The following is a 144,179-nucleotide window of genomic DNA, read 5'->3' on the forward strand; positions in this document are numbered from 1 at the left end:
CAAATACTTCCCAAAGAATGTTATTGTGTGAAAATGATCGCCCCACACGAATTTGTTCAACAATTTTAATAGAAATACCTCGCTGCTGGAGGTAAAAAACGTTCCTATCCATGTTCGAAGGTCAGATATTTAAAACTCTGGAACAAAATATTTCAAAAATAACGTTGGCACATACGCGTTCCAAAAGTATGTGTCGTTTGAGATCAATGTTCAATCAACCTATTATGGACACATTGCGTAATGTCTTTGTGATGTGATTACCGCAACCGTTATAACTATTACAAACTGTTTTACGCAGGTGAATCTCTCTGAATGCAAAGAAACGCAACATGATGTTATATAAAGACCATCTGTGCTACTATTAGTCACGAATGCATATGGTCGCGCCGGCTGGTCAAATGGGAAACTGTGTCAGTGCGAACATTTGTTACTTGCACACACGTCACAGATTACGTTGTCCGATACAAACACCGCTCGTACTACTAGGTTCAAGGGGAGCCAGCCAGATCGCCGTCTCGTTCGTTCACTATTTATAGTTCCTCGACTATTCAGATATTTGCGCTCAGTGCAGAAATGTCCGGAGTCGCGAACGACCAAAAACCCGCGCTGCCCTCCCAGAGAGCTTCCCGCAGGAAAAGCGCTCGGGAGAGGAAATTGCGCGCTTGCACCGCCCCGACACTCGACCCCAGTGAAAATCGATGCTGTGATCTATCTGCGACGCGGACAAATTAAAACCATCGACGTCGAACTCATTAGACGGTGCAATTCCGCGCAATCGACACACACGCGAACTTATGCAATCGTTTTCAACAGCAGTCGCCTGCTTACAGTGTGATGTTCAGTAATCATTTTACAGTGCGTGAAAGTGACTTGTGTGCTGTGCCTGACATATGGACGTAGCCTTTAACCATGCTTCGTTATTTATTTCTGTTCGGAAAACAAAATTGACATTGGTGCTATTTTGAAGTGAATGCCGGATTGTTTTGGTTGGCAATGCGCCAGAATGTATAAGAACAGCTGACTGTAAACAAACAATTTGCGACTAGAGGACAATAGTTTGCATAATATTTAAATATTTCCTGATTCCACACATACTGACTGTGAATATACAAAATAATGATGGCGGGAAAAGATGATTCTAGTGATAGTGACGGCCCGATAATAGATGATAACATTATTCGCATACAATTAAGAAAACCGAGTCAAAGGAAATGGGAATTGCGGACGCGAAATCTTTCCCCTGGGGTGAGATTTCCGACAGTACAACTTTTTGATTGCGATGGAAATCTCCTCGTTGAAACAAATGATGAAAACGTATCTATTAAGAGTTCTGATTTTAACGATTATTTACTAAAACCATCCCATTCTTTAAAAGAGAAAGATTTCCGACATATCATAGCCAGGAAACCTGTTAAGAAACACAATACAATATCAGGTGACAAAGTATATACTCGCGTTTATAGAACACCGGTTGTTGTCAATGGTTGTGCAAAAAATAATAATGAACGCTTTATCATACGAAACAGTAACAGTGTGTCAAACATTCCGAGTAAACTCACATTAAACAACTTTACTAATTTACAAACAAATAGCCTCGAGACCAGCCCTTTTCACTCGGAAGGTCTGAGTGAAATAAGCAGTTACAAAAGTTCTGACAACGAAACTTGCAACGATATAAATCAAACGTCCAAAACAGATAAAGAAAATCTCGAAATACAGTCTGAGAATTTAATTGATACTCCCAACAGTAACTTCTCTTCACTTTCTTCGTTGAGTGAAATTAATCAGGTAATCGAAGACGTGCCATCTAACAAGGAAAACGAACCTGATCTGACACTTCATAAATCTCGTTCTTTCAATGACGCAACTCTGACCGGGTGTGCGAAAGGATGCGAAAATGATAATCTGCTGCGTTCTAAATCTGGCATTGTATACAATCCCCCACACAATAAAATATCTTTCCTGAACACTTACTTAAAAAGCTTACAAGCTCGAGTGAGCTCTAATCCGGATTGGTTTGCTCTACATCGCCGCCGAACAATCGAATATGCCCCAAATTCACGTTCAGCGGCTAAGCGTCAGGAATTTGCAAAGATAGCCTCTGAAAAGCGTTCCACCTGCAGAATAGGAGATAATACTCCGTCGGAGAATGAATCCATTAATATAGCCGCGGACGACGCAGTCCATTCGGAAATGAGGAAACGTTTGAAAATGTATAGACGTGGTATATCAGAGATCGCGCCTAAGCACAGGAACACGAGTGTATTTACGAAAACGAGAAGACATTCCGTGAGTGGCACGTTTCAAGTCGTTCATACTTCCTCGTCGGAGAGTGTGGACGAAGCTGACGTAGTACTTAACCGCTTGAAGAGGAGGATACTCAGGAATAAGTTGAGAGAGAAAAGACGGAGCCTCGGCGCGAAGTTTCAATTCAGTAAGTGCCCACTTTACTTTTAACCTATTTTCTTTTAAACAAACACGGCGTTCGCGCTGCCTTAAATAATGTTAAACAGTTATAAATATGTAATTACATGAGATTTATATTCGCATTTGTGAGACAAAACACGCTGCATATTCGTTATCCGAGGTGTGGGCTTGAATTTTTATTATCGCCGCTTGTTACGTGCACATTCCATCTTGTCCAGAAAATAGATTTTTGCTTGTGGTTTGGAATATTTTACATCTCCTAAAAATTAACCAGATAAATTAATAGTAAAATCTGCAGTAGTTAAAAAAAAACTGACACACTTGTACCTATCTATTTTGACTACTAAGTTTGATTAAGCGTAGCGTTACAAAAAGATCGTATAATATATCACAGCCGACAATAATAAAAAATGAAAATCTGTATTTTATACTACTTATTACTTTTCAATCCTGCTGCTCCGGTCCTTAATTTGTTTTGTGAACGCACTACACGAATAAAACTAAGCCGAAACACAATTTTGTAGTAACGCCTGTCTCACTTAACTAAATACAATTCACACGCTAACATAGCATAAATAAGTTAACGAATGAGCAAACTTTATTTATTGCCCATTTTCTATTAAAACTTGCAAAAGAAAAGTACAAAATAAGAAAACATGAATCGAAAAAGTTTCTTATTATTTTGTTTTTATGAACAAAATTGGTTAACGATTGTTTAACTTTATTGAAACTTTCAATTATTGAACATGCGATCAAAGATGTTGGTCATTTGTGTTTTCACCTAATCCTCTCACAAAATAAATATATTTGAGTAAACATTCCATGGTCTAAAAATAAACCTTTTGAGGGAGAAATACGGACTTGGTCAAAGGGCAAAGTTGTGTTAATATTACATTACCTTCCATTATATATGATTTATTGCTAACTGTCACTATAAGTTCCAGTAACCATGCCTTTGTGAAACTATACTGTGAATATGTTTTGGGAAATATTATTACAGTTTCCTTTTGATATAAGTAATGGATGTGCATGTGTGTGCGTTCAAAGACACCGGCATTGTTAGTTCCTAAGTTCTGTTAAATTAGTAGGAGTGATTAGGCAACCTGAGGTAGCATTTTCAATCAAATGGAATCACGTGGAAAATATTCTGAAAAGTTAGAACATTTATTTAAATTTTTCATTAAAGCTTATCTTATTTCTGAAATGAAGTAATGTAATTGTGTTTAAATAAATAAGGTAATGTTTGACTAATATTAATAAATGCTTCCAAGTACTAGTACTGAACAAAGTATGCCTTTCCAGAGGTACATGTTTATATAAATAACGTTCAGGCAAATCTATGTGAAAACCTAGAAAGTTCATAAATAGCCATTAAGTTTATTTCCTGCCATAAACCAAAAAAGATTGTTTGGCACAGCTGTGTATTTTGCCCTGTATGTTAATAATTAAAATCCTAATTACCGGCAACTCTTGTTATATCCTTTTGTGAGTTAATGAACCATCCTCTACATCATTAACCTTATTCAAAGTCAAAAGACACGACGCATTATGATTTTGTAAAGACAAAATGAATACCTAACATCGCGCCTGACAAAATTAGGAAATATGTGCTTGGTAGGTCTAAGATCTATAATATTATAGTAACCTGTAATATATCTTCAAAAGAAATAGGTAAGTCATTCAAATGAGAAAACACAAAACATCTGTTTGTTTGAATAGAAAATGGCACGTACCTACTATATCTATTAACCAAAGAAGATGAAGATTTCGAAAACGACTAGGAGTTTTGCAACTTTTTAAGAAATCTTTTAACTACAATAATTAAAAATAAAACACCTGTGTTACAAAATTCTTGACCTCCTTTTAAATTAATCCATTTAAAACTGGCTGGATTTTTTAAATAAAGAATACAGCAGCGCCATCTGTGTAGTTTCGCGCGAAACATTCTATATTCAAGTTTTCAACTTAGAACGAGGTTCAACGACTCAAGCGCCATCTACAGAGACTTTTGTGTTTCTTTTGGTCCGTGAGGCTTGTAAGTACTGAAAAGTTGAGGACCTCTGCCACTTGATGTCTGAAGGCAAATAAGCTGCAGTTATCCTGATAGGTGTATTGATAAGTAGCAATTTTCCAGTAATGTAAGATGTTCGGTAACTGTAGATATCAAGAAATAATCTTGTTTTAAAGACACGTGTCTATGTCAGTATCGGAACCTATGTATTTTGTATTGACGTTAATTAATATTGTTCATGAAGCTTCAGCCAAATTATCTACTTTGATAATTTGTAATGTATAGAATGACAATAAGATTTTGACGTCTATTAGCAGTGTAAACAGATTGATAACATTTGTTTACTTTTAATTACGCAGACGATGTAAACAAAATATTTGAGGCTACATAACAGTAAATCTGTAAATAAAATATGTGTTATTTTCTACAGGAACTAAATAACGAAGCTCACAATAGAAAAGGGCCATTTACGCGAATAAAAAGTAATAGTGTTAGGTAACGCAAAATCACTTTCCCGTATATTGGAAAAACTGTTTTTTGAGCTTGAAAAATCCAACCGCTACACGGTTTTTGCCTCGGATTCCATAAATCTAAGTAATTGTTTCCTTTCTTCCTCTGCCCTGACGCCGTAGAAGGCGAAAACCGACGAAAAAGTGACTTTCGCACGAAAACTCAGGAATGTTGGCGCTAAGCCAACACTTAGAGACGTCTGCATCTCTGAGCTTGTCTGCACTTCTTGATTCCTCACGCATTACTTGTAAATAACTTAAGTACACACATTGAATCTTCATTGTCTTTTGCTTAATTAACTTTCTGCTGAAAATAAAGAAAAATTTTATGCTAAACTGTTTAGCTCACTATGACTAATACTAACATTTATACTACATGGTGAGTTCACATCCAACAGTATTAATAACGGTAAATAAAATACTGCAAAATACGGCGCTTAATTACGCACGAGGTCAAGGCCGTTTGGTCTGCGTCTACAAGTTTTGCGCCCAGTGCGCAAACCCGACACGTCCCGTGCTGAAATTCCAATCGAAAAATCTCGTAAGCCGTATTAAAGGATTTAGTTGTCGGCGTGGTTATTAGCGATAATTTTCTTATACAGTGTTTGTACAGCTTAAAAACAGAAACACATGATTCAGAACATGCGCATTGGCGGCGCCTCGAGTCAATATCCTCCCCCCCAGCGCCGCCGCGCCGCCATCGCGGTCCTATTCAGTGCCAGCGAGCGTGGGTGGATAACTCCTTATTTGAATCTTTTGTGACTACACGTTTCTGTTGACAAGTTACTTACATAAAAACATGGTAAAACTGGTGTAAGTATGCCGTTTTGCCTAGTGGGCTGCGAATATTTTATGGAAATAGGCTTTTAATATTTTTTTGGTGTTGAGGAAGTCTATTAAGTCTCGTTATGGAGATTTTATTAGCTTAGTAGATTATAAAGTATTACATAACTCTAAATCCTTTATTTAGTGTAATGAACATGGACTATTTAAAAAGAAAACTTACTGTTCAAGTTTACAAGTTTTTATGTTTCGAGTTTTATCGACTACAATAATATCATACGCATCTTCACAATACAAATCACGAAACGTTTCATTCCATGTACAACTTTAAATCAATTTCCCTAAAATCGCAAACGGAAGGTTGTACCAGTTTACTTGGAGGCGGCAGTTAGTTGTGAGTTCGTCCGCTAGAGTGTCGGAGATGTGGTACCAGCTGGCTGGCTCGAGTTTGACAGTACTCCGCTCACGTCGACAGGCCCGGCCGGCCGGCGACCGGCGCGTCCCTACCTCACGTGCAATATCATCATTCAGTTCTTAACCTACGCGACACATCCGCAACTTCACAAACTTTAAACTGAACAAACAATGACAAGTTCTAATCAATTTTTGTTAGTGTTTTGTTTCAATAAATAGTTCGGTTCCGTTGTGCTGGTCGTGTGAAAAGTAATAGTCGTATTGTGTGCTTGAGAGAACCGTTCTGTGGTATTTTTGTTTCGTTTCAATTCGAGTTTTGGACCACTGTGCACAGGATCAGGGCGGTTTATAACTAGATTAAAGTAAGTAATAGATGAGTTGCGTATATTAAGTAGTTTGTTATTGTAAATTTTACCTATAATTACCCGCTGTTTTGACTATGTCCGGGTAATTTATTGTTGGCTGTATAGAATGCTTTTCGCTTTACTTTGTTTAGCCACATTGTTCCTGGCGGGTACAGTTTATAGCCAGACTCGTATAAATAGAACGTAATCGAGCTTGTAACTTGTGAGGCTAAGCAACAATGTAACTGCGTTGTAGAGGTATATTGTACAGGTGGACTAGTTTACTTCGTATTACTTTGTTACACTATTTTAATTTTACATTTATGGTTTTATGAGGTTTATTTTGTAGCTATTGCATTATGCACGCCTACCTTTTATGGATATTTACTACCCTGTTATAGGTACTATGTATTAACCACTCGTTTGTTGTTTTTTTCCGTTTAAAAAATTTCTTATTCATATTCTGCTATAAGTTTAAGATCAAAATGTTTTATTTATTAAAATTTTAGATTATTTTAGAACTATTTTATTTGATCCAACTTCAAATGGCAATATTAAATCAATAACATTTCTAACCAGTTATAGAAAAATACCCTTGCTGGAAGGGTTCCAAAGTCGACTTAGAAAAAACAAAGTAGAATCCTACCTACTATTCTTTGCAAATAAATTCTAACAAATGCAAGTCCCAGATCATTATAATACAGCCGTTCTTACTATCTTAAGAGATCGATGCGACGTCCCCAGGCGTCCCTTGACCTGCTAAATCCTCTTACTATACTTTCTGTTTACTATCCCCTGCTCATTGGGCCGTACCCCTTTGATCACAAAGCCAGTTTAAAAACTACATACTCACATGCACATAAATTATATCGAAATATTTTGAAAAATCACTTTTAACGATGTACCTTAATAGGTACACCGTGCATTAAAATGATTTTTACCTATAGTACCTCCCAATTATTCGCGTGAAGGATATATTTGAGTTTGTTTTAGAAACTGCACAATTGTAGGTAGGTATAATATGACTGAAACACGATAAGCTAAAGGTTTTGCTTGCATTTAATCTCAAGGCTAATGAATTATGAATCGATATTGCAAGAATACCTACATTTACTTAGGTACATTCTGAACCCTGGCACATAGCTCCTTAAGCTCACGTCAGTGTTAAAGGAAAGCTAATTCAAAATCCGCATCAAAAATAGCGGAACAAATCGCGTTGTATGAGCTTTTCTCGGCAAATCCGTATCTTTATTAGGTGGGATTTCCCGTATTATCGCTGTTGTCAGGTTAACTCAAGTTGCAGTGTGTACAGGTGCTAAAGCATCGTGTTTATTGCTATTTTATTAGCGTTCCTTTATCACAATTCTATGATTTATGACGACTAATTTGCGAAACTTTATTAGTGTTTTGTCTACTGAATTTTAATAGCCTCTGCACACAGTAAATCGTGAAAGCAACCCCTTAATCATGTTTCAAAAATAATCCGCTATTATGAGCTCGTGGTTCTATCACGCAAAATTATAACTGTTATTTTAGTACATCCGTCTATCTTGCGAATTATCGCTTGATGGTGATTTTAGGGCAAACTGTTAACCGCCTGTCGGTTTAAAAATAAAACGTCAAAGTGATGACGGTCAATTAAGGATTCTCGAAAAAGCCTCAGTCTATGGTAAAACCAAAGGTATCCTTTCCTAGAAGTCGTACATTCATTAACGGGATTTATTTCTAAGAATTTAAACACTGCCAAGACACTGCGCTAATGTGAATTTATAGACGAATGCAAAACTTACCGGCTGCGTTTGATATGCAATTTCACTTTTGAATTTCTTGAACTAGTTACGTGTTGCGACTTAATTATGAGCTGATTAGTTTTTTCATAAATTCGCATTATACTTGGTATTGAGCTACTATTTATTTTCATCAATAAATGATTTTTCATTCGATACTTTTAAAAATTCTGAAAGATGGCCGCAGAATTTCTCCCTAATGGACAGACATTTATTTTGCAATTATTCAAAGCAGTAACCGACAGCTGTGACGAATACTTTTTGGTGCTCGACGTCGACGTTATTCTAACTACGGAATAAATATTCAGTTTGGGTAATATTATGTAGATAGGATTACAGGAACACAGAAACGTGTAATAGATAGAAGAATTTTTCGTTGGCTTTATCTGCCTAACCAAAATTATACCAAACAAGGAGTTCGGAGGGGTTTTTTGTAAGTTATTACTTTTTGGTTTGTCTCTTTTGGGTATTCATTAAGAGCAAAAGTCCCTTTTATTTGAAAATAGGCATACTTTTACTTTATTTTAAAATCGATACACAAATACACTTGTCGAGATAAAAAGAAATAAACCTATTATTTTTAATACCATAAGCGTTTCTTGTATGAACGCTTTACATTACAAGAAAACCTTAATGAATTTCTAATGTTATTACTATAAAAATATACTATTGAGCTTCTTATAACACTGAAAACTTATACTGAAGTCTGACAAACAGTCTTCTATTACCGGCGCCGGCGTCGCGACGTAAGCCGCTTAAATGCACCGACGCAAACACCATCGCTTCATATGATACGAACATTTTGCTATCTAAGAAACTTCTAGAAAAACCAATAAAGACCTTAGCCAGTTCAATAAACAGATAACAAGTTGCCTCAATAGAAGCTACTTTCGAACAATGTGCATAAATTTTGGCACTTAAAACTTATGCGGCAGGCAACTACTAAGTTCTAAAGTTCGGGAATACACATACATAAGGCTTTTTAAAGTTTTAACCGCGGTCTCTTTCGCTCCGGCTTTGTTGAACTACAGAATAGGTATAAAAGACTACAAGAGATTTTATTGATGCTGTGTATCTGAACCCTGATTTTAACGTTAAAAGCCACTAGGATCGGTACGTGTTTGGAATCAAAGCTGTTGGAATTTCTATCTTTCCTGGAGGGAGTTTTTATTGAATGAGGCAGCTACTTCTATTAGAAACGTTTACGTTGATGTTTTAAAGATATTGCTCATTATCTTGAGCATTCATGATCTATCTTTCGATTTATGTGCTCTTTTCGGTGGCTTCTTTTTTTAAACGATTGTCATTTTGTAAAATATTTACATCGACAGATCTTATGCTTATATAATAATTTAGACGTCCAATAAAATATTTGAGGACATAGCTACCAATTTATTATCTTATATTGATTATTCCACATCTAGATATGTACCTGTCTATTTCAAAAGACATTATTTCCTTTTACCGAGGTAGTTCACCCAAACTCCGACAGTACACAAGCATGTACAAAACTACCAATATTTATAGTATCGACGGTAACTTTTCCTTATCTTTGTCAATTTGTTGCAAATAAATTCCTCGTGCTCTCCTCCAATACTGTCAAGGTGGGGTCGTAAATATACAATTTCAAACATCAAACTTATAATGTACGCGAGCTTAGGGAGGTCACGTCATTTTATGCCTTTTTACTGTGACGTATAAAGAACCTTACATTTAATACAAAATATAACCCTTTTCGCTATTCTCTGGAGTAGGAAAAAATACGCGCTTTTTCATATTTCTTTTTTGTTTATTGATTTGTGGTAATATTGACTATGGTGAATTGAAAGATAGACTAGATGGCCAGGTTGAGGTGACAAAAGTCTACCAAATTATTTATTTATCTATAATCTTCGTACCAACTGAGTAAACTAATGAGATTCATGATTTTCTTGAATATGGCAAAATTATTTAATTACTTCTTGATTGCCGCGAATTAGCTATATAATTTTATAACCAGTAATATCATATTGCCTACCTACTCATAACGTTACCTATGTATGTGATTATGGAAAATTATTGCATATGTAAACAACTTTCCTTTAATAAATAATTTGTTTATATTTGATGTTGATTTGATATAATATTTTCTTTTCAAGGAGTATTTACACTTTATAGAAAAGTAAGGCTGGAAATAAAATATTGTTACATTCAAACAATATGCAATGTCAACTTTAATTTAAAATAAGAACTAACAAGCATTTGTTATCTATGATCCGTCATACAAGATCAAGAATCGAATCTACAACGAACCTATAATGTATTCGTTTATTGTGAAACTCGATAAATCTTTGTTAAAATATACAAAAGCAAACGACAAAAGATGTTGGGGGCCGACTGTCGGACCTGTCAGGAACATTGCGGTCCAAGCAATGCTTTACGAGTTTACACCGAACAAAACTTAGGTTATTTCGAATAAAGAATTTGAATTTTCAAAATTAGAATTTATTTTGTTTTTAAACGGTTTTATTTAGCTCACCCCGTTTGTTTTTTTATTTATTATTTATTCATTCTTGGGTCAAATTTAGAAATTGAAATTTCAGTGCCTTCCTGTTGTCAGATTGATCTGAAATTTGGTACACACCTTTATTTCCGATGACAATACAATATAGTAATATCAATAACATTGCAAATCCAAGATGGCCGCCGTTTCGAAATGGCGGATAACGTAGGTTTTATCAATCCCATCAATGTGGGTATCAAATGAAAGTGCTCAACCAGTAGAATACAATGTACTATATAAAATTCAAATCCAAGATGGCGGCCTCTACAAAATGGCGGATAACTTAGGTTTTATCAATCCCATCAACATGGGTATCAAATGAAAGGTCTCAACAAGTAGAATACAATTTACTATGCAAAATTGAAATCTAAGATGGCAGCCGCTACCAAATGGCTGATAACAATTTTTAAACGGTTTTATTTAGCTCATCCCATTTGTTTTATTCTTGGGTCAAATTTAGTAATTCAAATTTCACCCTCTTCCTATCAACCGATTAATCTGAAATTTTGTATACACCTTTAATTCCGATGACAATACAATATAGTAATATCAATAACATTGTAAATCTAATATGGCCGCCGGTACAAAATGGCGGATTACATATTTTTCCACAACCCCCTCAATATGGGTATCAAATGAAAGGGACTACACAAGTAGAATACTGTTAGCAACCCCAGCGGGGCCCAACAGGGCCAAGGCCTGCCTGGGCTGCGGGATTGTTCGAAAGAGTTACCGTGGCCCTGGTAAATAAAAGGCCTACGACGAAACATAATTAGTTTTAGTCAGTAAGAGTCTGGCACCCCCTTACCGCTGCTGACCCAGGGAGGGGTCACTTGATGATTTTTGGCGTCGTTAAAAAAATTGATTTTTTTTTTAAATTAGATTGTAATAAATTATCAGGTAAGAGACCGTGTAATAATGATGCACTAAATGAATTAGATGGAATGAGGAATGTTCGGTAGGCATTTTCATTAAAGACTAAAAACTAGAAAATAAAAAATCGGTAAAAAAACTTTTAAGTTAAACGGTTTTATCTTATGTGTACTGAAAACTAGAAAATAAAAAAATTGTTACTTACCTGTCAACCTACGTAGGTGGTCTTGGTCATATTAGACTAAAATAAAAACGTGGGGCCCCTCTGAAATCCTACCTATGGCAAAGCATATCTTTATACTTTGGTAGATCATGAGCCCGGCGTTCGCTGGTGAAGCCGCTACGGCTGATTTATTGATTGTCAAAATCTCCAGTTACGATTATAGTAAGTCGATGCAATCCACACCTATTATACCTCTAGAAGAAAGTACTACAGCAACAGTTAATGGGCCCCACGTTTTTATTTTAGTCTAATATGACCAAGACCACCTACGTAGGTTGACAGGTAAGTAACAATTTTTTTATTTTCTAGTTTTCAGTACACATAAGATAAAACCGTTTAACTTAAAAGTTTTTTTACCGATTTTTTATTAGGTCTGTAGAATAATTTGTGTTACGGGCAATTGCGGGATCAATTTCATGGCAGGATTATGTCTTCTTTTCTACAATTTTAATTTCTTCATCAAATATTTCCACGATACAAATAAGAATGTGCGTACAACACGCAATTCTTTCCGTAGCCGCAGCCAAACAGTAACATTACGTCTTCACTTTGAATACATCACAAAACTTATCCAATCGACTCTTTAATGTACTATTCCAATTCTTTTTATCTTTTCCACGTTTCCTTTAAAGAATGCTAATTCAGAGTTACATAAAAGCGTCTGGCTAAATCTACGCCATCTTTTACGAAAGAATGAAACACTGATACAGGTATATCGGTAAGTAGGTATAGCTACCGTGTTAGGTAAATCTGGAAGTTTCTAAGAGATTTTCTTTTGTCGAATATGTCGGGGTAATAATGCCTTTTGTATAGGCTGGTACGTCGTTATTTTCACGTGTTAGTTATAGGTATTTGAACGCGCCTAGCTGAATGCGGATTGCTGGAATCTGCCTCTGACAGCTATCCGCTTCGCATGAAATTTGAGTGACGTTCGGATTTTGAAATGTTTTCGATATCGCATTGTAGTATTCGATGATCGATAACGCGCCATTTTGCTGTTATTTGTATGCAGGCAGAATCAATTTGTGTACCTAATGTAAATCTTGCTGTTGTGTTCTTATTTTGACATTCGAAATAACATCGGCAAATAGGTAATGACGTTATGCAAGGAAATATTTGGCAAGAGGTTTAATAATTTTATGAATACTATGAAAATAAGGATCTAGTTAAAACATTACTTCCAACATTTCTAAAACGGCAACAACTAAACTCGTTTAATTTCAGCACGCATTTTGAAACGAGCCTCGCTTTAGAAAACTTCCACCCTTCGTCAAGCCTACTATATTGTTACATAAAATATATAAATACACTGCCCAAACCCTCGCCCCTTGAGAATTAAAAAAAAAACCTTAGTAAGCCAAAGCGCGGTAAATTTTCCTGTATGAAGCCTCGAGCAATTAAATGTCAAGTAAAAAGAAGGCAAAATTTAAAAAATCTTGGCATTCACAGTTACCCACTCAGTTGAGGCAAGACCCTTTGTTGTTTGTTGCCGACTTTTACAAATTTTGAGCTAGGTTTCATTTTCATTGTGTTTGTTTATCAACAATTGGGGCCGCCTCGGTAAACCAAAACTGCTTTGAACTCGTACAATTGCTATCTTCCAACATAATTTTATTCAGAAAATTCAGCACCCTTTCAAAAATCGTGTATTATCGTGCCGACCACAAAAAGATCACATTCCTATAATTCCATTCAAATTTTTACCAATGTAACAATTAATAATGCTATAGATAGCCTGAGAGGTCGAGATTCCTGAATAATTTACATACATTTTGGCTTTTATTCAAAGAAAGAAATACGTATCATCTGTGCAAACTCGTTTGACGTGACTCCGGAAGAGATTTGATGAAACAAGATTATTTGTTATGTACGCGTTTGATTCATACCACATGTCTAATAGCCGATCCGCCGCTCAAAGAACGGTATTTTATTCATTAACAAACTGTTAATATATGCCGCGGATAAAAAACTGTTAAAAATAATTAACTAGGTGATACTTCCGGGTTTTGATACGAAACTTATTTCATACCATACGTAGTTACTAGATTTTTTGTTTCAAATGTTCTTGTATGTAATAGATAGATATCAATTTTCTTCGTAAAGCCTGTTATTTTTATCTTATTAATTAAGGCTAATACGGCACAAGAGAACACGATTCACGTTTTCAAAAGGAAATCTTTCGTAAAATTCTGTAAATTTTCTCGTTAATTAGCTCTCTTTCACGTGCATACGTCGTTGTTTGTAAATTCTACAAGTTCCAAAGTACTTTTGACTACAAAGTTGTGAAATATGTCGTGCCAGGGTGTATCAAGCCCAGGGGAGGCGCCGGCACGGGCTGGCACGAAGCTGATTCAATAACCCTCAACGTGAATATACGTACAATTTGAGTTTTAAACGTGCTCCTTTGAAAACAGAACTTTAGATGTTTAGTTTGTATTTGCTGCTGTTTGATCGAATGTTTTCCGAATTAGCTAGAATATTTTGTACTGAGGTACTGGGCTGTTTCTACAGATGTATTTCAATATGCTTTCAATCTGACAAAAAATGCACCTCATATCCGAAAATTCAGTAGGTCATTACTTACATATTTGACCTGAAAATGCGATGCACTTACCAATGAAAAAGCATTTCATTTATATTTACAAAACTAAGTAGGTAGATGAATAGGGGAGCATCAACCAAACGGGTCACAACCAAATGTCCCAAATGGAATCCGCCGTACAAAAGCCAACAAAACAACAACAGGCCGAAATCTAGCACAGCTACCTTCTTCCAGGTAATTTTCATAAATATTCGAACAAACAAACAACGGACTTAAATGGCCGGTGGAAAATCGTTATTCTTCGAACATTAACGTGTAATTTAAACTAAAGTGCACAACAGCGGGGGTTTGTCTTTACGTAATACCCGACAATTAGGTGTAGCTTAACTAGGTACAAATGACTATGATAGCACTATTATGTGAACTACTGGCTACCTGATAATTTTACTACTTACGAGTATAATTATTACTAGAAAACGCCTCTCAGGTGGTGCTAAGTTTTAAGCTGGTCTATGAATAGTAAGATAGGTGAAATGTAGTAAACTGCTTTCTGAGTGAGTGTCATATTTTGTTTGTTGATGTATCGAAATTGGGGTAGCTACTACTTTAATAACACGTTAAATTATTAACAACATTGAATTGAACATAAGTATGTATATGTAAAAACCCATATAAAAGAGCTTTTAAATAGATACATTTTTTCAAAAGTATAGTTTCTTGGTAACATCAAATTCTTCTCTCTTGTTTATATTTCTAGATACATCTCATCATATTTCCTATACCTAAGTCTATTCCCTCAGGAATTCAGTTCTGAAGCAATAAAGCTCTTTGGCTCATAAATTCACATGCAATAGAACACGAAGATTCACGGATCTCAAAAGAATTTACAATGTTTCTCAAATCGCAGCAGTTAGGCTCATGTTTACGATAGATTTTATGTACAAAACTTTTTGGTCCATACTTAAACATTTTATAGTCTACCTAGGGGAGATGTTCCTAAAACGGGTACCCTTCCTAAAACGGGTAGGCTTAGCCATTCGCATATTATAGGTCTTAGTGTGAACCTGTGAGTGTAGAGCGGTGCACTACCACCTCGCCGATCACGGTCAGTTGGCTCGCGCGCCTAGAACGAGCGTTTTCGAGATTAGATGTAAAAAAAGTTTTTTGCAGAGTTTATTAAAAAAAATCGGATTATGCTAGTGCTGACTACTCAAATATGGTGCAAGATACGGTTTTCGCAGTTTTGAATTATCATTTTGCATGTTATATGCTTATTAATTGTGAATACTTAGTGGTCTCCTTGTTTACTATTTTAAGGTTAAGGTAGTTGAAATTTAAAACGTGCTTTTGGGCAAAACGGGTAGGGGCATAACGGGTGACTACCCGATTTGAAATAAGGGGCCACTTTCTCAATTGATCCGACAGACAGCTAATCGAAGACAAAGGAAGCCACAGAGAGCTGAAGAAGTACAGGAACAGCGTGAAAAAGAAATTAAAATATGTTTTCTCTGATTTTTAACAAAACTATCTGCTGGTAGGATTATAATTTCAAATGTAACATTTAATAAAGTAAAAAGGTGATTTAGACTGATCAAAATAAGAAAACTGTTTAACATAATTAAGGAGACTAATTAACGATAAAGATTTCCTGGATAACAGGAGGCTAAGATACGTTTTCTAATTCATTTATCACATATATTCATTCATTACCTGCTTTGCCCAAAGGCGCTACCCGTTTTAGGACCCCCCCGAGGGCAAAGCGGGTATTTCGAAGGGGTTTATTTTTTTTGATTTTTTTCTGAATTTTGAAGAAGATTACTAAGACTATCTTATGTTTTCCAAAGTTTATTATATAAACAACCCTATGAGTTCAAATACAAGTCGCATGTAATGTTCTTGGTTATTTTATTTAACATCTTCCCTTAGCTTACCCGTTTTGGGAACATCTCCCCTACGTATGTACAAAAGCGAGTTATAGCTTTTTCTGTTAGAAATACACAGCGCCTTTTATGCTTACGGATATCAAACAAACATTGAGAATTGAGATTTGTAGTCGAACCCTCCTTGCATTTTAATAGTTCGAATGATGTATTCGAAAGTGTTTTTATTACAAAAGAAATAAGCTAGAAGGGTTATCAGACATCTTGGAGTCTTTGGAACATTTTAAAATTCATGACTACAAAACTTGAGTCGCATACAAATCAGTTCGCTGTTAACTTATTGTATGGAGTTCAATAAAAAATATAGCTTGTGTAGGTATAAGAATACTTAATTACTTACGGTGTATGGAATAAGGAAGGTCCTATTATGTATAAGAATTTCTTTAATCAATCAAGTACATCGGCTGGGTACACAACATCTGAGAAACTTAACCCCCCACTGAAGGTAGTGAGATAACAATTCACAACATCAAAACACACAACTAACGCTCAAGATCTCACTAAAATTCTCGCACGTGGAATTCAACGCCTACCTAAGACCAATACGGCAATATTATTTTAAACGTAGACACGTTCTCAACACGATCTCGCCTCAAGGAATTCGTCTCCGTCTCTAAACAGGAGGAAATGACTCACTTTAGTGTCACCGCTACAAGATAACAAAGTCTATAATTAGAGCTACGATAATAAAGGCTCCAAGCTCTTACATCGGGATGAGTGAGTAATGAACTTGACAGTGGTGTTATTATTGCTGGATGGAGGTGGGCGATGCATTCCACTGCCGACGATGCTATAAATACCTATCGCGGAGACAGGGTTGCCCGTGGAAAAATGGGACGGACAGACGTACGTGATTTTTACACAGCGATGCGCTTTAGAAAACATCTCGTGTTTGACGAGTTTCTACAGCAATGTGTTATGGTTAGTACATTTGCACGGAATAACGGCAACGTTATGTCACTGCAAGTGAGTTATTGCGAGCTATTTGAGTAACACAGTATCTTATCTTTTAACGACGCCCATTACGCTTAAACACCAATAAAAAGGTCGCAGTGTTGTGGCAAAAAACACAATCTTTTTTGCTTTTATGTTTGACACTTAAAAAAATAAAACACCGATCAATCTGGGTGGGCACCGCACCTGGCAACCCTCGCGGCGACCCACTTCACGTCCCCCGCGCCTCCCCCGCACCCCGCCGGCGTCTGGCTACAACTTAAGAACAACATCCATCCTTATCGAAATGTGTCGATAAAAAATATATGACGGGACCCTTGCTCGCCTTACCAAATAGGTTACGGTGTCGCAAAGAGCTTAATCCAATGCGGCAAAACTTTTTTGCCCACTTAAGTAATTGGATTATACCAAAAAAAATAAGACCCTTCATAAGACCTTTAACATCAAATGTTGCAGACACTAATGCAATCGTCTGACATTTCATTTATTCAAGTTAAAAGCACTTACATTATTTACCTTTCTACTTACGAAAAATACTCACGTTGGTACTTATGAAGTAATACACGATATTTAAAAGCATCGCAAAAACCGTCTTTGTTTGCTGAAATAATTTTGATGGTCGCATAAACTTGTAAGATTCCATCAAGGAACACGTCATAACGAGCAAATTACAATATTTTTCTCAATGCTGTTTTTAATGGACCATGACTACAATACTTATATAAATTAAATTATTAAACTTGGCACCAGTTAAGTGGCCTTAAAAATAAAGACTGGCAAGCTCTTTGAATATTCATAAGGCTCTAAATGGCCGAATGGTGTATTTTTCTCTTTTGTCTAAAACTTCTTTGTTGGCTATCTACTTGGTCTTTCTTGTGCTGTTGGCCTCGCAATTATCTTCGCTGTGGAATATGAAATAAAACTGTATAATGTGTTTGTTTCTTCGGTCTTCAAAAATTACTAAATCAGTATTGACGGAACTTTTTGTGTTAAATGCTGGACAGTAAATGAAACAACTGGCCAATATGGCCAAATTGTTGTTTTCAAAGAAACCGTTTGTTATTGAAGACACTTCAACACTAGTCTAAAAGTCACGACGAGTATCATAGACATTCGTTTGGCATACAATTTATCATTTCAACTCCAAGAAAAATCTGCCATCATGCATCAGAATCTTAAACAAGTGCAAACCATATTATTAGCTTAACTTCACTTTATCTTAATAAAAACTCTGGACAAACAGGTGATACATTGAAACTACACAATAATTGCATTATGGACCTGTATACATAGCTTATCGGTTGCACCAAACACCTTGTGTAGACACCCAGTCTTACTTGACCCGTGGCGAGACAAGGAACTAGTCATAAATGTTCTAAGTTTTCACCACAGTAGCGCCACTGGGATAGGCCAAGCTATACTAGTCAATATGCTTACCTGTCCTAAGCTAAGTTTGTTAAGACTGCAAGGTGGCCGTAATTTCCAGAAATGCGATAACAATAGTAAATACAAACAGGTAATAGGAGTATGATGAGTACTACTTGAGGAATAATACAGGGAACATAACGTAATGTAAGTCTTTCTGTAACGAGGTTACATTTTCTTTTGAAGTGTGAGATATATTTTTTTGCTTTGAAATCTGATGTAATGTAGAAAAGGTGTCGCACTTTCTTTTCTAATGAGCTCATGAGATATCTACATATTTGGCTTTACGTAAGTCCACAATAATTTTCATGTGTAGGTATATATTTGTATTCTTTGAACTTTAAAGTATTTTGACAGTTTCAGTATTTTTTTTCAGTCTGGAAAATATATGTATAATATCAAAAGCATGAATACTTCAACAAACACGTACGTTAACGATCGATCGCAGTTCATTTTTACCGTGAGGTTTGAAAAAACCTTACCTTTACTATCGCAGTTCAAATATCGAAAACTAAGTTAATTGATCTTTGAACACACCATAAAACCTCATTAAGACCTCATCAATAAATTAACAACATAATGGTGAAACTTTTCACTCTCACAATACGCATTCTATTATTAGACCGCCCTAATAAATTGAAACTAAGGGTCATGACTCTTTCTCTTACGAACTAATCCCATACCTCATGGCGAGGAAAAAGGAACGTTTCGATAAAATATGGGACTGCCATTAATTTGTCTTTTTTATTTATATTCCTATTTATTTGTTCCTACACTATTCCTATAAATTATCGATGTCGATATTTTTAGAAAGGTCATTTACTCGTAACTGTGTGAAAGGTTAGGTTGGATGTGATCACTACAAAAAAAAACATTAACAATATCCTAGTCAAAAATCTATGTTAGCAAAAAAATATTTGAAACATTGCCTTCAGGACAACATGTTATAAAGCAGCTGTACTCGACATGACATCAAAGAAAACAAATGAATTAACCATAATGAAAAGCAAATAATTATGTAGTACCTACTATTATGTTCCTCGATTCCGTTTTTCCAACGAAATGACACATAATATATCCAACACGGCAGGGTTACCACAAAAACTTCTGATGTTCAACCTCTGCGCAAAATTAAACTACTTTTTGTGCCACTAACATAAGATAGTTTCGTAGTTGGAGGGTATGCAAAAGAGCCTTTTTATAACCATTTTCCAGTCCACATACCACGTTTATGTTCTTTGAGAATATATGTTTTGCCCTCCGATTATAATGCGAAATATATTGTTTGTGCAAAAATAAGTGAAATCCTTTTTCCGATGGTTGACTTAAAGGCATAGTCGGTTTTCCATTAAAATAGTAATAGAATGTATGTTGTAATTTTATAGTAGTAGAATCCATAACAAAAAATTGCTTTCATATAGAAAAATGCTTTTGTTACTCCATGACTTGCTGTCGATAACACGCCAAATATTTTTGAATAGACCACTTCTCCGCTGCGTAAATGTGTGTGTTAAGAGCGTGTACGCTCGGCGCGCGATGTCAACTTTAGGTAATTCAACGCAAAAAACCGCGCAGACTAGCGTCGCGGCTGTGTGCGTGCCTATCATACTTCACGTATAGTCACACAAACCATTTTGATCCTTTCGAGTGAAATTGGTAGAACAAAAAATATATTATTTAGTAAATAGTTAATAGCGGGAAAATAGTGTAAGTCTATGGATGTCTAAAATATAAAAGCATGAAAATAAGTCGTTAATACTTACACTCTTTTGCAAAAAAATCGGGCACCTATGAAAACCTTGGTTTTGAGGACTTTCTGTATATTACATACAATTTTCAACAGTGATGAACAGATGATTAATGACAATGTTAAGAGTTTCTGTATTTTAACCGATATCAAAAAAAGAAAGGAGGAGGTTTCAATTAGATTGTTTTGTGATTGTTTTCAATTTGATTGTTCTCGATTTCTCAAAGACGCCTGGACCGATTTGAAAAATTGATTGTTTATATGAATGGTCCAGTCCATCCAGACCGAAAAATTGTGGTCAAATAACAACAATTGCCGGAAAGCCAAATATTGGTGAAGAGCTTGGGTTTACCATTGCAAATAAAGTTTTAAGTTATCTATCCTTTATGCTTCAAAAGTTATTCCAGATCAAAAGTCAAAATTTGGGTACATCCAAAATGAAAAAAAAAAATTATAGCTCGATTGGTAACAGACATCTGCAATAAGTGATTTCTAGCCTAAGGAGTCCGCCATATTGGATTTAGACTCGCGACACATTTTTTTTCGAGTTATTCATAGCAAGCCCTTTCATTTGATACCCATATCGTAGGAATGCATTAAAAACATTTTTTTCTCCATCTTGGGTATACCGCCATATTGGATATAGAATCATACATTGTCATTAAAACTGAACATTCAAACAAAATTTCAACTCAATCGATAAAAAAAAATATGCTTCAAAATTGAGCTTTAAATAAAATAGTAATGTATCAAGATTTGTTGGTCGCGCTTGAAATGTACTCTATTCTCGGTATCCACGGCAGAGGTTATTCACCCTACGCGATGTGACGGAGCGACACGTCCTCTCTGTGATGCCTTGCGGCGGTCTGGTTTGAGTTGACTCGCGTGCAGCGTTTTATAGTAGTTTTTAAATAATTTATAAAAAAATAAAAACGAGAGATTAAATTATAATATAAAGTTTATGTTTTAAAGAAAGAGTTATATTACTATAGTAAATAATTGTTATATTAAATTAAGTAAGATAGATAGGTAAAAAAAGCATTTGAAATTCACAATTTTTCACATTGTTAAAATATTTTTTTCTGAAAGATAGAGACCTAAATCAAAAAATGTTTTTAACTAACTATAGGCATGGGGATTTCGTCTATGAGTAAAAAAATAAATATGATTAGATTTGCCACTGTTTTCACATGAATTTAAGCTTCGAAATAGACGCTGAACGGGAATTTTATAAAACATCTGTTACGTTATAGGGGTTTTAAGTATTTAAACTACACAAATTGAAATTTATGTTCAATTAACTATATAGACAGTGAAATTACCTCGCGTTATTAAAAAATAACATAGTTATAGGATAAGTAGTTACTGAGAAACAGTGGTTTGAAAAGTACCATTTTAGGCCAAATGGCGCGCGGTTGACGTACACGCTCTTAATCACCCGCTACATTCATACAAAAAAGAATCCACCCAAAAAATCTTGACACGGATCTGACGGCCTCTTGGCTACACAAAATGTGTTAAGTATCAAGGAAATACAGCAGCGTCCTTGTAACGGGATACCCGGAGAGAATTGGCATTCGGCAGCGTTCAGCTAAAAGGGACGGTTCTGCCTCTTAATACGCTACTAAGGGACGGAGGCTAAGTAAATTTTCGATCCCTTGACAATCTTCGCTGTATAACATTTACGAAGGATAACAGTCGTCACGTGTGTAATCCCTGAGGCACTTTGTCAATCTTGGCACAAGTTTCAGGAGAAGGTCAGAATAGAAAGTACTTGCGAAGATTTAATATCATTACGTATTCAAACGTATTGTAATTGAACTAAGATTGAGTTTGCTTAGCTATTTATTCAAAAAGTTGTGTAAACCTGTGTGGAGTCAGGGACTTCACAATACACGTTTCAATAGAAACTTACAGATATTTTGCAGCCGGAGCCTAAAAAGAAACAACTACTAGGTATAAAGTATAATCGGTGACCCGAGCCAGCTAGTTGTTATTGTTATGACAGCACTACTTCAACACAATAGGAAGACTTGCTTTCCGCCATCTTCGATATTTTATTACACTACAATATACACATGACGAAATTCCCACGCTACGGAATTCAGATATTCTTGCATTTGAGTCATCAAAATATGTCCATGTTGATATTATTATAAGAACTAAGTTATTGAATATTAACATAAGCCATTTTTATTTAAGTTGCAAGCATGTCTACCATAAACATAAACAATGAGATTCTAATCTCATAACGGTACTAAAAAATTAACGTCGTTATATAGATCTGCTGTACAAAAAATTATGATGGACAGAAATAAAAACTTTTTTAATAAGTTTAACAAATATAAATGTCAAGCCATCCTTATATAAACTAGGTATTTACCAATATGCGTGAAAGTTATGTTTTTTTTTAATTTCAAATAGGCCTATAAAAACTCTTTCGAAACGTCAAACTAGTTGAGCATTCACCACTTGGCTGACCACGGTGCAGACACAAACGATCGGTGTGTATCACATATGACTCATACGATCATATTAAGTTATACACTAGAAATACAAAATTCATAGTAAACGCTATTAAAATTATCCCTAGACAGATAATGACGCCAGCGCTTTCTTCATACCCTTATAAATCGACCTTTCTAGCAAGTGTGACGTACGATGCTAGGCAAAACCGACTCGGTAATATAAGGGTGTTATGTTTGTTCAAAGGCATATCAATATTATTATTAGGTACCTTTGCTTTTCGCGTTTATACTGCAAGCCTTATTAAGATGTGTTTTATGTTGTCTTACTGATGAGTATTGCGTTCAATTTTAGATCTTTTAAACTGAAAATGCGTGTTTTCAAAGGAAGAACTATTATACTTGCCGATTTTTACTACCAGTTTCCAGATATACCTATATGAAAATATCCAATCGTCCACATCCATTCGATACTATTGACATATTTCCTATAATACGCACGTACTGCGCTCGTCTCTGTCGATTCGAATTACGAATCACGACATCTGTCCCAAGTTGCTTACAGACACGCACTTGTTTCTGCGCCAATCGAGAAATCCGAATCGATCATTATCATAGAAAAATATGTACGTCGGCGTTCGTATACATTAGAACCAGGCACAGTCTTTACGATATTATATCGAGAAGCTTATCGATTTCCGATTATCCGCAAAATATGCTTACTCTTAAATGTTGTGCAGCTTCGCTGGGCTTGTTCTAACCTACACAAGATTTTATCGGCCAGTTTGCTCAGAGCCAGTAAACATGTTTGGTCCGCAGACTGGTTAGCTAGACAAATAGATAAAAAGTTTTACACTGCAGAAAAATATTAAGTTCGTGATTAAAGGTAAACTTTATTTTCAGTTTTGTAATAATGTGTGTATTTACATCGCAGTTCGTACACAAGTTTCCGAAAATGAGTCGGTTGGTATTTTTTAATTAAAAACTTTACGTTTTCAGCCACAAGATGTTAAAAAATATTTTCTGTCGTTAAGATTTTTGCAACGATGCTTTCCTTTCCAACATACCTAGCTGTAGGTCCTATGTCGTTTAGAATCATCAAGAAACTAGACTCTTTCTAGAAAGATACATAATGAGATTATAATAACACAGAGTGATATTATACACCTTAAACTTATACATACTGTTTTGTAACACGAGAAGAGTACTACGTGATAATATAGGCGGACCTACCACACAACTTATGTTTAAGCAGAACAAGAAATTATAAGTGTACCTATAATTACTTCATTAATTTGGTTACATAATTAAGTTCAAGGTATATCGCTCGCATTAAAATCGCAATCGACTTTTTGTTAGATACATGTCTGGTTTACCGTTGATCTTTGAGCATGAGTACTTAATCTTAAAGTATGATTTGATTAAACGTTCATGAACATTAAATATAGATTGCTTATTGAATACGTGCTGATCTACGATAAATTTCGTAAAGAGAACAGTCCTTAAAATCGGAAATTAAAACACTTATTCTATTTGATCGCGTCTCAACGTAGGTAGCTACCGATGTGTCCCAAATTGGTATAAGTAGGCCTCTAATCCTTCCTTCATTGAGTGACTCCGTCACTTTAGATATTCATTCGTTCCTATTACGTTCGTTCTGAATTTACTTTTATTCCAATTGAACGAGTGAGTTTGAATGAAATTGTGAGAGCAGACGATGAATTGTGATTGCAACGTCTCCTTGAGTTTATGGTTCTGAGAGGTTATAGTAAGTCTCCTTTTTGAACTTTTGTTTTTTGAAGTTAGTACTGTAATGAACTAGTTCGAATGCTTACTCCTTTTAAGATCATTTCTCAGTGTCGAAACTAGCCATGGCTTCGAAAGCATCCTTAAGGAAATGTTTAACGTTCCCAGTAAAATTATCCATCTAGCCTATCTTATATTCTTGCCTGAATCGTAACAAACCGACTTCGTTACTTTCGCGTCTATAGCATTAACTAAGGATGATATCATAAAAGCCTTCTGAATAACTCAAACAACAGCTAGAAACAACCGTAACGTTAGCTAAACGTAAAGATTGAGGCAGGCGGCGCATTCTGCCTTCTCATTGTGACGGCTCTTAATTGTCTACGCGAGATTTCATTGCGGCCCAAATCCGGCCCCGACTTCAGAGACACTTAAATAAATCCCTGAAAGTACCCTTTTACTTTACCCCACACTCATAACAAGCCGCCTTTGAGAACGTACTCAACTTCAAAAGTAAAAGTCTCAAAAAACTTCATTAGTCTAATTTACATTTACATTATTTTTGAACTATGGGAACTCGAGTGTACTTTTACCATTGTTTACATATCAAAAACAAAGCTCTCACTTTCCAAAATAACAAGATTAAAAACGTAGATCAAGATGTTTCCGAAACAATTCGGAAAATTCACTCGTTTAGAAACACTCGGGCAATCGTTCAGAAACGATCTCTGGACCAAAGGAACTAATCGAGCGTTCAGATTCGCTTAGAAATTCCGAGATATATCTGTAGGTTCAAGTACAGCTGACTGTTACGAAATTGTTTTTCGATATAAAGAAACAAAATATGGCTATAATAAAATTAATATCCGATAAATTTACTTGACGTGCTTATAAACGACTTCAATAAAATTAATGACTTAGTTTGTAGGTGCAAGGTAGGCAGCCGAGGAGCCAGCACTAAGATATTACATTGCAACAATTAAAACCTCTATTCACATAACCACAATACCTACATAAAGGGCTCAAATCGATCGAAGCACACCGCAACTTCTAAAACAAAACAAATGACAGTTGAAACAATAGCAAGGACGATGTTGCATGAAACAAAAAGGTCATTGTTACGCATCATTACTCAATCACTGACGTCCCGGCTCAGTAGGCCGAGACCATGGTATCTGTAAATAAAAGATTTTAACCGGACTATTAATCAAGATAAACACCAATTCTGAGAATGGTTGACCTGTTTTAAGTCGCCAATTTAAACCAATAAAAGTAATTATGGAAGCAATTACCTTTGTTGTACTTTGAAGTTGTATTTCGTTGTTAATCTCATTTTAAATTGAAATGTTTCTTCTTGATTTTAAAGTTCTCTCTTTATGAATATTGTCACAAACATTTCATAAAAAATCTTTTGAAAAGTATTTTTTTTCTACAATCTTTTTCCAATTCAATAGGCTCATAGTTCAATAAAAATATTTTATAGGTTAATTTAATTATTCACGTAAAAAGCAACCTTGCATACAACGCAGCAGGTATACATAACAGGCGTAGTTTTTGTTCGTTCTAACAATGGGGTCCCATGTGTACCTGTCCTATTTGTTTTGCTTCAAACAAGAGGAAGATCGACTTCAAAACGGAAGTCGTATTGTGTGTGTTTTTGTTGCATTATATTGACATTGTTTAATGTAGTACGTGAGACAACAATGTGTATTGCTCTGCGGTGTAAAGGCTTAAAAGTAATGAGAAACGGTGCTCGCTTGAAACTTCTTGCGGTAGGATTCTCGGTAAGACTGCACGGCTACCTTTGTCTCTTTAAGTTGCCAAAGAGATTAAAAGAGGAAAGAACTTAAATTAAATATGCTACTTTATGTTTTAATACACCTTGAGCAAGCGTTGTGATTAGCGACGCTCATTTCTTCTATGTATGAGAAGAGGCCGGTGCCCTGATGATTATGACTTGTTAAATGTGATAAAACAACACAAGACTAATTAAAATATGCTTTGCTTATTATGCACACTTATTCTTATCTCAGATATGCAATAAATCTATTTTGGCATAGATGATACGAAACGATATCATTGAAATTCATGATTGAAGCTTATGTTTGGCTACAGTAAATAACCGCTGAGTTGCCATCAAATAGATAGGTACTCAATATCGGCCGGGCCCAGCCATTTATCAAGGCTTACCGTTCAGCCTAGGCTGAGCTTTAGCCGCCACCGGATATTATGTCTAGTTGGTAATTTTCAGAACATCCGTGTTTCACTGGAATGTTAAATAATTTCGGTATTTTACGATCATAGGGTCTTTGAGCCTTAGCCAACGTTCCGAATTGTAGATTCGTGGAATATCATTGTCAGTATGTTTTAATCATAAAATTGTTGAAATTGTTACCCAAGGATATAATGCGTCTCTTGTCTCCGTGTGCCTTTGATGTAACTGCTGACAGAAAGCTGCTTAAAGACTTTAAACCATCCTTCCTATTTACCCTTTCAGTGACACGACTAACGATGTAATGACCTTTAAATCCGCATTCCGGGGAAGTAAGCCTTTGAGCGACTTCGGAATACTCGAAGAGTGCCCGAGCAAGAGTATCTTAGCGACGAAATACGCAACTGTAAAATGTTCTGAATTCAGCATATTTAACGCCATTACAGGCAAAATACGCCAGAAAGCCATGTCACGTAAGCCCGTATAACGTGTGAATGTTGTATTTAGTAGTGTGTTTGTAGTTCCAGCGTGGCGTGTAAAGCCACAAATACACGAGCAGCGCATTTAGTTCAAAGGCTAAGCTCGAACGAATCGTTCTGCGTCGCTATTCATATTTTATACGCAACACATAGTGTGTACACTCGCCGGCATTTGTGGCGGGAGCTCTTAATGAACTCGCGCCAAGCGGGTGAAAGATTCATTAAATCTTCGGAAGTAGGCACGACACAGGCCACCGCATCTCATTAAATATTCCCGATATTTTTGGTGAACTGGCGAATATTTCCAGCAATTATGGAAATTACTAAACCGCCGCGAGGAAATGAATTTTGTAAATTTAGTTGGAGAAGAAACTCAACCCTTTCGTTCGCAGAGTTTCTTGAACAATCTTATGATTTTATTAAGATTAAAATGATTCAATTCAACGTTATGAATGATAATGACGTAATAATTTGGCGCAGGTCACTTGTTGGGTATTCAAAATTAACTTTAAGAATATTCCAATAGAATGAAAATACTGCTCGAAGGCATAATCAAATTAATACCTTGTATATGCACACAACAATTAACGCTATCCATGATCTTGAAAAAAATAAACGATACGCGTAATTAATAACGTACTCGGTCCATCGTAACATTGCGATAATTAAAATTGCCGTGAGAACGGATAAAAAAACACTCGACAGTAATTTAAATATTATTCCCGTATGCGAGCAACACAGTAAAATGAGTATTTACACACAGGAAATCATACGTATAGCAAATGATCGTAGCTTCTAACCACATAATGTATTTTAAATGAAACGCATATTCATTAGGTTGCAAATTGCCCAAACGATGGCCTGGGAAAAGCGAGATGCTATCTATGTTCTTCAGACAAACTTACAAAGGAAACATGTTCATTTCATTCTTGGAATTAAGCAAAGCTCTCGCTTAGAGATTTCATTGTTCTATCAATTTGATTTCGTTCAAGAGCGTATGTACAATCGTACCTTCACTTGTAAAACATCAAATATTGGCATTTCATATTTTACTATAACAACAGTAATAAATAATTTTATGGAACTTTCATTTCAGTCGTGTTTGCGTTCTTGATTAATGTCAAAATTGATTAAATCCTTGTGAACTGTGTAGGTAAACTGAAAGAGCAATTTGTCATGTTCCGTCAGTTGCGTGCGTACTTCAAAGTGTACTGCCCTGTATTGGGATTCTATAAAACTCGATCAACAACTCGCATTTCACTTCGATTCGTAATGTCATTTCATACTTTAGGGGAGGTAGGGGAGCGATGGGCACTTTTTCACATTTATTGCATAAAAAATCAGATTTTACAGATAATCAACTTTTATTGCCATTTCTTATGTTTGGCTAGATAAAATCAAAGAGCTATCCTAAAAATTACAATCAGTTTCAACATTACGAGATATTTAAACGGTTTAAATAAAACCGTCGACACGTCAAAATTTTGTTTAGTCTGACATGCTTTAGTTGGTACTTACGTAGTGTTTAAAGTTACTTTTTGCTTTTTATAGGGTTTATCGTTTATAACATTTTGTCATAATAATTGCGTACTTTTTTGGGTCGGGGGTTTTTTTTAATTTATAATTTTATTTTATTTCATGGTTTTTTAAAGGAGCTCCTTAATGTTTCCTTCTTTTTATGATGGGTTCGCTAATGCGATCTCAGCCAAAGGAAGCTGTTTAACAATCCTCATGACAAACTGGCTCTGGGAGAATTGCACAGATTGAGAAACAATAAAGATGGACCTTTGTTGATCCAGGGTTATATATCATTCTAGGGTTTCATCCGCCACATCCCATTTCCAGAATTAGGTTCTCGTCAATTAGAAACATGAAGAAAACTAGTCAAGACAAATTAAACGAGCCCAAACTCGATGGGTTTACTAAAAGGCAGTTCAGGATTACGTCTCCTATCTTCGTGTCCTAACAGCAGACCAGCTCAGTGGTTCCAGAAGACATTAGTATTTAAAATTTTAGATCCCACATATGCTTGCAAGTAAACTGAGCGTGTAACATTCCTATCACACCTAACAAACGAGCTGATGACCTTGATATACAACACCCCGTCGTTTTTGCGTCGGGGGTTAAAAAGAATGGTTTGCGACGGGAAATTCCTAAAGATTTAATATAACGAGCAATACAAGAGGTATCAAAAGGTTAAAAAATAAAATTAACAGCTGATAAATATGGAGTCCCTAGATCAAGTTGGCAACGGTACCTGAAACAAGATTCTATAAAGGATTTTTAGCGCAGATTTATAACCTCACAAATTTTCACTGAAGAAGAAGAACAAAATTTACAAATTATACATTACATGGTATGTCCAAGCCTCCCTACCATAGGGAGCATTGGACACTTTGACTTAGTTTATAAAAAAAATCGGTAAAAAACTTAAGTAAAACGGTTTTATCTTATGTGCACTGAAAACTAGAAAATAAAAATAGTTACTTACCTGTCAACCTACGTAGGTGGTTAGTCCCGGTCATATTAGACTAAAATAAAACGTGGGGCCCATAAACTATTGCTGTAGTACCTCTTCTAGAGGTATAATAGGTGTGGATTGCATCGACTTACTATAATCGTAACTGGAGATTTTGACAATCAATCATTAATAATAGAAAATACACATACCTTTCATTAGTTTCTCTTTATAACGATCCGAAACCGCAACAAAATATTTAAGTACTTTTACGAGTGTTTGTTCTTGACAACTCACAGAAATGACAGATAGTCTATGGATGAACACCGTTACCAGTCGGTAACGTAAACTACCCAATAAAAAACTATGATCAAATCAGAATAAAAGGACCCCTTTAATCTGATTTGATCATGTCTCCCAACTGCCCATCTCTCCCTACCTCCCTATAGATAGACAGATTTTGGCAGATCTGTCAAAATCTCGACTTTAATTTAGTTCAACTTGTCAACACGCTCGATAGTGAAGCGCTAGTGTAGTTTGACAATGTCAATCACGAAACTTTAAGGTAGAATTCCGTGGGTCGCGATTGTCGCAGCCGCGCGCGACAAAAGTCAACCTATGAAAATGTATGGCACCGCTGTCGAGGGCCGCGACAGTCGCGCGCGGACGACGAATTTCGTGAGCCGCTGGCGGCCGTACGCTTCTCAACATGGTCTAGCGCTTAATAACATCTATAGAATTTTAGTAAAACCAGAATTAAATTGTTGACAATGCCGCGAGCAGCTTACGAAATTCGTCGGCCGCGCGCGACTGTCACGGGCCTCGGCAACGGTGCCATACATTTTCATAGGTTGACTATTGTCGCGTCCACGGAATTCTACCTTTAGATCGAAGTCGAAGTGAGAGTGATGTCGAAGTGAGTTATGATATTTTATAGAATCGACATGCTGATTGTTTCATAACGATTACATTGATTTTATCGCAAACTCGTTACCCACTTTCTCATACAAAAGAAATTGTAATAAATAAAACAATTTGTCAACTTCCAGTTCATAATCGTACTGTAAACTGTTAGCTACGGTTCAGTTCTCAGAATTTCGGCTGAAATTAAACCAGATCAGTAACCTTTTATAGAATTTAACAATAACAGTAACTTGTAAGATTCTCTAAACGATTAATCCTGAAAGAATTTATTGGAACGAAACAATTTATCAACAATTAATTTTGGCGCAGCTCTAGTCTAATCTTCATAATTCCTTTTAATAGCACTTTCATTTATCGAAACATTCCTTTGATAAATAATACAGATATCGGTAAATAAATACGTCCTCGGCGTGGATTTCAATAATTAGTATAAGCGAGAAATTTCGCGAGCTCGAGCAACTGTCAAAAGTTCCACGTGTTACCGAATTCGCACTTTCACAGCTAGGGAGAAAATGTAATTGAAATATGTGTTCATACAGGTACGGCTCAAACTTATAATCCCATACGCAGAAAACTGTATTTATAATGTATGTAAATGTAAGTTATTTCAGCTGATAAAAGCATTTTTGTTTCTTGTATTCGCGCCTATTACGTTGACTGGCACAATAAATCAATAGTATGCTTTGACGTTGCTAATGTATCGATGCTAACAAACATCAAAGGTAGCTGTGAACTCGCGAGAAAATTCAATTAAAGCGTAACAATAATAATATTGTTTGTATCGTTTGTGTCACAATATGAGATATTTTACTTCTTCATTTGTATAATAACATTTGTAGATAGGTTATGCAGTAGGTTCGACAAAATTATGTTTATGCAGATTCTAGACAGGTCCACCATGTAAGTATATAAGGCTTTAAAAATATAGGCTGATGTTGTAACATAAGTTTTCCTTTCAGGTCAGAACAACTGCAGACGTGACAGTGTTGAGAAGGAAGGTTGGCGCGATGCGGGCGGCGGGGCCCCCGTGAGGTCCCGCCAAGCTATGGGCTCGAACATCAGCCAGCACTCCGCCAAAGGGTTAAAGGGGCGGCGCGCGCGCTCCAGCGGCGACCTCTGCAATGGCGACACCAAGTCTCAGACAGAATCGTCCGTCTGCGGGTCCGTGGTCGGCGATGTTATGGGCTGGAACCGGTCGTTGCCGAACCATCTAGACGGCAACCGACACTTGGCGGACTACAGCCGAGTGAACAACAATTACGGCGAGTTCGGGACCTATAACCGCTGCCATCCGAAGGGAGGACGCGGCCTGCGGTACAGGGTTAGCAAGTCCGGTGAGTGAATTCTTAATGTTGTTGTTATGCAATTCTCCGCTCAATTGTTATGCTAATTCGGTTTTTCTTCTCCTGCCATCTGCCATGCTGAATGTAGCCTTCATTTGAATGAAGCGAAGGTCGCTTTTTGCTCGCCATTTTATTTTTAGAAAACACTGTTTTCTTTTCTCACGATTTACAATGCCTTTAGCCTTGTGGCTAATCTTCAGAATAACGTCCTGCCTCAAGTGTTCACAAATATCAATCGGACTATTGAAATGTAGTAAAATGACTATGTATTGAAATCGTTGCTAAAGACTGACTTCATTTCAATAAAAGCTCAAATAAAAATAAATTGTAGTTGTATGTATCGGATACGGGGGCGGAACAGCGCAACCCGGAGAATCACTGTACTTAAACCCGGAATTTCTAGACATTTAAAGTTCTCGTAACAATTTTTGGACCTATTCCAACGCTGGGATTCCGCAATTGTATTACGTATACCCTTCTATTAGTCGTTCCCTTTAACCCACTTTCATTGAGAAAATAAAGCCGAGCCATTTCACTGGAAATGATTTTAATAAAAAGAACTTAATCTTTGTAGCCGTTAACAAAGGGAAATCATTTGGACAGAACCCTTTGGCCCTCGGTGCGGAACTGAGCAATTCAGGAAGAATTACATATCTCGCCGCTATTTTACAAAGGGCGATACAACCGAGCTTTGGGTAAAAGGAATATGAAACATGTACCTACCTACACATTCACGCTATGTTGGTTCAATGTGTTTTGAAAACAGAATTTATATTCTGCCCTATTTACTTCTCCATCTAAAAATGGAATATTTTTTCGAATCGTGGACTGCGAAATGTAACATCTTCTTAAAATATTAAGTAGCGCGCAAATTCTTGCGTCAGTACCATTTCTTCCTGGAGCTTATCTAATTAATTAAATCGATTCCACTTCATAACGATAACGAGCAAAAGCTCTTATAATAATATTTACTCAAAATACTTCCTTCCTTAAAAGAGAGTATCTTCAAATCGATAATAAATCTATAACAGGGTTGCTTTAAATTCGACACACGTTTTCCTCCACTCGAAACATAAATAATTTTCCGTGCAAAATAACGTCTATATCCAGTCTGATATGTATTCTGCTCACTTCATAGCGTTCCTACAAGTTTTTATAGTGAGAGGGTCTAGAATTAATGTGTCCGATTAATACTGCGGGCGATTAAATGAAATAGCATCGCAAAGTCAAACATTTCTCATATTGTGTACATATATATCTTTGATTCTATGTAGAGGTAGGTAACCATAATATCTTTATAGTATGTGTAAAGTAAAAATATATATCTATGATCAAAAATGAATAAGATAAAATAAAAGACTATCACACGTTTATTCAGAATCGATATTTACCTAAGATGAAACTGTCATCGATATAAATTTGAATGAAACATTTTGCGTTATGCGTATGCGTTCATATGAAAGAAAATGTTGTGTCAGTTTGAAAATACAAATATTTAACTTCACATTATTTACCAATAAACTGGAAATCCGTCCCTAATCCTCTAATTAACCGCACGCAGCCCAAACTCCTCTTTAGCAAGTAAACAAATAAAACCAAGTTCTCGTTACAGACTAGTGAAATCAAAGTTACGGCCAAGTGTTTAGTTACAAAACAAACTCATTAGATGAGTTGCTAGTTACCTCATAATCTACGCCAACAGTACCAATTAGCTAGAAACAATAAACGCGGAAACTACGTCTTATTCAGTTAAGTTAGTAAGAGCTTTTGTTTTGTAGTTATCACCATTGGTAACCGTCTTTCGTATGATGGTACTTTTTGTTAGGTCTCAACTTTTTACTTGCACTGTGTGCTACTGAAGCTTCGTAGCTGAGATATGGGTCGTGAAACAAGAACAGTGTATTAAAGTATAAAGCTAGGATACTAATAACTGGAATGAGACTTTCAAAGTCGAATTAACCCCAAAAAAAGAACTTATTACCTTTCTTAGTCCGTGTTATGTCCATGCTGCCTCATTTGGTGTAAGTAAAACAAAGTGCACCTTAATAAAACTGCATTATAAATGTTATCTGAAAAATATGCAGCGGAATAAGAAACCGAGCCGCGATTTAGTTACTTTTATAATATTCCAGTGGAGGCACAAAAACTTCAACGAATCTTGGCACCTCATCTACAGACAATCTGGTTTAAAATATGGTGTAACTTGCTCGGATTTTCACTTAAATTTTTATGTTCTTTGGAATCTAGATAGGCGGAACCCGAGGCGTAAGAACGATAAGGGAAAAGATAAAAACTCTTAATGGCAGCGTGGTACGAGAATCATCGATCATCGCCTATAAAAAGCTAGTAAGAAAAGATAGCGGTAATAAGGTAGAGAAATGTGAGTGATTTGAAACCACCACCAGCTACACTTGAGAGCAATAAATCCGGGACAGAACAAAAAAAACTTTATTTTACCACAGCGCGGAAAGAGCGTTGTAGACGTTTACTTGTCTTTAATAATAGGAATGTATTTTCTTCATGGGCAAAATAAATCCAATTGAAATCGATCTACAATTTAAGTTAAATTAGAATTTCCACTTATGAAATAAGGATTGTGGTTTACCAACAAGGACAGTTATTCTATCCTAAAAAAATTATAACATACTATTTTTAACACTGATCCCGACTCTTCGCTCTCAAGTGTATCTTACAATATTTTCCTTGTAGGGTGGAAATATATCTATGCCACACGAAGAGGAAAAAAATTGTGTTACAAGATTCGTCAGTGAGTCTTGTGGCAGCATCTTCAGATTACGCTTGGCTAGCTACCCTCACTGTTTACTTTGTTCCGTCGAGTGTACGGAAGCCTAGAGTAGAATTTATATGGGGAGCTTGTGTCTATATCTACAAGGAAGTTCCATGTTTGAATTCCCTCTTAGAACATGCATATACTTGCAGTAAAATGCAAATAAGAGTTTTTTTTTAACTTAGGAGATCATTTTTGGAACTCAAGAAACAAATTTTGAATAGAGATGCTTGGTTTAGAGTTTAGAGTAGAGCAATGATTGAACCTCAAATTTTATGAAGCCAAGATGCAGTTGATTGCAAAGCTTTAGACATAAACTCGGGTCTGCATAAATTCTCAAAGGAGTGTCTTAAATAAACACTTCAGTGGCCAAAATGCACAACAGCATTCAACCCCAGTGTTCAAATGGAATTAAATCGCCTTCTAGACAGATGTTTGCTACTGCATTAAAGTCGTGCTGCCTGGAATGTTCTAGCAACCGTCAGATAAACGCTGCAGCCATAATTACAATAAATTCACATTTAACACTGCAGTTCGGTTCAGACGCAGCGACTTGTTATGTGCACTTTAGAGAGAAAGGCAGAAAGTCTAAAACGAAATGAGGCTTAAAATCACCACCAAAAACGAAAACTTTGCATTTATTGCAATTTTGAACACCATTATGTTTTTTAGGGCAAAGGGCTTAACATTAAAAGGTTAAAAAACATAATTACAGGTCTCAAAACACTTGGCAAATGCAGTCTTGTAAAGAACTAAAGCTATAAGACTTAGCAATGAGTATTTCTCCTTTTCTGTACAGTCGGAAATTGGCAAGTTGTACAAAGCGTTCCTTCTGTGACAATTTATCTATACAATGGCGCAGGGTTCGGTCGCTCTCGCTGACGTCATCGCTCCGAATAACTGCGGGTCAAGGGCGGTGCGGAAGGGGTGGCGATCGCGTGCCACCGAAAACCAGCATTAATTCTAATACATTACTTACACAAAGCGTTGGCAATATTTCAGCACTTCGAAGTTTATTACGTGATGTTTTGTTGAATTTGCATTATTTCTTTCGTTTTTGTTGCATATTGTAAATTGAAATTGTACTGCATAAATCGTTGCAGAATTAAATGTAGATATTTCACTGGTTAGACAGCTTTGCCATAATGGAAAAAAGTCCAAACAGTAGGTACATATTTTCCCGAAAGCACATAATTATAAAGAAGACTCCGTATAAAATATTCGTCGAATATATTCTCGAGCAACTGCATAAAACAAAGTATTGAATAGCTTGCGATAGCATCGCCTTGTAAATCAAGTACAAGCCACTACTGCTCCAATGTTATCTGATTAATTACTGATAAGATAGGCATTAAATTATACAAAGATTTCGCCTGTACCAAGATAAACATTTTGCCATTTGACCTCGATATTTCTTCCACCTAATGTTACACAATTATGTTCGCAATGAACGCTCTTCCGCCTCTGAAAAGACAAACAACTAATTGGTCGTATTTGTTTTCGGAGTCCGTAATTATTTTTACGGACAAATCATTTGAGTGGCAGCCCTGGGGCGCGGCTATCCTTCAGAAACAAAAGGCGAGTTGAAAACATTCCGTGTTTTCGCACTATCCGAACCGATTTGTCTTGCCACCTAATCAGTAAAAGAAAATGTGGGGGGAATTCTTTCGTAGTAAGACCGTTATTAATCCCAATTTGCCCGCGTCCGAATCAGACTCTTCGCTCGACGTTGATATATGGCTAATGGCTACAGTATTGTTAAAACTTTTACCAGTTTCACCTTGGCATGAAGTATAAAAATGAGATTAATATGCTAAACGGAAGACGGTGCTCGTGCTGAAACATGATTGATACGTTTATAAAAAAGTTAGTCTTGAGCAAAAGGTCATTGGAAACTGCGAGAGTGATGAGTTCCTTCCTTTATAGTCTGGTATGAGCATCGAAATTGCTGATGCTCGCTCGACTCCCGCATAAAGTTTAACGATGGTGTATACGTAGGTGTTGTGCAATTGGCTGCTGCTATGTCGAGTTTAATTTAAAGCAAGAATGAGTTCGAAGGATACTGTGCGTAGGTACCTCTTGCTATAGTTATGTGAAGTACCTGAAAAGATAATAATAGAGCAAAGTATAGCAAAACGACGAGGGATTTGTATAAATTCTCCATCAGTCATCGAAAGAGGTAAAGTTATCGAGTTTTCCATAGAGGGAAAAATGTGAGGAATTGCGCGGCGGGGTGTCGAAGGAATACATTATCCCGTGGATCCGCACACCTGAGGCCAACCCTCGCGATAACAGCTTACTTAAACGGCCGCTAAACAAACTCCTTTCTATACGATTCCCATCGAGAATGATTAATAGACTCCCATTAAAATATGTCATTAGTGGTTCGCCGCAGAGTGCGTGGTTTATTCGAGAAATACTCGTTAATAGCGGGTTATATATCATGTGACGTCATATTTTCCTCCTAATGTCTTCATTGTTAATTGTTATTGAAACTTTTACGACGTTTTGCTTTATACTTCCATTAAAGTTATAGCGAGTAAGGCGCTCAGCATGGTTTCCGCAACTTGAAAGTACCATTTACCGTGCAAACGAAACGCAATAGATTTTCTATTTCCGACTGCAAATAAAACTCTTCTCGTATTTCTCATAATGTTTCTCGTTCTTATTTTTACTTGTTAAGGTGCTGTATTCCTGTAATAAATTGCTATTTTATAAAATGCAGTCTTTATTAAGGCAGGTACGGAGTTACTCTTTTTGCAGTATCTTTTGTTTCTTGAAAATTCATGTTGAAATAAGCTTACTATTTATAAAGGGAAAACTATCTTTAGAATCTCAGTTGCTTACAGTAAACGAATAAATAAACTGGAACTTATTTACTCGGCTTTCATTTACGAAAAACAAAAGTGTAACAAGCATTGGCCAGTGCCAGTGACCTATGGGACTATAACTGCCACAGAGGGGCCATCCCCGACATCCCAAAGCTGCCTTGAGGAAAACATACGAAACTACGATACCTATCTCACCTAATTCCTTTACCACCTAATTCCACCCAACATGCATTTTCCCTTCATAAAACAAACGAGCAACATGAAGTTTCGCCGTGAAACTTGTTCTAATATAATTTTAGTTGACAAAACTTGTGTTCAAAAGAAAATTGTTTTTTCCCACGTACGTAAAGTACGGAGGCTGTAGGCGCCGCTTTTCACTACCTTTGAGCACTTTAATCTGAGCCTTTCAAAGGTTCGCCTCTGACTTGCCTTTTACGTCATGCGACAACACTCGAATTAATGTTCTAACTAAATTTTCTTGGGAGACCGACGGTAGATTGAAGCTTTGATTAAAAAGTACTGTGGTTATGATTTTACAAGTATAGCTGGATATACTCAAGTAATCTGAACGTAACGAATGATTTATTTCTCAAAAGAATCTTCAAGGTGTTGTACTAGTATGTCTTTACAATTTGTATCTAAGTTACAAAAAAATACATTTGTTACTTATTCTGACTTTTAAAGATAAAACGCCGAACATACGTCTGTATCTTCAGAAGCAATTATTCGGGAAGTTTCGCCTAGCTCAAAGCCAGACAGAGAGGCGTCACGACATTGTATTGTCACTCTTATCACGTCCCGAGATTTGGGACCAAAGCCTTTATTCCCTAGCCTATTGAATATAACTTCCACAACTTTTGTTTACCTATTAAATATTAAACAAACCTAGTGTCTTATTATTACTCGTTATATGTACTCAACTGCTGTGAAGAGGTGGTATTATTGTATATCTCTGTCTATGGCTATAAGGTGTAATAAAACGGCTCCCAGTCTTGAACAATCGCTGCTGTTGTTCTAATTAGATAAGTTTCTCTATACGGACCTAGGTTTCTTCATTATTGCTTCGCTGTTAGTTTCTAATCGATGTTAGTTTGATTATCGTTCGGGATCGTAATTATCTTTGTAACAGTATTGCTGAGTTTACTGTTGGTGAATACAGCTAGAGTAATATTGTTAAATTAAATTACACCAATACTGTGGTTGTTGCTATTGGTGTGTGAATTGTAACCTACTTATGTTAGCGTAAAAGCATAAGCTATGAATAAGAAACAATATATAAATTATGATGAAAGGATACAGCACTCATAAAAAGCCAATAACTATCTTGAAACATTCCGGATGAAAACAAGCGCCAATCACGAGTAGTTGTTGTGTAGCCGGCCGTAATAGGAACCAATAAGGTGCAGGTGTAAACACAATAAATCAAGTCGAAAGCGGCGCCGTTACGATAAGCCGACGCATCTTACGTTCGAGGGTCGTCGATTACGTTCTATTGGAGTAAGCAGCTAAATATGAAATGTGAAATATGGCAGCGGATGATGCTAAAGCTTTGAACCATTTTTTGCTGCCAAAATGATGGCCTTTATGAGTGTTGGGCCAGCCATTATGAGTTTTATAACGCATGATACCAATTTAGAAAGTGTATTTTTATGTCCAGTTCGTTCTATATGAAATGGAAATGAATAAAACTTCGGACTTTTTATTATAATTCGGTTTAAAATGGAAATACTTTTTTATAAAAATCAGTAGGCACGACACGACTGTTTGTACTAATGCATAAAACGATAGCGTGAGCGACTTTTTAATTAAATTAGCTTAAAACTGACATACAATTAATTTTAACTGAAAGCTTTATTTATTCAGTAAATATAGACTAAATAGGTGGCTTTTATTACTCAACCTTTTACGCCTCATAACACCGTTGACACGAGTTGAAAAAGAGTCCAGCTAGAAATACCTATTCAATATTACCCATACTAGATACCGTACGAAAATAACACGCAGTGGTACTATTTATAGGGTAAAGAAACCCAATAAAGATGACTTATGTTTTTCTATGAAAAGGAGAAAATTATCTATGTGTATGTAGGATATTCCCAAACATTACATAATCGACACGCGTCACTGATGAGGGCGTGTTTCTAACGACATATTCCTTGTACGAAAATAAACTATAATTAGACTAAAAATAGTCAACCTCCGAGCCTTTTTCCCAACTATGTTGGGGTCGGCTTCCAGTCTAACCGGATTCACCTGAGTACCAGTGCTTTACAAGAAGCGACTGCCTATCTGACCTCCTCAACCCAGTTACCCGGGCAACCCAATACCTCTTGGTTAGACTGATGTCAGACTTACTGGCTTCTGACTACTCGTAACGACTGTCAAGGATGTTCAATGACAGCCGGGACCTACAGTTTAACGTGCCATCCGAAACACAAACAAATTAGACTAAAAATAGTACGGACTGGAATCAATTTAGGTTTGCGACATTTGGACCTAGACTGAATTAGGTTAGCTATTTCCGAGAGATGCCGATCACAGCCGAAGCGAAGGTTTAAAGGTCATCTGTTCGAAATTGAATTAATATTTTCAGTGTAAATATAAATAAATGTTGCAGTATTTTACCAGTGTTTATTTTCAGAATTTTTCAGTTTATTACACTGTCTGACACGAGTATTTTTTTCATTGAGGAAAATGGCCAACCTAACGGCTAGTGGGTACTACTTCTATTCTAACGTCTTTTAATGCTAAACAGTCTATCGGTTGTTTACTTATGTCACAAAAATAATGTGTCCTTTTTTGTGCCATACCGCACTACAATTTCTATCAAAATAAGCCTATCATAATTTTAGTCCTAAATTTTATCTCCAAAAAGCAAACAAGACCGATATTTTATTGCAGGATGCGAGTAAAACCAGACAAACCAACCAGTGTTGTAATCATGATTATGCATGAGTCATACACACAGTCCACTAACTATTCACTGAGGAAGGTTTACAGCCAAATGTAGGTACATTAGGGTAAAACTAGGAACATTGGGGGAAACTAGGGTCGTGAAACTCAATAGAACTCTAGCTTTAGAACTGGAAACTTGACCCTCATTTACTTATCTATGATATTGTTCCTTGCTCTGCGATGAGCATATTCAAAGCTTCTGTATAAAATGGTTTTGCTTTATGTTTGATCAAAACCCACACAAAGACTGAGCAGTTTACTCTCGTCCATATTTCGATTGGAAATAAAAATAAGAATTGCGCAATCCATTGAGATTAAAGTGCACAGTGCAACTGCTATAGAGTTGTGAAAATTGTTGAAAGATTGATGAAAATGGATGAGTGATTTCTTTTGATAGATCTAAAAGCAAGTTAAGTGTAAGCTGCCATATTATAAAGACAGTTTCTTTGTTAGAGTTTTTTTATTACGTTAAATATAGGTACATATGACCAAGTACATAACCAGTGACATAGCACACAGGACCTGTAGTTTACAAAACAGTCCTCAAAAAGCCAGTCAAAGCAACAAAACACTATCCTGCACTAGCCATTAAGCCAGTGCCGAAATAACACGTGGCTTCGTGGTTTCACCACCCTATCTCGTCTAACAGAGTACTCTGGTCACTGGACATCACAGAAACAAATGCGAAAATGTTGGCCAAACTGAGACAAGTATTCTGGCTTTTTCAAGTCATTTCTTTGACTGTCTCACCGCGTGCGCACGACTAATGTTTGTAACTGAGTACCTATCCCTGTAACTTAATTTGGAGATTGGTTATAAATATACCTAAATTAGAATAATGAAATGTTTTTTAATGAAACACATAAGAAGTGGTGAAGCATGTGCTTTTTGGGGGCTGCCTTTTGTCGTTCAAAAAGTGCTGTTTTGCAGCCAAGGTTGAACAGGTATATGATTTTGAGTACCTTTATGGTAGTATGTTTTGAACATGAGTATATCGTACCACACTATGTTACACATAGTTTTGTGTTAAGTTTTTAGCGTGGGTATTTTATTATAATAGGTATCTATACTATTAGAATCTTATTTTATAAAAGTTCTATTAAAGCGGTGTGATTAATGAGCCCTCTAAAGACGTCTGCAAAACGATTAAGAATCCATTAATCTATGTATTTCTTTATATAACACTACTTTTGCCTACGTGAATGCACGATAAATAAAACTACAAAAAAATCAGCTCTATGAAAACCTTCAAACGGCATACTACATAGGTTTATTTTGGTATAAAATAATTCAGTTAACCTTGTCAATAAATAATTCTAGCAAAAAATATAGCCCGATAAATCCATGTCCAATGCCAATTACGAAATGAAAACTGAAATTTCGGGGAATCAAGTTTTATGTATTTCAAAATCATATTCGTTTGAATGCATTAATCATATGTAAGTTCGATATATTTTTGATTATCCGTTTTTCATATTGGAGTGGTTACTTTTTAGCGAACCTTTTAATATTTTATAACTTGCAATATAAATTCAAACAAAACAACAACAAATGTTTGAAATATTTACTACCTACCTCCTCGCATTTTTGTGAGAATTCGTTCTTATAGTCAGATAATAAATGGCCTATAATATAATATCGTCATGTACATAAGCTACATTACTGTAAAGTTTAATCAAAATCCTTTTATAAAAATGCAATTAAAATACTTTTTTTTTATAAATCCAAACCCAAGTCTTTCCAATCCATCGTTACATACGTAGTATTATTGCTTTATGATAGTGTAGTTACTTCACTTCAAGTTCAACAATTAGAATGTTTATAAAACAGACAGCTTTCAACAATCCCAACCAACAAAATGAACCACCGAAACATGAATTAAAAATGAATTCGGATGTTTTTTGTTTACATAATTTCGCATTCAGTTCCGTACACTAACTTAGCATACTATGCTAAAGAGGCATAAAATACACCCTGATTTATTATTGAAATATATTATTTAGCTTTTATATTTTCAGGAGTCATTTATAATAACTCAGTTTTTCTGTGTAATACCTATATACATAGCGGCTTACTTTTCATAACTATGTGTATTATAGTCTGCGCCACGTAACTTTGCAATTCTAAAGTCAGCCATTTCAAAAGTATCACATATACGTAAAGTGTTTTCACGATATTTGCTATTGTGAAATCAATAGTAGCCAACTTCACTTCTCAATAATATCTATACGAGTAAATGGCTAACTTCAGATTTGCAAAGTTACGTGGCGCGAAGTGTACCTATTGTATCGTTAAAAGTTTTATTTACAAAGCTTGTTTACTTTCTAAAGGATGAGTAACAGTGCAAGTTACAAGGTGACTTTCAAGAATGCGTATTTCGAATGCAGCAGCAATGCCCTTGAACTCTGAACATGTGAATCGATATCATGAACCTCAGTAGAGGTTATAAAGCAAAAACAATTTGTAGATTACGCTTTGCAAACAATCTTTTAGGAATATTTTATGTTTTTAATTTTAAATCTTTTAATATAATTTTATTTATTTAATATCTTCAATGCAGTCACAACCTTTATGCATAAAGAAAATTGATACCAACTTATGTAGAACAAAAAAAGCACGAAAGTTCTCTTCTAACGACAGAATCGCATGTACAATATGTCCATGGATAAAGTTGATTCGTTTCCCATGAACAATACATTTCGATGTGATTATGGCCCTGGCATTTCACTGATAAATAACCACAGAACCTATTAACATACTGTTACTTAAATAAGTGGTGTAGGTTACAGTGCTACGTTGCTATTCGGGTGAATAACGTAAATCAACGTTACGGCCACCATATTCAGAGCCGCCTAACTAATCCGAAGCACGCAAGCGATATTTTACCAACCGTTCCTTCTTCATACATAATACATTTCCACGTAAGATTATGCTTGAAACTAAACATACCTTATTTACCATACGAAGCTTCGTTTTATGTTTGTCTGGCTCTAAAATGTTCCTGTTATTCTGACATTATTGATCGGTTTTTGATAGTCATGCGCTAGGACACTTTGTTACAAAGTACGGGCGCCCGGTTTACCCAACCAACCATTAATATTATTTACAAAAGGGAAGTAACAACTGAATGACCCCGAAAACAAAAGATAACCAGCGGTATTTGTTATTAAAACGTAGTAAAATAAACGCCAATCAACAGTCAGAGAAACAAAAGAAAATTATGTGAATTTCTTTACATATTACATGAAACATCGCTACTTTACGCTCTGGGTATCCGCAAGCAGATGTCAATCTCATATTATACCTTACCCCCTTGAAATACAGCCGTTTTTTCGATAATCTAGAAATAACAAAGAGTACAAATTCTTACTGTTTGCCAAAAGATATTCCCGGGAGTCGCATACATACATTACACATAATATGTATTTATAATACGTTCACCATAAGCCGCAAAATGCCCCGGGGATAAATATCAATGGTTTCGTGATTTTGTGGGAATATTAGAAGCGTAACAAAGAACCGGTGTCTATGTACACATACATTGTAGAATCGTGTATTCACTTGCATGAAGGATACGTTACGCTTTCAAGTTGAATCGATTTTACTTGTAACTGCTACGTAGAGGTCGAATTGCACTGACTGGCTCCGAGTTTTCTCTCGGCGCGTAACAAGAAAGGCGTCAGTATCGAACATGCTTTAAGTACGTAAGCTTTGTGTTGATCTTTAGAAAAAAATATAAAGATTTTTAAGTGAGCAGTAAAAGTATTATGCAATTGTTCTTTACGGCTACTGTTTGTCTATACTGAAGTTATTCATATGCTTTTTACTTAAACAAGTATTAGTAACCTTAGCAATACAGTTCCACAGCCGATTTCGGGTCTATATTTTACCGGTGAAAAGTTTTTCCACTAAAACCCAACCTACAGAAACTTCAAAAGTTTCCTTTTCATCAACATTTATCCTTTTTTCCTCCACAGGTTCTGACGCCGAGCCAGTGTGGAAGCTCCAAGACCCCGGGTTCGACCAGGGCTACGGATCAGAGCGGTCACCAGAAGACGACTACGTGCCTCCCATAGCTCCGGCTGTATCGCTGGAGGCCTATGAGGCGGAACTGAGAGCTATCTACCCCTTCATCAATGATGGTAAGATTTACTAACTTTATGTTATTATTATTATTCCTGAATAAGACGGCTAAGTGTACTTTAGAGTAAAGTCAATTGGAATTTGCCAATTACTGTCTAAAATCGTATATTAATCGTGCATTTTCCTACAAGATGAAATGTGCTCGTAAAATAAAGGAATCATGATAATTTTAACGTACACATATGCAAAGCAGCAGTCCGTAAATCAATATCTATGAAATAATAAACATCCGTGAATTAGTAAGCTTAATAAACATTTCATTTCATTAGCTCTGATTTATTCAAAATATTATCAAAATTAATTACAATACATTGAGTGATTTAAATAATTACGTTAAAGCACGTTTGATCAACCGTATTGAATGACCCAAATTGAAGTATAGGTGAGCACCGCGCGTTAATCAGTTACCCATTAATTAAGCCACGTTTGTATCAGTTGATGTCCAATCCCGAACGCAATAACACCCATTAAACTGTCAAAGGAAGCATAATTTTTAATCTAGGTGAGGCTTTACGTATGGAGGCACATTTGCAAGGCTTTTGTCCCCAGGATTAATATAAGTTGGCCGGAGTAAGAACCTTAGCAACACCATTCAAAACAACTTGAATGTTTGCCTTTGACACACGCGAGAGGTCGTTGCTATTTGAGCACGCACATTGTGCTGCTCGGATACGGAAAATACCACTTTAAATTGCTTGTGGACATGTAAATCATTGGAAGTGTATGAAAGAACAAAAATTGCAGTAACAGGAATTAAAAGTAGAACAATAAGTGTGAATACCCTGTCTTAATTATACTGTCAATCAAACTAAAATAAATAAACAAATATACTTTCTGAATATTCAATCATTCTTTATTTGTTTGGCTTGAAAATGCTTCTGTATTTTGACGTGCAATTATTCATCATTTTGATTCATCTTTGTTTTTATCTCCATCTCTGCTGTTTCCTAGTCATCCAATATAACCCTTGTCACATCTTACGACCCACTTGGGAAAAGATGAAGATGGAACTTATCTTTAATCAGATTCAGAAGCGCTTTAAAAACGTACTTTCTTTGAAGACTGTTTATATTTTATGCGAACTTAGATTATGAAGTTGTGAGTTTGATGCCCGAGTCAAGTACCTAAGGGGCTGATTTGATTTTCATTGTGCAACAATTTGTGAATACTAAAATATAGGATTTGAAATAAAACTATCCATAGAATTTTGGTAAAAAATAATAGTAGGACCTACAGAAAAAAGCAGAATCGGCAGGAATTTTTCATAACATATTTCTACATTTGAATACGAATTGATTCGCGTCCGCCATATTATATTTATGACATATTCACTGTCAATGCTGTACATGACAGATTCGATGTGTCGTTTGTCAAACAAAACAAATCCAATCTCGGAACGGTAATAAATTAATATGAATATGTTATGAGCAATATGGTTTGTGTTCGCATGGTCTAGGTTTTTCTTTTACCAAAGTAATCAAGTTTGTTTTTATGTTAGTTAAAGACATTCTTATGTACTAATATTTCTCTTGTAATCATTCCCCTTTTTTGACTCCTTTAGATAATTCTATAAAATCTAAAATGTCACTAATTTCCATATACGGAAAGTTCCAAAATATTACTCCGGCTTTTAATATGAAATCGATCACTAACTTCGAACTAGCACACAAGACAAGCCATCGCTAAATACTTTACCAACAGCTGCTAAGAACTTTAGAATCTAACTTAAAGATCTAGTGCAATTCATATGGGTAACATAAGTGCTTCCCCAGACGCGCGTTCTGTTCTACTTCAGTGGCTCACGTTCATACAAGCTCTGCGGTTTCATCTGCTCTCTGGCAGAATACGGCTTTATCTACATCAATATACGTATTACGAAGAGCAATATGTTGTTCGGTTTCTAGTTCAGTATGTTCGCCATAGTTTCCCATTTCCCTTGCCTCTTAGAACTCGTGGGATAATGATCGATTGATACATGCCTATTAATTTCTATTCTCGGAATAGTTGGTATATAATTTTACCCTAACATTGAAACTTATTCCCAGGGGGGAGAAAGTTGGTTTCCTATACACGCACATTCTGTGAATTGTGATAAGTTACTTCAAGGTCACTTTTTCAATATACAGATAGTTGCTTATTGAAAATGTTTTGAGTTCTTTGCAAGTGCAAGCTCTGTTTAAAATGCGAACTAGCCTAAGTAATACTGCCTAATTGTGTATATTTATAAATCTAGAAGATTGTTAATCGGAAACAAATACGCAACAAAACATAAAAATTCCACTTTATAAATAGCAATATATAAATAACGAGAACTCCGACAACAATCTCGGTATCAATTCCAAAGAACGCAAATTCGAATTGAAACAACCAACATTGTTATAACTTTATCGCACTTTTGAGGATGCCTTTCGAAAACCAAAACAACTTGTAATACCATACCAAGAAACAGCGAACGAAATAAGAAGAAAAACTAATTCAATATTGGTAAACTTTTTGGAAAATTTAATTTCGTCCGAAATCTCGCCTTTGTCCCTTATCAGGGCCGAATCCTTCCAAATTTGTGCCCGGATAAGTTCGGAAACAACTTGTGAGTAATTGGCTTCGTGTTGTGTACGGAACTGTCCTGATATTTACAACTTTTCAATGAGACCTTACGAAGATTCGAATGATGGGTAAAGGATTAATTCAGAAAAATGTGTTTGTATGAAGATTAATGGAGTATTAAAATAAAGATTACTTCGAAGACCCATAAAAAACATACTTAATTGTAACCAGTAACTTTTCCCTGCAAAGGTAACGTGAGTGTAACAATTAATTTGTGGTAATGAATCAACAACTTTGTTTTGCGACTAACAAAAACTAATCTAAAACTAAATAATGGATTGGTAGTTTTACACGTGGCAACGGTATACCAACAAAGGTATCAATTTAGCGTATACATAAAATCTAATTTTCACGTCATATTTCTCATATTTCCCTTCAAGGAAAAATTGAAATTATCTTCAGTTTTTGCCTCAGTATATATTTTCGACAACGCCCACATGCATACGAGTAGGAACATGTAGAATTGTTAATATTTTCCGATACATTTATAGAGCGGAATAACAAGCTAACTAATTATACAGTTAAAACTAACCAATGCATTACACACACAAATTCCCCGCGGCCATTGACGTTTTAAAACAACCGTCAATTTCGGCGGCCATTTGTAATTTCACCTATCAATAATGAGATGGCATAACGCCGATGTTAATTGCAAACGACAATTATTCAGTTAATGACACGAACATATTGACTGGTGTAAATCGTTAATTGTATTGTCATGTAACACTGTTAAATGACTGTGTTTTGCCTTTTAGTAATGGTTGATTGATTCGGTAGTATGTGTAACCGAACTACTGATGTAACTGGGTAGCTTGTACGTAGGTCTTAGAGTTGTTAAGTAATATGAGGTAAATAAGCCCATATCGATAGCTATAAATTGATGCACAAAGGGTTAATTTTATTTTTTTCATTTTTCGGTATATTTAAAAGTAGGTATGCAAGTACTTAGAAGTAAATTACAGTAAATGTGAAAGACCATCTACCTCTAGAATGCGCTTCGAAAGTCTTTTTATGTCTTTTGTTAGAAGAAGCCCGAAAAGAACTTTATGAAGTTAGGGTGAGCTGACAGTTAAAATTATTTTAATAAAGAAAAACCCTTGAGAAAAATACAGTTAAGAAATTTTCTGAATATACAAAAAGTTCGCGCCCATTATTGCTATCTATACCTATGCTAATCCTGAAAAATACAGGGTGAATTTTGCCACGGTTTTGAACACCGCTTAGGGATTTTTCGAGGCCGAACTGGTGTATTAATTCCACGCCTGCAAAGCCACTGGAACCATCCCGTGCCGAAAGCAGAATTTAATTTTATACACTTTGAGTTTTTTATCCTCTACGTTAGCTGTTAGACATTTTGAGCACTCTTAAGTGAAATGATATAGCTAGCTGCTCTTTGCTAAATTGCAACAAAGCCCACTTATTAGCTTCGACACGATTGTCAAAGGATTTACTCAGCATTGGCAAAGACAGACACAACTAGCACTCGATAAAAACAAAGAAATTGACTGCTCCGCAGCGTCAGTAATTCAATTTCCCTGGAGAATATTGGCAATATCAACAAAATGGAATAACATCGAAATGTCCGATGTTGTATTAAGAGGATATTGCTTGAAAACGTGGCTCGAATCCATTAGTAAGGGTGGGTTTTTAATTAACTTGATCCTCTCGATGCGTTTAAACGATCGATACTCGTTTATAATTAGAGTCGATTAGCAACGTAACATGACTACGCCGCTTAGGCTCAGGTTTAAACTACATAAGTACTTGTATTTCAAACTACAGGGTATTAATTGTAGAAGTCTAATGATTATTGCTATTGAATTACTGAAACCTTATCTAACTGCTCTGTGGCCGAGAACCGACCTTATAATGTTACAACAGCTACCTACAAAGGTCACGCTTTATACACCAGAAGTAAATTGAAAGCATCTTTGACATTACATATTTAAAACAACAGCCAGAATACCCGAGATAGGAAACGCTCTCAAACATTTTCCGTTGCGAAAACAATTTGCCGTATCAGGAGTTCCCATTACCCGGTTTTATTGTAACACGGTCCCACCTTCGTGTAAACAGGGTGTTATCTCATTTACGTGTTCAATTTGTATGCACGGTATAGAGCTCCCCTGGCCGCCAGTCGCTCGTATCATTTGCAGCGTCGCCGCCGAATAGAAAAATGCCGCGGCGAAGTTCAGCCTCCACGAAATCGAATGTAATTGAATTGTTCGCTTAGTTTCAATAGGGCCCACTATCTGCGTCGGTCAGCACTCCACTCAATAGCCACTTGTTCGTGACGCAAGTCCTATTTGCATAGACTTACTCGTAATTCTACCTCTCTTTGTTCATGGAGGTTATTTTCAAATTTTCTTTCCACCGTGTTCGTGCCTCGAGCACAAACTGCAGGAACAGGATTCTCATTTCTTTTTATTTGTTGAGCGTTGTTGGGATTTTGTCTTTTTGCGTCGTAGGCGACTAGTTCGCTTACACTTTCTTGATTAAACATCGAATGGTTGTAAGTTGTAATTAATGGCGTCAACTAGAGAACACTGATTTAGCGCCTTCGTTTTGTAACCTCTAGCGAGTCTTTTGTAGAAGAATCTAACTTGTACCACTAGCGCGTACATACTTTAGATGAAGCAGTAAAAGTACTAGGTATATCAATTTGATGTCTTCTATTTTATGAGTCATATCTTCGTGACTTGTTCGCACTGGTTTGATGGTTATGTAAAGGTGGAATGCTGTTAGACAACCATTAAAAGTTTTATAGTCTGAATTTCATGGCACTAACTTCGACCTTACATGTATGTTTGAAAATGTGTCAATTTTATATTCTTTGTATATATTATTATATAAGTAGGTACTACATTCTAGGAACCGCAAAATTTTCTCAAATTCAAAATATGAATTTTCTTCAACAAATGCGAAATTCTTATATGAAATCCAGCAAGTACCACTTCTTTGCATTAGTATTATAAGACTTTCCTTTACATTTCGCTGTAACCTGAAAAAGGATATCCTTCAGTGGTTCCGTATATTTGTCACCCCGGAGCCATTTTACTACGTACTTGAATACTTTATTCACCAACTTTAGTACCTACACTACCTTTTACGCATTTCTCTTCGGTTTGTTTAACGAAAAAACCTCTCCCGAAAGGTCAAAGTCCCGTGACATTTCAAATACTTTCTAATAAAATACTCATTGTATAACAAACGTGACATTAACGTAAAATGAATGTTGCTGAAACAAAATACAATTCGATACGGAAAAAATAGCAATATTTGCTCCAAATCATTTGAGAGATTATATTATTTCTGGGGAAATATGACTCCGTAGTAAAACTCCCATCCGCTTTCAAGTTAAAGCAATTATCAAAAAACATTCTCATTGTTTCATTAAGGTTTTAGCAGCTCCGATAGACAATTAAACTGCCATATTATGAACAAAATAAGTTCATTATGAGTTTGGCTGATATAAAGGGATCAAACCCTCGTCACAGTACGAACGGCACGGTACGGTAGGTACTCTGAAATTCGCTCACATTCCCGATATAAATTTTATCCAATTCACACAGGGATGTGCTATAAAGTTTGGCCGATAACGATTTCACTTCAGAGCCAGCCGTTAAAGTATAATTACCGTGTGTAGAAGATAGTTTATGACTCTCGATTTAATACATTTGTCGCCATTATTCCGTGACATACTGGCGCGTTTTAATCTTAGTTTGTGATGTATTAGGGGCATTTTATTTTATATGACCAGCAAGTTTTTTGATGTGAAAGCGATCGTTGTTAATACCTACCATATACAATCGAGTAAATTGTTAAGTAACAATTGATGAAGTCGCCTTTGTTTATTCCTATGAGTATCTTAAATGTGCCAAATTTGTTTTCCAAGAACTCTTTATTAACATGGCGAGTTATTTTTTCTATTTTAGTGGACAATAAGTTCGTACTCTCTTGTTGAACCGAGCAGCAACATAAATAAAATCCTCAAGACAATCAAGCATCAAATGAAGTAAATCCAAGAACAACCCTACTTAATAGCACATACGAGGACAACATTTCCTGCGACTTAGCTATTCGGGCCATTCCATTACTTACGAACACTATTTCCTTCCAATTTCCATTTGCCCCGCTTCCAGCAATACGCGCGGTCGACATGCAACTGCCACAGTTTTTCATTGGCAAATCAATATAAAAACGAGCACTTTGTTATCTTACATTCCGTGTTTTTCCTTCGTTGGCTCCATTCCGACGGTACGGTACCAAATTACTTACATTGTAAGTTCTTACACGGTTTTGCATTGTTGTTTCAGTAAGCGGGCCATATTGTAATAGAAGTAAATAATGTTCATATGTTATTTGTATGAGAATTACTTATGGACTGTCACTGGGACTGTAAATAAATATCGACTATGATAATAACTAGATTCTGAAGAAATTGGAATATTGTCAATAGTATTTACGGTTCTATATTTTATGATTCAATTCATGAGAAACAATTAATTTAAGACGCAAACATGGCGAAAAATATTGTTAAATGCTATTGTTATACTCTTGTTTCCAGGTTAATATTTAAAGTAAGTACCTACTGTATCTTTCAACTATTATAGACAAAATATTCCATTTGATTTCAAATAAGGAGTGTTATAGCAAATAAAAATTGAGTTTTTTATGAAACAAACATACAGTGAATAATGTAGGTACGTAATCGCGATCGCATCATCGACTTTGATGTTTCCTTCCTCCCATTCACACAGATAACTTGGCAAGAGACATCGCAACTCAACTGTTATATACCTACGTCAAATTCCTTTGTTCAGCAATCAATAACGCCGTATTGTCGGTTCTAATATAATCTTTCATCACCACGGAAGAAAATTACCTTTATTTTAATAAAACTTTATTAAAAACCTCATCTAGAATATAATTCGCGAGAGGAAACTTAATATTTTTATATTAAATTTTTACCTTAGGCTGCTATGTATTTTTAGATAGTAAGTACAGCATTATCTGTTAGACAGAAGATTGTAATAAAGCGGGCAGCGGAAACAGCGAGGTAAAATGCAAATAAGTGTAGAAAGAAATTCAACCATTTTCAGTACATTGTAGCATGTTTAAAATGAGGCAGATTTTTGCTGCCGTCTATTATTAACACTTGCATTTGATGCTCCTTTTACTAATAAGCTAGGTACTTTTTATGTAAATCCTTTCAAAGTTCACTGTAACAAAGCTATATTTGAAGTTTAAACGAAAAGCTCATTGTGTCAGGATGCAGAAATAATCTCAAAAAGCATTCAACGCACGATGTTTGAAATTTCAATTTTAATAAGTGCTACGTTTATAGTGTTATTATAATACTCAAACAAAGTGGATGACGCTCCAGGCACAATCCAATTCCAAAAACAGTAGGTACCCACTTCTAAACCACTGTACAACTTCTGCGGTCCTAAACACACAACTTAAAAAAGCTGCATGCAATCATAAAATTAACCAAGCATTGTGAGCAAACGTGAACACAGTGGGTACGTACCTACCGACCCCACAACAATGGCATTTCCTCAACAGGTCAAACCTATTTGCTTACCGCTCCAGAGCATATTGAAATTTTAATTGGATTTCCATAGAAAAGTAAAACAAGGCCTTGTGACGTGCGTTAGCTGGTACAAGATTGAAAGAATAATAGTGTCAGCTAGGTCTATGCCACTTTCTGCTTACAAACAGTGACGCAAGACCTCGGGGGAAATGAACACGCTTTGTGCTCTTATTCGTTTTCTTCGCATGATGGTTTAGTAGGAATTTCCAACTGCTTTCAACGTGATTTTACTGAAACAACGTTAAACTTTAAGAATACAGAAAAGAAAAATGTACATGACATACATCGAATTAAGAATCAGAAACACCTTCGGGCAAAATATGTTAAATTCATGAAATAATATCAGCAAATAAAGTAAATATTCGGCACAGAATATAATAATTCCGTATGCCATATTTTTACATGCATTTTCAAGTCTGATGCCTTAACGTCAACTCGAAGCTTTCATACATCAGGTCTATTAAAGCAAGGAGGCTCGAATACTTGCTCATTATGCCAGCTAGAAGCAAAATTAAATAGGATACTCCCGCCACTTCATAAACTTTAATTATCCCGAGCTTGTACACAGGTAGGTATACTGTAGATGGTAATCAAGGTACCATCGTGCTCAAACTACGGCTACTTATGTTATTAATTCAAGGAGACGGTGTAAGGCAATCTCCTCTGATGTCAATCTAGACAGTTTACGTGTTATGTCAGTATGATGACTCGTTACAGGGTTTGGTGAGCTGAAATCTGACTGAATCCATCTGAGTATACTATCTACTAATACTTAAGTAGACTCGCCACCGGTTTCTGAAAATTTATAGCTGGTGTCTAATCTCTCTTCAATATCAATTGAGTTACATTGCCAATCGATATTTTGTAGGTACATTGAAAGTTATTCTGCATCATATCGTATCCCAGGTTGGTCGGTCGCCTCTCCAAGTGTGACATAATAAAAAAACATGTGCGTTCAATCGAACTGAACTAAATTGAAATTGTTGATTGAAAAGGTTCGCAGCACGTTGGTATAAAAGCGAAATTCAGTCAGACATGAATATTTATGTGCACTCGCTGGCTGTTTTAGATGAACTTGATCTAATAGGTTTTGTGGCAGGGAAGTGTATCGAGAGAATATTATTTCGTATTCGTTTATATTTGAGTTAATTTGAATGAGTATTCTAGAATGATAGATAATTATTTTGTTTCTCGAAATAACACAGTTTAAGCACCTCCGCTATTAGCCGGTTCAACACTGAAATAAAAGTTTATCTTTTTACACAACACCTAAAGCTCCGAATGACTACACAATCTTTCTTATTCTTTTACTTTTACAACATGAAATGGATAAAACCATCAAAAATCCTTAGCCAATAAAAGTCCGCAATTGGCTCAGGAATTCTCTTGAAGCGAAGTAATCTAATGAAAATCCTTCCACGCCTACATTTCGTACACGTTACCCCAGCTTTAAGCGCCTGACGCCACTCCATTTTATTCATGGGCAGCAATGACGTCACGTCTGAATTCCACGCGTCACTCGTGCCAGAGTTATTAGGCCATCTCGGCGTGCGAAATGTCCTGCGCTTAAAACTTACTGACATCGCCGTGGTCGCTAGATTAACGTGCGTTAGGAATAGGGAACGATTGCTCACGTTTTATCATCGAGCTTTATTGGTTTAGTGCTAAATTCTTGTGGTTTACTCTGGTGCAATTCAAATGTGTCATATTCATATTTCAATTTAGTTGTGCAAGTTTAATTCAACTGCACTATTGAATTTATATGGCCGACTTATAACTCACCTATTTTCTTCGTTCTGCATAAACCAACTTAATTTCCCACTGAATTTCTGGAATCCAAACGAAGTTCTGTCGTACTAATTACTTAGTCACATTACTCTACAAAGAGCTAGAACAGTTCCGATTCAACCGCGGCGCGGCGCGGTAAACGTTTTGCATTCCGAATACCCACTTCCAGGCGTGTTTTATTGTCTCAACGTGATAGAAAGGGAAAACGAATCGGATACTGCGGCTCCGGACTTGAAAGCACGTAGCGTAACAGATAAACCTTTGTTTGAAAATGCTTTTGTAAAGCTACCGCAAAGATCACTTAGGACAATCTAATTAAAACTATAAATTCAAAAGTGATTGTTACATTGTACTTACATTAGAAAGCAGTCACGCGTAGCTTTAATATCTTATCATATTTCCATTTCAAATCTGTTTTGAATAAAAGATCGGCCATTAAACGAGTTATTTCGTTTTTATGGAGCCCTGGTAGGTGTGGCGTGCATCGCGAGGGTCACCGCGGCCGGTGATCCAGAACACGCAATAGGTGAACGAGCAATCGCTATGTGAACCATGTAATATTTCTTTACAAAGCTAACTCCGGTACCAGGAAAACATATCCGTAAAGCAGTTATCCACATTCGTTCCAAAGAACATTTCCCTACAATTACTTATTGGAAGAATTTTCTCGTATTTATTAAGCTACCGCTGCAAGTATCGAATGAAATGAATGCCTATTTGGAACACGTACAAGATATCAAATAAGCCGTGTTGTATACGGAGGCTGCAAGCTCTCATTTTCATCGGAAGCTTTGAGAATGAATTCAAGAAGTTACACTCTAGGTAAATTCTGACCGCCCCCGCTTTCTGTACAACTTACGGGCTATAAAATGCAAAATAAACACTTCGATTTTCTACTTACCTGGTACAGTTCCGTAGTCGTCGTCTACGTCTCGTCGTATATCTAATTTAAGATAATGTAAAAACATAGTTTAGACAATACGCTAATGGTAAAAGAGGAGAAATATTCAAATAGAGCGATTTCATTACTTTTTACGACTTTGTTTTCTAACAGTTATGGCTTATACGGTAATTATATATACCAATATTTACTTGATGTTGTTACAATTCTGGAATTCACTTAATAACATCATTCAACGCAAACTAAACTCGAGAAGGTATTTTCATTATAATATAAATTGTGTCTAACAGTCACAAACAAGAAACAACGATAACATTCAGTTACCTAAATGTTGGAAGGTACTCAGTATTAACTTGAATACGTAGGTACACTTACAATCAACTTTTAACTTAATACAATAAAGAATCTAAAGTAACGAAGCAACCTGAAGTTTGATTTGAACATTATCTACAAAGATTCATTATTTTCTATAATATGTAAAAGTCAGCATGATACCACGAAAACAGTTGCAAAGAGGGTTGAAGAAATACAGTTCGTCAATTCTTCTCTCGAGCCAAAAAAAAGTAACATACCAGGGCAACAGCATCGCAAATGTAAATACAACAATGTGCCAAATAACTAGTCGTTTATTTATCTGTTCGCAACATTTGTAGCGGGCAAGTAATAAACCGCCGGGTCCGAGTCGTGACTCGTGCGTGTCCCAATATCACCATTGTCTGGTCAGACCCGGATCTGCTCAGATTATTGCAGATTATTGTTGCAAAGCGACGTTCCGACATAGGATGACAAGCGATAATTAAGACCGCCTATATAAGCTTGTGAAGCTTAGAAATCTGTTCTATTAGCGCTCTTTTGGAGGAAAATTTTATAGGTTGATTGTTAAAAAGCTGGATAATATTTTTATTTAATACGATTCTCACATGGGGTCGTCTCAATCTGTGTCGAACTCTCTGAAATAGAACTCAATGAGCAGATTTCTCGACGCTACATTTTTAAAGAGTAATTGATTAAAGTAACTATTTAACTTGTTACCCAAAAATCAACTATGTAACAAAAGCAAATACTTCCTCAAAACGCCCACAGAGTCGTCTGAACTCATTTACTTCACAATAAACAAGAGCCCAAAACTTTACGAATGTTCCAAAAATGAACTCTCGGTACAACCAGGCTCCCCATTGTTTTCAACTAGACGAGAATTATGTCAAAACAACTTTGTTCTTGTAGATATTACATCATTAGTGTTTCAACTAAGTTTTCAAAGTACATAACTTTCGTTAATGTTATTTATGTAGGTAAACATAGTACCTACCCTCGGGTCCTGATAAAGTGCGCGGCTGCCCACAAAATACAAGTTAATGTATTTGTAAAAGAGAACTACCCTAATCAGCTTTACGTTTCACTTAACTTTAGCGTAAACGGTAATGGCTGAAAATTTAATATAATTTAATAAGTTTATTTATGAACTTCGGGGCTAGGTTAATTATATTCGCTCAATCGTACAACTCTAAACTTAGGTGTTGGGTTTTAATACAAAAAAATATATACTGATAAATATTAATCTTTTGCTAGAAAACTTCTATCATCCTGATTATGCGGCGGGTCCAGCGGACTGCAATTCTTGGAAATTGCCTGTTTGTGTTTATCTTTATCCATGCATGAATGTTTCTATGTGACATGCAATTACACTGCAACTGTCCAAGTCGGTAGTTGCAAGTCTATCATTTACCTGAACAAATAACATGGCCTGGACACAACCCTGAAATTATTTTAATTAGTCAAGCTTATATTGGCAAATAAACTAATTTCTTCCTGTGTTTTTCAAGTACCATTATTGAGAAATATTAACTTTTCTCAGAAATCTATATTTAGATTTTCCGTCAATATTTTCAGATTTTTCATTAGGCCTGTTGAAACACTCTCCTTTATCCAGCTGTTAATAAAAACGAAATAAATAAAATGTCCTCTAAACAAACTTCATTAAGTATGTCCTCAAGTTTTAATAAAAATGTCGAAAGCTTCCGCTGTCTGTCTGTCAATGAGCTTTGAAGTGTTTCACTTTACCCCAGCATAAAGTTTCAGTCCCGCAAATATTACCAACAGCTATTTATAATTACGGAGCTATGTGCTTTTTAATTTATTTCAGTCATTTTGTAAAAAAAAAGTACAGCCGTTCTGTGGGTAAAATATACGAGTATTTCCCAGGAAAAATGTGGCTGCATTTGCTGCTCAATTTTATTAAATTCCAGGTAATTTACTTACATTGCTGTTATTATTGTAATATTCTCTACATACAAATGTAATACTATAATAATCTTCCATACTATTACTGCAAACTAAGGCAGTTATTCTAAGCTATTACCGTATAATATCACAGGCTTCGCCTTCACTGCGCTGCAGGTAAATCACTGAATAATAATTATTCAAATGCATCTAAGCTGTAAGTATAATTAACTAAGAAGAGCTTAGAATTTCCAAGACGGAGAGCCAAATACGTGCCATATACTCCTCTGAAGTGCGTCAGTCGAAAATACACCATAAAGTTAAGATACCTAGGTTGAAATTAGAATGAAGATTTTCAGGTAACAATGTTAATCAAGTGGTACGTAGAACCAAGTATGGATTAAATAGTTAAGTAATTAGTTGGTAAACAAGCACGTGCTTAAATTAACGACCAAATTATTATTGTAATACGGAAATCATGGTTAGTGTTGCTTGTCTATTGTATTACCAATTTTGATCTAATTGATTCTGACTAAGCATATACCTTTATCTTTGTTTACTTCGGTCAATTGCTTGATAAGCTAGATTGTAGTAGTTATAAAAGATACCATGCAAATAACATAACTTCATTATGTTAAGAGCGTAAAAAAGTAAATACTAACTTAACAATGAAAAAAATAAACTAAACTTAAAACAATTCTATCAATATCGTACACAAGTAATTCCTGAGTTGAAGAATCTCTGTTTTGATTTAGCAATCCAAAATAATAGTGCGACAATAGCATTACGCGGGTGCCATTACTAGTATCGTTAAATACAGGCCATCGAGAAAGTTCGTGACCGTAGAACTTTGCCAATATCGGAACTATGGACAACTAGTGCACTCAGCTGTTGTCCTTTCAAACTGATACAGAGCTATTTCGGTCAGTTCTATAAGTACCTTTGGAGATGATGGTCAGCTTACCGTCTATAGCTGGGCAAGCTTAATGGTCTTTTACTGCTGTGATCCTGTCTATCTCGACGACCAATTATTACAAAATAATTCATAAAATGCCAAGAAATTGCATGATTGGCACATAATTTGGCTCTGTCAGTAAATAGCATCTAGATCTAACCAGCCAGTCCTGGTCTATAGCCATTTAGGGCATTTGTAGACAATCGCCAATTTGCCAACATGGTTACCGTTCCCCTCAACGTGGTATTGTATTTCACGATAGCATTCGGAGCCGCCAGCGAAATGGATTTCGGAGAAACATGATTGGTTTTACTTCGTTGACGTCATATCGGTATCGATACTAGAATTCTATTTGTACTTGAGCGGGCCTCAACTGTTTGCAGTCGTTGTATTGTGTGCTATGGAGTCAAGTGGTTGCAGTTATTTCTGTCGTCCGTTGAGTGGCTGTTGACTATTGCAGGCTTTACGTCGATGACTTGATCATTGTTTTGCTACTTGTCTAAAGAGCTAAATTTCAAGCTATTGCTCACTCCGGACGGTCATTACAACTGTACTTTGATAACTTTTCGTAAATAAAATGTATTTCAAAAGATTCGATCTATTTTTAGTAAATTCACACCTCATCGGCTACCCCAGATATAACAATATGTACCTACGCTCTTACCTATCTTATACTAGGCTTATAGATTCACGAAACTATGTAGCAAGACCGGCTCTAGGGACAGGAATGCAACGATATTATTGATTTTGATTACCGTGTCAGACCTGATGACGTCATCGAGGTTTTGTACTACCAGCCGATTCTCAGTACCAGGTCAGTGGTAAGGCATTTTCGGCGAATATATGGAAATTATTCAAGTTCCAGGAATCCTACTCGTGTACAGGAAATACAATTACTTGTGGTAGTTGACCCATACTAATTATGTTCCCATAGGGATAACCTTTGCGACTAAGAGCATTAGTAAAATTTGCAGACTCCTAAATAGTTAATCTTTAGACCCATGCTTGGACAAATAACAGGCATTGCTCGTTGATGCAGATTCATTGGCAAAATTTAACTCCTTTAACAGGGAACAAAAGTTGCGGCTACACACGTCAGGCGAACCATTGGAACCATCGTAGCAGCCAATACCAACTTAAATGGAGTATTTAATCTGAGCACATAGATAATATTGGAATGTTAAACAAATCACGTCAGATGTGACACCTAGCAGGTGTTAACTGCAGTTCAGAATGAGCTTCAAACCGACAAACAGTTCTATTTACGGCCAAAGCTTTGATTTCGTTTTCTAAAAGATAAATTGGAATGGCGACCCTTTTCCTTGATGTTTATTTGGCGATCCATGTATGGTTCATCGGTTTTTTCCAATCATGGTTGTATTTTTTAAAGCAGTAGAAAAATAAAAGCAAAGACATGACAATATTTGACGCTTTTGAGATCAGCGATATCGAAGTTATGTTTGAATTACTGAAGCAGCATACGACTTTTATATATAAAACACTTTAGAAACCTTATTTTTTTTAAGTACAGAAAATCTCTTAACTTCTCTAAAGCATTCAAATGGAAACAGCATTGGCACCTGATCACCAAACAGAATAAATGAAATAATCCCGCGTCCAAATGGTTGCTATGGCCTCCCTTAATGCATAATTCATGTCAGACACCCTCTAACGTCCATTTTGGACCTAAAAGGGACTTAAATTGACCGTGGATCGACACTTGTCCACCTTTCATTTGCAATATTGAGGTATCTATATCAATTATTGGGGTGCGGAATATTGCCAAATGTTTGAAATGTTCCATAATTTACATTCCAAATATAGGCTTAATTTGGACTCACATACGTCCAAAAGTACTGAATAAATAATGTTTGTACCCAAACAAGCCGTACTTACTTTCGTTTGCTTTGTGTATAATGAAAACACCTGGGCGCTTTCGGGTCCACATAAGCGGTCCTTACAAAATGGGCACTTATTCGGTCCAAAACAAATATTAATTTCATATATAAATCCTGGTATGTAAGTACGGGCCTCGTTCTAAATAAAGGCTGTTTATTTTTCACAGTTCCGTTAATCAAGTGTAGTCCGAAGTACGAAAACTACATTTATATTTTTGTTTCGGAAAGTCTATGTACCGAACTCTTCGGACCAAAAACTATTATCTCTGATCTAAAGACACTACCATCAAGGATGTAGTAAAATTAATCTCTTCCTGACTCCATTATTATGAAGCCCTGGGATTTTATCGTAATCCCCTCACTGTTTGTGTACCACTATTCTCGCATACCTCGGCTGCAGCGTCAGCTCCTAAGTGTAAATAAGCTGTAAAACGGCTCGTAACGGAATTCGGATCTCGAGTTTACTGCCAGTGATGGAACGAGCACGTCTCGACATCCCGCTCCCTACATAAACAGAGACTTTGACAACCCACCACTTTCCTTTATGAATAGATAGAGAGATGAAACGATCTATTTTAGTGATAGCTCCGATAACATAAATGTACTTTTGTCTATTTGCGTACGTTCTTTCGATAGTCATGATACAACTTTGAATCAATTTATTAGTCATGATTAAGTTTACAGTTTTATAGTACTGGAAGCCATATTCCAATGCTGAAACTGCTAGGCATAAAATTATCATTCGTTGGCTAAACGTTACCACAACTATAACAGAGTCTAGAAGCCATCTATCTACAAACAGCAAAAATGTAATGTTTGTTATGCTTTGTCCAACAGAAAACTGCTTCACTGTAGTAGTAGAAAAAGATGGCCGCGGTCTGGGCATGTCAGTGTGCGGTGGCGGTGGCCTGGTGAGGATCCGAAGACTGTACCCCCCTCAGCCCGCGTGGAGGACCGGGCGCCTGGCCCCCAAGGACCTACTCCTTTCCGCCAACGGAGTACCCCTAGCCGGACTCAGCACCTACGTAAGTACCTACACTAAAGCACAGAATTAATAGAAAGCAATAAAATACTAAAGCGCTCTCATTATTCAAGTGCAATCGACCCTGAAAGTTTGTTCCGCACAAAAATATTTTTCTTCTTTATCTTTGGCAGGTAAAGTCTGAGCACCAATAAATTTCCCGAAATTATGTTAGCATATTGCGCATTTTTTCTTATCTTTAGCACTGCTACCTTTACCGACGTTACTTGCGAATGCACGGCCAACATTTTATATTCATTACACAGAGCCTATGAAATTTAAGTGTACTGCTCTGCCCTTTACAAAGCACTGCTTGCATAGCTGTTATGAAGGTACAAACGTAAAACACGGTCTCGTGCTTACAAAAATAAACAGTAAGTCATGTTAAAAATGCCATTTGTTGTCGCAGCACTTCCCTCGCTCCGGAGGCTGGGTTATAAACGTAAAAACTTTTATGAAAACTCCAACACGGTCCGCGCCGAGGCCTCGGGTTCAAATGTAATAAACTGTAAAATGTTTGCCACAAAGTTATACCAAATTATATTAGACTTGCTACACTAGGCGATGAAAAATAGTCTCATTTGTAAAGCATTTGTCGTTTTGGGCGGAATTGAAATAATCCGAGAAAATTACAATGTAGCCAAATCACGCGCGTATCAAAGCGATTCCGCGAGCAAACCGGATTCAATACCTACAATAAATAAATGGGCCATTAACTCAGTTTCGTTGGGAAATTCTATTAATTCCCTTTGAGTTCCCTTTATCGGTCGCAGCGGGGTGCGCACCGTTACCGAGTTATTCTGGTCGGTATTGCCTCGCAACTTGTGGGTACTTTCTCAGTCGCAGACTCGAGACTCATTGGGCTTAACAAAACCTCAGACTGAAAACATTAACATTTACTTAACCCAAGAAATCTATTCATAGTTCTTCACGTGGTATTGTACAGTTTGTGAGTGACTACTTAAGAAAAGGTGGTAAAGTAGCTGAAAAAACAAAATTTTCTAATATTGTATGTAGGTAAATACCGGGAAACACGTACAACACATTTTCTACGGCACTAATTGCTAATCTGTCTCGTACATGCATACAGCAATATAACTGTAACTACCTACAAGACTAGGCAGAATGCTAATCCACATGTAGAGGTTCCTTTTGGTCTCACGTTGACAAGCAAAAGCAGTCGTAAAAATCGGTATTCTGTAACTACTATTGCTAGAAGGTAGACCTACAATCTACAGCGCAAAGCTTCCGGATAGCCCGTCTCTCAAACTTTGAAAATGCTCTTGATATTTACGCGATTTTGTAACAGCCAGATACGAATTTGGAATTCAAAATTCAGGGAGTATTTAAAATACAACCAGAGTATTTGGCTTAAGTGTTATAATTTTAAATGGAAACAGAGGAAAGTTTTGCTAACAATTAAACATTCATCAGATTGGAACATTGAAAGCTTTCGCTTTTATCATTTTGTGAATCCGATACAACTTGAACAATTCGAAGTAGGTACAGTACGAACAACCGAATGAAAATGAGACTACGAAGGTCAGATGTCAAATTGAGTCGATTCTGTTGAATTACGTGGCAGAGGTCAATGGACTTCTCATCCAGCTAAATTTAATCCATCTGTTTAATACTAGGAAGCCCTCGAGGTGCTCCGGACGGCCGCGGCGCGGGTGGAGCTGCGCGTGTGCCGGCCGCCGACAGACGTGGTCGACAGCGTCACGCCGCCGGAGCCGCCGACGCCGCCGGCCCGCACCCCTCACCCGCCCCACCTCCCGCCGCTAGACCCCCTCAACTGTCACCCTATGCATGCCAGGTAAACACTCATTACACTGAGCAACCATAACACGTCACGCTCGCATAATTTGTCCCCTCGATCATCCCACGCTCTAAGGTCATTCATTTCGTGCATGATAAATAAACCAAACACGGTACGAGGACTCACAGATTTCTGTGCATGAATGTTATCGTACAATAGCTCGTGTCATTAAGGACAACAAACAAACCTCGGTACACGTACCTGGAGATTAGACATAAGTGTATACTGTACAGGCGACGAGACACGAACGTCAGAAACTACATCATGTTATCCAAGTTCCCATCTCATTGTATCTTAAAATCGGACGTTCGCTGACGAACCCGCTTTGAACGTGTCTTGTGTGTGGCATATCGCTGATTTCGATCTGCAGCATTTAAATACAATCTATGGTTGGAAATGTTAGATGTAGATAGCCGGAAATTGGTATTGACCTTTAGTATTTGGTGTGCAGGCTGTCTCAGACGACAAGCAGTGCGACGACGTCGTCGTCGGAGGGGCGCGGGCGGCGCGAGGCCAGCCCGGAGCCCGACCGGCGCGACCTGCGCCTGCCGGACCTCGACCGGCCGCTGCCCGTTTACGACGTGCAGTACGGGGTGAGCACTAAACTCCCACTTAAAAAAAACCGCTAGTGCACCTACCACATTGTTGTGCAGTTTACTGTTAGCTTAAAAAACGCTGACTACCGAATTTTCGTTACGTAATAGAGGCTATCGTACTATGCACTTAAGCAAATGTTTACTCAATTGGAACCGAAATGATCAGAAAAATAGAAAACGATAAACAATTTTTCTTGCTCGTTACTTTATCTGACACTAATTCGTTTCATTGGATTTCAAAGAAAAACCCACACGCCATACGAACATTAATTTGATTAGTCTCTCAAATCATTAGAGGGAAAGAAAAGGATAGAATGAGGGTTTTCTAAAATGGCGTCCACGAGGTGGCAGCACCGAGTCGTCAGGTCCAGGTAACTGTCAAAGTGCTTATCTTTACTATGAATAGTGAACGATTTTAGTGTTTTTTTTTTATTTTATAATTAAAGCACTGCATTATTGTTTTACTATTGCGGTTGAGTAAATAAAAAAAACTAAATCATATTGTGTTAACAAATTTTTCAACAAGCTTTTCCTTAGTACCAGTGACTTTTGCACCCTCTCTCTTAGCTCAATTTTTAGTTCGGAAACCTTATTCTGACCCTAGTCCATAATAAAATCAATAACACTTCCAATATAACAGAATTTCAATAAACAATAAGTTCGGACCCTACAATTCCATACTATTTGACAGCTGTTTGGACCAGACGCATACGTGGCGCCACCCTGTGGCAGAAAAAATTGAGAAGACCCTCATTGATTTGACACAGATCAAAGAGTACTTAAGCACTAAAAAAAAAACATGTTACGTGATCCTGCTGGCAATATACTTTCAATAGGGCCCTCTCTACAGGCTGAATTAGAAATATAGACAATTTACTGTGTATTTAGTAATACATCAAACAAGCTACACCTAATTCGTTTCGTTTTATGCCGTTTATTTCCACGATGATCTATGGTCTTAGTCACGGAGTTAGCCTTTTTAATTGCATTTATGATTTATGTTTTAATTTTCATCCACTTTTCTTGTTCACGGCTAAAAGTAGTTAACATTTTTTGTAGGAAATAACAGTCGTTTTATTTGATGGATTAGGATTCATTCCATGACTAATTTAAATAAGCTTTGTAATTTTAGAATCAAATATCAGAACCATATAGTCGTGAGACCCCACATTTTGTAAGACGAGTCATTTGTTAGCAGGCGTTATATTTTATGAGGTATAATTTCACTGGTGTGCGAGTTGTGCGACTCGGTAATATAATCCGTGCGAGTTATTAATAAAGCTCTTTGTTCACGCCTACAGGATGACGGATCAGTGGTGAGTTCGTTTTAACTAATGTTGTATGATGGAAATTTGATGTGGAGTGAGAGAATAGCTATGTGTATGTAGGTGCCACCTGTATACAAGGGCTGTGACCTCAAATCCGGGTATATCATAGAGTAATATACGTACTCAACATTATCGTTCTGAGTGCGTAAACATAAATGTTTAATGAATGTGTAGTACTAAGTAAAGCTACAGAGAAATGCAAATATTCCCAAAAAAGCTTTCTAACTAAAGCTTGATACGAATAACGGCTAAACTGCTATTTATATCTTTCTGGGTATCGAAAAAATCTATTGCTATCTGACAAGGAAAACATGGTAAATAAAATCCGTGTTCAAAATAAATTCAGCATTGCAGCCATGAGAACAATGATGGTATGTTTAGCTCCGCTTGTCACGTTTTGTATGGACCACTGACGCAAGTTGCATGCGTCGAGTGCCAAGCATTTGGCATGCTGACTGACAGACGATTATACATAAACGAAACGAAGTTCCACTTGCAATATTTCCTGATATATGATATACTATCGTCAAGAAGAATCGTAAATTTGGCAAGTCTCTAAAAGTAAACTAGAATGATTACTTTTTGTAAGAAGTCATAGAAGTCTTGGCAATGATATCTGGATTATTTACCTATTAATCGGATTGGATGACAAAGTAGATTTATATGGATCAACTTGTAAGCCCTAAATATCCTATATGGAAACATTATACGTCTGGTATCCAAAAGATGGTGACATGGTAGTGGACTAAAAAATTGGAACACTCCGTGCAATCATTCATGCCTTTGTGGTTAATGCACTCTTAATCCTGAATTTCTATTTTCCAGGAATTTGACATCGTAATGACGAAGGTGAACGGATCTCTGGGCTTCACGCTGCGGAAGGAAGACCACAGCGCGTTGGGCCATTACGTCAGAGCGCTGGTGAGGGAACCTGCCCTCAGTGATGGCAGGATACAGCCTGGTGATAGGATTGTTGCTGTAAGTGTGACTCATACAAACCAACTACTAATTGTAACTGTTTTATATCCCCGTAACGATATATTCGATTCCCTTAAAACCTTTTTTAAAAATTGGTGAAGTAAAAATAAGTAATACCTGATTTGGGACATTTTTTAACGTTCTGAAATTTCACACATGACATTGTCCTTATTATATTAATATGTTTCAAAACACATCCTTTGTTCATACGAGTGTAACTAGATCACTGCAATGCATTCCAAGAATATTGATTCAAATGAAAGCGAATGACTGATGCAATTACGCTGGAGGTTACATGTCGTAAATTATGCTTAAATATAAATCAACTGTGGGAATTTGAATGAATTGGAGTCAAAAAGTACCAACAACAACAATAAAGCATAATGAGATCATGATGAGAATTCTATAACTGAAAATCGCGGACGTATCCCCAATTCGCCAAATGCTCGACATACCAAGAGCAATACTCAGATTCCATATGTATGATTGTCAGTCATTAACCTCGTTTGTTCAGGTGAACGACACTGCGATGTCCAACATGTCTCATGCTGAGGCGGTAGCGTTCCTGCGCGCATGCGGCGCCGAGGTGCGCCTGCGACTGTACCGAGATCACGCAGCCACGCCGCTATCTCCGATGTCTCCTAGGGAAGAGCCCACGGACTCGGACGCACCTATGAATAGGCCTAAACCCCCGCTAAGGTTGGTTGGCTTGATTTGCAATATAGCTTTAGTCTTCTCTCACGATCCATCAGAGAGTTATTGAACTTACTCTGTTACTAAAGATTAGACTTGCTAGAGAGTGTTCTGCCTTCAAAGTCGAAGTAATCACCTTAAACTTAACCAATATTTCCGATTATGTCAGTAATGAAGGAAGGGATTAAGTGTCCTTGTCATCAAACTTGTAGAGATGGAAATGGGATAGCCACATTTATTTGCGAATATGGGTGTTTGTACAGGTATTTTACAAAATAATCAAATACGCTTATTATACACCATCAGGCCTGAAGCAGTATCAATGTTGTGCGACCTGGCGGCGCGGCGCCTCACCCCGGACGCGGCAGACGGCTCCCGCTCCCCCTGCCTCTCCCCCCGCAAGTACCGCAAGCTCACCAAGGAAAACAACCATTACGAACAACCCAATGGTATGTACAGGTTACTGAGATGTCACGTCATCCGAAGAAAGAATCGTGGTAACGGAAAAATTAGGACCGCCTAATATATGTAATGGGCTTGGGATGAGCTTTTAGAAGTTTGGAAAACGTTATGCAGAGATTGATTCAGAATCCTACAAATTGAATTCTTTCCTGCAGGCATATTTTCTTTTGCGCTCAACAACGTATTATTTCGGTATAACCAAATTCCATTTCGTATTGTCACTCGCTCCGATGCTTGTGGCCCGAAACTGAAAGGTTAAACTTATTAAGCGCTTAACTGATCGAAAGTGCTGTAAATGGATTAAAGGTGAACCCAACCTTTCACTTGATAGGTTCAACTGTTGACGCTTAACTGTCCCTAATACGTAAATTTGCGAAGCCTGAATAGTTTTTTTCTAATCAATACGACCAACAGACCTGGTTTATTTAGCAACCCAAAATTGCAAAAGATAAGTGATAAAATATCATACGTCTAATTTACCTACTCAAAGCCTTTAATGTAATTTCAATATTGATTACGTGAAATGTGTACACGCGCATGAATCATATTAGGCGGGTACACGTACGTAATATATTCAAAGCACAAATGAACGTAATTATCTCTGCTCTGTGTTCATTAACTAAGCCGCATTACCATTGCAAACAACGCGATGGATGTATATTTATCACACAGGTGGATCCCAGCTAGCTTAATTCAATAAAGCCTGCACAAAACTAGTGAGCTGCGAAACTTTGCTAACCACATTTGACACTTGTCACACGATACAATATACACGCCACACACTAAGCGATGTAGGTTTTCCACGCAGATGTTCCAAGTTCCAACAAAGTAGAACACGGTTCGGAACATACAGAAGTGGTTCAGGAGTCGCGGCGGCCGGGCCGGACTGTGTCCCTCGCCAGCCCCACCGCACCACCCACTTGTAGAAAACAAAAGTTGAGCCTGACAGGTGAGACGCTGTCGGCCGCACACTGTCCAATCATAACCCATCGCTTCACACCCTGATCCAAAGCAGCGTATAAACTGACTGTCGGATTCCGAACCATACCAGGACTATGTTTACACACCATCGTAGCATACAGCACTTCATAGATGTTCTTCGGTCATTTGACATTACCCCGAAGACTTGTGTTTAGCCTTATGTGCGTGCTCTTCTACTTTACTTTCATTTGCACTCATAAATGTCTAAACAAATGGCAACATTGTTAACAAATTGTGGTAAATTTTCTCTGGTTACCTCTTTTTCAGAGACAACTTTCTGTGAAAGAATAATTGGAAATGAACCAATTTGTTAACAGTGTTCGTGATTAATAGATAGATTGTAATATTATTACTTTGTGGAATTTCAGTGCCTCCCCACGGTTACGAGTTGAACAACTTGGACAATGACACGTTAGATGCTCCAAACTACCAGGAAGACATGTCACGTCAGAGGTATCAGGAGCCAGTGTTCGCAGTGGACTCTGACGAGCCGGTGTCGATGCCAGTCGAACTACTGAGTGACGAGGCGCGCTTCAAGCACGCGAATCCTGCGTATCAAAGCGCTGTGCTCCATACAACTAGCAGTGATGGTCATACTACCAGCTCTGAAGGACATAAAGATGATGGTATGCTTAGTAATAATTATAGACACATTTCTTTCCTGTGATACGTTTTCCATAAAAATGTATTCATGATGCATCAAATACTGATTGCTTATCTCTCAATTCCAGGCAACGGTTTGAAGAAATGGAAAGGTGTCGCATTGTCTCCTGACAACGAGCGCAAGGTGAAGACGGAACCTCCCCCCCTGCCCAAACCTAAAGAAATTGATCCCGTCCAAAAAGAAAACGTCAAGCCTGAAACTCCTAAAGACAACACGTGCAATGAACCTACGGTAAGATAAACCAAAACATTCGAAAGAAACCACTCTATAAACCAAAGTCAACACCATTTTTTAGAATCCTAAACATGATATCGTCAAGTTAACTTCATCCTAGCAACTTATTGCAAAAAACTTTATTTTACTCTTGTTTTATACATTACGCCAGACTTTGGTTTTTAAATGTAATCACTTAACTAGCTCCTAATCCAACAAGCTTCTTATTTCCAGATAGTAACAGTGGAACTGAACCGTGGCTGGAACAGTCGGCTCGGGTTCAGCGTGCAGAGCCACCCCGAGTCTGGACAGAGCTACATCTCTGCAGTTTACAATGATAGCGTGGCTGCGAGGGATGGACGGCTCAGACGAGGTGATGTTATATTGCAGGTACGTTGATGATTTTCTACTATATTTCTTCTAAGTTCTTAATAGACGTGTTCTCAGCGGTCATTTGGGTTATTGGGTAAAACGTCACTGATATCTCTAGCCGACAAGGCAATATTTTTAAGTTATCAATATCTACCTATACGGCATGTTAGATTTGCATACGTTTTATGCAAATGTACATAACTTAATCAGTTCAGCGTGAATATACCGTATGTCATGCAACACTTAGTCATTAAAATAAAACCTATAGAAAGGGGATTTCTCATCATTGTAGATTTTATGAATGCAACTAATGACTTTAATGTCTTGATTACAGGTAAACGACGAGAACGTAACATCAATGAAGACCCCAGAAGTGATCGACCTGCTGCGAATACTAAGAGGCTCTATTTGTATCACTGTACTGCGGCCGCCGAACCCACAGTGAACATATACAAACATTTTGTTGGATGAAGCTTACCCCCGGGCCCGCGAGACCGGGCCTGGCAGGACAAGTGGATGATACCCCGTCGGTGAAACCGAGCATGTTACCCAACACGGGAACAAAGCACCCTACAAGAAAATTATATGAGTTGAATTAAATGAATCTCTTCCCAAAGCAATGATAAACATTGCACATCGATTGTACCTTCATGACATTTATTACTTCTTACAAATCCAATTTAATCGTTAAACAATTGAAATGCAATCAGTATCATTAAAATAAAACAGACCACAACTAATTCTACGCGATTATTAAATGTTTTCTTATATAATTTGCTATTCAAGTATTATAATGTATTATTGTGATCAGTATGATAGTGGAATGATTCGGTTAAATCATGTATTTTTTATAATATATTACGAATATTTTAAATCAAAGCTTCATTATTGAATCTTGCATATGAATGTAAATAATCCATTCAGTCGAATACATGCTGTTTTGTTAAAGTTCCTAATAGTGGATCGTGCTAATCTCTGCCGTCGTAAATTATATTTCATATACTTGATAAGTTACCTAATAAAATAATTTATTTTCGGAAAAGATCTCTGTAGCTATCTCATAGACAATTTATTAGGAAAATATATAAATCTATTGATATAAATACATCATGATATTTATTTATCTATCTTACCCGACCAATATAGATACTCAAAGATAGTCTAACGAATAATGAAAAAAGTATTTTTATTTTATATGTACACTATGATTGAAAGGCAATAAGCGGCTTTTATTTTAGAATTAATATATTATGACTATTAAAATTATGGAACTTTAAAGTTATTATATTCTTATTAGAAAATGAATTACAGAGTAGAATTTCTAAATGTAAGCGACAAGTTAAGGCATCTGGCGGCCTATATTTGTGCAAATATAAAGTCCCTTGACTAATAAATAAAAAGTAGACTATGTTATTGTAGAAAATATTGAAATGTCATGAAGTATAGCATTCCAAGAGGTTAGCCTTTGTAAATAATGTAAAGTTAAAAGACAGTTTATGTAGTCGTTGTGAAGTCGCGTTATGTGCAATTGTCAAATGTAACAAACTGCAAAATGTCGCTTAGGTTTTTTTTTTATTTGTGAATAATATTTTGCTCAAATATATTTGTAGTCAGAACACAATGGTTACTTTGATGATTGCCCGTAACGTTTTATTAACATGTTTGTAGCGTCACAGGATTTGTGTACCTTACGAGTAAACGTATTGAGTGACGAATTGCATGCGACCAAATGCAGATCCCTGGTCTATACAGATAAAAGTACACACGTTTGTCGCTAAGCGCTAATGCGACAAACTAAAACCCTTGAGTTAAATTGCTATTACGATTATAAATGAATGCATTGTACGCTATACTTCCTATAGGCACTGAATATAAATTCTAGTCAAATCTAAATTTTAATTGAAATTATTACACAGTTAGCCTTTGAGAAATATAATATTGACGTAAAACAGTAGTTAAATTATATTCTTACATAAATAAATAAATAAAATATTATACAATATTCACTCTTTGATTTCTCATAAGGTGTCTATTTGTTATGAACTTGAAAGATTTTATCAACAAATCTATTTTAATATTAACGATACTAGCATAAGCCGATAGAAATAAATTGTTTAGAGAAAAAGTATAATGAATCATTACCCATAAATCAAGCTGAACGAATCAATCAACTGATATTCTAAAGTAATTGTGATGGAATTGTGTTAGTTTAACCGTGTAACGTATACTAGAGGTAAATAATGTGCAACTGCAGTAGATGTGAATGGCCCAGCACACCCATAACCACGTACATATTGATTTATGCATTCATTAGTTTAATGGTATCTGAATGTTAAGTTTCTTGCCAGCCAGTTTCTTTCCGAATTAGTTATTTATATCATCATACACACATATACATACATACATAATGCGATAAAAGCTACTTCCTATAAAGAACATGAAATGCCTTAGATCAACTACTGCCTTGACCTTATGATATTTAAAAAACATTATTTTCAACCAATCGCAAACATTGTATTGACACTTAATTTTGAAGATATAAAAAACTACGATTTGAAGACTATCAGAATACTATCGTAACAAAACAAGCGATGTTATTGGTCAGTTGACTATCCACGACTAGGAAGCACGCACTACATCGCTTAGAAAGTACTCTTGTCACGACTATTCGTGACACATATCTTGTCACTAAATGCGTGACCAATATGGACAGGACCTGAGGAACAAGAAACCTATCCCATTAGCCACTCCAAGCTTATTTCTCACTAGCTCAAAGCTGACAAAATACGTATGTATAACTGACCATTATCTTCACGATTAACGAAATATTGCTAAACTTTCCAAAATGTTACATAAGAAAAGAAATTCCTAAGAAATCATGAAGTTGCAAAAAACTCTCAAATTAACTATACGAGTATTTTTTCCCAAAGTGAGATAGGTGTCTTAAAATAAAAATTTACTTTACTAATGAAAACAGTAAAATATTTCGCTGTTCTACTTTGAAAGTATTCTGATAGTCTTTTAACCACATTACTCGAAATGTAATTTATATAGGTAATTTATTAGTTCCATGATTGCATATCGCCTACTAGTCTATCATGCCTTAACAAGTCTGGGCCGTAGTCGTTGTGACGTTGATATTATTTCACCGAGTATCGTGTCAGTCATAGAAATATTAATGGAATGTACGATAAACTTAATTACCTTACTATGATACGAATAAAAATATGAAATTAAATTATTTTGTTGTATTATTTCACTCTTCCCCGACAAGTTGAACTCCCTGAAGAAAAGACCCTGACTCTATTGGGTGCTATGTCTTCGCAAACTCTTGTAAGATGTCGAATCTTCTAGCTACGAACACGATCTTGTAATTTGATACCGAACATGGATAGATTTATAAGATTATAAGTTCAGTCTACAAGATGTACTGAAACTACAAATTCCTTAGTGAAATGCTGTAGGGAAGCTTAATGCTGTAGCAACTAGGAGCCTTTATTTTTTTTCAATCACGATTCGAGGATGAATCTGTAAGCTAATTACTACTTGAACATCATAATAAGAAATAATTACATTGCAAACATTTTACCTAAATACTTAGCATTAGACGCAACATAATTAAACAAACCTCAACATCTTCAATGTTGGAATTAAAGACCCTAATACCGTATGTTCCCTTACGAAACATGTAGTCCTGACATAATTGGTGCATTATGTCAATTTCTCATTACATTTGCTATATATTCTGTCTGTTGGGACAATTCTCGCCAATCGATATTTCACCACGATCAATATTCACTCTTATGCAAAGCCTTACTTCATGCTCTTTCACCCGTCTCCTATCACCTATTACGAATGCAGTGTCCATGAGGCGGAACAATCGAACGGTGCCTTCGCAGCATCGATCCATAACACTTGGAAGCACGCCATTAACACCGGCCACTTTTTATACCGTCGCGTGCAAGGGGAATGCAAATGGACGATCTTCCATGACGCGAACGCGACTCTAATAGGGATAAACTTACGTGTTAACATTGTTACGAAATACTTAGAGCAGTTTATGATCTGGAGCTTAGCATGGGAATTTCACAAGGTTTTATAATGGGTAATCTGTTATAGGATAAGAATGAACAATCTACCAGTCACAAGTCTGCTATCAATTAATAGGTAAACAATTTTCCTGTCACTTTCCGCTAGAAGATGACGAGAAAATGTTGTCTACTAGTAACAAAAGGCGGCAAACCCTGCAAGGTAAGCGAGAAAATACCCTGCCCCTTATTTTCCTAACTATCCAATTCTAAGTCTTGCAATCTTTGTCTCGCCATTTCAGCAAATCGTAGTTTTTACCAATGTCATTACCATTAGCAGTGGTACCGCTTGAATGAATCAATTGAATTGTCAACCCGTTATTTTAAATCAGCGTAAAACTTTAGTGCCATTTTCAATTCATTATAGTGGAATTACAATTTACGTAAAATGTCTTTACAACGGCATATAAAGTACATAGGTAACTTAATTCTTGGAAATTAAGGTATGCTTAGTAATTAGCACCCCGTTTTAAACTACAGTTAAAGTTCTTCGTTTGTAGTAAGTATGGTCAGTGGCATATGGTTAACTTCACGGTCATCGCGCGTCCACCGGCCTGCCGAGGGAGTCCAACTCTCCACGCTTGGTTGCCAACCGACTGGACCTAAACACTAAGTAACAACGAACAACCAACCTGTCATAACAAAATCAGGCCATCTTTTGTACTTCTTATAACATTCTAAAGAAAAAATACTGCAATTACAGCATAAAAAGTTCGATAGAAAATAACGTTCTGCCAAATTGGACTTTTCTTCTCAAGTAGGACGGTTGTATCAATGAAATGGATTAACAGGACCACCCAAGAAATGCCGAAAAACGTTTCGAATTAAACCGATAAATTAACGTTACAGTAACAAGAAACTATTTTGCTTAACAAACAAAGAAAGTGTACTTTACTCACGAAATAAAACTATAACGGGTCTGAGACCGCATCGCAGTTTAAAATGTATCTGGTACTTTAGCTAGAAAAACACAAACTTGTCTGAACTATAAAGAAAATGTATCAAGTTGTAAACAGTAAAAAAGATGGTTACATAATACTATGCAAAACTATTGGTATTAGAAAATCCTTAAGAAGAATTATAATTTCATTAAAAAAATCAAAATAAACAATACGTCTGTATCTACAGTTCTACACCTTCTACACCAGGTTGTAAAAATAGTACAATTATACACGAATTTCTAAAAGCATTATTTTTCGCATTCTGCGCTGCGACATTACACACTCCTTGGTCTACTAATACTATACCATAATTATACAATTAGGGACGCACCTTATGAAAAAGATATAATTATAAAGTGTCAGCAAATTCAAAAATCTTCTTATTTAATAGCAGGCTTACAGTCAATAAAACATTATATTGTTTAAATCCCGATGTACGTAGGTAGCTATGAATAATCCTCATAATTTTTCACCCTGTAACTTTAACCCTCCAAAGCCTGCAGAAGTTACTACAAACACAGGGGGATGTGGAAAAGCGTCGGCGTTTGGTTCGAGCATCAGTCGCGAACGGCCCGCGGTCTGAATCACCTGTCGATAGCAGTGCGCGCGCGCCACAGGAAGTGCAGTGAATTACCGGACAAAACAACTGTTAACATTCGCCATTCAAAATCTGAAAGCGAACACCTTTTTTTAATGCTCGGTGAGAGCCAAGGACTTTTTTATCTGTGAGTAAATGTATTTTTTAATGTTTATTTAAGCGGAAATTGGTTGTTTTAAGTTAAGATTTCGCTAATGAAAACAATATTTTTATTTGGTTAAACTGTTTAATTTTTTTGGATTCATGAGATAAAAAAGAAAATGTGAAAGAAAATTCTTCGAAATAAAGATATAGGTAAATAGGTAAGTCATATATAATTTGATTTAAATCTCGCTGGTAGCGAGATGAAAACTGTGTTAATGCCGCTAGGGCTTACCGTAGAAATAATGCGGATGTATCGGGTTTATATGTTGCAAACGACATCAATGTGACAGGTCATTAGTCCGGCATAACTAGGCCTAGGCAGGTACTGACTATAATTATAAAATGAGGCTTAAATCGAGGCTTCATTATAAAAATAATTAATCACCACCAAAAAGTAGTAAAACTTTCCTTGGGTCTTAAACTCCGTAAAATTACAAACAGTACAACTTTATACAAAACCCAATTTACTTAGTTTAAGTAAAAGTTGATCTTTAATTAAGTAAAGGGCCGAGATGAATTTGTAAGTAAAATTCACGCTACTTGTCACTCGTAGCGTGAAACATTTTCTGTTTGTACGCCAGACCCGCATAAACAAATTATGCCGTTAAGTAGATCGTGACAGATCCAATCGCGATTTATGGGTCAACTAATATTGTCTTTTCCATTCAAACTATGACTCGGACAAGAAAGTAAGGCCATACAAATTGACATACGTAACCATGGGGACGTTAATTAATGTCGCTTAATCGCATTTATTATGAATAGCTTTGGGCATGAATGTGAAGTTCTATAAAAGAAACCCATGAAAAGATTGTGTAAGATGAGATGTGGTTAGTATATCGCAAGTACCGGTAAGATATATAAATACAGGAATAATATAAATACAGGAAGCTACTGACAATGGAAATGGGAACCTGTGGGAGACTATTATCACAATCAACAAAGAATTGTCGAATATTCAGGAATCAGTTTCCCACTGAAATTATTATGATATGATAAAGATGAAAACAATCATTTTATTTTTAAACATTAAACAAATTCACACGCTCTTAGGAAGCGTTATCAGGAAGTTGTATGTATAAAGATAAATGAAAACATTCATATCATTGTGGTCCCATACAAAGTGGTTCTAATGTGAAAATAAGTGCAGCAACTCACTACCACAATAAACACTTTCATTTTTGTGAATTAATTATGCAAACAAATTTGTTGCTCGACCACGTACCACGCAACAATTGTTGTCTACCGTAGTTCCCATCATTCATATCTGGTTACACAAAAATTACCTTATCTATATCATCTTAATTTAATTCTCTACAAGTATTCGTCATCAGTAGCGACTAGAACCGTTTAAGAATTTCACCGACGCGGGCGCAACTAAAAACTTAATGGGTTCCTGTGATTGTTGGAAAATCGATAGCATTGTCAAGTTCAGTTCTTGCTCAGTTCGAAATCGTGGGAAATCACGACACATGTAAACAATGACGTCGTATGAGATGAGTCGATCAGTATCGCACTAGAAATTATGTTATTATTGCCATACAATACACGAGCCCATCATTATCTATTAGATATCCCACAAATTGATAGAAAGGCGGGAATTGACAATCGATTCCTATCGCTTAAACGGAGAAAACTAACAAGATTATACTAACAGCGGTAACAATTTCTGTCACACCTATCATTAAAGTTAATACATATGTACACTGAAATGGAAAACTTATCAATTTTACAGTTGCTTAGAATTGCAATTATGATGTTTGAAAGCTAATAGCACCCTTCAGACTTGTCACTCTCTTTACTTTAATAATACCTCTCCAATCGCGTCATAACAGACCTGTACATGATAAATGACATATTGATAGTAATATTTGCATAGATTATGTGCATTTACAATGTCTTCCTAGCTTGGAAGCTGAGGAGCTTGGAGCTTGGCTTCCGCGTCGACTGAACGTCGTTCATAGATAAGAAATCTATATACAGTGAATCGATTATTTTCCACGCTATAATATCCATAGCTGCGATAGTGTGCCTGCAATCGGTCATCCGTAATTTGTTGTCAATCCTGTAATAGTGTACCTCCTGAGTAGGTAAGATTTTTAAATTAAATATTCAGTCAGGTACAACTTTCACATTTTCTTAATATAAATTAAGATATTGTTACCTACCTGCGTGACATCATTGTCAAGCTTAAAATTGATACAATATTAAAAATATCAAACAGAGTGGAAAATACGAAATAAATACAAAAACTACGTCGAGCAATGACCGCATTGATGAAAAACGACATTAACTCCAAATAAAAAGAGGACAGAACTTAGAATTACAGTTGAACGTTTTTGTATTGCATAATGACGAAATCGAAAGTATGGGATTTAGACAAAAATAACGACATAGACATGAAATCGGCATAATCTCTGGCGATTAACCTCTCCGGTGAAGTATTTTATTTGCCCTGAACAAGCAACACTTTTAGTTGTTATATTGTTAACGACTAAACGATAGCCGTATCGAAATTTTATTGATACGTGAGCGGTTAGAGGGTTAATATTTGGAATCAATTTTGGACGCACATAAATTAACTGCTAACAAATTAATTAGGTGAGCACGTATCAATATTATACCTACACGCAATTTAACAAAATTAGTTCTGCATATTAAGACAACCATTTATTCTTCAAAGTATTTTGTTAAATTAGTCAAGGGATTTTCGTGTGGATTTGGACTGGAGCCATTGAGCAATTCGACTTGTAGTTTGATGTCATTGCCCAAGTAAATTTTTTAATGTTTTAATTTTGTTCATCGCAAAAACTATCAGTGACTAACAGGCTACACCGGATGCGGTGGTGCGACGGGTTCGGTTCCCGGGGAGGCACGCTCGGACGCGCCGACACGCTTCATGCGCCTGCGTCGCTCACCTGCACCACCCATCCAGTAAATACAGGAATTAATAGGATTTTGTAGAACAACACTTAGTGTGATGAGTCATACCATAGTAAATATTTGGTAAACTAAGACAGAGAAAATAACGCATTTCTTCAAAAAATCAGCTTTCATGGTACGTTAGATCTTACAGTCATACCGTGAAATTACAGTACAAAGTGCAATAGGTCCCTTTATGATACCCACGAAATGTTTCACATAAGTTTACGCATAGCTTTCAACAATGATTTATTTTCAAGTGAAACCACACAACCTAGGTGTTTTCCAGGCAATAATAAGTCGCTCCACGCGACTCTGTAACGGTTATGTCACATCAAAGTCGATGTTCATTATTTTACGCAATAACCTTAATAATATTGTCTATTGTTAAACAACAATTGCATGTGTAAATATTGTTCTAAGATTCATCCCCTTAACAGATTTTACTTACTACTTAGTAATCTTTTGCAACAAATGAATCCGCTATTAAAGGTTTAAAATTACCTAACGCTCTCTTCGACTCGTCTTAAAATTTTAATATCACAAAAACCGTTTCAAGAATTTCTCTTTGTAATTCAGTATAATTTATCATGCAAACAGTTTTTTGATTCCAAACCTCGTCTTTCATCATCACAAAAAAAAAGTGTTTGCATGACTGACAGCTCTAACTAGTCATTCACTGACGATTTACATTATATTTAACTGATACGTTAGAGCAAAAAAAACCTTCGTAAGTGTTCGCAATCTGAATAAGGAAGGAGTTGCCCTATAATTAACGACCGGCGTCGGACCACATACTTTCGTATCAAAGAAAAAGCGGCTCACCTGCTTTTATCTAAGTACAGCGGATCTTCTGTTTACTGTTTCCATTGTCAATTTGTTACGATTCGATCATCAACTTAACCTTTCAAGATTTTCTCTTCACCGCAATTTGAAATAGCTACAAATGATTCTAATCAAACAGTAGTAAATTATAAAAAATATAACTCTTGCTCGATCTGAACTAACAAAAATATCAATTTCTAAATTAAGTAAATAGGTACCTACCTATACAAATCATTTTCATTGGCATCATAAATTACTACATACCATTTTTTTTCAAATTCAAAATTCTTTGTCCAAACTATTCCACAATACGTCTATGTACTTGTATTGACTGATGTTCAACCAAAGAAAATGGACACGCACCAAAAGTTTTCTAATGTAACAAATGAAGAATAAATTGCGTTGATGACGGCTAGTCATGTATGTAATAAGTGTAACATTCGTAATCGCACTTAAACACGGAATGGGCAATAGCGAGCATGCGACTGTATTTAATGCGCAACTGTTTATTATGCGATTACGAACAATTACGCCTCCAACTTAATTTCGTCATCATCATCTGCCTTGCCTTTTCCCAACTATATTGGGGTCAGCTTCCAACTGTCAAAGACTGTCAAAGATGCACATACTTTTTAAAAATATCTGTAACTGAATTAACAGCAATTTATGATAGGTGTATCAATTTATCACTACTATTAGATATCAACTTATCTGGTACATCAAAATTATGATAGAATGAATACAGAGGTGCCTATAATCCCTGTATTTGGAACTCTAAAGAGTCATTCCTGTCTCACCAATAAATGTAAGGAGCATTTTCTTTTTATAAAATGCCGCTTACATTTCATCTTCACGACACAAAACATTGCTCAATCTTTTCAACCATTTTCACCGCTATCCACTACCATATGTCGAAGTAAACATTTTAAGTTAGGAGAATGGTTCTAATTGTTGATGGCAACATCACAAAAACTTTATAGCTGAAAATAATTCTTACAATTCAACAAAGGCCATAGACAATTTTATTTGAAATTTTATTGGCAATAACAGCCATGATTGGCACTTTTAACCAAATATGTGATCTTGATGGGCTTACTAGCCATGTCGGCGTTATTTCTTAAGTCTAAACAATCTGTTTGTGCAAGCGTGAGAATTAAGGAATATCTTGATAGCTGAAATTATAAGTCCGTAACAACCCGATTGCAGTAACAATTTATTTTAATTGAAATATATTCAGTGTTTCCGAAACAGGCTTAGATAGTGATAAGGTATTTCACGCATTGTTAGTAAGGCTATGAAAAGCGTAGGTCTTTACAATAAACTAATGAAATACGTACTTTTGCGTAAATATTTCAATGATGGCAATGAAACATTTCACTAAGCGCAAGTATTGGAACAGCTTAAAAAGCTCATATTACTTACATAATATATTGTTACAACAGAACCGTTGATTAGAAATCCTACAGTTTACAAAACAGTTTTATGTTGACAAAGTGTCCTAGTTACAGAACACTAGTAAGGGGATTATCTGTGTAATCCAATAGAGAGTAAATAAAATGTCGTTGAAGCTCAATAACATGCTATAAGCAAATAGGTCAAGACAAGATGTACTTACGAAGTCACAAACCTACTTAATAACAGGCTATACCTAAGTTAAATGCACTGGCACAAGGGAACTACTTTTATTGTGAGAAATATCCCTTTCTACTTTCTGAATGGCCAGGATACAATAATAAAATAATTTATGTATCTGATTTAGTCGCGTTCTCATACAACATAATATCTACAAACGTCTAACATTCAAAACACTCTTGTGTTTTATAATAACAGATCCTAAACACTGTTGAGACAATTAATGTATGGGTGATCCCTGATGATGATTTACTAAACAACATAAGAGGTTTAGGCACCATAATATAGGTACCTACCTACCCACCCCCGAAGGTAGGTAGGTGTCAGGTGAACTAGATATAAGGTAGGTACTAAGCATTATCTACTAAGTTAAAAAAATAAACTGTACCTGGTTTATTTGTGTATCTAAATTATATCCAGAGCAGTCATTCGAAAGCTTGTATATCCTTTAAATATTTTCTTAAAATTTTACTTGTACCCCACATTTCTAAAGCTTTTTAATAGTCCTGGAACATCGTAAGCTTATAAATAAAAAAGTTAAATGCATGAGAAAGATGACATAAAAGGGACGTAAAGTTTTCAATTCCAGCTATAAGCCTTAAACTCGCTTATGTACGTTAAAGTTAAAATAAAGTTCACATGATAAGACAAACAATGGAGCTAGTTACGCCTACATTCAGTTCTGAATGATCTCTTTAACAACAAAGTCAGAACCCTTCAAAACAGGTCATTTAAGATGCTCAACCTTTGTGACGAAAACGTTTTGTAAGACGCGGTGATAACTTGTCAACTCTAATGATCTGAGTGCGTTATGCTGCTAAGAAGTCACGCACTAAAGATTTTTTTCAACATGTTATTAAGTACTTCTAATTTGTTCTTAGCAGTTACAATATTAAAACCCAAAGTCTACCCTTCAGCCTCTATGATGATGGTGTCAAAGTAAACAAGTAAAAGATAATTCCCACGCTCCAAGCTCTCGTGTATCATGACAACCGCAAGAACAAATATTCTTACTAATGAACAGGTACATATCTTGGTAATTAATACTTGTAATATAAAGTTATACATAGTCAGTAATGAGATCGTCAACTAAAGCCGCAGGAACCACATCTAGTGCAGTTTGTGAACTAAATAAAGAACACCCAGTTTTTATTATAGGTCTTTTAGGGCATAATATATTATGTCTTCGGCCTCGACGTTGCCATAAAACTTTATTGAAGATCATACACGATTAGCAACTTTGTCATTCCTTCTTCGATACTTAAAAGGGTTTTAAACCCATTATTGCTCTAATTTGTTGTTTACGCACGACATTAAATTGCAATTCAATGGATTTAATTTATGGATACTTGGTTTTCGATTTGGAGATCGTCATTTAGCCTAAACAAATCTACAATACCAGACTTCAAATAAAATGCATACCTGCCCAGGATGTTAATACTAAATATTAAGATCACAGTAAACATATTTAACAACTTAATTATAATGCGATAGAGTAATCAAGCATTACCTACTTACATACAACAAAGAAAGCTCGGAAGGAAAAGGTGTAATAACCACCACCATAACCACTCTAATAGGTAAGATAACAGTTTCCGACGATCCATCCACCTGTCACAGTTACGCAATACTATTACAGAAAGGCACAAATAATACCAATACTCGATAAAAAATAAAACACTTTCCATGGCAATCGCGTTAATTTTTATAACAACCACATGTGTAGCGGAGTATGGAGGCTTTCTCTCGTTCGTCGGTCATGCACTCCTTTCGGCCGTACTTACTTAAACTCCGTCACGCTCCAAGTACAGGAATCATGAATGAACAAATTGAATCCACGCCGATTTGTACAACCGACTTTCTTAGTCACTATGAATATTTATTGTCCACTCAAAGAAAGTCTTAGCTTAATTTGCTTCTGAAAGGTCTGCTTAAATAATTTACGAGATGGGTTAGTTTCTGTAAGAGACATTAATTGGTATTCAAAGGCTCCCTTTTGAATCTCGTTGCATTCAATAGGTAGTTAAATAAGATTCACATAATTTATTTTCATCTCGCCACATCCAGTCGTATTTAAACTGAGGTCCAAAACTGCACTAAAAGGTCATCAATCGTGATGGTTTATCTACAAAGGTCAGTCGCCGATATTAGTGTACCATCGCTACGTACAATAGTCATCATGGCCTTCGCACCCGTCTCGCTGGCTGCCCCTTTTGTTTCAGCGCCCGCGAGCCTGACGGGACGCTGGTTTTGCCGCCAAAATACGTCAACGACACCAGAATTCATACGTTACCATCCGGCATGGGTCGCGAGGTCACATTTTAATTGTTTTTACATAATTGTTTCGCAAACACGATGCGTGTGAATAGCCCATGTGTATGAACCCATTCATTTAATAATGCGGCCTGTCGTAACATCTTCAGCGTTAATCACACATTATTTGGTGGTTATTAACTCGTTTAAACAATAGATGTTACATTACAATGAGAAAAACATAACCTTGTCGTTATACTTTTACATTTAAGTGTTACATAATTAGTGCTTGTCAAACGAAAGTGTCGATGTCAAGCACCCCATCGTATTAAGTTGCTAAAGTAAAATTATACACTTTTCCCATGTAAAAACTAGTTGTTGCATTACTTGCCTACCGGTTTTCCTCGCGTTGCTCAATGAGCTAATCAAAAGTCCATTATCTACTGTTTCTTTGAAATCTATCATCAAAATCTAAAAACAAGAGTAATCTGTTACTTCGAAGACATATCTACATATCTGAGTTAGGCAAGATTATGTGCCAACGGAGGCAATAGGTACTTAGGCAGAACAAGACAATGAGATACGAGCAGTTAGCAAATGCTCAGCGTTAGCTTCGTCTCCACGCGCTAGTTCCCTTGCTAAGATACTAAGTGGTGATAACCCACTGACACCACGGACTTCACGGCATTTGTGTGAAAGAAAAAGTTTTCTTGCCATTGCGTTTATTATCGATGTTTAATGACTGAGGACTTTAGAACTGTTGATGGCTTTCCATCTTGTGATGTCTTTTAGTTTCATGAAGCTAGCATTCATGTTTCTTTAGGTACAACATTAAAGTTTACCTGCTTATGGTAAAACTTGCATTAACTATTAAAAGCCTGCTATAAAAACACTTCGTACTTTTCATCATTTTCCGTTAGTAACAGCGATTATCGTCGTTCTTCGAAAACACTCTTCTTATTTTATTACACACTCATTAGCTAGGTAGTTTTGACAACTTTCGCAGCTGCTTCAAAACTTTACTTTGATATCTATTCAAAGACTAGATTTTGTCCGTAAAAGTGAAAATTATATCACCTTTCAACTTTTAAATATAACAATTACTGATCAAACTAACACCTGTCCATTTTCCAGGTGTCCGTGAAGTCACGTCGAGGGTTCAAATCAGTCAGCGAGGTGACACTTTCTCCGATAGAGCACGTGTCTTCCCACGGTGAAACCGTGCGAAGTGAGAAAATGGTCTCACCACCAACCAGCAACAAAGCCAGATGTGTCAGATGACTGAGTACAATGCATGCGAGGGTTACATCTCACCCGACGCGAGTCCGGTTAAAACCAGTTCAGTACAAATGCATCATAGGGTTCTGGTTGCTTCTGAACATTCTAGAAGTGGTGGTCGCCAACAGACCGCCCAGGTTTCTCATAGATGGGCAGTCAGAAATTGTTGTCAGGCTGAAAGAAGGACCTGATACGCCAATCGGTAAGTGCAAAGCAATTTTCTGTGGTGTGACTCATTAGTACCTGGTAGGTATATAAGTATGTATTAGGTAACCTACATTGAAATGTCGACATTTGAAACTTCTCAAAAGTATCAATTAACGAAACCATATTCTGATACCGATTAATAACACCGATGTAGGTATTAATGTAATCGAATACCAAACACCTAATACCACCTCCCGAAAGCTCATTCAAAGTTGTACATTGCATGGCGTTTACGGTGAAGCTCTGACAACCGGAAATTATTCACAATAGGGGAACAGGTAGAGTGGAGTTACCACGACAACTGGTGCAAACATGGGGAAGCCCTACCACTTTTGAAAGATCCCCTGTTCACTCCGCACTTAGGGCCCACCTAATCGTTGGATTACGTAACGATTAGTCAACTGAAATGTAACAAAGCGTGAAAGCCGTTAATATCTGATGGGGTTCCAATTTCAACGTTTTGATATTACAATGATAAAATGGCTGAACAGAGTAATTGCTGAATGACCATGCTCGATGAGTCACATCGATGGGAATTGCCCAATTTGTGCGAACAATGTCTGTAGGCGTGAAAAGTATTTTTTGATTTATAGGTAGTGGCAATAACTCTAGATTTAGTTTCCTATTTGAGACAGAAATCTTCTTTGACGTATTTAGTATAATTTAAGCTAGGTAATTCATTTAATTAATAAAAAAAAAAAAAAATTAATTCTAAGAAAGCTAACGCTTTGAAGTAACTAACATAGCGTGAGATACAAGTACTTAGAATGTGTTAAATAGATATTTAATTAGGTACTTTTATTTTCTTAACTACTCTTCAAACAAGAACGGTAAACGGCGTAAATAGAGTGATCATGACATGTGTATGTTTAATTAAAAATTAACCGTTATTTTAATTTCAGGTAGTCTAATATACCGGCTGAGGGGCGTTGACCCCGACGGAGATTCGTTACAATTTGGCATTAGAGACCAACTTGGTAGTGATATTTTAAGATTAGAAGCCATTTCATCCAACGAAGCTAATATTTATTTAGTTAAGGAATTAGATAGAGAGGTGAGTGCGAAACCTACTTATAAGTTTTTTTTTAACCGTCAAATCCGTAGCGGACCCCAATCGGGGTCTGAACATCAATGTCACCGTAAGCTCGGTTTAGACCCCAATTGGGGTCTGCGAATCAGTCATACACTTTCCTAATTATTTACGCTCATATTTATTTTCTTTCCAATCAAACCACATTTGTGAGTACTAAATAAAATAACTAAATAAATTTAAAATATTTTTACGCATTCAAACCTTTCATATTTAGCATCCCGTTAGAAATATACCTTTTTAAAATCCAATCGTAATTACCGGGAATTCTGATCGAACTCGCCATGTTTGTTTACATTAGTTGTTTTTTTAAATTTGAAGACGCATAGACAAGATGGCGACGGTGATAGAAGTTTTGCATCGAATGATCCGATTCGTTAAAATAAAGAATCGATTTAATAATTTTATATTATTTGATATTATAATATTACTAAATTGCACTTTTGTATACTTACCATAATTTGAAAATAAATTAGGAAAAGTAAAATGACTTAATTTATTTTGAAAAAAATGCTAGAAAATCAGTGGTAGAAAATACGTTGTAGCCGGAATAAAAAAAATCTTCGGTTTTTAGGGTTTCCGAAGACGGCAAATGAAGACTTATTTATTTCTTCGGGTGTTTTATGTGCAGGATTCCTGTAGACCTGCCAAACTTAATGGCGATTCGTTACTTCCAACTTTTTAACTGAGCGGCAAAGCTATTTGACGAAAGCCGTAGTTAGGTGTAGTTATCGCAAAATTTTATGACGTTTTTATTGTTTGAAAGGGCAAATAGTTCGCTGTTCATCGAAAGCTGGTCCAAGATGGAAAGATGGCCGCCGCCGACTTATTTTTAACCGAATTCCCAAAAAGCGGAGGTTCTCAATTCGACCGTTTTTTTTGTATGTTTGTTACGCGATTACTCAGCCATTTATTTATCGATTTTGATGATTCTTTTTTTGTTTGATAGCGTATACTTTCGAGGTGGTCCCATTATCATCAGGTCAGGATCTGATGATGAAACCTTGAGAAATCGAGGGCGACTTTCGAAAGTTGCAGAAAGACATAGGTTGAAATCTTATCACTCAGGTATTTGCCTGGTAGCACTATTCAACAGTGAAGGCTTTGAGCTGACCTGATGATGGAGACCAGTGAAGGTCGAGGGAACTCGACAACTGAATATTTAAACTTTCTCGTGTTTGTGCTTATATTATTCGTATTTACGAGGCCTCTGCAACAGTGAAGGAGATGGAGACGAGAGAAGTTCGGTTGTCGAGTTCCCTCTACCTTCTCTGGTCTCCATCATCAGGTCAGCTCCAAACCTTTACTGTTTCGTAGTGTTATACATCTGAGTGTCATGTTATAACCTTATCTATGCTTACAATTTTCGAGAGTTGCCCTCGATTTCTCAAGGTTTCCATCATCAGATCCTGGACCTAATAACAAATATGGGGAATATACCCTTTTGACCAAAAACAAACATCCAAATTGAGAACCACCTCCTTTTTGGGATTCGGTAAAAAATATTTGGTGACTTTAAAATCAATCAATTATTATTATTGTTTCTCATCATCAAATAAGTACATTACTTTGGTAGTTACAAATTGCATTATATTTCAGAACACCAGGCTTACCCTCCGCCGAAACAAAAATCTTAGAATTGTTGAGAAATAATATAAGAATAAATTAAAATTCCGTAATAGGTAATAAAAATTCAATTAAAGTTAAAAATTATTATGAATGACGCAACACCAAAATAAATAATACATATAAAAATTTAATGCTAAAACTTTCATAAAACTTAAATATCTCTTTTCTTAACAACAAAAACAAATTGAACCTATAATTTAAAATAAATAAATAAAATTGAAATAAGTTGCTATAAAAAAATAGGTATATATAAAATTGGTATTCGATTATTTATAATAAATATCCGATTTAGGTATCGAATGCACACCGCCGATTGAAAAAAAAAAAAATACTCCATTCCAAACTCTACTTCTTTTTGATCTTGTAAATTGTTCATTTTTATTGTGTATTTTATGTGCTGATTTTTTAGTTATTGAACATAAATAAGTGCACGAAATGTATTGCAACGGATTGAAAATGTTATAAATATGACGTTTGTGTTGTGTTTGAGAAAGTGATGCGATTATTTATTGGTAAGTTTTCACCAAATTTGAAATGCCTAACTTTTCGATAGACTTAAAAACACCGTAATTATTATCTTTTTCTGAATTAACTGACCCCATTTGACCTTTGCACGTTGTTGTCAAATAAGTGAGCTCTAAAGTTATAGTTAAAATACTTCTGATCAGGCATTACGGACTTAGAATTCATGTGTTGAAAGTTAGTGCAAATTTTTGACTTCCATGTCGCGATTCAAAATTCCCGCCGAATCAACGGTAAAGTCATATGTCAAAATCTTGTCGAGCAGAGGGGTTAAATGATTAGAAATAGTTTACAACTAGGGGAAAAATAGCTACTTACCTACTATCCGTGGATTAATTACTGTTACCAAAATCGAACAATGTATGATCCTCTTCTTAGATAACTAAATCGTCAAACAAACCACATAAATATAATAATTTTCACAATACCGATTACTAATTTCCAGTTTCCACCAAAAGAAAATTAAATTAAATCATCTGTAACAATGAACCATCCATAGACCAGAATTATAAGTGGTCATGTCTTTTTTAATAAATATTTTATGTATTTAGGTAAAACAATAATTTACTATTAGGTAAATTAACCCCTCTGCTCGACAAGATTTTGACATATGACTATACCGTTGATTCGGCGGGATATTTTGAATCGCGACATGGAAGTCAAAAATTTGTACTAACTTTCAACACATGAATTCTAAGTCCGTAATGCCTGATTAGAAGTATTTTACCTATAACTTTAGAGCTCACTTATTTGACAACAACATGCAAAGGTCAAATGGGGTCAGTTAATTCAGAAAAATATAATAATTACGGTGTTTTTAAGTCTATCGAAAAGTTAGGCATTTCAAATTTGGTGAAAACTTACCAATAAATAATCGCATCACTTTCTCAAACACAACACAAACGTCATATCTATAACATTTTCAATCCATTGCAATACATTTCGTGCACTTATTTATGTTCAATAACTAAAAAATCAGCACGTAAAATACACAATAAAAATGAACAATATTTACAAGATCAAAGTCACAGACAAGTAGAGTTTGGAATAGAGTTTTTTTTTTTTTTTTTCAATTTTCAATCATCGGTGTGCATTCGATACCTAAATCGAATATTTATTATAAATAATCGAATACCAATTTTATATATTTTTTTTAATAGCAACTTAATTCAATTTTATTTATTAATTTTAAATTATAGGTTCAATTTGTTTTTGTTGTTAAGAAAAAAGATATTTAAGTTTTATGAAAGTTTTTAGCATTAAATTTTTATATGTATTATTTATTTTGGTGTTGCGTCATTCGTAATAATTTTTAACTTTAATTGAATTTTTATTACCTTCTTCTTAATCGGACACTCTTGGCAGAGTGGTCGTGATCATGGATTGTCTCTGGTGGCTGCCCTTGCGATTTCTCTCCACTTTTCCCTGCTGGTGGCGTTCCGTGCGCACTCCACAATTGAGCTTGATGTTACAGATTTTATGAGGTCTGTCCATCTGGTTGGCGATCGTCCACGAGGACGCTGTCCTTCTATTCTCCCTTTTATTACCTATTACGGAATTTTAATTTATTATTATATTATTTCTGAACAATTCTAAGATTTTTGTTTCGGCGGAGGGTAAGCCTGCTCATAGAGGTATTTAGCCTACTTCAATCGATCTCAGTGGCGTGCACTTGGAGAGGCCTATGTCCAGCAGTGGACTGCGATAGGCTGATGATGATGATGATGATGATGAGGGTAAGCCTGGTGTTCTGAAATATAATGCAATTTGTAACTACCAAAGTAATGTACTTATTTGATGATGAGAAACAATTTTTGATTTTAAAGTCACCAAATATTTTTAACCGAATCCCAAAAAGGAGGTGGTTCTCAATTTGGATGTTTGTTTTTGGTCGAAAGGGTATATTCCCCATATTTGTTATTAGGTCCAGGATCTGATGATGGAAACCTTGAGAAATCGAGGGCAACTCTCGAAAATTGTAAGCATAGATAAGGTTATAACTTGACACTCAGATGTATGTCTGATAACACTATGAAACAGTAAAGGTTTGGAGCTGACCTGATGATGGAGATCAGAGAAGGTCGAGGGATCTCGACAACCGAACTTCTCTCGTCTCCATCTCCTTCACTGTTGCAGAGGCCTCGTAAATACGAATAATATAAGCACAAACACGAGAAAGTTTAAATATTCAGTTGTCGAGTTCCCTCGAACTTCACTGGTCTCCATCATCAGTTCAGCTCAAAACCTTCACTGTTGAATAGTGCTACCAGGCAAACACCTGAGTGATAAGATTTCAACCTATGTATTTCTGCAACTTTCGAAAGTCGCCCTCGATTTCTCAAGGTTCCATCATCAGATCCTGACCTGATGATAACGGGACCACCTCGGAAGTATACGCTATCAAACAAAAAAAGAATCATTAAAATCGATAAATAAATGGCTGAGTAATCAAAAAAAAAACGATCGAATTGAGAACCTCCGCTTTTTGGGAAGTCGGTTAAAAATAAGTCGGCGGCGGCCATCTTTCCATCTTGGACCAGCTTTTGATGAACAGCGAACTATTTGCCCTTTCAAACAATGAAATCGTCATAAAATTTTGCGATAACTACACCTAACTACGGCTCTCGTCAAATAGCTTTGCCGCTCAGTTAAAAAGTTGGAAGTAACGAATCGCCATTAAGTTTGGCAGGTCTACAGGAATCCTGCACATAAAACACCCGAAGAAATAAATAAGTCTTCATTTGCCGTCTTCAGAAACCCTAAAAACCGAAGATTTTTTTTATTCCGGCTACAACGTATTTTCTACCACTGATTTTCTAGCATTTTTTTCAAAATAAATTAAGTCATTTTACTTTTCCTAATTTATTTTCAGATTATGGTAAGTACCTATACAAAAGTGCAATTTAGTAATATTATAATATAAAATTATTAAATCGATTCTTTATTTTAACGAATCGGATCATTCGATGCAAAACTTCTATCACCGTCGCCATCTTGTCTATGCGTCTTCAAATTTAAAAAAACAACTAATGTAAACAAACATGGCGAGTTCGATCAGAATTCCCGGTAATTACGATTGGATTTTAAAAAGGTATATTTCTAACGGGATGCTAAATATGAAAGGTTTGAATGCGTAAAAATAATTTAAATTTATTTAGTTATTTTATTTAGTACTCACAAATGTGGTTTGATTGGAAAGAAAATAAATATGAGCGTAAATAATTAGGAAAGTGTATGACTGATTCGCAGACCCCAATTGGGGTCTAAACCGAGCTTACGGTGACATTGATGTTCAGACCCCGATTGGGGTCCGCTACGGATTTGACGGTTAAAACTCTGAGAATAACAAAATATTATTTCTTTTTTTTTTGTACTTATTTAAAATACTGCAAAATTATTTAACTTATTATACTGGCACATTATGCTTAAAAAATTCTTTAGCCGCCATTTGGCATCTTTAAAAATAATAAACATTTTTTATTTTTTGGTGGACAAATGGCTTTCTTGTATTTTTTTTGATAAAAGTAGCCAGTAGTAGGTACGTACGCACAATCAAGGAGTCTGTTTAAAAAAGGTGATTAAGTATTAAATAATTATTTAGCATGTTTTCTTTCCTCTTTTAGGTCCGTGATGAATATACTTTTGTGTTAACGTTGACTGATGGACACTTAGGCGATGGGAATTTTATAACACAAAGCTTCTTGTTGTTAGTCGAAGATGTAAACGACAACGAACCAATTTTCAAACCGTATCCATCTGCTATCACAGTAAAGGAGGATGCTTCTCCTGGAATTTTAACAACTGTCGAAGCAACTGATCTTGACGAGGGAGCTTACGGACAAGTATGGATTGTTCTTATTTTAACATTTATGCATGAAACCTCATAAAACGCTTAAAAAACACTAATGAATAAATAACGAGAATGCAACCTTCGTAAATGCATACAACTGTCATTTGTTTGCATTGTCACTGTCAAGTGTCAATGTGACGTGAAAAAGATACGAATTTTGAAACCATAATCTAAATATTTTGAATGAAAAAAATGTATTATAATCTCGAAAGAATAACTATTATTTTAGGTGCTTTACCACTTACAAGAATTAGACGGAGACGTTCAAAACTTCGCTGTGCAAACCGTGAATGGGAAGGGAGTGATCCGTTTGACAAACCGATTGGATTATGAAAGGAAGTCGTTGTATCAACTCCGGGTGCTGGCTGTGGACCGCGCGAATCAGGGCAGAGTTAATACTGGGACGGCTGCGATACTTGTGAAGGTCCAGGATGTGGAGGATCAACCTCCTGAGTTTGTTGTTGCCAGTCCTGTGACGAGGATAAGTGAAGATGCACCGATTGGGACATCTGTTTTGCAAGGTATGATGATTGGTTCCCGTAGATATTTAGCTAGCTATCCATTAACTAATAAACTATCTGATCACTCACCAGATGTCTTAGTTATGGTACTTTCATTCTAAAGCTTGCTACAGCAACAAAAAACTTTTAAATAGATACTCAAGAATTCCCTACTTACTTCTCCACTTACCAAGAAAAACTAAAGAGTTTTCAAATAGATTAAAATACATAAGGTTCAATTATTAGTCCTAACTTCCACCAATCTCTTTACAATCAATCCAAGTCCCTTCATAACATATCAAAGTTTTAAATCATTGCATTAAAGGTAATAGTTATTTCTACATTCTACTTTCAGTGCGAACTATTGATGGTGACCGTGGCATCAATAATCGCATATCATATAGCATCATAGCTGGTGGAGAGGAGCATTTTGACATTGACAGCAGTTCTGGAGTTGTGTACACTGTTAACCAGCTTGATAGAGAAGACCCTAACAACAGCAATGGAGCTTACATATTGGAAATATTGGTAAATTTTCTTTTACATATTTTAAACGAATTTCTATGGTCTTAGTAATGATCACAGACTTACATAAGAAATAAGATGGATTTATCATATATTTTCATAAGTTCAAAAGCCTAATATATATAACGAATTTTAAACCTTTTTCATGTCTAGAAATTGATTGTATTTAGTGAAGTTTTATTACTCCTCCACAGTTTCACAGTTGACACTTTGAAGTATAAATAAAGACCTCTTGCTTATTGTTGAAATGTTCTCCAAAGGAACAGCAAAATTTCAACACAATCATTATTTAGCCGCGTCCCGTAGCCGAATGGTGACAAAAACCATACATATCCTAAAACCTTCTCCCGGGTCTAAGTTACCTCCCCTCTAATTTTCAGCCAAATCGGTCAAGCCGTTTTCATGTTATGTTGTGACAACGGAAAGCGGGTTTTCATTTTTGTATAGATTATATTAAGAAAATACGTATTATTTATACAGGCTACTGAAGAATCCCGTGCCATATCTCCAATGCCCAGTGCCACCACCGAGGTGACCGTCATAGTAACGGATGTGAACGACGAAACTCCTCGGTTCAGGAATGACAGATATGTTGGTGAAGTGCTTGAGAACGCACAGCAGAATACGCCTATCACATTCCTGCAAGATGCCATTCCTGAGGTCTTTGATTATGACCAGGTAAGAATTGTCTCATTGTACATTTTTAAGCTACACATGATAGTACGCAAAAGTTATTCTGGTAATACTGTCTGCATTCTAGAAAATGCTGACATTAATCAAAAATTTTTACATGTTTAATGACAGGGGTTAATTGATAATCTTCATTACCTGCAATTTTAGTCCAGATATTTCTGTATTATGTCATTTGCACATGAGATTTAATCCTAATTTGTTCTATATTTATATGTTAAATTACCTAAATCATAATTTCCAGGGTAAAAACGGTACATTTGAGCTATACCTGAGTGGAGACCACGGCGTTTTCGATGTGACGCCATTCAAAGGCATCAACGAGGCTTCCTTCCTCATCAGAGTCAATGATGCATCCTTCTTAGATTACGAGAAGGTCACTGTCATGAATTTCAGTCTAGTCGCCAAAGAAATTGTTACCAAAGATCCTAAAATGAGGTAAGAAAACAAATGAGAAACTCTAAATTATTTTTTCTTTTTGTGACAGCACATCTGCTAAAATCATTTTTCTTTTTATTAAGTTACTGATTCTGAACCACACATTTTTTTTGCATACTGCTTAAAAAATATCCTTTATATCAAACAACTACGTGTGTTATATCGCAATGCCCCATTATTCTTCTAAAATTATAAAGAATACACCACAATTTGATCAAATATTTAGGAATTTATGGTGGCAATAACCAAAGAAGAAATACTTATGTTCATATTGTAATATTATATATCAAAAATCTTATAATTTTCTGTCACATTCCAGCATAGTGCCAATAGTAGTCCACATAAAGGATGAGAACGACAACTTTCCAGAGTTCACAGAGTCTCTATACACAGTGTCAATACCTGAGAACTGTGGTGTTGGCACCACGGTCGCCTGGGTGCAGGCACTTGACCAGGACTCAGATAATTATGGCACGAGGGGCATAAGATATACCAGCCTTGGTGGGAGTATTGCTAATTTGTAAGTATTACGAATATTGCTGTGGGTATTTTTGGAAACAGAATTGGACGTAGTTATGCAGAAACGTTCCAACCCACAAGTCACCCGAAATCGAGTTATTGTGATTGAACAGCCTAAAATTTAGCATGTGGTTATCTAAACTCAATATAATTCAACAATAAAACCTCTAGTACCTTTACTAGTTAGAATAAAAAAGAATACAACTGAAACGCGTAAATGCTTATATCTCAAATTCAAGTTTAATTTGAGATATAAGCATTTACGCGTACAGTGGGTTGGAACGTTTCTGCATAACTACGTCCAATTATTATCATGAATTGGATGGTTATTACCCCTCTTTGGATTGAGAATGAGGGAATAGAGAGAGCACTTGTATCTGCGCAAATGTTTATGCACTATAATATGTCCTGCGCAACTGGCTTATTTCCAGGGAACAGCCGCCATGGCCAAGGTCGGCTTTGGTCAACATTATTGTTACTGTTTCTAATGAGATTTAAAACATCTGTCAACAAGCAATTTACTCATATTTTATCTATATGCCTAGTCTAAAAAGTTCTTAAAAATCTGTCATCAGAAACAACAGATGAAATACAATAATACAAATTAATTTTCAGGTTAAACCTAAACCCAATATCAGGAGTAATAACAGTAAAACAAGCGGGCGGTGACAGTTTCGACCGCGAGTTAATTTCCCGCCATTACCTGACAGTTGAGGCTCGCGACGACTTGGGCAAAGGCAACAGGAATACAGCCCAGTTAATTATTAACATAGAGGATGTAAATGATAACGCTCCGATGTTTCTGGCCAATAAGTATGAAGCTAGGCTGCTTGAAAATGAAAAGCAGTTTGAGAATCCACTTGTACTTGAAGCTAGGGATTTGGATTTGAATGGTATGCCTTATTATTAAATTAAAACATCTTGAAATAAATCAATAATTAGGTACAAAATCCTTGTTTATCATATTCTGATGATATCAAAACTATTGCTATTTTACCTCCTTTTACAAAACTATTACTGATAAAATGCGAAAATTAGAGCACCTCTGTGGGGTTTGGGAAAACCTGAAGAAACATTTTATTTTTAAACCGGAGGACATTTTCACGCCATTTTCTTTTTATATTTCCAGGTACAAAAAACAGCCATATAGAATACTCAATAGTCAGTGGAGATTATAAGAACAATTTTACAATAGATCCGAACTTGGGCATCATCACGCCAGTCGGAGGTTTGGACTTTGAACAGATACCGGGGGATAACAGTAATTTACGACCCATACATCTTACGGTGAGTACTATGAATTGCTAGGTTAAAAAAATAAATACAATTTGATTTACATTATAAAGTGATTAATATTCGGAATTTGACTTTCACCATTATTAACCAAAATTAAACCAACATTAATTTGTCAATAATGTACCATTACAGAAATTAAAAAATAACATCCAATAAGGCACACTTTAAAAATAACGAGCCTTCATAGTATTGCAAAAAAAATAACGCATAAAAAGAAAGAGCAGTTCTTTCTTTTATTTTTTGCTTATCTGCTGTTGCGGAACACTACTTGGAAACGGCTGTATTATTATGATTTTATTGATGTATCCTTCTATACGCTCTAACCCATATTTTTTCCACAAATAAAGGTCCGCGCCCGTGACTTCGGCGAGCCGTCCCTCTCATCGACAGTTCCCGTAACGATCTACATACAAGACGTGAACGATCACGCGCCGCTCTTCCAACAGATGATGTACAAGAGATCTATCCCTGAAGATATGCCGGGAGGAACCAGTGTGCTGGAGGTAACTTAGCATTTTTCTTTAGGATTTCTAATAGTTATAAAATATTTGAAAAACCGGCCAAGTGCGACAGCCAAGTCGGACTCGCGCACGAAGGTTTACGTACCATCCTCTATAAATAGGCCAAACAATAAGAGTTGTATGGGAGCCCTCGAAACATAAATTTTATTGTAATTTTCTGTATTTGTTGTCATAATGGCATCAATAGTACATCTAAAAATACTGTTTACTTCAGAAGTAAAAATTTCAACTGTCTAACTATCATGGTTCCTGCGATACCTGGTGAGAGATGAACGGAAAGACAGACAGACAGCCAAGTCTTAGTATATAGGAGGCCGTTATCCCCTTTGTATACGGAACCCTAAAAACTACCATAACTGAACACCCAAGATCAAGGACCATTTTGTAATTGATTCCTTTAATCACACATTCTCTCAGTTTTACGCATTATTTTATATGTTTCAGGTGAAAGCCCGCGACGCGGACGGGTCGTCGCCGAACAACCGTGTAGTGTACCGCATACAGCGCGGCGCTAGTGACAAGTTCGTCATCGACTCCCGCTCCGGCGTCGTGTCTGTAGCTAATGGATCCACGCTAGACCCCGACAGGACCACGCCCAAGAATAATAGATATACTCTTACTGTGGTATGTATAATAACATCTTGTCATAAGCCAGAAAGTCTGACAAGCAGTCTTACAAAGATGTATTGGGTTGCCGACGTCAAATAGGCAGTCGCTTCTCGTAAAACACTGATACTCAGCTGCATCCGGCATCAAAATAGTTGGGAAAGTCTATGCAAATGATGGTATGTATACTAACAAACGCGTGGTGTACCGCATACAGCGCGGCGCCAGCGACAAGTTCCTCATCGACTCACGCTCCGGCGTCGTGTCTGTCGCCAACGGCTCCACGCTAGACCCCGACAGGACCACGCCCAAGAATAATCGATATACTCTTACTGTGGTAGGTATACTAAAAATGTGTTGATTTCAATGAGTGATTAAAAATATATGCTAATAAAATTGGACCTGACCACATATACCGAACTCAAGAACGAAGGAAAAGGGTCGTGATGGTCTATGCGTCATATCTCTCTCTAACTCACGGTAGACTAGATCGGTTTTGATTTTAATCTCACGAACATACATATGCCACACAAGTTTTCTAAAATCGTATATAGATTTACGACTTTTCCCAATAGTCTATCTATCTGTTGATGTGGTTACTGAGGTAGAATAATGTCAAATTCCTGTTTCTAGTAACAAAAATAACAGGTTGACAGAATACTGGAAACGGCCGTTAGTGGCATGTGGTAGACTATATTACAGTGGACCTTTACATACCTATTTACCTAATTAATACATATTCCTCACACGTTTCCAAAAACCTAATAAAGATGTTTAGAAAATTTTTTTACAATGTTATTTTATTCCTCTAGGTGGCAATAGACGGCGGTATAGGCGACCAGCAACTGAGCGCAGCAGTGTTGGTGAACATCACCATAGTAGACGTGAATAACAAGCCGCCGATGCTCGTCGAACCTGGGACGATCACCGTTAGGGAGAATACGCAGGTGATTACAAGTTTGTTGTCACAAAATACTAGCTTCCACCAATGTCTCCAGGGAACTACAGAGAGAGGATAAGAATTAATCCCTTGTCATTCTTCTAGATCTAAGCTAACTCTCCATAAATTTTCAGGAAAATAGAATGAGCCGTTTTTTAGTTATAGTTTTATAAAGAATATACAAAATGGATTATTTAGTTAACCTTTACTTTCAATAACTTTTTCTCTTGGGAGGGTTTGTACTCAGCTGCATCCAGTTAGACCCTAACTTACTTGGGGAAAAGCTACGCAGATGATTAATTTTAAAATTGAAATCTGACATCAAATATTTTGAATAAAAAAGTGATCTGCATGAATCCGAAATTTAATTAAAATATGTTTCTAAAAACTTACCTACTTATCATAATAATATTTTAACTTATTCTCCGTTTATAGGTAGGAACTCAAATCTACCAAGCGGCGGCTCACGACCCGGACGAGCAGCCAGTGTTGCGCTACGCCATAGACAAGACCGCCAGTGTTGCCAGGAACGAGGACGGCATTCCACTAGCTTTGACGGAGTATGATTACCTTTCTCTATGGGACTTGAATGCCGTGGATGGAACTTTGAAGGTGGTCAGGTAAATAGATAATGTTGTTTGTTTTTCAAGATTAATCAATTTTAGCACATATCAGCTATTAAAAGCTTGAGCTATTAATTTGTTCTTAAGTTTACTGTATGTACTTGTAATACAAACAAATGTGAAGACCATCTATCTCACTTTAGAAGCGACGGATCTCATAAGCATCTCCTAATAAATATTTTATCACAAACATCTCCAAATTGCTGTAAGTTCTAGCGAGATTGATATAGCAGAAGCCAGAATGCTTTAATTTGTCAGTCAATATCGCGCAGAATATAACATCTTTTCTTCATCTTTTCTTCTAGGCTTTTAGACCGAGAGAAGCTCGAGATAGTTAAACTAGTGCTAACAGTAGAAGATATGGCAGCCATAGACGGTGGGCCTAAACAAACTGCCTCAGCTACCCTCACAATAGTCATAGACGATGAGAATGATAACAACCCTGTGTTTAGAAAGCCTTTGTATAAGACCTCTATTACGGAAAACTCGAAGAATGGAGTCAATATTGCTACCGTTATAGCTGATGATGCCGATAAGAATAAGAGTATGAGTTATTTTATTGAAGGTGAGTTATTTTTAGCTTAACCTGTGATATTAATGATATTTAAGATTCACGCTGAACCTATAGAACTTTCCTTTTTCGCACCGGAAATATTAAAAAAATAATAAGCCGACTGACATTAACTGCTGGTGGTTTGAAACTATTTAATGACGTTCAAAAGACTTATAACTTTGTAAGGCATATTTTATTATCTCCATGGAAAACCGCAGAAAACCCGATAGTTTTGAAATCACCTTATTTAAAACTGTGTTCACTGTGACAAGTTCATAAGGTAAAATTTTAAAATCTTTTCCACGACATGTTGTATTCTTTCAACCTGCAGGTCGCGAAGAGCTATTAGGCCTAGTTCACATGGACATCAAGACAGGTGAAGTGGTAGTAGCGAGTAAGATAGACCATGAGATGTATCCGTGGATCAACCTCACGGTCAAAGCTGTGGACAGCGGGGTGCCGCCGCGGTATTCCGTTGTGGATTTGTTTATTCAGGTATTTTTATCTTGTCCTAACTGTCTTCTTCTTCTTCCTGCCCTGTTCCCGTTATTAGCTGTTAATTCTAATTCTAGCTGTTGTCTAGCTACCAGGCTAATATGCTACCAGGGTGCCAATTTTGCATGCCTTCTTTTTATATGAGAATCTTTTAAAAAAGGATTCCTATATCGGGATGTAGTACCTTAGACACGGAAAACGGTAGCAGAATTGAACTAGTAGCATACAGCTGTTAAAAACTCTAGTTATGTTTTATAAAGTAAACTTACATAATTATGTTACATTGAAATCACTTTTTCATGAATCATGTAGGTAGTTGTTATCACCTTGTTATTATGGGAATATTACGTAACTCTACATAAGGAAAATAAACTGAATGCACCTAACTGAGTACATTAAGTGCAATTTATTTAGGTACTCATTATACATCATCTGCCAAGATACCAGAATATTCTGATTACATAATGTAACTACCTAAACAGAGAGGATATTACAAGGATATATTATACATTATTTTTCAATAACTCCCATTATTCACCAAGCTTATAATTCTACATAGGTGTTAGATGAAAACGACAACAACCCAGTATTCGAGTCATCATCGTTCGAGTATCGAGTGAAAGAGGATGTGGAGCCGGGGACTACTATAGCAAATATATTGGCACGAGACGCCGACTCGGGAGAGTTTGGAAAGATCACGTATTTACTCGATCGCATATCTACGCAGGTAACAAATTGTTTATAAACTGTTAATTTATAGTTTTAATATAAAAAGAGGTTGAGCGGTGTGGACACTTCCACACGAGGGAGTTCGTATTGGGAATAGATAATGGAGTATACATATAAGGGAAAACAAGGGGGTGCATAAGAGAGTACATAAACAAGAACATAATGCAACTTATACGAGGAGAACACAAGAGAGGACATTGGGGAATACAGAAAAGAGTATTGGTAGGATACATTAAATTTCATCTTTTGTTGTTCACCGATTTCTTCATCAATTATACAGATTAATAAAACAAATTATAGCCCTTTCTACTGTTCCATCTAAATGAAAATGAAAGCGAATAAATTCAAATTACGTCTAACGATAAATTCAGAAAATATTAACTAAAAATTATCTCCATAGGGAAAATTCCTAATAAATGCAGAGACAGGTGCACTAACGGTGTCAGACTGGCTGGACCGAGAGACACAGCCGACATACAACCTTGTCATAGAGGCCTGGGATAACTACCAGTTCGGATACCTCAGCGGAGAGAGCAGAAATGCTTTTAAGCGAATTGTGTAAGTTTGCTATGATGTTAATGAGTTGGCGAAGGGTAAGGCATGTAGGAAAATTACTCAATTTTGTAACAGGGTAAAACCTAAAGTTTATTTTTGAACGCTTCACCTTATAAATGCTCATGTAAGATATTAATAAAGAGGAGCTGAGAGAACAATAAACCACTTCTTTCTTCTGTTCACTTCGGGAATTCTGTATGCTATAGCTAAAAAACTTAAATAAAAAGTGGTGCCACAATTTTGGCATGAACTCCTCAACAGCTTAATATACGATTGCCGTGTAGCGACGGCTTAAGAATACATATGTCGCTACCCCTTCTTCCAGTGGGTGTCGTAGAAGTCGACTAATGGAGTAAAAAATGCACCGAATACCAGTGCGAGAGAAGGAAAACTCGGAAAAAAACCCTCTATCAACCCGTGATAGCAGTAGGCTAAATACCTCCATGAGCAAGATGGTTCAGGTTATTTAAAATAAACAATGAAATAAATTAAAAAATAACTTTTGTGTTTTACTTATCAATATCATGTATGTTAGTGTATTGTAATATTTCCCACTAAATCCCTATAACATTCCTCAGCGTCTACATAGAGGACGTGAACGACAACCCTCCGATATTACACGTGCCATCCGACTGCACGACTATAACGGAGTTTCACAACTATCGGGAGCCGATCGTGTCGGTGTCGGCGACCGATGCCGACGATAACTCCGCCCCTAATGGACGGGTGCAGTTCCATCTAGTTGGAGGGAAAGGACATGGTATGTATTAGCTGGAATTATATTATTATTTACATGATATAACAGAGTTTCACAACTATCGGGAGCCGACGCCAACTCGGCTTTTATGGGAGTGTACAGTTCTATTTAGCGCAGCGAATGCTACGCGAACACGCTGCGGCTGCTCAGCGTAGACGTCGCGGACGTACGGCAAATTCGCAACGTTTTCGTCGCGTATTTGTAGCAAATTAACGACGAACAATACACTCAGTAACAAAATGGATTCAAACAATAATCGAATGGAAGAGAGCGACTACTTTGTGTTTTCTTGCAGACGAATAAAATACTGCTTTTCGCGACGAATTTGTTGCGCGTCCGCAATGTATTCGTTGCGCGTCCGTTCCGCTTTGAAGACGCTCGCAATCCACTAGTATGATAAGGCCCTAACTATCCCTTACTTAACAATGTATTTTGCCTACAGATCTATTCCGCTTCGAGCAAGTAGGAGGCGACGCGAACACAGGCCGACTATTCGCTCGACAATCGCTAAAAGATCGCTTCGGCAACTACACACTGGTAGTCGAAGCGAGAGACTTGGGCATCCCGCCCAATGTGGTTAGAGGAGAGTTGAAATTGTGTGTGACTGATTATAACGATCATGCGCCAGTGTTTGTACATCCACCTCAGAATGTCACCATTAAAGTACCTGAGGTAAGATAGTACAGAATTTTTCGTTTTTTGTGGACTTGAATGGGAGCAAAGATTGTGTGTAATTGCGTACAGTGTTCCAACACTACACCGACCTCTCGTTTCGTTTCGATCGCCATTTCGCAACCGTCGGATTTACAAAATACCAGATTAATTTGAGCGCTAATGTTTTGCATGCAGCTTCTGCTTATCTGACTTCTTCAAACCAGATATAGTTCTCACCAATTTTTTTGGCGTGAAGAAACCAATTTTAGGTACGTATCATCGGGTGATGTGGGTGGGGAATTGGTTATGGCCCACATGCGCGTAATTTAATTTCGAATCGATTTCTGCTAGAACCCCTACCTAACCTTTTATCCTACCATCACCATTTTTTACGTTTTCATTAATTGATTTTTTACTGTTTTTACCCATGAATCTTATTCACCCTAGAACGCGACAATAGGCAGTGTGGTAGTAGAGGTCCGCGCTATAGACGCGGATATTGGACCCAATGGCGCGGTGCGGTACCGCCTGAGACAGGACGCGGCGGCTGCTTGGAGGACCTTCGCAGTTCACGCCACCAGCGGAGCTCTGAGGGTCACGCAGCCCTTGGATAGGGATAAACAGACTACGTATCAGGTATGTAAAATGTTTCAGACATTGCTGTGTAGTTTTCTGAAGAAAATGCAAAATAAAATATGGGGGACATTTAAAACATCAATAAAATAAAAAACAAAAACCAAGGACAGAAACACCCAAGTTCCCTTTAAAAAGTAAAAAAATAATAAAATTATTCAATTTTTAATTTGATTTTTTCTTTCTGATATTCTACCTCATGACAACTGATTGAAAGCAGGAATATATTTTGTAGCAAGAGTTTCGATCCGATGCACATTTTTGAAGGCCATTGATAACAAACGCGGTATTTTATCGATCAAAGACAAAAGAACCTAATATTAGATTGCATGACTCAACTCAACGCAAATAAATAACTAATGATAAATACACAGTATTATGTATTTATCAGGCATTACCAGGTAGTTCAAAAATAAAACCAAATGTATAAATAATTTGAGAACAATATAATTAATCATCATTACTACTGTTTCTGCCAAAACGCGGTCGACGGTTGACTGACTTATTTCTGGTTTTACGTCTTATTTTATTAATGTTGATCGCAGTTGATGACGTCAGCGTGTGACGTCAATCGATACTATCTAGTACCGATAACCTGATGTTACACTTGTTTTCCGGATCAATACTTTTAATTTATGTAAAAGTAGTTAATTTCCTTTGTTTCCTACTTACATAACGCACACACTCGAACTCCGCTAATAAAAGAATTTATGCAGTAGCTAAAATTATAATTTTACATTGTTTTTTATTCATTATGTTTCCTTGTTCCCTTTGTTTTTTATTCGATGAGGTAATATAACATTGCATGTTCGAAAGTTGAAGTTATTGGTTTCTGGTCCTTGATTTTAAAAATAAAAAGCTTTCATCTTTAGAACCAAACTTATTTCGCCTTACACCGTTAATGTGTTTATTTTTAACTAAATACTTATATCCACAGCTCAGAATAGAAGCCTACGACCTCGGTCTACCGACACCTCTAAGTTCTGACCTGGACCTTACGATATACGTTCAGAACGTCGACAACTACCGGCCTAGGTTCCCCAACAGGCATATTCATATTAACTTTACGGAGAACGCTCCGAACAACGGTTTGTACCTGCCAAGCGTTATAGAAAGGGATGAGATAGACAGAGGAGATGAACCGGTGTTGCCAGTATGTTATTATATTGTTGCTGGCGATGACGGAGCTGTGTTTGAGCTGCAAAGGAGTACGCATAGGTATAGATTCATTTGCAATAATTTTTAAATTAAATTAATTGGTTACAGATTTCGTAATTTATTCTTCCCGACCTTTATGTAAACCTTATATTGTTAAACTGATCTATGTAAAAGTATTTTTATGAAAAAAATATACTATAATTTTTACTATGTTGGCAAGAAAATATTTATTATGCCTAATATTTTTTGCAAAAGGCCATAGTTAACGAAGACAAAGTACCCACCTAATTAAGGAAATTAAGTACCTTGGTGCTATATGCAAAACCTAACTACTCATAATTTTCAGACTATCAACCCAAAAACCGTTGGATCGCGAAGAGAAAGCAGAATATTCCCTCACTATCCTAGCGACAGAGGACTGTTTGACTGTACCTAAGTATGACGAAGAAGTAGATCGGATCAGTACCCTGACAGTCCATGTTATCGTCAACGATGTGAATGATAACGCTCCTAAGTTTACCAACAAGATATTCACAGGTGGAATCACTACTGAAGCCGATTTTGGAATTGAGTTTATGCATGTCAAGGTACTGTACTATTGTTGTTAGAATTAAAGATAATTGTTATCGTATCGTTTCGTTTTTTTCTTTCATTGTTTGTTTCCTTGAACGCAGCAATTTGAGTAACGTACTGAGGATTGAATTAATTAGATCAAAAAATCTTGGTGAAATAACACCAATACCAATTTTTATTTGCCTCCGGTTTAAAATTCTACAATACACAAAGAAAGTTTTGGCTTTGTCCATTCTTAGCATATACATCTCATTGCTCCGTACTTACAAAATGCTCATAGCGGATCACAAAGGATTCCATCGTTCTTATTGTTTAATTTTGTTCTAGGCCATAGATCTTGATGAAGACGAGAACGCTAAGATAAGTTACTATCTGATTGGCGACGTAAAGGAAACGTTAACTGAAGGCCTCGAGAACTTGGCCGTGTCGCCGTTTCTAGTCAACGTTGAAACCGGTGCAGTTTCTCTCAACTTCGACCCTCAGAAGGGAATGAAAGGATATTTCGATTTTAAGGTATAGTAAAATTATTCATAAGCCCATTTTTGTAATTTTTGATGTTCATTTACTTATTTTGCAAACCTTGCGTGAAGTTGTAAGCGCCTGTCAAAAATAAAACAGCTACCCGTAATGGCCGCGCGCATGCGTTTTGGTGACAATCTTTTACACCGCGCAGTTGCAAATCAATAGCGTCGAATAATAAATAGCTCGATGTTCACAAGCTGGGGACCAATTATAAACCGTTTTAGTTTTCCTTATTATTTTATCTTGCCACATCGATGCTATGATTACCTTCGTATTGATAAAATGACTTCCTCAACGTCATCCGCGTTGGAACCTTTGATAACATGCGCTATTATCATTGAATAAAATACCTAATATTCTTATTGGTACTTCATCAGTTCAATTTCATACTTACGTGTTTGAAAATGATAACACAGCAGGAGTACTTTATTCTAGAACAATCTTTTTATACAGGACCGGAAGTCTAGCATGAAAAACGAATGTATCTGAATATGATAACAAAGGGTCATTGGCCTTTAACCCTAAAATATATTCTGGCATCAAGTCGAATTGACATACTTCCGACGTAAACCTATAAATATTGTTCCAGGTGTTGGCAAATGACACCGGCGGGCTACAAGACGAGGCTCACGTATTCATCTATTTACTTCGCGAAGATCAACGTGTTCGCTTCGTCCTTCGGTCGCACCCATCAGAAATACGTGACAAGATACACTTATTCCGCGAACGATTGGCGCAAGTCACGGACTCCGTCGTAAATGTTGACGATTTGAGAGTCCACGAAAATAAAGACGGCTCAGTAGACAATACAAAAACGGATTTGTACTTACATCTTGTGAATGGACAAGATCATTCGGTACTCGAAGTTGAACAAGTACTTAAATTGGTGGATAAGAATATTGAGCAGTTGGATGATTTATTCAAGGTATATCATTGTTTGGATAAGTAACTGGCAATAGATTCAAGGATGTAGTATAAAACAATGCTCACTTAAAATTTATTCTAATTACGTCTCCAATAAGTCTGGAGACGCAATTATTATTATAAATGAGAAACATAGTATAAATACTAGAAGGAGAACCGTTGCATTTTTATTCTACCTCCATTATGATTTATGTTTCAAGGGATCTACCCACATTTTTTAGTATCTCAAAATAACACCAACTTATTTCTTAGGAATTCAACGTGCTAGACACGCAGCCTGCCGAGTACCAGCCACTAACAGCGGAGACGCTCTCGTCCAACCAGACAGTGTTCTGGCTTGTTTGGACGACATTATTCCTGTCTGTACTGCTGGTACTCACTATCATGATGTGCCTCTCGCAGCGAGCTGATTATGTGAGGAGGCTGAAGGCTGCTACAGCCACGGCTTACTGTAAGTAGTAGTGTGGGTGATATGCATTTAATTAGCACCTACTACAGAGAAAATATTATGTCTTTGTTAACATAATACTTTATGTTCACAGCATCACCGACGCCAGGAGAATCGGACATGACCATCCGAAGTTCAGGCGGCCGCGTACCCAACACAAACAAACATAGTACAAAGGGATCCAACCCAATATGGCTCCACGCTTACGAAAACGACTGGTACAAGTCAGAAGATCAACTCAGTCGGTCAGAACGAGACTCGCTCGACGAAAACGCCGTGGACCAAGATTTATCCAATGAAAAACCGTATTTCATAACCACCGGGGCTTTCCCGTCCATAGAATCCAACGAGACCGAACCCCAAACTAACCAAGCGAAATACGACTTTTACCAACAGTTAGAACAAATGAAAAACGCTAAAAATATGGAAACGACTGAATTATAATCATTAGTGTTATGTGTAATTATAAGTTTTGATAATTATGTGCCTTTGTAAATTATGTACCTCCATTATTTTCTGAATAAATTTTGTAATTATATGAGCTAAGGACAAACCTTTTACTACAAGCTTGAAGTTTTATTTTACCGTTCACTCTCATGACGTACCGATTGTGATGATTTGATGAATAAAGAACAAAGGCAATGTCAATTCTCTTAAATGCGAAAGTAAAATTCGTTTGTTTGTTACGCTTTCACGGTCAAACCACTGAACCGATATAGATGAAAGTTATGGAAGAAGTAAATACTTTAGTACATTCATGCTCCAAAAGTACTTAGATCCCAATCAACTCGGAAAATGAAAAACTTTCCAATTGACTATATAAATCTACATCTTTACTAAAGAGGAAACATTTTGTTCGTTTGTATGATTCTGAAACTAAGTACTGAAAAGATTTGAAAAAAGTTAATTTATTGGAAAGCTTAACTTTATTTTGTCCGGATACGGGAATAATTCCTCCGGAACGCGGGTGAATCCCGCAGGAAACAACTAGTATCTTATAAATGACGTATGACTGTAAGTAGTAAACATTAGCTGTAAAGGAGTCATTACTGGTATTTACTCAAGAGTGTATATTTGTGAATATGATTTGTATATGTAACGGTAAAGACGAGGAATCTGTTATGTAGGTAACTGAAAATTAGGGTGAGTGTATACGTTTCTGCCACTATTAGGCGCTTTGCACATGGAGCAACTTAAGTTGAGGAAACTATCAACATTTTAAAAGTTTCTTGTAAAAAGTTGAAAGTTGCTACAACGTTTACGTTTGCCGCAATTTTATGGCAATCTGTGAGCAACGACGTATTGAGCGGCACTTGACTGGAATGATCGGGCACAGGGAGAGGGGAGGGAGGGTGTGAAATCGCCGGACGCGTTGCGATTGACGGTTGAGGAAACCGGCAACTTTAAAAACGGTATGATATTTAACAGTTGCTAGTTGCGGCAATTAGGAACTATCTTAGTCATCGATTACAGCAACTGAAAACTGTTGACGATTACCGGAACTCGAAACTCGAGTTGCTATGTGTGCGCGGTTCAATTGAAATATATGTAAACAGCTAGTTGCCAGTTGCCAGTTGCTCCAATAGTTGCTCCATGTGCAAAGCGCCTTAAGGTAGGTAGTTATTGCAAGTCAGCACCATGCCGTGCGATGATTTGATTTCAAGTACATACACAATGAACATTTAAATTATATTTTCTTACAACAATAATTGAGGTTATACACATGTTAATCACCTTCCAAGAATTAATATGTTGTAAGCGAATTTATGCAAACGTCATTGCACTCTAGTGTGAAGTCAAGATTTTTATCATTTCCTATGAGGATTTGGCAGATTCTCAGTCAGTGACCCAGTAACCAACTAAGTATGTCAGATAATTAAACTCTAAATGAATATTTACAGCTGCTTACGTTTACCAGGAAGTTGCCTAAATAAAGCTCAAGGTGTTATTTACATACACAATAATTTATTGTTTCTTACAATTTAGTGAAGCTAAAATACAAGTTGTTGGTTGATTACAATTTGAAAAGCTTTAAATTTGAATCTCCCAGTGATAGATCAAGTGAACAAAGCTTCCTCTTGCCTGCAGCTGTAACGTTAACACACCCATGCTAGCCACTCGTGCCGTGACGCTGTTCACTTCGACATGTTTGTTCAATTACTCAGAGGAAACAAGGATGGTTCAATGGAAAGGATATTCGTGGAAATCACAACGCAGGTATCCTTACAACCACAATATATATTAGATAAAATTATAATATAAATCGCCATATTGAAAAAAATCTAGATTAATCGTAACTTATCATCTTATGAGATACACTGTAATTTATACTGAATGTTGTAACTATTGGAGCGTTTTCCATTGTCATAAAATATTGTGGATGAAAGAAAACTGACCACTTCAATCAACGTCAGTCTGGTCTGTAGCACGCTACATTTACTAACTTAAAAAAAAAGTTGTTTTTCTAGTAAAAAAAATTAACACTCACTCCGTCAACGAGCTCATTTTGTGATACCACTTACTTACAATACCCAAAATGTTCTTAACACTTATGAGCTTTACTTACATTTCATTGACAAAATTCCTAAGTGAACCGGACAATTAGTAAGTTGTAAGCAAGGAACGCTCCATTTCCTAACATATGGCTATTGTACAGTTTTACAATGCAATTTAGATCTAGTTAAAGTACAAATAGTTTAGGAATTACATAAATTCAATTGATGTAAATTTAACTAATCTTTAAACTTCAACTAAAGGAGTGTAAAGATATCTACTGACACATCAATGTAAAACAAAAAATAATTTTGCTCTTATAGAAAATGTTTCTTATTAGATAAAAACAGAAACTATATTTGCACAGGGGAACCGTGTTACTTAGATGCAATAAATTCGCATTAAAATTACCAGATACGACAGAAATTAGGCAGATCCTAGAATGACCATGAACATTTTTACAATCTCCAGTAAATTTAGTTTTGATGGGGATAACAGAGGACTGGGGAGCGGGGACAAGGGATAGGGAAGGGGATTAGAGCCCGGGCTGTGGCGATGTGTGTGTGTATGTTTTGCTGACGTCACAATTGACTCATCACATGGCATATTTCCTCGTCCACTCACGAGCTAGTTCATTGTACTTTTCTCTGTCCGTTTTGTAGATCCTAGCAATTTCTGGCACCAACGGGTCATCTGGGTTTGGATCGCATAGGAGTGAGCAGATTGAAAGCAACACTGGAAGTCAAAATATCATTAATCAGTTTTAGGTCTTCTAAAAAGTTATCCAACAACAAATATTTTAGAGAACACAAATCAGAAAAGAGAGGATTTTTTAAAATATTACCTTTGGATATGGTGAGTGCTGGAGACCACTGTGAGCGCAGAATGTCAAGACAAATGGAACCATTACTGTTTATGTTGGGATGGTAAATACGTGTTGTGAATGCAACTTTTGGTGGTTTGAATGGGTAGTCTGTTGGGAAATGTATGGTCAGAAAGAATACTCCTCCTTGATAAGGACTGTCAACCTGAAATTAAAAAAGTCAGACAATTAATAATTGTTCTGAATCAGTATAAGCATTTCTAAATGCATATTTTTAACAAGAAATAGTACTTACTGGACCCATAATTGTGGCTTGCCAATGGAAAACTGAAAACATAAAAATACTGATTTTAGAACAATGTTATCATCATAAAAACATGTTTGTTGAAAATTTCTAGTAAATTAGAAGGTTAAAATAAAATTAAGCAAGATCATTGCTGTCCAAACAAGGTCATTGACATGAATGTCAGTTATAGATCTATGTCCAACACAAAGAAAAACTGTGCTTTTATCTATCATTTGTCCTGTTTTTTTTTTTTTTATCCTCTATGCATTTTAGAGAGGAAAAAGTAGGTTGCTACTTGAAAACATAGTAACTAAGGGTTCATTATCCTTTGTGCATACTAGCAGCATACCATAGAAAATGTCTACATGGATATGAGTCATTCCACAATGAATAAAAATATGTCTGAGTCAGGAAATATTGAAGAGTAACATTATACTATAAACTCAAATATGAATGCAGTGCCAGTCGTCTCATTGATATGAATACTCAGTTACAGGCATGCCTTAGTAAAAATCTTCCTGACCCATTGCAATCATTAAAACACAGTGGGTGTTTTGAAAGATTAGCATGTTTACAGAGATAAAACTATTATATTATGATGACTTAAGTGATCAAATAGCAATAACAGTGAAATAATTCTGAGCAATAGTTATTAAATTAATCATGAAAACATTGTGATTAAGATCCATTTTAAATAAAGTAAATTCATACACAAAATCAATACTCCAAAATGAAATGAGTTGTTCTGCTTCCATGACACTTCCACAGTATTATTATTATCCAACACAATGAGTCACAAAAAATAAGTAGGCTGTAGATCAATAGGTACTTACGATCTTCACCGTGTGGACCTGCAGAACATTGTGCTGGTGGATCTCTGCCCAGATCTTGTAATTCCTGAACAGTAAAACAATATCATGTGTACACAACAACATAGGAAACACAATACCATGACTAGAACATGTCACATCATCACGTCGGAAAATAAATGGGGGCTGAACATATTGTACAAAACGGCTGCATCGATTGGCGATCGATGTTGTTTCTTTCACTAATCATTGCTATTCACCGAAATATTTCACATTTCCACGGCACAGATGAGTTTCATGACAAGAAAACCTCAAAATTGGCACATAATTCCGACATTTTATGTACGCCGTGTGCACAAAATTGTCACCTACTTATACCAGTAAAACACCGTTATCTCGTAGAAGATACACTTTATACAAAATAGATCATCCACCTAATGATTTCAATAAATCCATCACGCACACGGAATTATCCAGAAGAAATTTCGATAATAGGTATTCACAATGACGAAACATTCACTACGAAGTCTGATACCATTTTTACAACACTTCATTTGATACTGCATTAAATTATTAAAATATAAGACACAAATACCAATACGTACCCTATTAATTCGTTTTAACGCCATTTGATTATTTTATGATGGAATAAACTGACTTTCAACTAGACAACGAAACTGTGAGCCAAGGACCTTTGATTAGAGATTGCAAGATGGCTCCCGTCTAAACGCAAAAGTACCACCTAAGTCGTTTTATGTAGTAATAATGAATTTCTATCGCCGAGGATCAAACTTTAAACGCTTAAATAAAAAATAATAATAACTTATAATAAGAAAAAATAAGAACTAGAACAGAGCACGGATTGTAACAAAATTATACACTCTCAGCAAATGGAGAACAGCAAACAGGAAAATCGACCATTTACAAAGACCGTTCTGAATTGCATAGTTTTTAACGTGTAAGTGCCGTTTATGGTTGTGCGATTTTTTAAATTAGTTATTTTAAGCTTGTAATATTAGACTTTTGTATATTTAATAGTCAATCAGTAACGTCAAAAGAATATTTTGACTAATAATTCACCTAGTTAAATAATAAAATAAATTATAGGTTTTTGTTTTTTGGAATGATAATGATTATTGATTTTCCATTTTTTTATTTCTTATGGTAACACTGATATTCACAGGATGTGACGTCATTGACTGCAAAGAATTCTCCGGGGCGCTATTTTTGGATTATTTGTAGATATTCATTACTGAAGTAGGCACGCCAGCTATTTTGAAGCACATTTTTGCAATTCGAAACTGTCTTCTAAGGTGAAACTGAAAAATAACTTTCTATGAAACATTGCGTTTGTTTTCTTTCTCCCAACTTTATGAAAACTACATAAGATTTTTTTTTTAATTAGCGAGGCTTTCGTGTCTCATCCATACAGTTTTTGTAGGTTACAAATTGTTATTTGTTTCGTCGTAAAAAGTCATAGGTACCTTTGTATAATATGGAAAGTATTTAAAATTGAGATTAGGGCAGGAGCTGTTCTCGTGTAAGGAGATCAGCCAACTGCACTCAATGCATCAATATCCAATTTCTAGATTACGGGCTGCTTTGTTAAAGTTTCTAAAACCTAAAAAGCGATTTCGGCTCCACCCGAGATTCGAACCCGAGACCTCGTGCACAGCAGTCGCGACCACTAGACCGAGATTCGAAGCCGACCCCACAACATAGTTGGAAAACGGCTCGGAAGATGAACAAATTATTAGTGCAGTTAATATAACCAGTGCTACAAGTTATGTCCTGGTATACCTAGTATCAGATTTATACATCTATTTATTTCTATTCTGTACCTACCTGAAGTCTTGAAATACAAAAGGCGGATTCCATTAAAGCTTACCTCATCATCATCCCTTTCTTTCCTGCTATGCATCCCACATGGTGGTAGGGTCAGCTTTTCTAATTTTTCTTTTCTATGTGATAAGTCTAAGACATTAGGTACTTTTGGACCCCGGTACTCCTTCATATCTTTCACAAGTACATTCTTCCATCTAGTATTGGTGTGACCTACTAGATCTTCGAGCGATCTCTAACACATCATCATCCGTTGGCGTTCTGCTTAAGAGTCTCACCATACGACTATAAGACACCACGTCTAGTCATGGGCTTTCAGATATTCCCCTTAAGTATAAGGGGAACATGAGGCTCAGAAAACTGCACTCGTAAACTGCCATTAGAATTCAGTAAATGTTTTAGTTGACTCGAATCTCAAACGAGACAAGATACTGAAATTGGGACCAAAATTTATTGAAAGGGCTTTTATCTTTAGGACAAGAGAAAAGGCAATACTAAAAAAAGCTACTCTGTACACTTCTTTTGTACAATTTATATTATATTGTGTTCAGTTTTAATGTGCAGCCATTGTGCAGCTATGTGGTTTAAATTTACGAAACTTACTCATCTGTGGATTGAACGGTTTGACACCATTTTGACACTGACAATAAACTGACCATGTCATGACGTTGACGTTTGCTGGTTTAAAAAAAGTAGTTTATTTAGGTTCGCAAGAGACGGAGGCTGTGTTGTTCAGTTTTTGTGTGTGTGTTTATACGTATTTTCATTTTGCTGTGATTATTAAATAAAACTTTACACTGTTAAATCAATACAGCTTGTAATGCCAGTTTATTGTAATATTATCAATTTATAAAATGCTGTCGGGTGATATCGTATTCTGAGGCTTTTTAAAAGTGTTTTTACGGAACAACATTCTAAAATGACTCTTACTATGACAAAGAAACTTAGCGAATGCCAAGCAGAAACAGTTCAGTTTATGCAAATAGAAAAAGTAAGTAAAAATGTATTATGAACTTATTATCAGTTTTTAGTACTATAAACATACCTTCACAAACTACATAGGTATTTTATCCATAGTTTTCTGTACGTACATATAGGTGACCAAGTTCCATTGAACCATTAAAAACCCTAAGACAACCCACTGACCAAAAATTGCAATTTCTGTAATTTATTGGAGGTAGGTGAATGTTTTAGGTAATCGAAAATAAAATCAGTTAGTGCATAAAATTAAGTTTGAAGTACCTAATCAACAAAGCATTACAAATGAAGTACTAAAAATACTTGAAATATTTGCCTTATTAATTACACATTTTTCTGCATTTGTTGGATAAATAACATGTTATCCTGAGAATTTATTTAAACACACACAATATTTTGTATAAAATTTACCTATATCAGATTATAAAAGAAGAAATGTATAAAAATCTTAATATTTATGTTCTTTCTGTTGAATGTAAACATAATCATTAATCAAGTACTTCAGCTCAATTTTAAGCAGTGCTTTCCAGTTAAAGAAACAGAATATGAATAACAAACATTTACTTGCATTACAAACTCTACAAAAAGTACAAACTTTAATAAAAAATAGCTATATGTATAGATTTACTTTGTAGATGATTTCCTTTTTTTCTCTGGAAATCTATTAAATTGATCTAGTTCCAAACTTAGTCATTGTTCCAAAGTATGTAGAATAGCCTCACAGAAATTTCTTTCCAATTATTGTTAATAATTTGGGACACCTTGTACACAAAGCCACAACGTAAACTATTGATTAGCTTGTGTAATGGATGATAACACAACTTATAATTACATTACCCATTTACTTACATTTTTATAAATACACATACATACATGCTCATCAAACAAATGTTTACAATATCGGGAATCAAGTTTGCAGCCCAGCATGGTAATTGGCATTGGACACCATTGTGACATAGACATGATTAATCCTTTTAACTAATTTAAAGAGCTTATTTTGATTTAATTTAATTTGGCCAATACAGGCCATAAACTACCCTAATTAAATTATTTTTCAGTTTTATTCCATCTAAGAGCTGCCTGGAAAGAATGGCTTTGTAACGTTGAGATGGCCTATTGTAATCTGTATAGTGTATCCTATATTGTTTTGTGGTGTACAATAATGAATATTCTTGTCTATTCTATTCTTATTTGTCCATAGGTTGAAGATGAATGCAGAACAGAGAACTTCTGTCAAGGCAATGGCCTTCTGCGAAGAGGGAAGAAACTGGAAGACAATAATAACTTAACCAAAGAAGAAGAGGAGTATATAAACTATAGGCAACTGCTCAAATATGAGCAGGCACCAGAATATATCAAACATAATCAGTATATCAGAGATGGTTACAGAAAACTATTGCCAACTAAACTATGTTGGGAAAGGTAAATGAACTTATAATTAAGTCTTTCAGTACTTTTTCAAGCTGTTCACAACTTTTTGTGGGTACGTAACAGATAATCATAAAGACACATATTATTACTATAATATTTGACCAATTTGTTTAGGTCAAAAAACTCTTGAAAATGCTTTTTGCTTATTTGAAAACCTAACTTGTGTTTTAACCTTTGGGCTACCTACAGAGTGCTTACTCCTGAATAAAAAAATGTACAGTTAGTTTTGGTAAATAATCATAGCAGCTATGTCCATTATTTTTCTTCTTCTCACAGATTCAAATTTTGTTGCTGTCTAAAATCACTATCCTGCCTCTATACCTGTGATCCTCATCTAGTGCTACCATTGGTGCCTCTCAATCCCAATGTACTTATATCCAGAGTACATCACAAACATTAATCTGTCAGAAAATGATTATGTTCTAATGACGCACCATCATTACAAGTTTCTCTATTACACACCATCATTATCATTACCTGAGAAGTCATAACGAAAGTTGAAACTATATACAACATTATAGAGTTTCATGTTATATGCTGTTGCATCATTATAAAGGAGCTCAGTAACTATTCTAGCTTGTTAAGAAATAGTGCGATATATTTTTCATAACTGTATGTCCTCATTACTGATCCATTGAGCCGTGGAATTTGAACATGCGTAGTTCGCTAAAAGTAGTCTTTACATTCGAAGTGGTATATCTACTTCTTTATTTAAAAATATAAAAGAGAACGGAAATAATGGGTTCAACTTAGCGAAGGGAAACCGCAAAGTCTTGACAGTTAAAGCAATGAGTAAGGAGGTACCTCAGATCAAAGAAATAGGAGGTACTATATTGCCATCCAACTTTGCCCTCCCATTAACATCTGTAACGAATACCTACATCAGGTTTCCATACAATCATAATATGGACTTTGGCAGAGGTAACAAACTGCGAACAACGGGACTAGGTATTTCACGTGTCGTTCTCGTGCCTTGCGGGTAAATTAAAACTTGTATAGGTCGAAATGAACTAGAAAACGGTCGCTGACGTTGATTCGCGTCAACACTGTTCAGTGAACAAAAAAGTTTTTTTCGTTAACACATTCGTGAGAAGATTGGTATTGTTTGCTGTCTTAATGGCCTAAGATCTCCACAGTCCGAAGTTTTTTAATTAGATGTTTTGTGTGTGCAAGCAAACAATTCGTATTTGTACCTACATAATTCATTATTTACAAAGGACCACAAGCTATTTGAATTAATGTTGCATTCAAATTATATGACCTTAGTAAATTGTTTAGCTTGAACTTAGCCTGAACGTGTCTGAACCCTCCAATATGATGAAGAAACAAATGACATACAATGTATTCCATTTGTATAATTAGTAGTACTTAGGTACCTACTTATAGGCTAGCTTGGTCTACATCACCTGCATTATTTTTCGGTAGATTCTATTGCAAGGGTTTTACCCTTGTCGAATGAATGTCGAAGTAACATCCTGTTTTACTATTAAAATCAGTTCAAATCTCTGTTAACCAAAAAAAAAGGAAGATGAAACAGGATAAATGTTAAGTTCTTTCATTATTTATTCAAATACCTAATTCAACGACCAGGCATTTTCTCTGATTAAATAAGACAACTATTGGTCATGCTTCTACTTCTAGTGTCCTCATGGGCGTAGCTACACTGGGGCAAGCTGGGGCACTTGCCCCACCCTGGGCCCTGGCTCTGACCTATAAGGTGTCTGATTAAACAAGTTTTTTTTACTAACTCTAACTAACAACATCAACAACATATGTACTACCCGTTAGTTATTGCATTAAAAAATTGACGACTTTTGAAAAGAGCGCGATCAAAACAAAATACACGCTCGAGTTCCCGAACGTGAGCGGTGCGCGCGTCATTTGAAAGCGAGCCGTATTCCCTAAAAGAATAGTTGCTATGTGGCGTAAAGAGACGAGCCGTCCATCTTATCCAAAAAATAATGCATTGAAGGAGATGGAACTGGTAGATGTGATCAAAATTTCCTAGTGTAAAAACCGCGCTCGCTATTTTGCTCGCTATTGTACAATCGAACGATTGTTTAGCACAGTGGTTTTTAAACGGTGGTCCGCGGACCACTGTTGGCCCCTGGAGACATTCCGAGTGGTCCGCGAAGCTTAGCTGCGCGACGTTGCTACACGTTATCTAACTTTATTTTTATCGACTTATCTATGCGAGCGAGGGGGTTTTCGTAGGGGCGTAAATCGGGTGTGTCGTACCTAATCCCCCTATTCATGAAAATGATATTTGGGACATTTCACGTAGGTTTCGTTTTGAGTCTTAAAAAAAAGTCCGATAAAAGTTTCACGCTCGCTTCGCTCGCGTATTCAGAAACTGTATTTTTTGCATTTGTTAACAAACAAAAAGTTAAGGACGTTTCGGCTAAATTTTACGTAATATTTGGTTTAAGTCCAATAAAAATTTCACGCTCGCTTCGCTCGCGTATTCAGACTTATTGGCTATGTGCCCTTTATTTGCATTTATCAACAAACAAAAAGTTAAGTACGTTTGGGCTACGTAATATTTGGTTTAAGTCCGATAAAAATTTCGCGCTCGTTTCGCTCGCGTATTCAGAAACGATATGCCCTTATTTTTGCATTTGTCAACAAACAAAAAGTTAAGTACGTTAGGGCTTTACGTAATATTTGGTTTAAGTCCAATAAAAATTTCGCGCTCGTTTCGCTCGCGTATTCAGAAACGATATGCCCTTATTTTTGCATTTGTCAACAAACAAAAAGTTAAGTACGTTAGGGCTTTACGTAATATTTGGTTTAAGGCCGATGAAAATTTCGCGCTCGCTTCGCTCGCGTATTCAGAAACTATATGCTCTTGTTTTTGCATTTTTCAACAAAAATAAAGTTAAGTACGTTTGGGCTACATTTTACGTTATATTTGGTTTAAGTCCGATAAAAATTTCGCGCTCGCTTCGCTCGCATATTCAGAAACTATATGTCCTTACTTTTAGCTTTTTTCCTGTGTGTTCATTTTCTGTACCTGAAAATATAAACCTCTCAAATTAAGAGATTAACAAGTTTGAGATTAACGGCTCAAGATACAAAAAATCGCCCTCCCCCGGGGGATAGGTTGACTGCTGCCCCACCCTGAGCCCAAAGCTGGCTACGCCCATGAGTGTCCTATATCACCTTGTTCCCAGCTTGATGCATTCCACTTCTATCAGCAATGTTCACAGAACGACACTTGATCTAACTAAACAAAGAACGCAAAAAGATTTTCCTCAGCTATTCAATGATCTTTCGCAAACTTTCTCTTTTCATAATCACCGTAAACCGCCTAAACAGATACATTACAGTAGGAACAAGGGTATTATGTAGATATAATCTGAGTACTTACTCGTGGAAATCAGAGTGTAACTGTATAATGAAGTTTCATGTATTGCACTGCAATGCAGACATTGTTGGTAGTAATTGTTACTTTATTACCTATTTGCTGGACTTGAGTAATAGTAGTAAAGGTATAGGGTGAGGAAACAGAACTAGGAACTGCCTTGGTTATGTAAAGTACCTTATCCATTGATTGACGTAGTCAAATTAATTACTTAATGATGGTGTCATTAATTGAAAGAAAATAAAACTAGCATGTGCGCTAATTCTATTTGAAAATCCGTAACGTTTCGAAATGTGTTCGAAATCGCTATGTGTCGCCACAATATGAAGATCCACAGAATAAAGCCCTGGCCCACTAGCGTAGGCTTCATAGTCACATAACCTCGTGGCCTTTACCAGTTTGGGCTACTATAACCGGACATCTGCCTTCTGAATCGAAAGATTTGCGTTTTAAGTTAACGTCTCATGTTCTTGACATATCTCTTACGTAAAGTGTGGAAGTACGCCCAGCAAAGTTATTTTCTTACCGGTTTTACATTTGAACCACTGCATCACTAACCGGTCTCATTTAAGGTCGAATGGGTTACCGGTGATTATCTTATTGCATGTCAGAAATTATACAAATGTAGTTCTTCGTGTGATGAGAGTCTACTGCTCTATACTTACCTTTTGACCTATGTACATATGTATGAATGTAGTGGAATAGTAAATAATGCGTAGGAAGACTGGCTTATTGACTTATAGTCGATAAACAATGATTTGCTCGCATACATAATGAGTGTTTAACCTCCTAACTGCCAAAAATGTGCTATTATGCAATGCAAATTATCCTATTTGAGGTTTCCTCGTTCCAAATATGACCGAGTTTTAATTTTGTTTTAGCATATTCTGGTGGACGAATGAGACCATGAACATATGGACGCACATATTCGGCTTCTTCTTGCTATTGTTCCTGACCATCAACGATCTGGTCATCATCAACATTCATGCGACCGTCACGGACAAGATCGTCGCCGGGTTATTGTTCTCATGCTTTCTGGTAAGTTATAAGAACGTCATTTGCTTCACATTATTCTTCTTGTTTATTATCTTAGCTATTAAGATATGAGTTTCTGTGGTTGCCGGAACTAGCCTTAAACGTTATCTAACCACAGTCCAAGATTAACATTCTTTTTTACACTTACATAAATCGACTCTTACATTGACCTACCTTATTTCATTGAGCCGTGTATTAGGTACATGTACGATCACGTTATATAAGTTTTCTAATAGAAACATATTCGCTATTAAAATATGTCTTGTTCCAACAAAAGCATAATGTATGAAGCATCATTTTTCTTTTGAGCATAATGCGTCATTGAAGAGCACAAGTCTTGTTTACTCTAACTTACAAGGTTTGTTGCCCCCTCCGTCAGTCTAGTGTGGTTTTAGCACTTACAACGGCCATGCGAGCATCATAATATATTATTTCCATGTTGTTCGTGACGTGGCCATTACGAAATGAGCTGTACACCATTGGTCGTTGGTCGACGTCTTGAAAGTTTGCGCCTGAGATGTTCGACCTGCTTTTCTCCCGTTAGTGAAAGTACAAAATTATAAAAAAGAGCGTTAATAAGCACCAGCAGTGGTCAGAGTATAGTGCTGCATTTGCATGCTAAACTATTCAAAAGTATTTTTCATTTTCATAAAAACAAATTATTAATTCCTGATAGGTCAGGGATTTGTCAAATAGAATTATAAAATCAATTTATATTTTTATCCTCTGCCAGTCAGGAAATATATTCAGTGTTTTGTTTATCATACTCTTTTAAATGGCCAGGAATGAAGAGTAAAATTAGGAGCCTGATGATGAAACTTTTTATTCGAATGTAGTTTCTAAGCGTGCAAATGTCTCGTTGAGATAAAATTCAAAAAAAAAAAAAAGAAAATACCAACTATAATATCAATTAAACTTTGTAAAGAACTTTCCAAGTTGTCTGCTGCATATGATGATGGAGATTCTATCTTATCTGTCTGCTTATGAAATACTTTCACTGACAGCGTACATAACATAAGCACTTGTCTATAGGTATGCTATGTTCACAATGTGAATTGCATGTTATTAACACAGTCTTCCTCAGACTTTCAATTAAAAACTATTTTTAGATACCCTTGAGATCTATCAAGTAAATGTCTTTAGTTAAATTAGCATTCCTTTAACACCTTTAATAAAAATAAACGTCGCGAATTAATATACCTATGATTGTTTATAATTCATATATAAATAATTATACCGCTTTTATGATGCTTAAAATGATCATACACGTGATGCTACTTGACATAGAAAGCAGACGTTTAAAGTATTTAACAGATGCAGTAGGTCATTCATAGAAACAGGTTATTATTGTGTGAACGAACCATCTTTCACTGTTTACCATGCGTTATATCCAAGGTTTTATTGCATATCATTAACAAGTACTTGACAAAGAAACGAAGAAAGTATGGATATGAAATAAATGTCGGAATTCGATGGAAAGTTAAACGAGAAAACAAATTGTTGGTACAGCAATAGCAGTATGAATAAGAGAATGCTGGCCACAATTTTTTATAGTTTTATACATTCATTCATGGTTGAGTGTCCAAGTGTAGATGTTGTCTATAGCTGTGGTCGGTCCGATGTCGTAACGTTACGAACGAGGCTGTTCATGGCATGATGTTTGTAGTGGGGCGAAGACGCAATCTCCGTGCTAGTAGTAAAACAAAAAATTGTTTGTTAGGCCTTTAAATTATTATTATGTCTGACAAATGAGTTTCGCAAAATGAGGCCTGCAAACTGTTTTTTATTTCCGAAAACGTTATTAAACGGTTTTATTTAGCTTACCCTGTTTGTTTTATTATTTATTCTTGGGTCAAATTTAGTAATTCAAATTTAAGTACCTTGCTGTTGTCAGATTGATCTGAAATTTGGTACACACCTTTAATTCCGATGACAATACAATATACTAATATCAATAACATTGTAAATCCAAGATGGCCGCCGGTACAAAATGGCGGATTACATATTTTTTCCACAACCCCCTCAATATGGGTATCAAATGAAAGGGCTACTCAAGTAGAATACTGTCAGCAACAACAGGACCAAGGCCTGCCTGGGCTGCGGGATTGTCCTGGTACATAAAAGGCCTACGACGAAACACAACGGTTTTTAGTCAGAAAGAGTCTGGCACTCCCTCACCGCTGCTGACCCATATATAGAATGAGGAATATTCGGTAGGCATTTTCATTAAATACTAAAAACTAGAAAATAAAAAATCGGTAAAAAAACTTTTAAGTTAAACGGTTTTATCTTATGTGCACTGAAAACTAGAAAAAAAAAAAAAAACTGTTACTTACCTATAAACCTACATAGGTGGTCCCGGTCATATTAGACTAAAATAAAAACGTGGGGGCCCTCTGAAATCCTACCTATGGCAAAGCATATCTTTATACTTTGGTAGATCGTGAGCGCTGGTGAAGCCGCTACGGCTGATTTATTGATTGTCAAAATCTCCAGTTACAATTATAGTAAGTAGAAATCCTTACCTATTATACCTCTAGAAGAAAGTATTACAGCAATAGTTAGGTAATGGGCCCCACGTTTTTATTTTAGTCTAATATGACCGGGACCACCTATGTAGGTTTATAGGTAAGTAACAGTTTTTTTTTATTTTCTAGTTTTCAGTGCACATAAGATAAAACCGTTTAACTTAAAAGTTTTTTTACCGATTTTTTATTTCTAAATTCTACACAGATTTTTAATGCTGACTCAGCAAAATTATTTCTTGGGTAATCTTAGACGCAATATGACAGTGCATTGATTTTCATTTAGAAAGGTGCATATTTAATGGCACTGGGCGAAGCCTGTCGTTGCCTCATCGATTTTCTTTATAAGTATCTATTCATAGACTTTAATTATAGATCTATGGTTTCGACCTTTTGTTGCCACCACTATATTATAGTACTTATGAGTCGGTAACTTGCGATTTCTCAAGTCTAGTTTTTTTTTAGATCATAACTTAATTTGCTATTTGTGTGCTATTGTATTTTTTATGATTTTCGCAAGGTTTGAAAACAAAACAGACTTTGTACTTCCGCGTGAAACGTAAGGTTTTGTATCCATACGTATCGGAAGGATTTACAGATTAATGCATATCAGATAAAATAGTCTATAAAATTAAGGTTATCGCCTTATAAATACGCGTATGAGGACAAAGGCACCTAAAGTGGAATTATATTTTTTATATGTGCATGAATGCTTTTCTTACGATTTATAATCCATTAATTATAAACTAAGGTTATAATAAAATAACAATTATTAAAAGTTTTATTATTGATATTATAGAAATAATTATGCACTTAGCACTAAGGTACTAAATTACTTAGGTATAAGTTGATACAAAATTCAAGGCACACATAAGGTTACACATTAATGGTCATAAGATTTAATAAGAAATATTGCTAAGTGGGTTAAGGATTAAATATAATTGTTTATCTTAATATTCATTAATAATGTCCTGATGAGGATTAATGCAATTATACGTAAACTGATTACTAGGATAACGACAGTAATATTTGAAAATATAGATAATTTGCTAATTTCCGTTATAAGTTTAATTTGCATAGGTAATTTTATTGCAGATAATTAATTAAGTACTACGAAAGTTGCCTATTTAATTAGGAATAAACATATTAATTGGGACTTTAATTAAATAGACAAAATTATAGTTCCCTTAACAACCATTTACTTAAGGCGAGGAATTGGTCAACAATAATTCCATAACCGGCACGCGCATCTAAGGCGCCAAAAGGGGTCGGAGCGTCTGAGCGGGGCGAGGATAACAATACGCGCGCTAGCTTATAACTAAAAGTCGTAAGCGACAAAATGGTTTTGTAATTTTATTATTTAGAAATGATAATTTGATAAAAATTCCTTCTACAATTTTAAAGAGTATGTATATACTCAACTACTAAAAAAGTTAAGAGGCTTAAATCGGTCCCGTTTGCCCATAATATGTGAATCTCTTTTTAAAAAGAGGTATGTTTGATATATTTTTCTCTGTTATAAAAATTACCTAATCATGTTTCTACGTCTAACAAAATAAGGTTTATATCATGAACTTTCAGGTAACCAAGTTGTACTTTGATCCGTTTTGTATTTACTGAGAAAAATTGACATCCTTGGCGCCAAAAATTCCAATTCGTCCTCTTAAATCTGCTGATTATTTAGAACAGAACATTCAGTTTCAAGTTTTTAATTCCCTTAAGTAATTCTGGCATCGCAGGTCGACCGTACTCCATAAATAGACGAAGTTAAGCCAACTTATAGATAAACTTTGGAACTAACAACCCCATATTTCAGCACATAGTCATAACCAGTTTGCCATAAATATGGGTAATGTGTTGTTATCTTCAATTGGTGTTATTCCATACTTGGCTTAGTGCCATGTTTGGCAATTCTTGGAATACTCCGGTTTAACGTCTAGTAAATTAATTGTTCAATGAGCATGGATAAGAATTCTAAAACCTAGATTTGAACAGTATAGGATAAAATGAAATTATTGAATACATTTTGTAAATGGACTTTGGTTCCGTCTTGTAATAGTAGCATTGGACTGAATTGATTTGCCAACCGTGCAAAAACAAACAATTTGATTATGCACAGTCGATTGTTTCTTATGAATAAACAACTATTTGGAAAATACTTAGATGTAAACCCTTTTTACCAGTTCTGAACCAAAAGCAACTCTCGAGTCTCTGATCTTCAACTAAATTGAGAGTCGACTCTCAATTTAGTTGTTCGGGAATTCTTTATTCAAAATCTTTTTTTTCTTTTTCCAGGTTTGCATGGCGCTATCAGCTTTATACCACACATTCTCTTGCCGCTCCGAGCACGATTACAACACATTTCTGATGTACGACCTCTTTGGTATTGCGCTCTCCTTACTGGCCATCTACACATCCGGAGTTTATTATGCGTTTTGGTGTCATTCCGTAAGTGTGGACTCGCCTTTATTACGTATTGTACGCAGTTGTTATGAATTCTACGTGGCTTTGTGTTAATGTTTATGTCGCGTGTTCGCTTCACATATTCAAGCGTAGGATCGGAAGTGGGGTATACGAGATTTCGATGATTTATTTTGAGAAAGTTTTGGTTTCAATTTTTGATTGTCAGTCCCACTTTTTCAAATTGATTGGTAATAGTAAAGTTGGAATGTTTAGGTTCATCGAGTAGCTAAGGAGTTTGAAGTGCTTGCTCAGCTCTTACAATCTTGCTTATGAATAAATTAAGGTTGAAAAAAGGCTGAATAAGTGACTGAACAATTCGCAAAACAAATAAAATTTATGTTAGTTTATGTTATCGTTCATAAAAAGTGAGTAATGCATCACGATTCGATTTGCTACACGACTAAACCTGAATCGATTAGAATTCTATTCGCAGTATTGTTCCGGATGATTATTGTCGAGTTATTCGATAATAACATTTTATTTTATCTCACGATATGTTCGCTTTCTACGACGTATTGTGAGCGTAGGAGCTTGTTTAGAGTTCTAGACATCTAGGCGATAATCTATGATGCATACTTGCTCTATGGTTCTCGTATTCAAGTTTAAAAGAGAAAGTATCAGTTTTGAGCGGATCATACCGAAAATATCACAAACTTCTGCGTATTTGGACTTGGTTTATACTTTCACTGAGACAACGTCTCATTTGCCGTAATTTGGGAGTTTAACTGCTGTATAGGTACGATTTACTTCGAGTTATCCGGAAATATCATCCTTATGTCCTTCTGCCCTCATAACACGTCTAATAGTTTTTGCAAAAATCTAATTAGCAATTACTAATGATAGCTAACCATAATAATACAAAAGGCATACATTAATTTACTGCCAGCAGTCGTGTGATAATTTTCTTGTTTGTAAGAAAACGTGAGTTACTAGTTTGAAACATTTAACACAAGTCATATTACGCTTAAGTATCACGACTCTTGGATCTCAAGCTTGGTTCAGATATAAGAAGGGGGTATTGTAATTCATCGCGCCTGCCAGTCCAAGAATGTCCTAGAAAAAGGAAGTTTTTGTTCTAAAAACATGTCATCCTCCATTATTTAATCCTTGCAAAAGTTTTAGTTTTCGAAGTGAGAATGAATTTTGTCGCAATATACATTACTTGATCTTTACTTGGGAAAGTGAATATGAAAATAGTGTTTAATAGTTGGGTATATAAAATAATATGAGATTACACGACAATCACGCGACAGCTAGTCCCGGCAGCGTTGATATAATTACATTTTTAATTACTGTAGAATTATGTTTTCTAAACTAGCGCCTTCATCATGTCCAAGTGTTTGCGAAATATGCTGAATCACGTTACACATTGACAACTTTTATAATCGCACACTTTCATAGAAAATTAAAACTGTGCGGTTTTTTGCACAATGAGGTTTTACACATAGATAATCCTGCTTCATTATAGTAAAGTCTGGGAGGTTAGAATTTTTGACGAGAACTATAATATCTATTCAATTTATTACTGAGGGAGAATAGCTACTGAAATTTTGATTTGGTCGGCGCAGCATGTTTTCTTCTTCCATACTCTTCTATCTAGGCTGTCATCATCTCACAAGTAATGAACATTCTTTCTAATCATTACAAATTTGTCTTGAAATAAATTATAATTTAATTAATTCGTAGACTTTCTTTCGTAACTAATTTAAGGTCAAGAGCACTAGACCCGGCACACACGATGCGACTCAATGAGACCTATAAGTATGCACATAGGGTCCCGCTTGTTGTAACCGGTGTTGCAAAACAAAGCGCCAATGACCTTCTCATACCATCCGAGTAGTTTAGTCGAATTTAAATTGTTGTTTAACATATTGTCGTGTGATTAGTTCAATTATGTTAGATTATGTTAAGAGGACCACCCGTAGGAAGTGTACGAGATTAGAATAATGAGTTGGTTTTATCTGTACCTAATTCTTTCCGTGAAATTAATGGCTACTGATAGATCGATGTATTTAACAATTGTTAAGTCTGTGCACCCATCCACATTCAAGAACATTTTTTTTTAAATATGTTTCTGTGTTATTCTGTACGAACCCAAATCCATAAGGTGTACGAACTATCACTTTATTTAAATAACCGTTATCGTCAAGTCTGGAAAAATACTCGCAAACATGTGTTGGTTTCCCCAGGATTTAATTAAACGGGTTCCTCGTGCTCTTAAAATAAATATGTTGGTTTGGTAGTCTTGTAAGCCACTCGAAAACAGTTTAAATGTTATCTTGAATTCTTTGTCTTTGTTGATGATATTACTTTAGGGTACGTTGAATTCAAATAAGCATTTTACGAATTATTAGACATAACAACAAAATAATGACCTGCGTCTGTCTACTCTGGTTATGGCTCTAGTTTTTCGTTCCTTTAGTCTTAAGCAACTTAAAACTTGAAAAAGTCAAACACCAGCTTTTCTAGTTATAAGTTATACTTCTAATACAGACACACTGCTAGTATATAAGTAGGTAGGTACCTACTATAAAAGTTTCATAATGTCTAATATCACAACCTCAGTCTACCAAACGAACCTATCTGTAACAACCATCAATTTCCTAACAAATTAAATTTCAAATATCAGGAGCTAAAGCAGTTCTACATGACATCAGTGACGGTGATCTTCGTGGTGGCGATGGTGCTACAAGTGCCGCGGCTGGGTGTACCATACCCGGTGAAGATGTGCGTGTTCATCGGCTGGGCAGCGTACGGTGTGCTGCCCACGCTGCACTGGACTTACACTATGGGTGGCTTTGAGAACCCCATGGTTCAGGTTAGTACTGACTGTTCAATTTCTTATTATTTATGATCAACATAAACCATGTCAAATTAGACCTTCTGACCGTCATGGAATTCCACTACGGCAAAAGCCGACATGAGAAAGAGACATGTGAAGTGATTTTGGCTTCAAATTCGCCATGCGCTCAGTTGCTCGAGTGTAAAAAGGGGCTTGTTGAATTAGTGTTCTGAAATACATATATCATGTATGTTTTACCTTACCATAAGCGAAATATCTCAGCTCCATATTCATTTATGCTAGGTATATTTTATATTAATTTTGTGAAATGTAGAAATAAATGTAAGGATGTAAATTTTTTTTTTCAGATGTTCTTCCCTAGAGTCATAGGGATGTACGTCATAAGTGGGACAGCGTTTGTGATATACGCCTTCAAGGTAAGCTAACATTTTTGTAAAAAAGCTATACATATTTAACTCTTATGAAATTCTTCTAACATAAAAAAGGGGGATCATATCTTGTCTAAGCGCAACCAAGCGTTTCAAATAGCTAGACAGTTTTATTTAAATTTCAACCTTAAAAGCTGACTACTATGGTTCACTTTCGTCGCAGAGAAAAGTAATTCTTAATGTATTTTTAACCGACTTCCCAAAAAGGAGGAGGTTATCAATTCGGCCGGTATGTTTTTTTTTTTCTATGTATGTACATCGATTACTCCGAGGTTTATGGACCGATTTACGTGATTCTTTTTTTGTTCGACTTGGAATAGCTGCCAATTGGTCCCATAGTCATCAGGTCAGGATCTGATGATGGAAACCCTGAGAAATCGAGGGCAACCTTCGAAAGTTGTAGGCATACATAGGGTAAAAACTTGACACTCAGGTGTACGCCTAAAAGCACTATTCAACAGTGAAGATTTGGAGCTGATCTGATGATGGAAACCAGAGAGGGTCGAGGGAACTCGACAACTGAATATGTAAACTACCTCGTGTTTGGGCTTAAATTATTTGTATTGACAAGACCTTTGCAACAGTGAAGGTTTGGAACTGACCTGATGATGGAGACCAGAGAAAGTCGAGGGAACTCAACAACTGAATATGTAAACTACCTCGTATTCGGGTTTAAATAATTTGTATTGACAAGACCTTTGCAACAGTGAAGGTTTGGAACTGACCTGATGATGGAGACCAGAGAAAGTCGAGGGAACTCGACAACTGAATATGTAAAATACCTCGTATTTGGACTTATATTCTTTGTATTGATGAGAACTTCCCACTTGTATGGATAGTGACAACTATTCGTATCACTGAAAAGCTTTAAATAAAAAACTTTTTTACAAAAAAATTAAACCGACTTCCCAAAACACTAAAAAGCAAAAAAAAAACTATTTTTAGGTGCATCGGCCTAGAAGTCGGTGGCAAAATTAACTTAGTAACATCCATTAGACACCGACTTCTAGGCCGATGCACCTAAAAATAGTTTTTTTTTTGCTTTTTAGTGTTTTGGGAAGTCGGTTTAATTTTTTTGTAAAAAAGTTTTTTTGTACCGGCTACTTGCTTGTCTACCTAACCCTGGTTTCTCAGTGTTCATTGACCGCAATGGTCATCCGTACCTTGAATGTATGTAATTATATGTGTAAGTCACCTCTGTCCTACTATTTGAGAACTCTTGAAAGTTTCTTGACTTTAGAATTTGGTCAAAAGCCTAATAAACAATGTGTGTAACCTACACACATTGTTAGTAGCCCGAAGTGGTTTAAAGGTCAATGTTGTAGTAATTGTATTTAAAACAGTAAACAGTATAGTAGAATTAATTGCTGACAAAAAATACTTTTTTCTTTTGTATAATGTTTTGTCATTAATTATCTTGACATGTGGCGGCATACAGTTCTACTCTTAATTCGTAACTGCCTTACTACAACTAGGTACATAGATATTATATAAACTTTATTGAGCAAAGAAAAGTGGCTTTTAGAGAAATTGATTCAATTGAAAAATTTGAGAAGGCCAAGTTGCCCGTGATTAAAATTAAAGGCCCAGTTTTTAACGCTGCACTTTTGCAATAAATGCCAGCAACATCAAAGTAAAACATTAAGGACACTAGCGTATTCTAGAACCGAATCTTAAGGACATGTGACCTTAAACGACCGTTAATTGCTTGATTGTTTTATTTAATTATATTTGTTCAAAACAACATTTTATTTATTAATTCATTCACATTCTTTGGAATAACTTTTGACGCAATATGTTGATGAATCGCCAATTTACGCGATATTTTTGAGACCTTGTAGGAATGTTGTGACGCGTTGGAATTCTGGAATATTAATTTACTTTTGTTTTTTTTGCAAATACCAAGAAAATAAATAATTTGGTAGGTACCTATAGATACATTTATATTTAGGTCGATTGCGTTAAAATTTCAATGGTGCATATTAATTTAGTATTGATAATTCACAAAGCATTTAGTAATTTGCATAGCGATTTTTTATCCTCTCTTTCTTATATGATTTGAAAGTGAAATTATGTACCTACCTTTGAAATCAATTTTCACGTCTAGCAAATACTGTTTCTTGATCTGCTTGTTTATTTCGATGTTTCAACCAATGTACCGATAAGGCTTTATATAGTACTTTTCTATTATTTGTCCTATTCTACATGTAATGTAACATTGAAAGTAAAATTTCTAACTTAACTTTCCTATTCCAGGTGCCAGAGCGCTGGTTCCCAGGCAAGGTGGACTACATAGGCCATTCCCACCAATGGTGGCATGTTCTAGTGCTAGGAGCTCTGTACTACTGGCACAACTCCGGCATGATGTACGTGCAATACCGCATGAACCACGGCTGTGCTAACACTATGCGGATCTTCTAAACAACTCTAACCTCATGAGGAAATCACCCCAACCAATGAGGACAGATCAGAATTTAAACTCATTAAAGTTGTCGTCACAACATGGCTGGTTTACCGCATAAGCTACAGTTGTGTCTACGAGGATCTTGGAAACACGCTATCCACATGAGAAAATCTCCCCAACTAATGAGGAATCGTAAGAATTTAGATGATGCGGAATTATGCCCCATCCTCTCATTATAGTATTCCTTAATCTAAAGGTGCTTGAGGCCTTATAAAAATAACTTGTATTAAAAATTGATTTTAATTATTAGGAGGCTATCGTTAATCTACCAGTTTGAGTGGAAATCAGAAAAGAAACATTTTACTTTAAAATTAATAAAAATACTCATAAGGCTCTTGAATCACGTGAGCCTGTTTTTAGAAGGTATGTTAAAAATACAATGTGATAGACTACTGCTCAATGTAAAATCTCTTAGATAGAGAATAAAATACCTAGCAAAATTTTAAATCGGTTGTGCTATCATAATTCAGTAAGGTATGTATTTTAATTTCGTGATTTTTAATTACTTAACTTAATTTTATATTTCATAAAAAAATCTAAAATTAATTTTCAAGGTAAGTTTTCATTCCACATTGTTTACAAATTAAGACTGAGATGGGTCCAGTTACTTTGTATACTTACCTATATTCTTAGAAAACTTAATTTCAAAATAGTTATTGAGTTACCTTTAAAATGATACAAAATAGTATTAATACAAAACAATTTATAATGCTCGGTGTCATGACATGTAATAGATCTGATATAATTTTATTAAACTTGTTTATTTATTATATTTCTGTAATAATAAATCTTCTTTCTGTAATAATGTAATGTCTTTTAAAAATTGTGAAAATTATGAAGATTATTTTTCCGACCCAAATATCGACCAATAGAATTGCACCATTCGACGTCACGTGGTACAACCTACATGGTATTATACTGAAAATTTTTTGAATATTTTCTCTGGTCGTTGCTACGTCAAACTGACAGGTTGTGGCCGACATTTGGGACGGAAAAATAATCTCCACACGAGCTTCATAATTATCTGGCATTTCCCTCAAGGTTCCTGCAACAAATAAAGTCGTCAAGTTTTCAGGAAATCACTGCGCTTCGCGCTCGTTATTTTTAACCTGAAAACTTGACTCCTTCATTTGTTTGCAACGAACCTATCGGAAAATACCCGATAATTTTGAAGCTCTTGTGGTATATAGTGATTATTTTTCCGACCCAAATATCGACCAATAGAATTGCACCATTCGACGTCACGTGGTACAACCTACATGGTATTATACTGAAAATTTTTGAATATTTTCTCTGGTCGTTGCTACGTCAAACTGACAGGTTGTGGCCGACATTTGGGACGGAATAATCTTCCGAATACACACGAGCTTCATAATTATCTGGCATTTCCCTCAGGTTTCAGCAACAAATAGTCGTCAAGTTTTCAGAAAATCACTCGCGCTTCGCGCTCGTGATTTTTTAACCTGAAAAACTTGACTCCTTCATTTGTTTGCAACGAACCTATCGGGAAATACCCGATAATTTTGAAGCTCTTGTGGTATTATAAGTGAAAATTGAGTGGTCTAAATGGCCCAATAATATTTTGTATTTTTTATGTTACAAATTAAATGTTAAATCATTGTTTTGAAAACTGTTATTTGTCGTAGACTTCTTTACATCTGTGATTCGTTAGTAAACAATGTTTACATTTATAATTCTAATGTTACTTATTATTTATATAATTTCAATTAAGTAATTGTTATTGTTAGATTTATAATATCATGTTCTATGGTTTGGTAGTTGGGTATTGTATGATGAAATATAAATTATTTAAAATTATCATGTGTGTCATTTTCATTTCTGGTCTAGCTTTTATTTACAGTCTATTTGAAGAATGCATTGTGGTAATCTTCAAAACATTTTTAAGCAGGTATTTTGCTTTAGCTTTTACTACCCTACCCAATATAAAAAACTAGTATACTTATCTAAAATGTATTTAGTTGTTTAAAGTTAAAGTTAATATTTTACGCTCTGTCGAAAAGAATCTTTGTATATTAACGATGGTAAAGCGAAAGCTGCTCAATTTATTGAGATTGAATTAGATTGAGACTAATGTTCTTCCGGGTAAGAAACTTAAAACAAAGCGGACAATATGCAGGATATATGTTTTTGGTTTTAACGCCATCTAGTAGTGAGTAGCTATACTAATTGAAACGATTTTGTATCTAGGTCTTGCAAGGTTTTGCTACTGTCCAATAGATAGCGCTAGCAGTATAAAATTCTGTTTCAGATAGGTACAAATCCGTTATTTAAACCTTAATTATTTTCTTTTATAAAAAGACGCGAAGAGTGTTTGTTTTCTCTTTTGTTCCCTGGAAAATTATACGACCATCATATTTAGTTTCATTAAAAATATAATAAAAATACTATACCTACAATGTTTGTAATTAAAATTAATAACTTTTAATATCGCAAGTTTTATTCAATTTGTGTCTAAATCTGTGGTCAGTTTTCTCTGAATGCGTTTCAGCGTGATGTTTAACTTGCTTTTGTTTATATGAAATAAACTCTTTTGCAAAAAAAGCGGGCACCTATGCGAAATCTTAATTTCAAGGTCTTTACGTGTATTTCAAAGAGTTTTAATGATTGTAGCATGTTTCTAGCATCAAAAGAGTTAGTCGAGCATGCGTGAGAGTGTATTCTTAATTTGAATTTTGTACAATGGCTAAGAAATTGCTGAAACCTTGTTTTGGACTAATTGTTGGCGAAAAGTTTTGAAGTGATTTTCAGGAAAATGATAATGCAATTTTAATTAATGATTAATGTCATTTTTTGTTACATCAAAACATTTTTGAAAAACTATGCGTATTTGACAAAATTTTCACCTGCTCTAAATGGGCTATACTGATGGTTGATGGTAATGTTAAGAGTTTCGGTATTTTACTGTAAAGCGTTCTATTGTTTAGATATTGTAATCACGTGTTTTAAAATTTCGCTTTTTTCATAATTAAACACTATTTAGAAGAGTATCAGTACCTTTGGCTGCGAAAAACCAATTTAAAGTAAGCAGTGCCCATCACAATTTCTCTCCTATCGGACTTTGACATTTTTGAAAGTCTTGAAATTCTACAAAATACAGAAAATAGCGCATAGAGTCTGAGCACGAGGTCTTAAGGTCTCGTAATCACTGATTTTTAAACAACCTCGTCTCTTGGGACACTCCGTAGACCTCTGAAGATCTATGAGTCTGAGCGTTCAAATAGCGTGTTTTCATCCCATGGACATTTTATTAAATAAACTTGCCTGCATCGAGATTTTCTGGCATCTGCAGCACTCTCCTGCTTAAATCATAACAATAATTGGCTATCTGCTCATTTCTTAAGAAACATACGTTTCGCCAATCATTTTGAATTTTTGACTCCCTTTCAGCTAAATCATCGTTTAGTAACCCGATACCTATGGAGTTATCGAGAGCTTCAACGAGGCAATAATTTGACTTTTTAGATAGCTTTAACCCTCCTCATCATTTTTCATGTGGTTAATTTTAACATTTATCACAAAATTTGGTGTTTTTTAAATGTCAAAGTCCGATAGGAGACGGGTTGTGATCGGCACTGCTTACTTTAAATTGGTTTTGTCGCAGCCAAAGGTACTGATACTCTTCTAAATAGTGTTTAATTATGAAAAAGCGATATTTTAAAACACGTGAGTACAATGTCTAAACAATAGAACGCTTTACACTAAAATACCAAAACTCTTAACATTGCCATCAATCATCAGTATAGCCCATTTAGAGCAAGTAAAATTTTTATAAAATACGCATAGTTTTTCAAAAATGTTTTGATGTAACAAAAAAGTACATTAATCATTAATTAAAATTGCATTATCATTTTCCTGAAAATCACTTCAAAAAATTTTCAAAACACCGACGAACTTTCTGGCAGCAATTAGTCCCAAACAAGGTTTAACCAATTTCTTAGCAATTGTACAAAATTCAAATTTAGAATACACTCTCACGCATGCTCGGCTAACTCTTTTGATGCTGGAAACATACTACAATCATTAAAACCCTTTGAAATACACGTAAAGACCTTAAAACTAAGATTTCGCATAGGTGCCCGTTTTTTTTGCAAAAGAGTGTACTTTACTTAGGTATCTACCTGCATACAAAATAAGGCAGACCTAGGTACCCCAGGCTGGTATTTCTGTTATAGGTAAGGGTTGGGTTCCATACCCAAAGGGTAAAACGGGACCCTATTGATTTCGCTCCTCTGTCCGTCCATCCATCCCTCCGTCCGTCACCAGGCTGCATCTAATGAACCGTGATACTTAAGAGCGCTGAAATTTTCACAGATGATGTATTACCAGAATTAAATAAATATTTTCGGGGGCTCCCATACAACAAGCGTGATTTTTTGCTCTGGTACTGAACCCTTCGTGCGCGAGTCCGTCTCGCACTTGGTCGGTTTTTTTATTTTTGACATTGTTCTTGTTCTCGTTCTTATTTTTAAAAACATAATGTAAGTAGGTAGTTTCTTAATAGTATGCGTTTCAGTACTTAGCTGTCGCATAGGCTTAAGAGCGTGTACGTCAACCGCGCGCCATTTGGCCTAAAATGGTACTTTTCAAACCACTGTTTCTCAGTAACTACTTATCCTATAACTATGTTATTTTTTAATAACGCAAGGTAATTTCACTGTCTATATAGTTAATTGAACATAAATTTCAATTTGTGTAGTTTAAATACTTAAAACCCCTATAACGTAACAGATGTTTTATAAAATTCCCGTTCAGCGTCTATTTCGAAGCTTAAATTCATGTGAAAACAGTGGCAAATCTAATCATATTTATTTTTTTACTCATAGAGGAAATCCCCATGCCTATAGTTAGTTGAAAACATTTTTTGATTTAGGTTTCTATCTTTCAGAAAAAAATATTTTAACAATGTGAAAAATTATGAATTTCAAATGCTTTTTTTACCTATCTTTCTTACTTAATTTAATATAACAATTATTTACTATAGTAATATAACTCTTTCTTTAAAACATAAACTTTATATTATAATTTAATCTCTCGTTTTATTTTTTATAAATTATTTAAAAACTACTATAAAACGCTGCACGCGAGTCAACTCGAACCAGACCGCCGCAAGGCTTCACAGAGAGAGGACGTGTCGCTCCGTCACATCGCGTAGGGTGAATAACCTCTGCCGTGGATACCGAGAATAGAGTACATTTCAAGCGCGACCAACAAATCTTGATACATTACTATTTTATTTAAAGCTCAATTTTGAAGCATATTTTTTTTATCGATTGAGTTGAAATTTTGTTTGAATGTTCAGTTTTAATGACAATGTATGATTCTATATCCAATATGGCGGTATACCCAAGATGGAGAAAAAAATGTTTTTAATGCATTCCTACGATATGGGTATCAAATGAAAGGGCTTGCTATGAATAACTCGAAAAAAAATGTGTCGCGAGTCTAAATCCAATATGGCGGACTCCTTAGGCTAGAAATCACTTATTGCAGATGTCTGTTACCAATTGAGCTATATATTTTTTTTTTTTTCATTTTGGATGTACCCAAATTTTGACTTTTGATCTCGAATAACTTTTGAAGCATATAGGATAGATAACTTAAAACTTTATTTGCAATGGTAAACCCAAGCTCTTCACCAATATTTGGCTTTCCGGCAATTGTTGTTATTTGACCACAATTTTTCGGTCTGGATGGACTGGACCATTCATATAAACAATCAATTTTTCAAATCGGTCCAGGCGTCTTAGAGAAATCGAGAACAATCAAATTGAGAACAATCACAAAACAATCTAATTGAAACCTCCTTCTTTTTTTGAAATCGGTTAAAATACAGAAACTCTTAACATTGTCATTAATCATCAGTCGACTATTTAGTACTGTTGAAAATTGTATGTAATATACAGAAAGTCCTCAAAACCAAGGTTTTCATAGGTGCCCGATTTTTTTGCAAAAGAGTGTAAGTATTAACGACTTATTTTCATGCTTTTATATTTTAGACATCCATAGACTTACACTATTTTCCCGCTATTAACTATTTACTAAATAATATATTTTTTGTTCTACCAATTTCACTCGAAAGGATCAAAATGGTTTGTGTGACTATACGTGAAGTATGATAGGCACGCACACAGCCGCGACGCTAGTCTGCGCGGTTCTTTGCGTTGAATTACCTAAAGTTGACATCGCGCGCCGAGCGTACACGCTCTTAAACTCTGTAATGATAGTTTAAGGTGTTTTTAAAGAAATAAATGAATTATCCTATACACGGACAAGAGGATATTATTTTATGAGTTGGTAGGTACCTACACAGAATGCTTTTTGAAATCGTTAGTAATTATAGCACGCTTTCAACTGCTGAACTAACTGTTAAAGTTTCAATTCTTACTACTTGTCGGCCTACTGGCCTATTAACCAATTTTGAATTTGGAGTTATTAAAAAGAATAATATAAATAAAACCGGCCAAGTGCGAGTCGGACTCGCGCACCGAGGGTTCCGTACAAATCCTGTATAGATAAAAAGTGAGTTTCACGCCAACCGTTAAGTTTAGAACAATCATAGTTATGATAATTTCGTGAGAGTCAAAATAGTTAATATTTTTTATTTTATAATATAACTAAAATAGTAGGCCAGTACCACAATATACAACAGAAGTCAATCTCATGTATGTACTTCACTTTTCATGCCTAAACTCGGCGGTCGCGCTAGGGTCGTCAACTTTTTTATGCGCATAAAACTAACGTGGTAGTGGTACTCGTAATTATTTGATTTATTGTTGGCTAGTACTATATAACGTTGCTTCGTGCCGAATTTCAAGATTCTGAGTTCACGGGAAGTACCTTGTAGGTTTTGATTCCCTAGCGTGTGACGGAAATTCGTCTAAGGTGGCGGTAAAACTGCTGTATCTTTTGATCGCGTTAACTTAGAAGTTTGATTTTTTCATTGCTTAAAGGGACAATAGACCTAGGTATTTGGTATAAATTTCAATTTGGTACCTTTATTTGTTCGTGAGAAATAAGGTAGTAAGTTTCATTTTATTAAAATATTTTTATTATATTATATAACAAAAAAAAATGTGATTTTCGCAATTTTTCCTATATTTGCATTATATGACAATGCTTCATGCCAAATTTCAAGATTCTGAGTTTACGGGAAGTACCCTGTAGGTTTTGATTCCTTTGCGAGTGTCGAAAATTTGTTGAAAATATCGACATAATCGGTTGTATCTTTTGATTGGCTTGGCTTAGAAGTTTGATATTTTCACAGCTTAAAGGGACAATATACCCGAGTATTTCATGTGAATTTCAGCTTGATACGTTCACGCGTTCTTAAGATAAAGGGTCTTGACAGACAGACAGACAGACAGACAGACAGACAGACAGACAGACAGACAGACAGACAGACGGACAACAAAGTGATCCTATAAGGGTTCCGTTTTTTCCTTTCGAGGTACGGAACCCTAAAAATGGGTTGTCTGTGTTGTGTCATGTCATTGTGCTTTCATGAAAATGTATTTATAATTTTCTCCTAAATAAATATTATTGTGGATTCTATTGTGTGTTACTCTCGGGGGTGGGAAGAAGCTCCCACTAACACTAACAGTAACAGGTTTTTTTTGTGGTAAATAGTTATCGGATAGGTAATGGATTCCAAGCCCATCAATGTACAAAATAATTAAATTCCTATCCAATATTTTCCAACAAACAGCATAACAACAAAAACTCATTTCAAACATCTACAAACAAACAATCCAATATCATAGCTGAATACTCAAAAATAAAATTGAAAAGCTCAACTCACTCAAACAAAATAGTGATTTCACATATCAGCGAGTACGTATCCTTTTAGTTGTTGCATAAATGAATACTGTCAGCGGACATATTCGCGTTCACACACCGAGTAAACCGAAAGGTTTGGGAATGGAAAAACAAAAAGATAAACGATCCATTATTTTCATAGCGCCGATGAATGGCTCGAGTGTTGATTCAGCGTAGTGGAAAAATGATGCCTACAGTGGTACGAGTTTTTGTCGCATCGCGCGTAATCCTGTCTGGATGAGCGATGTTTAAAAGATTCGACGATAAATAAAATTGATCTCTTATTGACTTTATGTAAGGGACAGGTAGATGAGCGTTGTGTAATAACTGTAGTCAATTATTTTCGACCGAAATGATTCGAAACACGCTTTTAAAAAACACATTACATAAATATAGTTATCCGTAATACCCGTCAACATAGCTAAAGTAATTTTCAGTTTCAATTTCATTTGAATAAAAAAATATGTTGGTACAGCAGATTGAAGCGTCATCAAAAAGACACGAACAATAACATCGATGTTAACGTTTTATCAGACGAGTTTGATTGGCAGTTGCAAAAAGCTGCATGTGCGGTGTCACAAATTAGCTGGGTCAGTGAGCGACACTAATCGGCTCACCCCGCCGTCCCTCGACCCCGCCGTCCCGCGGGACCGGCTGACGGATTGCCGCACGATCGACGGCGACGTCGCCGCCTCGTCGCCGTCACGTGTCGGCCCCGTTTTGTGTGACATTACTGATAACATGTTTGATCTTGTAGACTTGCCGTAAGGACAATTGCTCGATTGCTATCTTGATTGTAGCATTTTTCGTCCATTCGTCGTATTGCATTTGTTTTTTTGCAAAGTTGTCCGTCATTGTACAGTTCAGAATTGTGGATGCGTTTAGAAGGGGTTAGGGGGAAACTCGCCTCTGGGCCGCGGCCCAGATTACACGGTATAATAACAGTCGGGAAAACTGGTCCGAATGTGCGGGCCAGATTACTATGTGAAAAAAGTGACGGAGGTAAATCGACCCATTGGGACTTAATTTCATAAAATCTGATAGTTGTGAAATTTTTCACAGCTCAAAATCGTCAGGAGGCAAAAAGACTTAGATCTTTTTCATAATTTTCATCATAAATATAATACTTTGTCTAGATACTGGACTCCTAGTACGTAATATAAACTTCGTTAAATAATGGAGCTTCTATAGATACTTAATTAATAATCTCAATTTATAAGTAAAACGTAAATATAGAAACATTGTTTCTTTTTATCAAAATTTTGTTCGCGTTACAAGAAAAAACAAACCCCCTTTTGGCAACAAGAGTATTTTTGTAACACTCATTTATGTTGACATTGGATATATTGGCATCAATATTTTCGATAAAATTATGAAAAAGATCTTTATTTCTTCTAGCTCCTGACGATTTTGCGATTATTAAATATATAGGTTATAGGAACTAAATATGCAACAAAAACTTTAATGGGTTTTTTTAACATGCTGTAAGTAAATAAAAATAAATATTATACCCTACTTATACACACATATTCTACATTATGTAAATATCCCACCTAATCTAGATATTAAAAAAAAGGAAAAATAAAAACTATGTATCAAATATCTATAGGAACTTCATTATTTAACTAAGTTTATATTAGCTACTAGGAGTCCAGTATTCTAGACAAAGTATTATATTTATGATGAAAATTATGAAAAAGATCTAAGTCTTTTTGCCTCCTGACGATTTTGAGCTGTGAAAAATTTCACAACTATCAGATTTTATGAAATTAAGTCCCAATGGGTCGACTTACCTCCGTCACTTTTTTCACATAGTAATCTGGCCCGCACATTCGGACCAGTTTTCCCGACTGTTATTATACCGTGTAATCTGGGCCGCGGCCCAGAGGCGAGTTTCCCCCTAACCCTTTAGAAGTATGTATTCTAAGAACTATTATTCTTACTGGAGGGAATCGAACCCATACCTATTACGCCGTACACCTCATGTCTTGATATATTTTCTCTGTTTTGTTTAGTAAAGATTTTCTTTTGCACATCAGAATAAGCTGGCATATTTGTAGATTGTATGTGCCTCGCTTTGAATGAGTTAAATTTGTCAATATTTTGTGGATTTTGATGTGATAATTATGGGTGCATATTATGATTGTCGATACATATTATTTATATTTAAAGACAATATTAACTTATACCTTGTAGTTTCTTTTCAAACTGGAACTAAAAAGGCACAACACGGCATTATCTCGGCATCGCCATTACGAGTTATCTGTTCGGCATTTATTGCTGACTATCTATAAATTATTCGCGTGTAGTCGCGTCATTGACTCTGTTATAACATTCGCTAATCGCGGTTAACGCGTCATTATTAGCATAAAAGCGACATGCATCGCGCGCGCGTCCGCCCACCGGCAGATGTACCACCAACCAACACTTTATTGCTTCCCTATGCTAATCAAACCTTTTTTTAATTCATCAAAGACTTTTCACCAGCTTTTAACTATTTTATTACACTAACAAAAAATATTAGGGCACGCGACAAATCTCTGGGTGAGGAATGTATTAATCATCCGTTTTTTGTAGTCAATTATTATAATTGATGAATCCTATTCTGGGGGATTAAAATGTCATTTAGTAGTATTTTAGTTTGTTTTAATTAATGGAAAAATAAAAGTATATTTCATTCGACAAATGGTTTGTAAAAACTTGTCGTAGCTAATGCTACGCAGCGTAGCGGCCGCTACGAAACAATACCTACACAGATCGATGACCGCTCCACGCGAAATAATGGAGCCACGTGTTTTATCATTACAGTTGAAAAATTGAAATAAAATCCCTGCGAGCGATCTTAATTTATTAGGAAAAAGGAACGTAAAATTGAGGAAGTATTTCGCGGACAAATTACCACTAACGCTCGTAACTAATTTAGGCGGCGTGCTTTAGCCAATAACTCACAATTTGAACATCGCTGTGGGTGTTTGTATAATAAACAAAGTATATAGCGCTATGTAGTGTAGGTGTGTGAAGGGAGGCAGGTTCGCCATGATTAATCACGCCACATGAATATGCATGGGAGTTAGGGCTGTCAGCCGCGCACCGTCTTTAAACAATATCAAATTAAACATGTAGGAGGCGCTCGTACTCGCCTACCTGAACCTACATATATTACAACAGCCACGTTTTTAAAGACTTTGTTAAAGACTTAGGCCTTTTCTGTGTTGTAGGAATATTAAATTAGAAGACATTGAAAAGGGGATCACGGTGTGGGTATTATTATACGTTAACCTTTTTGCTCTATACGTACTTACCTACCTACTTATGTATATATACCCACTTCGTTTTCCTTGCGTGGGTAATAATAAAACTTACCTTTTAAACTTTTTTCATAGTATTGAACATCCCTGATTTCGACTTATTTAATTATTTTCGTACTTTTTTACTTACTTTCGATTGATACTTTCCTGATTTCAACTTCATATTTTTTTTTAACCGACTTCCCAAAAAGGAGGAGGTTATCAATTCGGCCGGTATGTTTTTTTTTTTTTTCTATGTATGTACATCGATTACTCCGAGGTTTATAGACCGATTTACTTGATTCTTTTTTTGTTCGACTCGGAATAGCTGCCAGTTGGTCCCATAGTCATCAGGTCAGGATCTGATGATGGAAACCCTGAGAAATCGAGGGCAACCTTCGAAAGTTGTAGGCATACATAGGGTAAAAACTTGATACTCAGGTGTACGCCTAAAAGCACTATTCAACAGTGAAGATTTGGAGCTGATCTGATGATGGAAACCTGAGAGGGTCGAGGGAACTCGACAACTGAATATGTAAACTACCTCGTGTTTGGGCTTAAATTATTTGTATTGACAAGACCTTTGCAACAGTGAAGGTTTGAAGCTGACCTGATGATGGAGACCAGAGAAAGTCGAGGGAACTCGACAACTGAATATGTAAAATACCTCGTATTTGGATTTATATTCTTTGTATTGATGAGAACTTCCCACTTGTATGGATAGTGACAACTATACGTATCACTGAAAAGCTTTAAATAAAAAACTTTTTTACAAAAAAATTAAACCGACTTCCCAAAACACTAAAAAAAAAAAAACTATTTTTAGGTGCATCGGCCTAGAAGTCGGTGGCAAAATTAACTTAGTAACATCCATTAGACACCGAATTCTAGGCCGATGCACCTAAAAATAGTTTTTTTTTTTGCTTTTTAGTGTTTTGGGAAGTCGGTTTAATTTTTTTGTAAAAAAGTTTTTTTAGATGTAATCAATATAGAATCATCATACTTATATTTTTTGTATAACCTGGTAAACTGACTATATCAATCCTACTCCCATCATCTCAAAATTCTTGTATTAGTAAAACAAAACAAGCTAGCCACAGTGGCACAAGACCGAGCACGCGTCCGTTGGGCGCACCGCACAGTAAACAACGCACAATCACAACGCCTCCCATTATTATTTCTGCGAGCATTATCATCTAAATCGCATCGCGCCACCATTACGGTGTTTAGGTATTTGCACACTATTGTTAGTGGCGTTGTGTATAAAATAAACATTTGTTACGGCAGAAGGGACCGGCCAACAATATCGGGCGCGCGTATATCCCGAATTACCATTAGAATGGAGCGCCTGATGTATGGGCGCTGCTTTACTTCGCACCAGGTTCGCGCTCTTTCATCATGAGAATCGCTTTTCGGATATTACTGGGAAACAACGTAAATATGCACTTTATATGGTGTTGGTTCCATTTTAATGTGGCCTAAATTCTATTTAAAATATAGGTTGCTGCATGTAGTATTTTTCATCTAATTCGAAATATTTGAGCTCTCAAAGATTTGGTTGTTTTCGGGTTTTTATTAAGTTGTAATATAGTAGTAATTTAATGATTAAATTGTGAGTTAAATTTTTGTTCACGCACTATCAAATTAAAAAGCATCAGTCCTCATCCCAAAAGCTAATCAGTTTGAATAATTTCATCTTACATGAAATACAATTTCAGTTAGAGAAAATGAAACAAGAGTTGAACAATATTTGATGCATAATGGATCAAACAAGACTGCTCTTTGAGCGGCACTCGAAACAATTAAATAATAATGCAATCTGGGAACGATATTTGCTTTGTAAATGTCGCGACGAGGGGTGTTCGATGAAATCTAAACTGAATTTACACGGAGCGTTGCGTCTGTCACTGATGACACGAGTCTTAAATGAGAGGATAGTTGTAGAATAAATACTAGAAGAGGGATGGGATGGTTGGCTGGCGCGTGGCGGTCACGTGGCGGGCTCGTGCGCTCAGATCGCCTCACGCCTCGCACGGCGCGCTCCGGACTCTGGCGGGAAAATAACACCATTTATAATTCGAACAGGAAATATTACACGCTAATTTTGTCACATTTGGGGAATAGATTGATTTTCTGCGGCGTGTTAGGATTAAGTTATTTATGGATTCCCTACTACAATGACGTGCAATTTTGTTTGTTCGAAGTTAAATTTGATGGAGCGTTGCTTTGATTGATATTGTTAGCAGATTCGTTTTCGTTATCATTGACTTGAAAAAGACAAATGTTGAAAGAAAGACTAGATTTTCATTTATTTGTTTCCATTTAGTTCGACCTAGCTTATGACTGCAGCTTAATTATTTTTTTATCTCCTCTATTTTCCTATTTTAAGGCTGTTTCCCATACCTTTTTTATCATAAATACTATTTTCTCCGAGTATTTGCTGTACACTAAACTAATCAAAACAAAGCAACATCAACAACAAACAAGCAAGTCCGCCATACGACAAACACGCCGTAAATTCAATCGTAATTATATGTAGTGGAAGTAACTACCCTTGGAACTAACCTTACGATCCTATGTGATTGACTCCTGTCTCCCATTAGATAGTATCGTGACTGCACAACCCCTGCTTTATGGAAACTGCGGGCAATTAAACGTAACTCAGTGTCTGCGAATTAAATAACTAATTAATTGTTTTAGGGTGCTTCTACACGGTGCAT

At 36.0% G+C, this 144,179-nt stretch overlaps 4 protein-coding genes across 6 annotated transcripts; 3 read left to right on the plus strand and 1 right to left on the minus strand.

The window, feature by feature from the left end:
• Window positions 1-348: 348 nt before the first annotated feature.
• On the plus strand, window positions 349-73,195 carry LOC110378159 (uncharacterized). Of its 3 annotated transcripts, XM_021337297.3 has the most exons (15): window positions 349-2,434; window positions 31,765-32,139; window positions 44,700-44,864; window positions 61,665-61,852; window positions 63,486-63,664; window positions 64,119-64,260; window positions 65,565-65,579; window positions 66,417-66,569; window positions 67,084-67,268; window positions 67,569-67,711; window positions 68,533-68,673; window positions 69,074-69,331; window positions 69,437-69,600; window positions 69,817-69,972; window positions 70,289-73,195. In XM_021337297.3, exons 1-15 carry the CDS (start codon window positions 1,117-1,119, stop codon window positions 70,397-70,399), a joined length of 3,693 nt encoding a protein of 1,230 aa, XP_021192972.3. In that variant the 5' UTR covers window positions 349-1,116; the 3' UTR covers window positions 70,400-73,195. The 3 variants fall into 3 exon arrangements, with proteins under 3 accessions (XP_021192972.3, XP_021192973.3, XP_021192974.3); XM_021337298.3 differs by lacking the exon at window positions 65,565-65,579; XM_021337299.3 differs by lacking the exon at window positions 68,533-68,673 and having other exon boundaries at window positions 350-2,434.
• A 2,320-nt stretch (window positions 73,196-75,515) lies between these two features.
• Window positions 75,516-107,158, plus strand: LOC110378177 (cadherin-23). The gene is made up of 28 exons (XM_049840381.2): window positions 75,516-75,708; window positions 84,492-84,837; window positions 85,745-85,896; window positions 91,707-91,925; window positions 92,163-92,454; window positions 92,789-92,961; window positions 93,439-93,636; window positions 93,893-94,086; window positions 94,406-94,606; window positions 95,221-95,498; window positions 95,735-95,892; window positions 96,249-96,404; window positions 96,867-97,046; window positions 97,841-97,975; window positions 98,404-98,588; window positions 98,897-99,156; window positions 99,476-99,639; window positions 100,199-100,366; window positions 100,769-100,926; window positions 101,502-101,683; window positions 102,123-102,352; window positions 102,782-102,970; window positions 103,905-104,185; window positions 104,472-104,712; window positions 105,026-105,211; window positions 105,810-106,145; window positions 106,397-106,595; window positions 106,687-107,158. The coding sequence occupies exons 2-28, from the start codon at window positions 84,648-84,650 to the stop codon at window positions 107,034-107,036; spliced, it is 5,655 nt and encodes a 1,884-aa protein (XP_049696338.2). The 5' UTR covers window positions 75,516-75,708; window positions 84,492-84,647; the 3' UTR covers window positions 107,037-107,158.
• Window positions 107,159-108,537: 1,379 nt separating this feature from the next.
• LOC110378160 (ubiquitin-conjugating enzyme E2-17 kDa) lies at window positions 108,538-111,938 on the minus strand. Its single transcript, XM_021337300.3, has 5 exons — window positions 111,609-111,938; window positions 111,028-111,091; window positions 110,204-110,235; window positions 109,930-110,113; window positions 108,538-109,820 (listed from the first exon to the last, which is right to left on the minus strand). The coding sequence occupies exons 1-5, from the start codon at window positions 111,630-111,632 to the stop codon at window positions 109,681-109,683; spliced, it is 444 nt and encodes a 147-aa protein (XP_021192975.1). The 5' UTR covers window positions 111,633-111,938; the 3' UTR covers window positions 108,538-109,680.
• A 1,592-nt stretch (window positions 111,939-113,530) lies between these two features.
• On the plus strand, window positions 113,531-131,335 carry LOC110378166 (progestin and adipoQ receptor family member 3). Its single transcript, XM_021337309.3, has 7 exons — window positions 113,531-113,836; window positions 115,025-115,245; window positions 119,500-119,656; window positions 124,474-124,626; window positions 127,271-127,459; window positions 127,792-127,860; window positions 130,129-131,335. Exons 1-7 carry the CDS (start codon window positions 113,765-113,767, stop codon window positions 130,291-130,293), a joined length of 1,026 nt encoding a protein of 341 aa, XP_021192984.1. The 5' UTR covers window positions 113,531-113,764; the 3' UTR covers window positions 130,294-131,335.
• The last annotated feature ends 12,844 nt before the right edge of the window (window positions 131,336-144,179 follow it).

The sequence above is a fragment of the Helicoverpa armigera genome, chromosome 13, assembly GCF_030705265.1.
Source record: "Helicoverpa armigera isolate CAAS_96S chromosome 13, ASM3070526v1, whole genome shotgun sequence".
NCBI lineage: Eukaryota > Metazoa > Arthropoda > Insecta > Lepidoptera > Noctuidae > Helicoverpa > Helicoverpa armigera.

Excerpts from the sequence above, each read along its gene's own strand:
- LOC110378159 (XM_021337297.3), top strand. The coding sequence starts at position 1,117 with ATGATGGCGGGAAAAGATGATTCTAGTGATAGTGACGGCCCGATAATA. Across the intron at positions 63,665-64,118 it reads TGTCACCCTATGCATGCCAG|GCTGTCTCAGACGACAAGCA; the intron begins GTAAACACTCAT and ends TTTGGTGTGCAG. Across the intron at positions 67,269-67,568 it reads AGGCCTAAACCCCCGCTAAG|GCCTGAAGCAGTATCAATGT; the intron begins GTTGGTTGGCTT and ends ATACACCATCAG.
- LOC110378177 (XM_049840381.2), top strand. The coding sequence starts at position 84,648 with ATGCATGCGAGGGTTACATCTCACCCGACGCGAGTCCGGTTAAAACCA. Across the intron at positions 95,499-95,734 it reads TAGGGATTTGGATTTGAATG|GTACAAAAAACAGCCATATA; the intron begins GTATGCCTTATT and ends TTATATTTCCAG. Across the intron at positions 99,157-99,475 it reads TATGAGTTATTTTATTGAAG|GTCGCGAAGAGCTATTAGGC; the intron begins GTGAGTTATTTT and ends TTCAACCTGCAG.
- LOC110378160 (XM_021337300.3), bottom strand. The coding sequence starts at position 111,632 with ATGGCGTTAAAACGAATTAATAGG. Across the intron at positions 111,092-111,608 it reads CGTTAAAACGAATTAATAGG|GAATTACAAGATCTGGGCAG; the intron begins GTACGTATTGGT and ends TTTACTGTTCAG. Across the intron at positions 109,821-109,929 it reads AGCACTCACCATATCCAAAG|TGTTGCTTTCAATCTGCTCA; the intron begins GTAATATTTTAA and ends TTTGACTTCCAG.
- LOC110378166 (XM_021337309.3), top strand. The coding sequence starts at position 113,765 with ATGACTCTTACTATGACAAAGAAACTTAGCGAATGCCAAGCAGAAACA. Across the intron at positions 115,246-119,499 it reads ACTAAACTATGTTGGGAAAG|CATATTCTGGTGGACGAATG; the intron begins GTAAATGAACTT and ends ATTTTGTTTTAG. Across the intron at positions 119,657-124,473 it reads TATTGTTCTCATGCTTTCTG|GTTTGCATGGCGCTATCAGC; the intron begins GTAAGTTATAAG and ends TTCTTTTTCCAG.